At 42.0% G+C, this 137,206-nt stretch overlaps 2 protein-coding genes and 1 long non-coding RNA gene across 6 annotated transcripts in view; 2 read left to right on the top strand and 1 right to left on the bottom strand.

Annotated features, from left to right (window-relative positions):
* CCDC89 (coiled-coil domain containing 89) overlaps nt 1-5,997 on the top strand; it is an 8,760-nt gene extending 2,763 nt beyond the window's left edge. The window contains exon 2 of the mRNA XM_056560382.1: nt 4,560-5,997. Within this exon, the coding sequence (XP_056416357.1) occupies nt 4,560-4,982 (423 nt within the window). The 3' untranslated portion in view covers nt 4,983-5,997. The remainder of the gene's footprint in view (nt 1-4,559) is intronic.
* A 5,403-nt stretch (nt 5,998-11,400) lies between these two features.
* MYO1A (myosin IA) lies at nt 11,401-118,060 on the bottom strand. Of its 4 annotated transcripts, none has more exons than XM_056562509.1 (29): nt 118,001-118,060; nt 86,411-86,557; nt 78,356-78,471; nt 61,885-61,979; nt 59,161-59,265; nt 58,438-58,484; nt 54,982-55,045; nt 44,679-44,777; nt 42,271-42,374; nt 40,332-40,479; nt 40,125-40,243; nt 38,430-38,516; nt 37,659-37,724; nt 33,534-33,638; nt 32,207-32,269; nt 31,575-31,775; nt 28,979-29,205; nt 25,537-25,737; nt 24,874-24,973; nt 23,631-23,780; nt 22,954-23,022; nt 22,359-22,445; nt 21,056-21,130; nt 20,165-20,299; nt 19,152-19,258; nt 18,597-18,729; nt 16,932-17,081; nt 13,299-13,438; nt 11,401-11,963 (listed from the first exon to the last, which is right to left on the bottom strand). In XM_056562509.1, the coding sequence occupies exons 2-29, from the start codon at nt 86,534-86,536 to the stop codon at nt 11,837-11,839; spliced, it is 3,246 nt and encodes a 1,081-aa protein (XP_056418484.1). In that variant the 5' UTR covers nt 86,537-86,557; nt 118,001-118,060; the 3' UTR covers nt 11,401-11,836. The 4 variants fall into 4 exon arrangements, with proteins under 4 accessions (XP_056418484.1, XP_056418483.1, XP_056418486.1 ...); XM_056562508.1 differs by lacking the exon at nt 118,001-118,060 and adding an exon at nt 111,407-111,543; XM_056562511.1 differs by lacking the exons at nt 86,411-86,557; nt 118,001-118,060 and adding an exon at nt 83,422-83,488.
* LOC130358762 (uncharacterized) lies at nt 87,170-91,135 on the top strand. Its single transcript, XR_008889642.1, has 3 exons — nt 87,170-87,317; nt 87,496-87,651; nt 90,883-91,135. It is a non-coding gene; the product is annotated as an uncharacterized LOC130358762 (long non-coding RNA).
* Nucleotides 118,061-137,206: the final 19,146 nt, after the last annotated feature.

Below are 137,206 nucleotides of genomic sequence, written 5' to 3' on the forward strand. Positions count from 1 at the left end.
CCATAGAGAAGCAGTGCTGGCCATAGGTGCCTGGTGCCCCGTAGAGATTCAGTGCTGGCCATGGGTGCTCTGTGCCCCATAGAGATGCAGTGTGGGCCATGCGTACCTGGTGCCCCATAGAGAAGCAGTGCTGGCCATAAGTACCTGGTGCCCCATAGAGAAGCAGTGTTGGCCATAGGTGCCTGGTGCCCCATAGAGAAGTAGTGCTGGCCATGGGTGCCTGGTGCCCCATAGAGAAGTAGTGCTGGCCATGGGTGCCGGGTGCCTGGTGCCCCATAGAGAAGCAGTGCTGGCCATGAGTGCCTGGTGCTCCATAGAGATGCAGTGCTGGCCATAGGTGCCTGGTGCCCCATAGAGATTCAGTGCTGGCCATGGGTGCCCTGTGCCCCATAGAGATTCAGTGCGGGCCATAGGTACCTGGTGCCCCATAGAGAAGCGGTGCTGGCTATAGGTGCCCCCTAGAGATGCAGTGCTGGCCATAGGTGCCTTATGCCCCATAGAGATGCAGTGCTGGCAATAGGTGCCTGGTGCCCCATAGAGATGCAGTGCTGGCCATGGGTGCCCTGTGCCCCATAAAGATTCAGTGCGGGCCATAAGTACCTGGTGCCCCATAGAGAAGCAGTGCTGGCCATAGGTACCTGGTGCCCCATAGAGAAGCAGTGCTGGCCATAGGTGCCTGGTGCCCCATAGAGAAGTAGTGCTGGCCATGGGTGCCTGGTGCCCCATAGAGAAGCAGTGCTGGCCACGAGTGCCTGGTGCCCTATAGAGATGCAGTGCTGGCCATAGGTGCCTGGTGCCCCATAGAGATGCAGTGCTGGCCATTGGTGCCTGGTGCCCCATAGAGAAGTAGTGCTGGCCATTGGTGCCTGGTGCCCCATAGAGAAGCAGTGCTGGCCATGAGTGCCTGGTGCCCCATAGAGATGCAGTGCTGGCCATAGGTGCCTGGTGCCCCATAGAGAAGCAGTGCTGGCCATAGGTGCCTGGTGCCCCATAGAGATGCAGTGCTGGCCATGGGTGCCTGGTGCCCCAAAGAGAAGCAGTGCTTGTCATAGGTGCCTGGTGTCCCATAGAGAAGCACTTTTGATCATGAGATAGATCTTTAATACCTCTTTGTAGGCCTATTTCCGTTTTTGGTAAACAGTAGAATGATGTGCTTTACCAAAAAGCTCTATCTTGGTCTTTGTCCAGACCATTTTTGGAGTTTGGTGTGACATTATGTCCAATTTGCTTTTTACCCTCCATTTTTTGGTTTAGTTCCAATACACACAAAGGGAATAAACGTGTATAGCAAAACTTGTTACTGCAATCCTTTTCTGTGAGAAATACTTCATTTTCTTGAACAATTTCAGGGGTGCCAACATTTACGGCCATGACTGTATATGTATTAAAGGGGTATTCTGGTGGAAACATTTTTTTTTTATTTTTTTTTTTTTTATCAACTGGTGCCAGAAAGTTAAACAGATTTGTAAATGACTTCTATTACAAAATCTTAATCCTTCCAGTACGTATTGGCAGCTGTATACTACAGAGGAAATTCTTTTCTTTTTGGATTTCTTTTCTGTCTGTCCACAGTGCTCTCTGCTGACACCTCTGTCAGTGTCAGGAAGTGTCCAGAGCAGGAGAAAATCCCCATAGCAAACATATGCTGCTCTGGACAGTTCCTAAAATGGACAGAGGTGTCAGTAGAGAGCACTGTGGTCGTGACAGAAGAGAAATCCCAAAAGAAAAGAATTTCCTCTGTAGGATACAGCAGCTGATAAGTACTTGAAGGATAAAGATTTTTTTAATAGAAGTAATTTACAAATCTGTTTCACTTTCTAGCACCAGTTGATTTAAAAAATGTTTTCCATTTAACCCCTTAAAAAAAACTCTTAAAGACGCAGGGCGTACCTGTACGCCCTGCACCCGGTCCTTAAAACGGGGTCACGCCGTGACCCCGCGTCATACCGGGTCGGTCTTATGATAGTCGGGACCCTGGGCTAATAGCGTGCGGCACAGATCGTTGTGCCGCGCGCTATTAACCCTTCAGATGCGGCGATCAAAGTTGATCGCCGCTTCTAAAACGAAAGTAAAGGCTTCCCGGCAGCTCAGTCGGGCTGATCGGGAATATCGCAATCTCCCAGTCAGCTAGCACATGAGCGGAGACCCCCTTACCTTGCTCCGTCGCGTCCGATAGGCGTTTGATTGCTCCAAGCCTGAGCTACAGGCTTGAGCAATCAACCCCCTATTACGCTGATCTATGCAAAGCTATGGCTTTAAACGGATCAGGGTAAGAGATCAGTGTGTGCAGTGTTCTAGCCCCGTATGGGAGCTATAGCACTGTAAAAAAAAAAGTGAATAAAGATAAAGATCATTAACCCCTTCCCTAATAAAAGTTTGAATCACCCCCCTTTTCCCATAAAAAAAAAAAAAACTTTGTAAATAAAAATAAACATATGTGGTATCGCCGCGTTCGGAAATTTCCGAACTATAAAAATATATAGTTAATTAAACCGCTCTGTCAAGGGCGTACACGCAAAAAAATTCCAAAGTCCAAAATAGCGTATTTTTGGTCACTTTTTATATCATGAAAAAATAAAAAGCGATAAAAAAGTCTGATTAACACAAAAATGGTACCGATAAAAACTTCAGAACACGGCACAAAAAAAGAGCTCTCATATCGGCCAGTACGCGGAAAAATAAAAAAGTTATAGGGGTCAGAAGATTTTTTTTTCAGAAGTACGACAAAATCAAACCTATATAAGTATGGTATCATTTTAGTCATATGGACCTACAGAATAAAGATAAGGTGTCATTTTTACTGAAAATGCACTGCGTAGAAACGAAAGCCCCCAAAATTTATAAAAGGAAAAATTTTCTTCAATTTTGTCGCACAATAAAAAATTTTTTCCGTTTCGCCGTGGATTTTTTGGTAATGTCACTGCAAATTAGAATTGGTGGCGCAAAAAATAAGCCATCATATGGAATTGTATGTGCAAAATCGAAAGCGTTATGATTTTTAGAAGGTGATGAGGAAAAATTGAAAATGCAAAAAACGGAAAAACGCTGCGTCCTTAAGGGGTTAATAAAGTTCCATATAGAGGCACATGGGTGGAATCTGAAACGCTAAGGATAAAGCAATATCTCCCCTTTGACAAGCTGTCGGGCAGACACACGACAAATAACGTGAATGGTTACTGAGGGTTTTATGGATTGGTGGCTGAGATCGTGTTACCAAGACCACAGGGCATCCAGCTGGAAGTAACAAACAAATTAGATTTTCCGTCTTCTGCCATCGGCAATTATTTTCTTTGCACGTCATGTCACTTGTTTCTATGTAGTAGACGTGCAGTGAGACTGGGAATCCTGATGGAAGGCCGCGCTGATCTTCACAAAGCCTCTATATATAGGGGAAAAAAATTCTCAGCGGTGCAAGTAATAGAAACGCTTTAATGTTATAGGTGGTTTCTCTGCTGTTTGCTCTAAGGGTACGTTCACACATACAGGATCCTGTGCAGATTTGATGCGCAGGATTTGTAACTGCAGATTAGAAGCTGTGCTCAGTCATTGGGGGGAGATTTGTCAAAACCTGTCCAGAAGAAAAGTTTCTGCGTTGCCCATAGCAACCAATCAGATCGCTTCTTTAATTTTTCAGAGGCCTTTTCGAAAATGAAAAAAGCAATCTGGTTGCTATGGGCAACTCAGCAACTTTTCCTCTGGACAGGTTTTGATCTCCCCCATTCAGTTTAAATTGAAGTAAATCCTGTGCATCAAATCTGTGTACGATCCACAGCGTATTTTACGCTGCGAAACCCGCTGCTGATTGACCGCTGCATGGTGCCTTTACATGTGCATGCTCGGAGTGGCAATACGTCGCTTTGAGCAGACACTGTGATGTGCAAGTCGCCGCGTGCATGCGCAGTATACTCGGACATCGCGGCAGCTCTCGGCCTAGCTCATGGAGCAGGGGGAGCGGCCGCAATGTGTGTGAGTACACTGCGCATGAGCTGCACCTCGCTTCAGTGGGTCGCTCCGAGCAGGCACATGTAAAGGCACCATGCAGCGGCAGATCCACAGTGGAAAATACGCTGTGGATCTGCTCGTGTGAACAAACTCTTAAGCTGTGTTCGCATATATCCCACGATCTAGCTCAGTGACAGCATCCAAATTAAAGTGCTGGATAATTGTGAACTGTCCCATTATAAGGCAAAGTTCACATCAGAGTTCAAAGCTCCACGCCCCTTGTGATGTCATACCACACCCCCTCAATACAAGTTTATGGGAGGGGGCATGGCGGTCGCCATGCCCCCTCCCATAGACTTGCATTGAGGGGGCGTGGCCATGATGTCTCGACCCCCCCCCACCGCCCGTTCCGAACGATGGGGCACCGGAATACCCCTTTAAGGAACTAGAATATTGTAGTGTGCAAGGTGCACGAGACCCAACAAAGGACCAAGAAAATAGCATTTTAGGACCATGGTTTTAATCCTTGCATTTCTGTATAAATATTTTTACTAAATGTACAAAACAAAATGTAAAACATTGTCACTTCTTGATCATCTGTTGTATCTGACTTTCAGCTTTCAGAGGACACATGCCACCACCTACAGGAGGAGCTGTGCCACTTAGAGGAGATACACAAAACGGAGCAAAAAGAAGCTGAAAGAAAGATGGCTGAATTGAATAAAGAGAAGCAGGACCTCCTACAGCTGTGCATGGAGCGAGGGCGTACTCTACAAGAGCGCCAGAAAGAAGTCGCTGAGATTACACTGCGTCTGCAGAGTGCGGAGAAGGCACACCGGGAGGCAGAAGAGCGCTATCGGAGAGATGTTACTGCTGTAGATGCTGATGCCAGAATTGTGGAGCTTAATACAAGACTGGCAGATGGTGAAAAAGAGCTGGAGCAACTTAAGCGAGAGTTTGAGGCCTTCAAAAAGCACAGCGGAGAACTGCTGGCCAAGGAGAGGGAACTGAACGCCAAACTCCGGCATCTGATTGGCTGACAACTAATAGTGCAAGAAAAAGTGGGTCACCCATTGAACCAATCAGACAGCTGTTTTCATCCTGCCCACATGTAGATTATTATTTTTTTTTATTTTGTATAGTCACATATAAGTATTGACATTGCCAAAATCTGTAGTATAAAGTGTTTTATAAACATATGTTCATATTTTACCTAATTTTTATAGATTTAAAACGTTTCTTAAAAGTAAAAAAAAAAAACATGAAAGTTTTGTTTTCTTGCTTACTAGATGCTTTATTTCAGACACTTATGGGGAGATTTATCAAAACCTGTGCGTCTTTCATTTTTAACAAGGCCTCTGCAAAATGAAAGAAGCGATCTGATTGGTTGCTATGGGCAGCTAAGCAACTTTTCCTTTGCACAGGTTTTGATAAATTTCCCCCTTAGGGTGTATTCACACGGGCGGAATTTCCGCATAAATTCCACTTCTGCTCCTTGGGTAGTTTTTGACTTGTGCGGATTTTGTGTGGAATTGGTGCAGAATTTGTGTGGGAATTCCACATGCGGAAATTCAAACGTGTGGAATCCCATAAAAATCTATTGGGCTTTCATTGGAAGCGGAAATTCCGCCCGTGTGAATAGACCCTTATAATGCCTTCCAGTTTCCCTGTTCTCTGAAAATACACAATCCGCAGAGAAGCCACATTAGTACTGAGCTTTTCTATAAAATAGATGGAAATACTGAGAATAAGAAAATGTGTCCAAATGTAACAAAACAGAGGGTCTGACTCTACTCATACAAAAAAAGCCTCATTACCAATGTCCTCTGTTACTATATGTTGTCACTCCGTGTGGGTTTAGATCATCCACACTAAAAATAAATGTAATAATCAGCGTTTTCACCTCAAAGACTATGACCACATGGGTTAAAATTGCATCAGACTTTCTGTAGTTAAAAATTCACGTTTTTCCTGCACCAAAACAATTCAAACTGTGTTCATTTTAGTGCCATTTCCAAATAAAAAGAAAAAGGCAGTGTATCAAAGCTAATACTGTAAATTCTGTAAATATAATGTAAAACAATTACTGAGGTCCAGATTTACTTACCAGAATACTAACACTTTTTGTAGGTTTTTTGCATTACTAGCATGTTTTTATCAAGTTTTTGTTAATCAAGTTTTATCAAGTGTTTCGACAAAGCAGCTCAGAAACCCTATAAGGTAGTGTCCTGCGTTTTTTCTTTCACATGACCAGAAATATTTACTAAGGGTTTTCTTCAGTTTTGGTGCAGCTACCGTGCACATAGCTGACCAACTTTTAAGTCTACCAATAAAAAGATGCAGGTTTGGCGCTGCCATATCACCAGGAGGCTTTTGAAAGTAGATTAAATCTGTATTTATTGTGATAGGTTATATCAAAATGGCAAATATGGCTTGTATATACTTTTGAAAATCTCCTGATGATTTGACAGCGCCAAACCTGGGTCCTTTTTCCTTTTATTGGTATGGTTTACAACGGGTTCCCCTTCTGAATTCTGGACTGGTCTCTGGTGCGGCTAGCCACCTGCATTGCACCCCTAGAAGTGTGGTGATAAGCCTGGAACAAAAAAACTACCAGGTGAAAGTTTTACTATTGGGGTAACCCCTAAAAGTGGGAACCCCGAACCAGTCTCCCGCAGGATTACACATGGCGTTGTCCTCTAGACCTTTTTTTTTCCCCTCCCAGTGCAACAAGTGGTCAGTTTTTTAGACAAAACCAACCAAATACACTAACCAAGAAGTAGACATAGTAAATAAAAGACAATCCCTAATGCATACGGATTCTGAAAACCTGACAATGTAAATCTGAGCCTGTGTCTGTATTGTCCCTGTTGCTAGGATTCAAGTGCCAACCATAATGAATACATATGAGGCAGAACTAAAATGGTCTTTAAAGGGGGTACTCCGGTGGAAAACTTTATTTTATTTATTTATTTATTTTAATCAACTGGTGCCAGAAAGTTAAACAGATTTGTAAATTACTTCTATTAAAAAATATTTCTCCTTCCAGTACTTATTAGCAGCTGTATGCTACAAAGGAAATTCTTTAATTAGCACTAAATATAAAATATAAGGGCACTTTCATATTATGTCTGCATTTTTATGTCTGTAATTTGACAACACTTGGACCTCCCCCACTGAGATTACAACAGAAAGCAGAAAAACAGGGGTAAAGGGATACTCCGGTGGAAAACTTTTTTTTTTTAATGAACTGGTGCCAGAAAGTTGAACAGATTTGTAAATTACTTCTATTTAAAAATCTTAATCTTTCCAGTACTTATTAGTAGCTGTATGCTATAAAGGAAATTCTTTTATTTTTGAATTTCTTTTTTGTCTTGTCCACAGTGCTCTCTGCTGACACCTGATGCCCATATCAGTAACTGTTTAGAGCAGGAGAAAATCCCCATAGGAAACCTATACTGCTCTGGACAGTTCCTGGCATGGACAGAGGTGTCAGCAGAGAGCACTGTGGACAAGACAAAAATAAATTAAAAAATAAAAGAATTTCCTCTGTAGTATTCAGCAGCTAATAAGTTCTGGAAGGATTAAGATTTTTTAATAGAAGTAATTTACAAATCTGTTAAACTTTCTGGCACCAGTACATTTAAAAAAAAAAAAAGTTTTCCACGGGAGTACCCCTTTAACTCTTAGGGGTTATTCATGATACCTCTCTGAGTTTTTCTGCTTTCTGTTGTAATCTCAGTGGGAGGTCCAAGTGTTGTCAAATTACAGACATATTATGAAAGTGCCCTTATATTTTATATTTAGTGCTAATAAATGCATACTTTAATGCAAAGTTTTGTCCATATATCCATATGTGGATAGTAACATGCTTATGGAGGAACACACTTTAGGATTACAGGCAATCAGTTTCGATAGGTGGGCGTCCAACTCCCAGCACCCCTACTTTTTCAAGGCAGTGGCATTCCACTGAGCGTCATGTTTATTACACACAGATTGGTACTTTTTGAGATGCTGTTAGCTGGGTTACCAGGTACGTCCACTATCAGAAGTACAGGGTTTAAAGTACAGGGGACATACACCCTTAAAATTCCTTTAAAAGGAGTACTCCAGTGGAAATTTGTTTTTAAATCAACTGGTGCCAGAAAGTTAAACAGATTTGTAAATTACTTCTATTAAAAAAAAATCTTAATCCTTCCAGTACTTATTAGCGGATGTATATTACTGAGGAAATTCTTTTCTTTTTGGATTTCTTTTCTGTGACAATCACAGTGCTCTCTGCTGACACCTGTTCATTTTAGGAACTGTCCAGAGCAGCATATGTTTGCTATGGGGATTTTCTCCTGCTCTGGACAGTTCCTGACATGGACAGAGGTGTCAGCAAAGAGCACTGTGGTCAGACAGAAAAGAAATCCAAAAAGAAAAGAATTTCCTCTGTAGTATACAACCGCTAATAAGTACTGGAAGGATTATGGGTGCATGCACATCACGATTTTACCATCCCACTTCTTCTCCCGATTTTTAACTTTAAAATGGTACAAATCTGCATTGACTTCCATTCATTAATGATAGACAACAAATGCATCAGTTTTGATCCACATCCGATTTTGCACGATTTAAGATCGGAAGAGAAATCGTGGTAGACCACGATTTTTCATCCAGATTCTAAATCTGATCAAAATCATGTCTGAATTTTTTATTATTGATGTCTATGTAAATCGCACGGAATCGTGTGACTGTGCGATTCTATCAGATTAATCGCACACGATTTTTTAGTAGGCATGCGCATCAGACTTCAAAACACATAAACTTAACTTTATTGCCATTGGCATACATATTAATTTTAAAAACAGGATCAGATTTTTATTGAAAATTGGATGGAATTTTTATCTGTACGATTTTTGGATACGATTTAAAAAATCTGATAGTAAAGAAATTTTCACATACGACTGTATACTTTTTTTGTCCGATTTTTACGGTCCGATAATCGAATGGTTAAATCGTGATGTCAACCTAGCCTAAGATTTTTTTTAAATAGAAGTAAATTACAAATCTGTTTAACTTTCTGGCATCAGTTGATTAAAAAAAAAGTTTTCCACCGACTTACGATGGCCCCGACATACGATAATTACAACATACGATGGTCATCGCATGTTGAAGGCAGCATCAACATACGATGCTTTTGTATGTCGGGGCCATTGCATAAACGGCTATCCGGCAGCGCTGACTGCTTCAGCTACCGTCGGATAGCTGTTTACGGTGCCCCGTGAGCTCCGGTGATGGTCTCCTACCTGTCCTCGGGGCTCCGGAGCCTCCTCTTCGGGATCCCTTCATCGTCGGCGCTCTCCTTCGTTGTCATCACGTCGCCGCGCACGCCGTCCCGTCATCCAATAGGAGCGGCGTGCGTAGCGATGTGATGGAGGCGACGGAGAGCGAGGATCCTCGCGAAGCAGGGAGACGTCCGGAGCGGCGGGGACACCCCGGGGACAGCGATGGAGGGCGACATCCAGGGCAGCGGTGATGGGTCCGAAGCGGCGGGGACAGGAGAGTACAGCTTCCTATACTTTACATTGCACGGATCCCTCAACATACGATGGTTTCAACAAACCATGGTTCATTTGGAATGGATTACCTTCGCATGTTGAGGGACCACTGTACTCCTTTAACATAAGCTTTGTAATAAAGAAGGAAAAGGCGCTCCTATGGTGAAGAATAATGGGAAATTGACAACAGATGGTTGTGTCAAGCCATACACAACAATGGAATGAGCGTAGGAGGACACAGGGTCTGGTCCTCAGCCTTCCCAGAAATTAAGGTAGATAGGAACAGGTAACTTCGGATACAGGTGGGAACATGTTGGCCCTGACCAGGAAGGAGTAGAGAGGAGCCAAGGTAAAATCCAACTCGTTTATTTTAGGACCAAGAGGCAACGCGTTTCGCTGCGCATGCGCAGCGAAACACATTGCCTCTTGGTCCTAAAATAAACGAGTTGGATTTTACCTTGGCTCCTCTCTACTCCTTCCTGGTCAGCGCCAACATATTCCCTCCTGTATCCAAAGTTACCTGTTCCTTCCTAGTAACATAAGCTTGGAACTCAACATTCTTTCTCTTTAAATTACTATATCACAAATATAAAATAAATCTTTGATAAAGAATAGACAACGTAAGTCCACCCATGAGCCACATTCAAGGTTTATTAACTGCATTTTATATTAATTTCCATGGGACGTTTGACAGAACCGCTCTTTTTATTGACAAATTGTAAATTCATTGTTTTCTCCATCCAAGAATTCAGAAACCTCTTGTTACCTTGGGCGTCCTTACCTATAGAGCCGTCTTCTCAACAACAAATGTATCCTCAGGCCAGAACATTTGAGAACGTTTTCCAGCTGATTCATATAAAACAAAGAAATCCTTTCCAGTCTCTTGAGTTACTGTCCTCAGGGATACGGCCATGATTATTTGTGGCTAACAGCTCTCTAGGCATGGTGAAACCATTTATACCCATACATACTCAGTCTTTGTAGCCGGGGGTACCTCCCATCAACTTCTTTAATCAGATAAAATTATGGATTGATAAGTGAGGCCATTATATTCAAGTGTTGTGTGCCTATTTACATTCATGATAGTATATATATTAAATTCACTGTATGCATATATAGGATATGGCATTCATTAAAAGGTAAGAGGGAATTTGGTGAGAATTTAAAGTGGTACTCTGCTGCTCAGCATTTGGAACAAACTGTTCTGAACGCCTCATGACATCATAGCCCCGCCCTCTCACGCCGTTATGCACCACCCCCTCAATTCAAGTCTATGGGAGGGGGCGTGACTACCGTCACGCCCCCTCCCATAGACTTGCATAGAGGGGGCGGGCGTGACATCATGAGGGGGTGGGGGTATGACGTCACAAGCTCCCGGCTCCGGCATTCAGAACAGTTTGTTCCAAATGCTGAGCAGCGGAGTACCACTTTAATGGCGGGCTTTTGGTGACCAGGAATACATTACATCAAGGTACGCAAGAAAAAATGGCATTCCGATCTATAGTTATCTATCAGATATTAAAGGGGTTTTCCAGGAAAAAACATTTTTATACATATCAACTGGCTCCAGAAAATAAACAGATTTGTAAATTACTTCTATTAAAAAATCTTCATCCTTTCAGTACTTATGAGCTTCTGAAGTTAAGGTTGTTCTTTTCTGTCTAAGTGCTCTCTGATTACACCTGTCTCGGGAAACGCCCAGTTTAGAAGAGGTTTGCTCTGGGGATTTGCTTCTAAACTGGGCGTTTCCCGAGACAGGTGTCATCTGAGAGGATTTAGACAGAAAAGAACAACCTTAACTTTCGAAGCTTATAAGTACTGAAAGGATGAAGATCTTTTTTATAGAAGTAATTTACAAATCTGTTTAACTTTCTGGAGACAGTTGATATATATATATAAAAACAAATTCCTGGATAACCCCTTTAACTATAATTTTCTAAAAAGAACTTATTGGTTACTATCGGCAGTTTTTGTAGGAGGCCCCTTGTGTGCAATAAATCCATGTAAAAAGCAGGTCCTGAATCAGCAAACAGAAGAACGTGTTCACATTGACCGAACCCATTTATCAAATCTGCCTGATAGAAAAACTTGCCTTGTTGTCCATACGAGCCAATCACAATGCAGCGTTTATTTCATAATCTTCTCTTAAAAATTAAAGCAAAAATGGGAAGTTTTTCTACCAACCATTTTTGATAAAGGTGGAGGTTTGAAGGTTCCTTGTTGATTCCTCCTAATTTATTCCTCACGCTCCGGTAATGTTAATAAGTCAATGATGGAATTGTACATCAACACATCTGCCTCCTATGAAGTTAACTTCTGGACTAGCATGTGCCTGAAGACCAGGGAGGGCACTATACGAAGACTTCTACCCTTTGACTTCCTTTCTTCTTGAACACGGGGCCTTTACCATTTTGTCCAGGTCCAGCTGATTCAATTAATTTCAGAACCACTGGGTCTTTCTTGAACTTCACTGAGAACCTAGAGTAGGAGAATATGATAAGTGTATAGTTCTAAAGAAAGAAAAATATATCAACTACAGTTTAAAGGGGTACTCCGGTTCTTAGACATCTTATCCCCTATCCAAAGGATAGGGGATAAGATGCCTGATCGCTAGGGTCCTGCCGCTGGGGACCCCCGTGATCTTGCACGCTGCACCCCGTTAAAATCAGTCCCCGGAACATGTCTCCGCCCCTGTGTGACGTCACGCTCCGCCCCCTCAATGCAAGCCTATGGGAGGGGGCGGAGCCGTGATGTCACATTGCTCCGGCCCCGTGATCGACAGTAATCAGACCTGGAGCGAAAACCCTACGGGGACTGATTTTAAGGGGTGTGGCGTGCAAGATCACGGGGTCCCCAGCGGCAGGACCCCCGCGATCAGGCATCTTATCCCCTATCCTTTGGAGATGTCTAAGCGCCGGAGTACCCCTTTAAAGGATATGTCCGGTGCTCACTTTTCTTATTGTATCCGTTCCCGGCTGCAAAAAAAAAAAAAAGCTTTCTCTTGCCTTCCTAACCTCCCCCGGTGCTCCGGTACAGGCGTTCGGTCCCCATGCTGTATTCTTCTTACTTCCCGTTAGCCCAGCACGTCACACAGAGCTTCAGCCTATCACTGGCCGAGGTGGGACATCGCTGCGGCCAGTGATAGGCTGAAGCTCTGTGTGACGTGCCGGGCTAACAGGAAGTAAGAAGAATACAGCCCGGGGAACGAACACCGGTACTGAAGCACCGGGGGAGCCTAGGCAGGTAAGAGAAAATTTGTTTTCTTTTATTTTTCAACCGGAACGGATAAAATAAGAAAAGTGAGCACCGGACATCTCCTTTAACTCTATCATCAAATACAGACAATGTTAGTTGGTAAGACAACAACGTCTTAAAGGAATAAACAAGTTTTGTAAATTACTTCTATTTAAAAAAAAAAATCTTAATCCTTACAGTACTTAGCTGCTGTATGCTCCACAGGAAGTTGTGTAGTTCTTTTCTGCCTGACCACAGTGCTCTCTGCTGACACCTCAGTTGGTATCAGGAACTGCAGAGTAGGAGCAAATTCCCAACAAACCTAACCAAGCAAACCTCTCCTCTGGTTAGTTCCTGACACAGACAAATGTCTCAGCAGAGAGCAATGTAGCCAAGCAGAAAAGAACTATACAACTTCCTGTGGAGCATACAGCAGCTGATAAGTACTGGAAGGATTAATATTTTTATATAGAAGTAATTTACAAATCTGTTAAAATTTCTGGCAAAAAATAAATGTTTTCCACCAGAGTACCCCAACACAATCATGATAGATTGTAAAAAAAACTCAAAGACACATACTCATCTGTAATCTGAACATTTAATTTCTTTAGTGTAGTTTCTTGTACGTTTTGATAAAGTTTTGTCAGGATCTCAATGACAGAGTCACTTGCGAGAAGAATATCTCCACCTGCTCCTCCCTTTGCTCCTGGAGTTGAATTCTACAACATAAAAAATGATGTTACTTCATCGTTTACTACATTCAGCAGTATCTTATCACCATGCCTGCCTGTCAGTCTATATACAGCAGTATCTCATCATCATGCCTGTCAGTCTATATACAGCAGTATCTAATAGTCATGCCTGTCAGTCTATATACAGCAGTATCTAATAGTCATGCCTGTCAGTCTATATATAGCTGTATCTCATCATCATGCCTGTCAGTCTATATACAGCAGTATCTCATCATCATGCCTGTCAGTCTATATACAGCAGTATCTAATAGTCATGCCTTTCAGTCTATATATAGCTGTATCTCATCATCATGCCTGTCAGTCTATATACAGCAGTATCTCACCATCATGTCTGTCAGTCTATATATAGCAGTATGACATCATCATGTCTGTCAGTCTATATACAGCAGTATCTCACCATCATGCCTGACAGTCTATACATAGCAGTATCTCATCATTATGCCTGACAGTCTACATATAGCAGTATCTAATAGTCATGCCTGTCAGTCTATATACAGCAGTATCTAATCGTCATGCCTGACAGTCTACATATAGCAGTATCTAATCGTCATGCCTTTCAGTCTACATATAGCAGTATATGCCTGTCAGTCTATATACAGCAGTATCTCATCATCATGCCTGTCAGTCTATATATAGCAGTATCTAATCGTCATGCCTGTCAGTCTATATACAGCAGTATCTCACCATCATGCCTGACAGTCTATATATAGCAGTATATCATCATCATGCAAGACAGTCTACATATAGCAGTATCTAATCGTCATGCCTGTCAGTCTATGTACAGCAGTATCTCATCATCATGTCTGTCAGTCTATATATAGCAGTATCTAATCGTCATGCCTGTCAGTCTATATACAGCAGTATCTCATCATCATGCCTGTCAGTCTATATATAGCAGTATCTAATCGTCATGCCTGTCAGTCTATATATGGCAGTATTTAATCATCATGCCTGTCAGTCTACATATAGCAGTATCTAATAGTCATGCCTGTCAGTCTATATACAGCAGTATCTCATCATCATGCCTGTCAGTCTATATACAGCAGTATCTCACCATCATGTCTGTCAGTCTATATATAGCAGTATGACATCATCATGTCTGTCAGTCTATATACAGCAGTATCTCACCATCATGCCTGACAGTCTATACATAGCAGTATCTCATCATTATGCCTGACAGTCTACATATAGCAGTATCTAATAGTCATGCCTGTCAGTCTATATACAGCAGTATCTAATCGTCATGCCTGACAGTCTACATATAGCAGTATCTAATCGTCATGCCTTTCAGTCTACATATAGCAGTATATGCCTGTCAGTCTATATACAGCAGTATCTCATCATCATGCCTGTCAGTCTATATATAGCAGTATCTAATCGTCATGCCTGTCAGTCTATATACAGCAGTATCTCACCATCATGCCTGACAGTCTATATATAGCAGTATATCATCATCATGCAAGACAGTCTACATATAGCAGTATCTAATCGTCATGCCTGTCAGTCTATGTACAGCAGTATCTCATCATCATGTCTGTCAGTCTATATATAGCAGTATCTAATCGTCATGCCTGTCAGTCTATATACAGCAGTATCTCATCATCATGCCTGTCAGTCTATATATAGCAGTATCTAATCGTCATGCCTGTCAGTCTATATATGGCAGTATTTAATCATCATGCCTGTCAGTCTACATATAGCAGTATCTAATAGTCATGCCTGTCAGTCTATATACAGCAGTATCTCATCATCATGCCTGTCAGTCTATATATAGCAGTATCTAATCGTCATGCCTGTCAGTCTATATATGGCAGTATCTAATCGTCATGCCTGTCAGTCTATATACAGCAGTATCTCATCATCATGCCTGTCAGTCTATATACAAAAGTATCTCATCATCATGCCTGTCAGTCTATATATAGCAGTATCTAATCGTCATGCCTGTCAGTCTATATATGGCAGTATCTAATCGTCATGCCTGTCAGTCTATATACAGCAGTATCTCATCATCATGCCTGTCAGTCTATATATAGCAGTATCTAATCGTCATGCCTGTCAGTCTATATACAGCAGTATCTCATCATCATGCCTGTCAGTCTATATATAGCAGTATCTAATCGTCATGCCTGTCAGTCTATATATGGCAGTATGTAATCGTCATGCCTGTCAGTCTACATATAGCAGTATCTAATAGTCATGCCTGTCAGTCTATATACAGCAGTATCTCATCATCATGCCTGTCAGTCTATATATAGCAGTATCTAATCGTCATGCCTGTCAGTCTATATATGGCAGTATCTAATCGTCATGCCTGTCAGTCTATATATAGCAGTATCTCATCATCATGCCTGTCAGTCTATATATAGCAGTATCTAATCGTCATGCCTGTCAGTCTATATACAGAAGTATCTCATCATCATGCCTGTCAGTCTATATATAGCAGTATCTAATCGTCATGCCTGTCAGTCTATATATGGCAGTATCTAATCGTCATGCCTGTCAGTCTATATACAGCAGTATCTCATCATCATGCCTGTCAGTCTATATACAGCAGTATCTAATCGTCATGCCTGTCAGTCTACATATAGCAGTATCTAATCGTCATGCCTGTCAGTCTATATATGGCAGTATCTAATCGTCATGCCTGTCAGTCTATATACAGCAGTATCTCATCATCATGCCTGTCAGTCTATATATAGCAGTATCTGATCGTCATGCCTGTCAGTCTATATACAGCAGTATCTCATCATCATGCCTGTCAGTCTATATATAGCAGTATCTAATCGTCATGCCTGTCAGTCTATATATGGCAGTATTTAATCATCATGCCTGTCAGTCTATATATAGCAGTATCTAATTGTCATGGCTGTCAGTCTATATATAGCAGTATCTAATCGTCATGCCTGTCAGTCTATAAACAGCAGTATCTCATCATCATGCCTGTCAGTCTACATATAGCAGTATCTCATCATCATGCCTGTCAGTCTATATATAGCAGTATCTAATTGTCATGGCTGTCAGTCTATATATAGCAGTATCTCATCATCATGCCTGTCAGTCTACATAAAGCAATATCTAATTGTCATTGCTGTCAGTCTATATATAGCAGTATCTAATCGTCAGTCTATATACAGTGTTATCTCACCATCATGCCTTTCATTCTATATATATAGCAGTATCTCATCATCATGCCTGACAGTCTGCATATAGCAGTATCTAATCATCATGCCTGTCATTCTATATGTAGCAGTATCTCATCATCATGCCTGTCAGTCTATATATAGCAGTATCTAATCGTCATGCCTGTCAGTCTATATACAGTGTTATCTCACCATTATTCTTATCAGTATTCTAAACAAAAAAAAAAGTAAATCTGTACTAGTGAAGTCTCCTGACAAAGTTGGTTAAATAGAAGGATTAGAAGCGGTTCTGAGACTGAAGAGCCATTAGCAAGCAGTACCTGGGTCAGCTGTAAGAGGAACAGGCCATCGCTGAACTTGCTTACAGAGGCGCTGGCAATCTCATCCACATTGACAAATGTCTTCACTTGACCTTTTGAATCAGCAAGAGCCACCTGTTTTTTTGTCAGCAAAATTATCATGGCTGTTCCCTGGAAGAAAACATATTTAGATATATAAGACACTTTTCAATGATTTGGTGAAAATACAGCTACAGACACCCACAGTTCTTTAAGGATTTACTTTTATAATAATACTATTTAAAAGGGTTGACCAATTTTCATGCACCCTACTAGGGACCTAATAGAGGAGGGTTCTGCGTTCAAAGCTCTCATTCTTCCACAAGGTGAGAAGCCCCTGACCGAGGGAAATTGATAGTTATTTTGTGTTTCTTCCATTTGTGAATAATGGTACTGTTGTTGGCCTGTTCCAGCCTTGCGTAGGTCTACAATCTTGTCCCTGGCATCCTTGGACAGCTCTTGGTCTTGGCCATGATGAAGAGTTTGGAATCTGACTGATTACTTCTGTGGACAGGTGGCTTTTATATAGGCAACAAGCTGAGATTAGGAGCACTCCCTTTAAGAGAGTGTTCCTAATCTAAGATCTTTGCCTATATAAAAGACACCTGGGAGCCAGAAATCTTGCTAATTGATAAGGGATGAAATAAGGGATAAAATACTTATTTCACTGAGTAAAATTCAAATCAGTAAATTTTTTTTGTTATTCTGTCTCTCACTGTTCAATAAACCAAACATTAAAGGGGTACTCCCCTGCTCAGCGTTTGGAGCAAACGGTTCCGAATGCTGGAGTCGGCGCCGGGAGCTCGTGAGGTCATATCTCCGCCATCATGCCCCCTCCCATAGACTTGCATTGAGGGGGCGGGGTGTGACATTATGAGGGGGCGGGGCTATGACCTCACGAGCTCCCGGCACCGGCTCCAGCATTCGGAACAGTTTGTTCCAAACACTGAGCAGCGGAGTGCCCCTTTAAAATGATAGACTGATCATCTCAAAATTAGATCTGACCCTATATTGTGCAGCAATGCGCCGCTCCAAGCAGCTACCCAGGCACTTGTGAGTCACCGCCCACATGCACAGTGCACTCAGACATTGGGGCCCGTGTCGCTGTTTGTAGCTGCGCTTTGTCGCTGCGAGCAGGACACGGAGGAAACAGCTGGAGGCACAATATAGGGTCAGGTCATTGGCGGATCTGCAGCGTAAAATGCATTGCAGATCGGTTTTAGGGGTGACCCTGCCCTTACAGTGTTGAACATTTCTCCTAGGACCTGTGCAAAAAAAGTGTATACCATATGCACTGCCCTATACAGTGTACAGTAAAAAAATATATAGATGTCAAAAGGACAGTCTTTTGCCATCTATTGGGACTATGGAGTATCTTCCAGGGTATATGCTGAATATACACAATGGGGGAGATTTATCAAAACCTGCGCAGAGGAAAATTTGCCCAGTTGCCCATAGCAACGAATCAGATTGCGTCTTTAATTTTGCAGATGCCTTGTTAGAAATCAAAGAAGCGATCTGATTGGTTGCTATGGGCAACTGGGCAAATTTTCCTCTGCACAGGTTTTGATAAATCTCCCCCAATGAATGTGACGTGAGCACAGCACAGCCCGGTGAGTGGATATGCTCTTGAGAAGAATGACATACCTTGCCGTCAGTTTTGCTTATTCTTTGTACATTGGCTGCTACCTCTATCCTTCCTTGAACAGTAGACATCAGTTTTTGAAGTTTGGGGTTTTTCTGTATACCTACAGAGTCACCTGGGAATGGTCTTGGAACACTAAAATGAAGAAGAAAAAAACATTTGACTTACCAGTATGTTATATTTCTCTGTAGCCAAGAAGAAATTTTAGAAAATAACTAAAACAGATTTTTATAAGGTTATGTTCACACGACGGAATTTCCGCAATGCCACACAAATTCCTTTGCTAAACGGAATTGCAGAATTCTGTCGGAATATTAGTGGAATTTGCACCGATTTTTGGCAGAATTCCTGTGTTCTCAGAATTCTGCCAAAATTCAAGCCTCATTGACTTCAATGGCGTTCTGCAGCAAAAAATTCCCACAGAATTCCACCGCTGATCAAAAATTCTGACGCCTGGACATGGCTATCCCTATTTGGGATACAGAATAAAATGACCAGTTTTCTTATTATTGTATTATGTTATATTTAGATTATTTTATTATTTTAGTAATACTTACCTGGCTGGATAAGACTTCTTTTTGCCTTTAAAGAGGTCGCTGGCTGTGAGTTTATCTTGGAGGATCACCCTGCGCTGAGGGGTTAGAGTCTGTCTGTATCTTTTGCACTATCGGAAAAGATAAGAAAATATGTTGAGATAGGTATAAAATAATGTAGGCTCAGCTTTTATACTAAATGTACCGTAAAATAATTTCATACACATAGTAAACTTGGAGTCAGGGGTGGACTGAGAGCTATCTGACCCCAGGGAACTAACCACAATAGTTATGATACTCTTACATAGTTATATTGTATGGATAAAAAAAGACTCATGTCCATCAAGTTCAACCAAGGGGTATGGTAAATGAAGGGAAGGGGATTCTATATTCCTGCATAAGCATTAATGTTATTTTGTTCTAGGAATGTATCTAACCCTGATTTAAAGCCCTCAGTTGTTCCTGCTGTGACCAGTTCCTGAGGTAGACTGTTCCATAAATTCATAGCACTGCTCAGAGAGACCCTTCCAGCTAATATGAATAGGTAACATGTACAAGTACTTTACTTTACAAGCCTTTACACATGGAGGTAATTCTACATATTCATTAATGTGTAAATATAGTTGTGTTAAAATGGTAGAAAAACAGAGGGAAGCTGATGTCACAACCTATCCCACTGTTCTCAGTGAGATGGTTCATAATATGTGGTGGTTCAGTTTCCGACACCAGACTGGTACATAAAATGGACAAGAGAACTTCTGCAGTGTTTTCCTTTAGTAGCACAAAATGATTTAATAAATAATAAATTATGGCATTAGATTGGGGTGAGGTTTTACAGAAATAATTATCCTGATCGTTCTGATCTATGGGAACCTCGTCTTGGAATCTGGTCTAGAAATTCAGATTTTATAGTTTGTATTTTATAGATCGTATAGATGTTACACTGATGCATATCACATTACACCACATAATCATATTTGTTGCATAGGATTTTCACATCAAGCAGAAGCCTAAGCGAACATATTTTTGTATTTCACCTTCCAAAGTTGGAATAATCTCATCAATTCTTCATTTGTACTGGTAAGAAACTTATATTTGGGAGGTGCCCACGTTTTGTTTGTTGGAGACATTGGTGGAAGATTGTTCTTAAGTTCCAAGAAATACTTTTGAATCTAAAACAAAAAAATAGGAAAACATTATCAAAAACTCAAACACACAAATACTGTATATGTGTGTATATATATATATATATATATATATATACACAGAAATATATCACTGAAAGCCTATGTGGCTTTTTTCAAATGTATATACCGCTTACGAACCTTTCCAAATAATATATAATAGTTACATTAACCACTAGAGTGTTTCAAAAACAACATACAAGACTAGGACAATCCTCATATTTCCCCAGGCAGCATTGATGACAACAAGCTGTCAAGGCTTTATCCTAACTGGGAACCAATTTCTTTAAATCAAACTAGGGACTAAAGCCAGGTACTACTCATGACCACAGTGGGTCTCAGAACTGGATCTCCACTTGAATCAGGTGGTCATGAAGTGACAAGTGGGCTTTTACACTTTGATCAAAATGTATAATGACTACTTGATATTAGTTGCTGAAATTTTGCTGAGAAGCAATACATCAATATATAACATGCAGATGTGTGGTCGTGTTTTTCTTTATACATTTGTGGTTTCTAAAAACATATCTCCACATATGGCCATATTTCACTATGTCTGGCGTTGCAGACTAACCAATTTAGAAATCCTAAGGGTCTAAGCAGGGGATTCAGTCCTGTTTCCTAGTCCTGTACAACCCCTATATGGAGTGGTTACGAAACATCTAAGTTTTTTCCAAGATAAAGTAACATTTTTATACTTTTATTGTAGCAGCCACATGCAACCATACAACAGAAAAAACTTACAATCCTCCTGTAGATGAAGTTGGCCACTTTCTTTGCTGCACCTGTTCGGAAATATTTCCCGTATTCCCTTCTCACCTGTAGAAACAAATGTATTCATCAGTTGCAGCATCTTCTATATTTTTAATATACAAAAATGATGAAAATATTCAAACATTGAGATCAATGATACAGCTTCCGCTTGCTCTGCTTTTAACATTTGATGGTGGAAAGTCACATAAAGAAAAATCTCAGTATTTTTCTGTTCACATTTGCTATGTTTAGTTAGGATGGATTTGGCATTATGCCCTGACAGGTTCATAGCTTTGTAGGCACAGGCTCTTAAATAATTATCTCTTATAATTATCATTTTATAATTACATATAAGCAATAGTTTAGTCAAGGAAATATTAATACTTATGTATGCATATGCAATCGGAAAATATCAGAGAGGATAGATAGCTAAAAAGTAATTATATATATATATATATATATATATATATATATATATAAAGATGGATAGATAGATGATAGATAGATCACTACTTGACTTCAAATTCTGACTGACTAGGCCCCCGTTAAGTATCAGTTATCATAGACACAAGAGATTGGATGATGATCACCACTATATTGAAACTCTGAGGACAGGAAACATGTCTTAACATGCTTCAAATGTTATAAACTTGAACAAGTTAGCCAGCGTCTGTTATGCTAGGCCGCCCTGAACAAACCTACCCCCTGAACACCCTCTGTCCCTGTCTTTTGGGGTTCCCCCTGTTAAATAAGGTAGCCCCAACCACATTGCAGGTCACTATATTACTAAGGTGCATGGTGAAGCAAAGTCAAAGTAATAAAACACATTATTAGGGAAATCAGGGAACAGGTCAGGACACAAAATTAGCCAACAACATCAAAGCAATAAGACAGACAGAAAAAGCACAAAAAAACTTATAGAGTAAAACAAGCCAAGTCAGTAACAGAGAGAATGTTACTGTACAAATACAGTAAGCAATAGAGGAGTCATAGAACAAGCCAAGAAAATATATAAGTATACACAATACAGCAAAAACCAGAGCCAGGGACAAGGGAGAATCCTTTATCTCAGGCAATTGCCTGGAAACAGAGTCCAGCTCAAACAGACCTGCTCAGGAGAGTGTGGTCTCTAAGACCAGACACAATTGGCTAGTCATTCACTCCTCCTGATTGGCCCGGGCATCATCACAGCAATAGGTGAGGTCGCAGCTGAACAGAAGGGGCTGTCAGAGGAATAGACAGATACACCTGAAACAGTGCCCTCATAATTAGGAAGCAGAGGAGACAGCGTTACCTTGTATCCCCTCCAATAAGCACAAATAATGGATGATGCTTCTGATTGGCGGTGAAAATTTTTCATTCGCCTCAGCAACACACGTGCCTAAAAGCAAATTAACACTAATCAAAAGTGCACAGCACAGAGGATTAAAGGGGTAGTTACATCTCAAACACTTATGACATATCAACAGGATGCCATAAATGCCTTATATTTGCTGGTCCTACATCGAAGATCTGCTCCTACTTCAAGAAAGAGGGATCCTCAGCCTTGTCCAGTCTGGTAGGGAGTTACATAATTGCGTAGAACAGTCTTCTTGACTGCATTCAGCATCCTGACCACCTCCAACTATTGCACTCAACTAGATGTGGCCAGGTGGTGGGTTGCAGTAGTTTGCTCTTGAGATGGGTGTGGGTCCCAGAACTAGAACCAGCATCTTTTAGACATTTATGGCATATTTGACGGTTTGAGATGGGAAGAATACCCCTTTAAATACAGCACTGATGTACTACAAGCAAACATGCAGGGTGTCCATCATAATCTGTTATTAAAAGGTTGATTTTATTGTTTCACTTGGCATAAATATATGATTGTCAAATTATCAGTCATTTACCTTCCAGCCTCGGATGTACGCTTGTAAAAGTAAGGCAGAGAACCTTATTTTCTGATATTTTTTCTTTTGCTGGAAAACAAAAAAACACATGAAATACTTTAAAAACATTAAAATTGTTGTGAAAATCCAAATTTATGAAGTAAACCAAACTGTATTTGAAGCGTTTGTAAGAACAACTATGTAAAAATGCTTACTCCTATAGAAAGGACATGTTTATTTCCTTTTTTGCGACAGCTTAGTGTATACTAAAGACTATACTAAATACTAAAAGTGAATACTGTGCCGTAAACTGCGGAGCAGACATTTCATTCTCTGACTACTGTTTCGTACATGTAGATATCAGTCTACATGTACTAAAGTGGTATAAGAAGGATCTATATGCTATAAAATAAATGCCCTAGTGTGGTGCACAACATTTATGGGTCCCTGCCATCAGGTGGCGGGAAACAGGTGAAGGTTTCACCCAAAATATACTTCTTCAGAACTAAATCAGATGAACAAGTATAGGGACAAGAAAAGTGATAAGTTACTAACAAAGCAGCTAGGACATTGGCAAATGGGCATAAGCTTTAGGGGGTCCTATCTCTTCTGCTCCTCGGCGCTCAATTTGCCAATTTGTTTTAGGCTAAATAATAATGAATTTATTATATATGTTTTTACATGATCCTGAAACTTACTGTTTGGCCACGGTAAAATGCAGAAATGATGATCTGACTCTTCCGCATAAGCAAAAAGTGAGACCTAATCTTCCATCCACGATATGTTTTCTGTATAAGGGTGGCCAGCTCATTTAGTTTCTTCCGGCGCTTCTCCTCCAAGTCGAAAAGCTAAAAACAAAAATGATATTTGTTAGTAAAATACTACATAGAAATGTTAGCCTAAGAACAGATGACATACCATTTAGGTTAAATTGCTCTAATCTCACACAATTGGATGTCACATACTATGCCTAGTGAGTTAAACAGCATCCACACATATCATCAGAAGACACTTGCACTACATTGGGCTACGACCCAGACACCCAGCTACAGTTGTTCCAATGACCTCATGCCACTGCCCTCAAAGGCTATCATGGTGCAGAGCAAGATGGCAATGAAGGCTGGAATGAGGAGTTTGTCTGGGAGGCAATGATAGAGATTGGTTTGGAGACCAGGGAGAGATTTATCAGAACCTGTGTAGAGTTGACTTAAGTTGACTAAGTGCCCATAGCAACCAATCACATTTCTTCTTTGATTTTTGAAAATCTGTTTTAAAAATGAAAGAAGATATTTGATTGGTTACTATGGGCAACTGGTCAACCTTTCCTCTACATAAGTTTTGATAAATCTCCCCCCATGTAAGCAACAACATGAAGAAGCCTTCACGAGGGAACTTGATCCTGATCCTAATCCCGGGATTATGGTACGGGGTGGCATAAGGTACGGTAGCTGTACCCTTCAAGTCTTTGTTCTAGTTACACTGACAGTTCATTGTTACATTTATTTGGTTGTGGAACCAATCCTATGGGCATTTTTCCAAAGTCTCCCAGGAGCCATTTTTCAACACGACAATGCCAGGCTACATGCTGCTTGTACTAGTGAGTGGCTTAAGTGCATTCAATGTGCCAGAATGTTTTTTAGCCAATCATTAATAATCTCATTGATAGCCCGCCAAAGCATGTAGGTATTTCTGCCCATTGCACTAATACTGAATATGCTCCATTGTATACAACACGATGTGCCAGCTGATAAGACATGCCAGTTCAGAGTGTCACTTTTACAGTACACGCCCAACATCAAAAATAGAATTCTAGACCCATTTCCGTCAGTCAGTTGAAGAAAAATATTACAGAATTCACCATTACGTTTTGTTTTTCATAATTTTTTTATTTATTACATATTTATACCTGGATTTACATTTTACTGGAAAAGAAATACATACTGTGCTTGGCGTTCTGATAAACAGTTTTGTTCTTCCATATGCAAGTTCCTCAGATGTAATATTGACTTCTGGGTCTTTTAACATTGACTCTACTCCAGTCCTGTCACAGAACAATATAAAAGTAAATGTTAGAAAATCCCAGCAGAAATACAAAATGAAACCAAGATAGATTGATAGTCCGGCACTGCCGCTGCACAATCCGGCACCCGAACAAGCGCGGGAGGTCTCAACTGACTGATATCTTGTGGTGCTCTGACAACCAGCGTCAATTAACTTCAAAGACGTTCATGAAACATATAGATAGCCGGCACTCACCATTATTTCGCCAGGTTCTTCTTTTATTCTTAATAGATACTGACATACATGACACAGGGGGTACCACAAGGCTACAGCAGCTGTTTCGCACCTCTCAGTGCTTCATCTGGCCAGAGGCCAGATGAAGCACTAAGAGGTGCGAAACGGCTGCTGTAGCCTTGTGGTACCCACCCCCTGTATGCGTCAACCCCTATCATGTATGTGAGTATATATGTATATATTAAGAATAAAAGAAGAACCTGATGAAATAATGTTGAGTGCCAGTTATCTATATGTTTCATGAAATACAAGATGCATGTACATGTCCAATACAGTACTGTAGATCACACTGATTCCATATAATCTTACCGTGCGTCTCCTGTCCACCTGGGCCATGTCAGTTTACTCAGCACCTTATACCGTTCCAGGAAAGACTTGTACTCTTGTCTGTAAGCGTATCCAGCTCGCCGCACTCGGACGTTCTCTAGCAGCCCTAGATAGCGGACCTGTGTCTTCACAAGGGTGTCATCAAACAAGGAGGATTTCTTTGTACCATTAGGCTTCAAACACCTGTTTTTGTCATACACAACACATATGATGATTATAAATACAGAACGAAGAAATAAAAGGACCAAACCAGCTAATAGAAAAGGGAAGAGGGAATGACCACCACTAGATAGTATATAAAGAGATAATATATAAAGATTATGGGGGAGATTTATCCAAAGTTGTCCAGAGGAAAAGTTGCTGAGTTGCCCATAGCAACCAATCAGATCGCTTCTTTCATTTTTTTAAAAGGCCTCTGAAAAATGAAAGTAGCGATCCTCATGTCTCCCAATAATACTGGAGCATCTCTTCTTAGAATTCAGCATTGTTCATCTGTAGCTCCTCCTGGAAATGTATTAACTGAGTGTTACCATTGCCCTTTTCAATAGGGTTTGGTCATTCACAGTCTGATAGTGTCCATAAACACACCCTATTGAGAAGGGGAATGTAACACCTACTTGTCAATTTATGCACATATTTCTGACAGAAATAAAAAAGCATTTCGAGGTTTGTTAGTTTTTTGCCCATGTCATGCACACTCACTATTACTAGTCGTACAGCACCATTTGTTTCATTCCAGCGCAGCTGCACCTATACCTTTTATTACAGTAACCTGGTCGTGTGATCACCAGTCTGGCTCTCTAAACCTTCTTGTGCTTAAAGGGGGTTGTCCCATTAAGATAAATAAATGTATTAGAGATACATGAAAAAAAGAAGCGTATACAGATCCACTATGAAAAATTAACAACATTTTATTAACGCATAAATCCAAAATCCAAATACAGACATTTAAAACCAAATAAAATACATATAAATGTATATAGTGCAGATACAACTGCGGAACTGCAGCCACAGAGGCACAGAAAATGAAGGGTGGTCTGGTGGGACTCAAATGCTACCGTAAGTGTGACTAAGATGATGCAAAAAGAACCTACAAGGGATACCCAAAAGAAAATAACAATAATAATAATGTAGGGAAGTACACGAAAATAAAGTCCCCCCACAGACACAGTGGTCAACTGAACTGTAAGGTAGGTATAAATGAGACAAAAATAAGGAAGTCACAGCAAGGAGTACCGAGTACCTCCTTAAACCCGGAAGTGTTTTCAGCCTTGGCAGATCACATGACCTTCATTTAGGGCCCTGATTGGCCGTTTATGCATATAAAACATAGCCACCTACCCACCCCGGAAGAAGCCTCATTGGTGAAAGTTGGGTGAGGGTGGTCTGGTGCACAAATGTCACTCTGTCTTTTGGTAACTATACCTGTATACTGTTTATCTGTGCTTGGTACTCCTTGCTGTGACTTCCTTATTTTTGTCTCATTTATACCTACCTTACAGTTCAGTTGACCACTGTGTCTGTGGGGGGACTTTATTTTCGTGTACTTCCCTACATTATTATTATTGTTATTTTCTTCTGGGTATCCCTTGTAGGTTCTTTTTATATCACACTTACGGTAGCATTTGAGTCCCACCAGACCACCCTTAATTTTCTGTGCCTCTGTGGCTGCAGTTCCGCAGTTGTATCTGCACTAGATACATGTATATGTATTTAATTTGGTTTTAAATGTCTGTATTTGGATTTTGGATTTCTGTGTTAATAACATTTTGTAATTTTTTCATAATGGATCTGTATGCGCTTCTTTTTTCATGTATCTATTATGTTTTCGTGTAGGATCTACGCACCGTTCTTACGGACATAGTGTTTATTTAAATAAATGTATTATGTAAAATGAAAAACATTTATAAAATTGTCCTGTTTGAGAGATATGTGATTACGTACTCTCCGTGTGACTGCTTTGTTTTCATAACTATTGCCCTTGGTCACGACCCACTGAGGAGCCAATAAGGTGGTCACGCTCAGTTCCACTGCAGTCTACTGAAGGTTATGGCATTTGGTCTCTACTGCACATGTAAACAAGGGGGATTGTGGGAAATTGTGTGCTCTGTTGCCTGCCAACAGCAGGGTCGGTGCTCAGAGAGGAAACCAGGAAATAATAAGATCTATGGGGCAGAAGAATTCTACAGGAATTTATGATATTTTACATGAAACTGCATATTTGTCCTCCGCTACGTACACATATGTGGTATGCATCTATTTTACAAACTTTATTTTGTGGAACGACCCCTTTAATGTTTCAGAGCAGGATGTCAGTGCTGAGTCAGCTGATTTCCTGTTAACTACAGGATGACATCATCACCTACTAGATCCCTTATCCTAGTTCCCAGACCTCTGCCCACCCCTCCCAGCTCCATCTTCTATCTCTATGGGACCATGGTATATAGAAGCTATATACCGTAATTCCTCTGATGCTGTGTTCGCACATTGCATTTTTTGCTCCATTTCAGAGAACTCCGCTCCCCACCCTTGGAGACGAGTAGAAGTTATGGCCTGCATAGTCAATCAGCAGACTGAGACAGGCAAGTAGCCGGACCCAGTACAGGAAATTGTAGGGGGGGCCCCAGCAGTCAGACCCCCGTGATCAGACACTTAATCCCTATACTGAACATAGGGTATATATTTAGTTTCCTAGACTACCTTTTTAATATAGAATTTGGCCAGAGAGATGCACTAAACACTATGAGCTACTTTCTTGCAAATTGTATCAAAAACACATTTTAATATGTGTAAAGTATTCTCTTGCTCCAATAACATGTCATATTTAAATTTACCAGGTGAATTGACATGATATTAAAAATATTTTTTTTTAATTAATCTTTAATGTTATTTATGTTAAATATGTTAAGGTTTAAATATGTTATGCTATGTTTAAAAAAATAAAAATAATTTTTATTGTATCTGTTCATCTTTCTTACGGGTTTTCTACAACCTTTGCCTTCATAGTGGCAAAAATACTTAAAGGAGTATTGTAGTGAAACACAACCCCCTGTGATATCCTGCACAGCACCCTGGAAGTCTGCAGAAAGGAGGTGTGCGGACCCTATCTCTATGGGATGCATGGAGGGGGTGTGACAGACGCAGCTTCGTGCAGGAGTCGGCATGCCCCCATCCTGCAGACTGCAGGCACCGTGCAGGAGATTGCGGGGGGGCCCAGCGGTCAGACCCCCCCGTGATCTGTAACTTATCCGCTATTCAAAGGATAAGTTGTATTTCACTGGAGTACTCCTTTACGTATAAAGCCTATAGCCAATAAGCTTATGGTAATGTTCTTGGCTGTACCTTTATATCCTCACATTATGAAATTATATTAAATAGACTGAAGGTAACACAGCTTCCCAGTTGATCATAGGTAATATGTCACCTGATATAATTGGGATTCTTAGCATACAGATTCTTCATAAGGGTTGACACCGAGCCTTTAAACTGGTAGCCAACAGTGGGTGGACGTTTTAGAGATGTATTCTTCGGATCTCCCTCTGGGAAAAGAGATTTCAGCAATTCATGCTTTGCCTTCCACATGGCCTGGGAGAGGTCTCGATAGAGCAGATCGTTGTTCTTGTCCAAAAATCCATTTGTACTGTACATGACCTGAGGAACGAACAAATATGTCAAGAAGAAAACCTAGCATTTTGTTAACTAATTTATCCCAGCCACCTCTAAGGAACATCTTGAAACAAAGGAGCAAATTCATCATGTGTTGCAGACTGTAGAAGAAAGTTTCAAATTTTGTTGCTAAAAAAACTTTTTAGACACTAGAGTTTTAGACACTAGTACGCCTCGTCCGGAAAAGCGGTGTGATTTTGGTATAAAAGGGACATGGTTTAAGATTGGTAAGTTTTTTGTCCCCATTTGTAATATGCAACTAAAACGTTGCATACAATAAATAGTGGAGTTGAGCAAAAACTTTGCTACTGCAAATTTTTAACATTACCCCACTCCATTCTATAGGTGGTGTACAAACCACACAACAAAAAAGTGCATTAAAAACATAAAAAATAAGGCAACAATTTGTCACATTTGGCATAAAGAGCTATCTTTAAAAAACATGGGCAACCATGCTATGCAAGTCTTGATAATTTTTATTTACCATCGAGTACAAAATTAAGAACAGATTTAAATGAAAATTTTGTCTGTCATGCGCCAAAGTTATCATTTTGTTGCACATCCTGTGGTAACTTTTGCTTTTATAACAGTTTTCTAAGTGTGGTTGAAGGTTGCATGGGTTTGTGATTTTTGGAGGCCAGTTGCGTTAGTCGCACATAGTTAATAGATTATCACTGCTAAATTTTTAACCAAACACAACTATATAGTCAACAACTTTAGAACACTTTGTGTAGAAAAAGATTGTGCCAAAAAAAAATACAAAAAAATACAAAAAAAAAAAAAAGATAAATTCTCCTCAATATGTTCTGGCTGGTGGGGCCAGGTAGAGAATGATTGTGAAACCTGGAACTAGACAACTCATAAAATAGTAACCTTTCTGGAAAGAATGTATTTGGAAATCATTCCAAATACACAAGCAATCTGAACATAACACAATGTAGAGGGAAGTCGAACAAGCCTTGTAAGTCAGCTCTGCTCCCGGCTCACAGCGATCTCTACCCTACTTCCCTTGCAAACCCTATAATGAAGCAGGACAGGGATCGTGTAAGCCACTTCTGCATACTTTTCTCTACTCCTTCTTATGATCATTGAGGGTCCCACCACTGAGACCCCGACTGATTAAATGTGACAAAAGTTTTTTTAATTGACAGGTACACTTTAAAGGGGTATTCCGGCTTTATACATCTTATCCCCAATCCATAGGATAGATAAGATGTATGATCGCAGGGGTCCCGCCACTGGGGACCCCTGCGATCTTGGTGAAGCCCCCCCGCATTCTGTGTCGGGCGCTCCGTCCGAGACGGGGAGGTGACATCACGGCCATGCCCCTAGTGACGTCACGCCATGCCCCCTCCATTCATGTCTATGGGAGGGGGGTGTGAGGGTCGTCACACCCCCCTCCCATAGACATGTATGGAGGGACGTGGTGTAACATCACTAGGGGGCGTGGCCGTGACAAACATATACTATGTGATGTCCCAGTACAGGACATGGTCCTGTACTACCCTTAGGCCCTGTCAGGTTGAGTCCCTCAGTGACCTGGGGGCTCCCCTGCATGGTCTCCCCCTGTTGTTCCATAATGTTGTATATATCACTTTAATGCCTAGACAGTATCCTTATGTATAGGTAGTACAAAAGACCTGTGTAAGTCTGTCATATGTTATGTTATGCAATCACATGATTTGTTGTCACAGAGAGCACCAGCTTAACCTATGACCCGCAGCTTGACCAATGGGCTTTAGTCCAGCCCCCCCACTATATAAAGGGGCGGCCATTACAATTCACACTCTTCTGAGATTCCATCTGCTACTGAGCACAGCAACCACCAGAGATCTCAGTGCAAGTGATCAGCATCTGGAAGACCCCAAAAGCTACAATCATTCCAGTAAGTCTCAAGTCTATGTCTGCTGTCAGTGAAACTGGTCAAGTCCTGCATAAAGTCAAGTCAAGTTCAATCTTGAGTCAAGTGAATTACAAGTATATTGGTCCAGCAAGCTGCGAGGTCCTCTGGTTCCTGGCCACTTCTCTGGGAAATCTGGCCTTATCTGTGAAGATAATTCCATCTGTCTTATACCCAGTAAAGCCTCCGTTTGACCATAACTGGTTGTGGACTCTCATTTCACGACTAGCAACTGGGATAGCGGATAAACCGGGCGTGTGGTGTTCCAGAACCCTAAAACCACACTGACGGCACGAACACTAGGGGCTAACAACATCTTGCCCTTGGGGTTAATACATCTGATCCTACCACTCACACCGCTACACCCATAGTCCCGCCATACACCCGTGGGTCACCACAACTACAATAAATCCATGAGGCTTTTCAGGATAAAACTATGTAACAAATTCCTTACCTGACCAGCGTAGTGCTCTACTCGGAAAGAATTGCTGGGTAAAGTCGTATCTGTAATTCGTTTTTCATTCTGGGTAGCCTTACTTGTGAAGTGCTTATGGTTTTTGAACCTTTGTCCAAGCTTGGTAAGGAAGGTGGCATCAGAGACATTTCCTGGGCACAGGCACTCCTCATCCAGCACTGCTAGTATTCCATTTGTATTCTGAAAAAAGGTTCAATTGAAATGTTATATTATTTAAATACATAGATTAAGCAACTGCAAACCACCAATATAGATAAGTCTGTGGGTGTATATAACTCAATACTAAATATTACTAGTACTATATATATATATTAATAATATATATTAATAAGGGGGAGGGGATTCATAAACGCTGTTCTATCAAGGTCAGACGTGACTTTTTCACTAGCCTCTTGGTTTTGTCACAAGTCTCTAGGTTGCTCAAAAAATTGCGACTTTTGTCATCAATATCCTCCCTACAAATGCCCAACAGAATAAAAGCAAATAAATTCCCCTCCCATGATTGTAATATGCAGTTCCGTAAATGGCGAAGAACCAGCATCTAAGAATAGCACAACTCCGATATATTTCTTTTCTGATGTTATGATACTTATGCTTGTTATATTACTTACATCCTCTATCAGATTGCAAATAATTTCGTTGTCAAAAAAGGTAATCCGGGTCCATTCAATTCCCTTAAATAAAAATAAGATGAGACACGTAGCTCAGTGCATGATATGTTATAATATGCATAAAAATCATGTTAACTTAACCCCTTTATCCAGGAATAGAAAAACAAACTTCTTCCGAAAACAGTGCCTCACCTGTTCTCAGACTGTGTGTGGTATAACGACTTGGCTCCGTTTACGTCAATAGAACTGAGCTGCCATACCACACACAACCTGAGGACAGGGGTGGTGCTGTTTATTGAAGAAATCCACTCTGTTTTACTAATCCTGAATAACACCTTTAAGAAACTTTACAGGGATGCTTTAACCAATGAAATGATATAACTTTAGCATTCAATACTATGACCTTTTATGTTATATTTATCAGCATAAAAGTGAATTCACACGCAGTATATTTGTTGCAGAAATTTCTATCACCCTTCCACTGATGTCAGTAAAGGGGGAAGCTGATTGGAACTGATTTTGAGTTGCTGAAATTTCTGCAACAAATCTAACAAGTGTGAATATACCTCAACATTTCCCTCTGTCTACAGGCAGGTTTCCACTCCTACATTTGGGACCAGAAGCACCTTAAAGGGGTTATCCAGGAAAAACCTATATCAACTGGCTCCAGAAAGTTAAACAGATTTGTAAATTACTTCTATTAAAAAATCTTAATCCTTTCAGTACTTATGAGCTGCTGAAGTTGAGTTGTTCTTTTCTGTCTAAGTGCTCTCTGATGACACTTGTCTCGGAAACTGTCCAGAGTAGAAGCAAATCCCCATAGCAAACCTCTTCTACTCTGTGCAGTTCCCGAGACAGAGAGAGGTTTCAGCAGAGAGCATTGTTGTCAGACAGAAAAGAACAACTCAACTTCAGCAGCTGATGAGTACTGGAAGGGTTAAGATTTTTTAATAGAAGTAATTTACAAATCTGTTTAACTTTCCGGAACCAGTTGATATACAAATTTTTTTTCCCTAGAATACCCCTTTAAGGCCGGATTCAAACTGCAGAATCTCCAGCCACGCCGACCAGCACAACTGAATCAGTCGGCGCTAGGACCGCGCAGACACTGCAATTTCCATAGACGGTAATGCCCGCAGAGTGGAATTATTTGAGGGTGTGCACTGTGCATCAGAATCCCATTGCCAGCAATGGGATTCTGCTGCACCAAAATTTCTGAGGGGAATTTCAAAACTGAATTCTGCTCGGAAATTTAGTAGTGTGAGCACGGCCTAATAGTGGTGCAATGGTGTTAAAATAGAGGAAAAGGATTAGACAGACGTGTTACCTCTCTAGCGTACTCCTCCTGCTCTTCTTTCAGAGTCATTTGTATGAAGATCTGCTGCAGTTTTTCATTACAGTAATTTATAATAAATTGCTCAAAGCTGTTGTCCTGTAAATAAAAAAAACAAAGTAGTTATAACTATAGCAAATCAATGGTCTACGATATGCGGTGTATTGGCAGATGGTACATAGAAATGAATCCCACATATCAGTGTTTCCCAACCAGTGTGTCTACAGCTGTTGCAATACTACAACTTCCAGCATGCCCGGACAGCCTTTGGTTGTCCGGGCATGCTGGGAGTTGTAGTTTTGCAACAGCTGGAAGCACCCTGGGTGGGAAACACTGCCATACACTAATGCTTTCTGGAACTTTCTGGTATAAGGGTGGGACTAGTATAATAACCTCCCTATATAAATCCAGTCTAAGTGCCCAATCATACTCTCATGTCCCAGTACGAGATATAGTCCCGTACAGTACTTAAGCCCTGTCAGGTTGAGTCCCTCTGTGCCCTAGGGGCTCTCCTGCAGCGTGTACCCCATAGTGTTATATGTATTATGTATAAAGGACCTTTGAGGACCATTGCGTTAATCACATGATACTGTTGTCACATGTTCAAGTCACATGGTTTGTTACCCAGAGAGCACCAGCTAACCAGGTAACATGCAGCTTGACCTATAGGCTCCTTGCTCAGCCCCCCCCCCCCTCTTTATAAGAGGGGGAGGTACTACAATCTCTCTCTTGTGTTTCACTTTCTGCTGAGGTCAAGTCCAGTCCAGACGTCTCAGAGCCAGTGTCCAGCACACCTAAAGGCCTCAAGCCTAATGTACAGCCACATGTCAGTAAGTCAAGTCATCTTTATCTGCTGTCATTATCTTCAGTCAAGTCAAGTCAGCGTGGCTGTGCTAAAGTCTGTCAAAGTCACTGTAAGTCCAAGCAAGCTGCGAGGTCCCCTGTGTTTCTGGTCATTTCTCAAGGATCCTGGCCTAGCTGTAAAGACTGTACCATCTGACTACCTCAGTAAAGCTACCGTTAACCCTGACCTGGCCTTGGACTCTTATTTGCCCTGTCTAACTAAAACTAGCGGAGCTACCTTCGGGTGGTTACATAGGCAAACCACGCCCTGGCATCACTAACATTTAGGGGTTAATACCATCTGCACCTGGGCTACAACACCTGCCCCATAAACCTCACATCGAACCCCGTGCCCACCACAATACAACATATTTTCCCAGTAGAATTCCTCTCTGGAATTTCACTGTGTAAAATCCTGTTCAGCAGACTTTTATTGTTCTCAGTGGGATTCTTCTATACCGTCCACACTATGGAATATCCACGATGGACGTTCTGCCGTGTAAATTCTGGATCACAGACTCCACCGAAAGAATGAACATGATCATTCTTTAGGCAGAATCTGTCCGGAAATGCATTGCCACCTATGGAGATGACACATTCCAGAGCGGTCCTAGTGCCCGCTGCCCACGGAGCTTCTGCTCGGGTGGAGATTCCATAATGTGGATGGGCCCTTAGGGTACATGCACACATACATAATCCGATGCGAGTAATCTTCAACGGAAATTCTGCGTTCAGATTTTTCGCTGCGAAAACCTGCGTGCAGATCATGTTGCTACCCGTTAATTTTAATGGGTCTGCAGCAAATATGCAAAAGGAATTTCTGATGCGGAAAATAACCCGCAGAGGATTATGTATGTGTAAATGTACCATATAAGAGTTGCTGGTGATGTTACATGAGTTAGTTGCCAAAGATTATTAGAATCAAGTGTAAGCCAGGACTGACTTTTCCAAGACATCATGTATATGGACTTTGCCCTGACCTGGGGGACATTCTTCATTTCTACTACACTTCGAGTCTAAGGTGAATGCATGTTTGAGGGCCCCTTAGCTTTCTGTGCCTTAGTGGACCACCAGTCGGTTAGTCCACTGTAGTATTTCTTTAAATGGGTACTTTGGTGGAAAAAAAAAAACCTTTTAAAATCAACTGGTGCCATTAAGTTAAACAGATTTGTAAATGAATTCTATTTCAAAATCTTAATCCTTCCAGTACTTATTAGCTACTGTATACTACAGAGGAATTTTCATTTGTTTTCTGGAGTTTTTTTTCAGTCTGACCACAGTGTTCTCTGCTGACACCTCTGTCCGTATCAGGAACTGTGCAGAGCAAGTTAGCTTTGCTATGGGGATTTGCTTGTACTCTGGACAGCTCCTGACATGGACAGAGGTGTCAGCAGAGAACACTGTGGTCAGACTGAAAAGAATTCCAGAAAGAAATACAACTTCCTGTGGAGCATACAGCAGCTGATAAATACTGGAAGGATTACGATTTTTAAATAGAAGTAAGTTACAAATCTGTTTAACTTTCTGGCACCAGTTGATTTGAAAAAAAAAAAAATGTTTTCCACTGGAGTACCTCTGAGGAAATCTTAAATCTCAGGAACTGCTCATTTGGTTTGGATGTACAGTACCTGATACTGCAGCTCAGTCCACTGATGTGAACAGGGTTTAGTTATACCTTCCTTGTGGGAAGCCTAATGTCAGTGGGTCATATGTCAATAATCTATTACTTATTTGCTGACAACAACCAACTCTGTCTTTAGTCTTAATTTTACTTCCTTGCTGTCTGCAGTCCCTGATTGACAACTTCCCTAAACATATAAAAAGTAATGAGTACATAAAGTTACCAATGTGGATTCATGTGGGAAACCTCAATGTGTTTATGGCACAGTTTTTTATAGGCTGTAACCTTCTGTACAGTGAAAGCACTTAGAAGTTTTTGCCTTATTTGTTTCAATTGGCCTAATAAAATGTTCTAAAACCCCTCTAATGCTATGTTCACATAGCAGAATTAATTCCCCTCAAATTCAGTGCAGAAAAGCAGACTGCAGATTTTTTTTTAGCAGTTTTTTGGAATTTAAACTGAACTCCGGTGGAATTTCTGTGTGCTCAAAACACAGAATGCTGCCGAAATTCAAAGTCCAATTGATTTCAATGAGATTCCTGCCTTGAAATTCGGCAAAATTAAAAACAGGTATATAACAGGAATATCACTGTGTGAATTGAACATAATGTGCAGTAAACTTCCGCAGGATTTTTGCTGAAATGATTTCACAGTATTCCGCACAGAAATTCCTCTGTGTGAACATAGCCTAATACTGAATTTGTCTAAACAATGTTGGTTATTTTTTTGCAAACTTCTTCATAAAAACACTGGGATTTCACAAAAAGGGCTAGTACACACTACGGAATTAGACAGAATCATTGCTTATTTTTGCGGCGATATGCCAAGAAAATGAGCATGAACTTTAAACTGACATCAGGCTATGTTCACAACGTTGCAGCTAATAAGTGGTACTGCAACTAATTACTGCACTTTGTTGCAGTGAATGGTAAAAATGGTCCATTCAATTGTTATGTACATAATTAGGAAGCCCTAGAATGTAAAGTAGTGGAGTGTAGGGGCACGTGACAGGGGAAGTCTATGTCAGGGGGTTAGAGGGTTAAGTAGAGCTAGTAATGCAACAGGGGTGGAGTTAGGGAGTATATATAAGGAGGGGGTGAGGAGGAGGGAGGTCAGGTTGCAGGGAGAAGTCAAGCAAGGAAGGTTCCCGTCCCTTTTTCCTTTTGCTTTATAGGGATGTGGTGGATGTCAAGGTAGTAAATATGGTGGATGGTTTAAAAGGTCAGCTGGGGAGGGTACCCAGCTTGGTGAAATTTCTCTATGGGGATGGGCCCCAGGGATGGGTTTGGGCATCTGAAATGGCGCTCCTGGGTCTGGGGGTAAAAGTAGGAGGACCCCTTTTACAGGAGAAGTAATATGGGATGCCTTCAAGTCTTTCTCCTGCGGGTTCTTCTCAGGAAACGTTTACAAAGTTGAAAATGTTATGTTTTTGTATGATGTCCATACTTAGATATAGTATGTAAAAGTTATATATTTGTTCATAAAGTTGGGCTGCTGAGGCCTTTTGAAACACCCACAAGACTCTGTCCTTTTTGAGGAGGAAGGTAAGTGGTTGGGAGGAGGGGCTGTAGTTGTAGTTCCGCAGCCACTACACTATCCCCCTAGTCAAGCATAATCGTGCTAAAATGTACAATAACATTTTCAGGGAAACTTACGTCTAAAATCTCAAATCCATAAATATCCAGAACTCCCATCACCTTCTTTCCCTGGAACTCAGACACCTGGAGGAAGAGGTCAGATAAATGTAGCAATGTAAAAGATATCCATTAAACACTTCAACAATAACTATAGTGGAAAGATATCAAACTGTGTAAGAGAAAACGTGGAGGGATTTTCCCACAGCAGCCAATCACAGTTCAACTTTCACTTTACCAGAGCTCGTTAGCTGAGCTGTGATTGGTCGCTGGGGGAAAAACTCTCTTTTTTTTTAGTTTGATAAATCTGGGCCAAAAAATGCATCAAAAAATGTAAATATGTGCAGTATGTGTAATATGGCCTTTGATTAATAAATCATCATACATGTACAAGTAATACTAGGTAAATGTGAAAACAGTAAACCACTGTTCAAGCATATACTAAATATATGAGAACATTGTATGAAGTAGATTTCATAGTTACACCATTGCAATAGGGTTACAAGCATCATGTTGACCTGTAATATGATATAACCCCGGTTATTAGGTCACTAACAGCAAAAACAGTCAACAATCAAGACATAAATGTCTAAAATAAATAATCCATGAATAGGCCAAAAAGCCAGTGAGAGAACGGACCTTGATGGAAAGAAGCTCATGAATTGAGAAGTACACAAAGATATAAAATATCAGTTAAATATAGTGTAAGAATAGGATGTTAGATATATAATGTATAATGTACAGGATGTAATGGCCTGTGCCTCTTTTGAGCAGAAAAGACTTGAGACCAACCTTTATACTTTCATTAATCCTCTGTACCAGCCAGCTGAAGAGTCGGTCGTACATATTCTTTGCCAAGGCATCTTTTGCATACATTCCCTAAAAGGATGTAAAATAAAGGTAAAATAAGAAAAAGAAGAAGTGGAAGAAAAAATACAGAATAAATTACTACAATATAAAAAAAATGGAAACAGAATTCCCCTGGAATAAAGCTAGCCGTAGACATAGAGAGTAGACATGGCATAAAAAATGTCTCCTATAATGTCAGCCCATAAATGTGTGATGTTTCTATCTATCTACCTCATATCTATCTATCTATCTCATATCTATCTATCTATCTATCTATCTCTCTCTCATGTCTATCTATCTCATATCTATCTATCTATCTATCTATCTCATGTCTATCTATCTATCTATCTCATATCTATCTATCTATCTCATATCTATCTATCTATCTATCTATCTCATATCTATCTATCTATCTATCTATCTATCTATCTCTCTCTCATGTCTATCTATCTCATATCTATCTATCTATCTATCTCATGTCTATCTATCTATCTATCTATCTCATGTCTATCTATCTCATATCTATCTATCTATCTATCTCATGTCTATCTATCTATCTTTCTATCTATCTCATATCTATCTATCTATCTATCTCATATCTATCTATCTATCTATCTATCTCATATTCCAAGGAGAGCGGCACAACCTATAAGCGTAATTCTGTGGTGGGTGCACACTGTAAGGGATCCAGGGTTAGTGGTTCCACTCTCATATACAAGTCCCTTTTTTTGTACACTGGAAATGGAATAAATCCACACCTTTATCACAAGACCTTTTGTATGCTGCTGTTTTTTGGACTTATCTATCTATCTATCTCATGTCTATCTATCACATGTTGGGTATGCGGAGATCAACAAATGTTCAGATGCTATAAACAGCAAATGGAATGTATATCCATTATATGTGTGACCTTATCTTTGGAACATTTTGTGGAATTTCCCAAGGCCAGTAAATTGCCAAAACATCTTCTAAAATAAGAGCTGTATTATTAATGTTGACACATTGTTGTGAAATCTACACCAAATATAAGCTGCCATTGATTTCCAACATGAGCCCAACCCACTTAAAAAATTGCATTAGCAAAACCAAGAGTCATAATTTTTCAACATAATTTTTCCAAAATTTTCAACATTTTTATGCTAGAAAACGAGTGCATGGCTGATCACAAATTTTGTGAAAGTGAAGAAAAAATTATTCAACATAACAAACGTTGTGTATGCACCTTAGGTGATAGAGACATGGATTTGTTTATCTTAAAGGGGGATAAGATATCTGATCGTGATTTCCGTGCAGCAACCGCATTCTATGCTGGGTTGCTGCTCCAGTCTCGGAAACCTCTGTGTTTCCGGGACTGGAGACTTTACGTCCCACCCCCTCCATTCATGTCTATGGGAGGGGGCATGGCGGCCGTGACGACCCCTCGAATAGAATGAATGGAGGGGGCGTGGCATCACAAGGTGTCCTGGAAACACAGAGGTTTCTGAGACTGGAGCAGCAGCGCGGAATAGATTGGCTGAGACCCCCTGCGATTAGACATCTTATCCTTTGGATAGGGGATAAGATGTCTTTGGCCAGAATACCCCTTTAAATCTATAATTACCATTATAATACAATGGTTTTTCATCATTTCTTTTTTACCTGCGCTGCGTTCAGTGTTGTCACCACTCTCTCTTGTTTGGCTTCTACAGTACGCACACTAAATGCATTTTCCAACGTAGATGCATCAAGACCAATGAGTGAGCTGATCTCCTTGATATCTGGTAGATGGCATAAAAGTGTAAAATATATTAACACAGATCACTGTATCACTAGTATCACTGTATGATAAATGTTGTTGGCTCTTACCCTTTGTATCTGAGATGTAGCATGAGGCCATTCCATTGGCTTGAAACTGTCCCTTTATCTCAATGTTACCTAATTTCAGAACAACTGCAACAATTTGCAGAATTGAGGTCACCTCAGGATCTGAAAATCCAATAATTTTCATGGCGTCCTATAAAAAACATAATGATATTCAGCTTTATAAAAATGTTTATGTTTCAATCCCCCTTCCCGCCAAATAGAAACAATTTTTCACTAAAAGGTGCATTTTGAGCTCACCAGGCTATATACAGTAAATACATATTTTCTATCTGACATTTCCAAGGGCTTGGAATTTCAGTACATGAGCAACATTTCTTAACAGCATCAGTAACCATTGGTGACTAAACTGCTAATTCCAAGGGTAGAATACTAGTTACTATTTTAGGGAAAGTAATGAATAGTTTAAAAGGCTATTCCAATTTAAAACAATTATCCCTGTTACCAATCTACTTGGGCCCCCATGATTTTTAAAACAAGGGCCTGAGTCTCGCTTCAAAATGGAGCAGCAAGTTACACATGTGCACCGCCTCTCCATACATTGTCTATAGAGCTGACAAAGATTTACTCAGCAAATGGGTGACCCAATGCTTCATTCCAATGGGAGACAGCATTCCATTTAAATTTTTTTTCCCAGTGGTTGGACACCCCCTATGATCTGACACTTATCCACTATTCTGTGTTTTAAGTTGGAATACCACTTTAAAGGGGTACTCCCCTGGAAAACATTTTTTTTTTCAACTGGTGCCAGAAAGTTAAATAGATTTGTAAATTACTTCTATTTAAAAATCTTAATCCTTTCAGTACTTATAAGCTGCTGTATGCCCCACAGTTATTTTCTTTTTGAATTTCCTTTCTGTGATGAGACCTCTGTCCATTTTAGGAACTGTCCAGAGCAGGATAGGTTTGCTATGGGGATTTGCTCTTACTCTGGACAGTTCCTAAAATGGACAGAGGTGTCATCAGCAGAGAGCACTGTGGTCAGACAGAAAGGAAATTCAAAAAGAAAATAACTTCCTCTGGAGCATACAGCAGCTGATTGTACTGGAAGGATTAAGATTTTTTAATAGAAGTATTTTACAAATCTGTTTAACTTTCTGGCACCAGTTGATTTAAAAAAAAAATGTTTTCCAGTGGAGTACCCCTTTAACCTTCTTGGTATGCAGTAGTTTGGCTACTCTAATAATAACAATTTAATAAAATATCCTGTTAAATTAGCAAAAGGTATTTTCAGTTATTGTAATTTTTCATAGCAGATTAATGAATGAAAAAAAGGAATAAATAAATTAATGAAAGAATGAATGATAAAACAAAAGGGAAAAATAATTCAAAGTTATACAACACAGTAAAAAGACCTAAAGGTCTTCATTTTTTTGGGTAATGATATATGTTTAGTTAAAGGGGTACTCCGCCCAACGACATCTTATCCCCTATCCAAAGGATAGGGGATAAGATGTCTGATTGCAGGGGTCCCGCTACTGGGACCCCCTGCGATCTCCGTGCAGCACCTGCCGTCCTGAAAGTTATTTTCAGAATGCTTGGTTTGGGCGACCATGGTTGTGACGTGAGGAGGCATGATGGAAGCATGACGGATGCTGCGTTCCCTCTTATAGACATGAATAAAGGGGGCGTGGCATGACGTCACAAGGGGGCCCAAACCCATAGTTCTTCAAATAACCTTCAAAACACCAGGTGCTGCACGGAGATTGCAGGGGGTCTCAGTGATGTTACCCCATCAATTAGACATCTTATCCCCTATCCTTTGGATAGGGGATACGATGTCATGAGGTGAAGTACCCCTTTTAGTCTATCATAGGGTGCATTCACATCACGATTGAGGCATATGACAGCTGCACCCAGCTGCTGTATGCCCCAATCGTGATGTGAATGCAGCTATACAGAGAAAAAATCACGGAACAAGTACCTTAACAGTTCTAAAGTTCTCGACATCACTCATGCCAGTTAAACTGCTTGCATCCTTGTTCAGGTACACGTACTTGGTACAATCTGGCACCAGCTTTAGTTGTTCTAAGCAAAGAAAAATACAATATATCAACAACATATGTATTATATAGTTGTCCGATAAGAGTATAATGTACAGAATCTATAGAAAATATGCAAAACTTTCCTTCATAGGGCTTAATGTATTGTGCAGAACTTTACAACCAACAAGATAGATTGTTGTGTAGCACATTAAGACCCTTTTTAAGGGTTAATCACAGAGGAAGAGCATAGGGACAGCACCACTGTTGAAGAACAAAATACACCCACACTCTGGTAACTGTAAGCACTATATTGGAAAGTGCCCAGAGCAACAAAGAAGGTATGGTGTGCAGAGCCAAACGAGCAATCACCCAATTTTACTCTTCAACATTATTTCGTCCATCAAAAAATGAATGGCAGTAGAAGAAGAAGAACACTAAAGACAGCCAGGGCTGCATGCAATAGGAACATATACAGCAGTTTGGGGTCTACTGCTTCTTCCAGCCTTGATATCGCTTCCTCTAGCGCTTCCTCTGGCCAGAGGAAATGGGAGACCGCAAATTGGCCGCAGCCTCTACATGCAGCCCCGGCTGTCTTTTGTCTTCTTCACCTTCTACTGCCGTTGAAATTTTTTGATGGACTAAATAAATGGTGAAGAGTAAAAGCGGGTAAGTAATATTGTTCTATTTTAAGGATATGTCCACAAAGGCAAAACCAAGTGTTTTTGATGCGGAAACCATGCTGATTTAGATGCCAAAAGCAAGACAATTTCACCTCAACAACCCATAGAGTGCTGCAGTGCATCACACAGGCAAGATGTTTGCCCATGATGCATGCCCTACTATGTCCAGTTGGAGATGTCCAATGGATAGAGGTCAACAATGTTATTCCATTCCACTGAGCCCAGTAATAAAGTAAACATTAAACTGGCTTTCAATTTAGTATTTAGATCCTCCAAGCAGAGACGAATGTCAGAATCCACTGTATTCTGATACTCTGGCCAGGTATTGTAGCTGCTTTTAGGGGACTGTATGGGTAATGAAATCTCCCTTTCAGGCGGCCTGTGTGGAGGCACGCTTATCAGTGTGAGAACACAGTCCTCCCATATCATGGCCAAAGGGCAGCACTACCTCCTGTATAGCTCCCTGTGTTTGCTTTGTATGACCAGGTTTACACTGGAACTGACTGTCTCCTTAGTGTTCTCTCACAGCCGGTCAGCTAAGCAGGGGACTTTGTATGGATGAACCATTCCATGTTTTGCCTTTACAATGGAATATTTTGCAGCTTAAAAGGAGTACTCCACTAGCCAGCGTTCACAACATTTAGTTCCGAACGCTGTATGCGCGAGCGCTGAGTGGGTCAGTCATGCCCCCTTATGTCATCAGGCCACGCCCCCTCAATGCAAGTCTATGGGGGACTTGCACTGAGGGGGCATGGCCTGACATCACGAGGGGGGGTGACCGACCCCCACAGCAGGCACACAGCATTCGGAACTAAATGTTCTGAATGCTGGCCAGTGGAGCACCCCTTTAAAGATAGTATTAAAGATATACATTGGAATCAGTCACAATGTATATCTCCAACACAGGATGACAAACATAGTGCTTAGACAGCTGTGTTTAGCAACCACTTAGAGCCACATTGGGGAGAAACTGTTAATAGGAGGGAATGTGAAAAGGGAACTACTAGTAAAGACAATCGTTATGAGTAAACCTTCTGTTGAGAAAAAAAATCAGTTCATATGAACCCAAAATTTAGATGTATTATCATGCCCCAGTGGCTAAAGTGCTGAAGAACACACCAACATCAGATGAACAATTTGTAATGCTCCCTCTGCTGTTTCAACTCCTTGTTCCAGATGGACCTTATTGTTCCTTTTGTGCCAAATATTATCATGGTTTCATCAAATCTGCCCTTTTATCAGTGAATTAATATAAACTGGGGGAGGTACCCTATATTGCTTTGTACAACTGTAAATTAATAAAATGCTTAATATTATAAAAAAATATAATAATATAGGTATATATTATATAATAATATAAAATATAATAATATATGTATATATATGGTTGTAGGAGAACCGCACTCCTGTGCTGTTTCCGGGTGCAAGCTGGTCCAACCCAGAAAATCTAGGTCCCCAAAATCTAAGAAAAAATGCAGCAGCACTCCGTGGTAGATGAAAAAGTGGAGTTAGGCTTTATTCATCAAGTGTATTGCACTTGATGAATAAAGCCTAACTCCACTTTTCATCTACCACGGAGTGTTGCTGCATTTTTTCTTATATATATATATATATATATATATATATATATATATACACATATAGAATAAATGATTTCATATACTTACCTAGCAGCTGAGCACCTCCTCCAGCCAGCAGCTGGTAGAATATATGGAAGTTTCTTTCTCCTTTGACATGTTTTACCACTCGTGACTTCTCCAGAAGGTCTACACAATGCAAGAAAGAAATGTGAGCAAGTGTCAGATAGTCAGCCCAGGTCATTACTGGTCTATAAACAGGAGCTCTAAGGGCTTTGCGGAACTAAAGCCCTTAGTCACTAGTGAATTATGCTTCTTTAGAAATTAGTTTTAACTCACTTACAGCCAATACTTTTGAAGTAAAAGAAGTAATATTCAATACTGGCCCCCATGTTCTCCTCACATCAGTTCTGCAGGTAGAAGGTTATCAAAAGCTATATACTAGTGTAAGGGCTTAAAGGGGTATTCCAACTTTATACATATTATCCCCTATCCAAGCTGCTGGGGACCCCCGCGATCTCGGTGCAGCCCCCGGCATTCCGTGATGGGCACTGACTCCGAGACGGGAACCCCTGCGATCATACATCTTAACGATAGGGCATAAGATGTATGAAGCCAGAATATGCCTTTAATGGTCTGCAATAAGATTCTACAGAAGAGCTTGTTATAAAGAATACATATCTGTTTAAGGGTTAGTTCACATACATCAGATTTGTTGAAGAAATTTCAACGAATAAAAATCATTCCATCATTCCATTTGTCAGAATGGGGATATTTCCAATGGATAGGACAATTTCAGATTTTTGTGCAACAAATCTGCTGTATGTGAATCCCCCCTTAGGAATTTGTTTTTAGTAATCATGTTGATAATAAGGCAAAAAAAAAAAAAAAAAAAGAATGAATTGAAATCTCAGTAAAAAAAATGCCATTCCTGGTTTGGGACAACATGCACCTGAGACCTCAGGGATCCATCCTCCCTCCCTGTTTGTGTTCTTTAATGCATTATGTGTTTCATTCATTGCTCTTATAGTGATACATAAGATAAATGTAAGGAAAATAATTGTCATCAGGAAGTCTGAGATTTCCTGCTGAGAACCATTCTAAAATAATACTGTTTGAGATGGGAACAGGAAAGCAATGCTTGTGAATATGAAGCCATAACACCGTATACATACAACTATTCATATGACACTTAAGCCGATCTTAATGGGATCTTTGAGAAGTTTTATATCGAGGACAGAAGTTAAAGGGGTACTCCGGTGGAAAACATTATTTTTTTTTAATCAACTGGTGCCAGAAAGTTCAACAGATTTGTAAATTACTTCTATTAAAAAAATCTTAATCCTTCCAGTACTCATCAGCTGCTGTATAATACAGAGGAAGTTCTTTTCTTTTTTAAAATGATTTTCTGTCTGTCCACGGTGCTCTCTGCTGACACTCTTTTTATTATAAAAATACAAAACTTATCCAATACAACAAAAAACAAGCTTAACCAGCTATAATATAAATCAAAAACAAAACCCTGCCTAACCGGCCAGCCCAGCTTTACAAAGCAAAAAGAAAACAAACAAACAAAAACACACTGACACACATACCAAAAATGAACATAAAAACAGCACAACTTGGCTTAAACATAAACATAAAATTAGCACTACCTGGCTGTAACTCAAACCATCCATACTCGGGGGGGGGTAAAAAATAAAAAAAATAAAAATAAAAAAATAAATAAATAATAATTATAAAAATAAAGAAATAAATAAATAAAAATAAACAGCACAACTTGGCTTAAACATAAACATAAAATTAGCACTACCTGGCTGTGACTCAAAACCATCCATACTCGGGAAACAAAACAAAAGGGGAAAATAAATAAATAAAAAATATAAAAATTAAAAATCTAAATAAATAAACAAAAACACATAACACAACAACTGGTCCGACTGCCATAACTATAATATGAGACAATATAAAACGATGTAGATACAAAACCAAATAGATACAAAATCACTAATAGAAATTAATAAATTATAGTATATAAACATAAATATATGCACCCTATTTACAGAAACCTACAAAAAAAAAAAAAAAAAAAAAAAAAAAAAAAAAAAAAAAAAAAAAAAAAAAAAAAAAAAATACAGGAAATCCCTACACTCGAACTGTGCCCTCACCCACACCACCCCTCCTGCACATGGGTCAGAGTCCATACCGTTCCTCTACAGTTTACAAAGTTCTGTCCTTAACTGACCCATGTCAGGTCCCCCAAAAACACGAAAACACACCACCACCCACAAATACACCCTCCCCACCTAGCACTCCACCCAACCAACTTATACACAAACTTATACATACTAACTAACAGACACTGAACCACAACCCACTTTAGGCCCAAGTTTGGTCGCCTGTAAGCCCTTCATGCCATATCAGCTTAAAACAAAACAAAAAAGCTAGCGTGCACATGCATTAGCCCACCACCAGAAAGAAGGATGGCAGACTTGATACACCAAAATAATTTTTAACTCTTTTCCTAACTCCCCCTACAATTCTCCCTAATTCTATCCCTCCATTAAAGCTAACCCTACTCTCACCCTATCTCTATCCCTATCACACTTCCCCTATCCAAAATAAAGGTACTCTACCCAAAAGATCTAGTACCTAGGGCACATCAAAAGAAAACCCTCTCCACAGGAGAGAAGCCCTACTGGTACCAAGACTGCCATACTCCAAAGACCTGATCTTCCCGAGGTCACCGGTGATATTCCTACAGACCTCCACCTCGGAGAGGATTTTCTGCTGGGTCGACACTAAACACCGTGCATTCCACGTGTAGTACCTAACCACTAAACTAACTAAGAATAAAGTGCCCCGGTCTCGGCCACCCAGTGTCCTGAATGCCCCATAAGCCCACTCTGGATAGGTAAGGCCGGCAAGTTGACTCCAGCCGATGGAAGCGCCCACCCGGTTGTAAACCCTTATATTAAAGGGACAATGAAGCAGGAAATGGTCCATGCTTTCCAGCGTGTCCCCACACTCTTCTCGGGGACATCCCCGGTCATCAGAGTTCCTGCACTTCAGGTTGTCCCTTACATATAGCTTCCCCTGAAAGCAGCGCCAGGCCAAGTCCCAAAACTTCTGGGGGATCCTTTTCATGTTTAAAAGGTACAACCCCACCCTCAGATCCCGACCTGGGCAGTCCCTGAGTGCCAGAGGCCTCTGGAAGTGGGTCAACAGAACCCGTTTGTCAAGGAACTGCCTTGACTGGGTCCTGATCTCCCACACTCCCAGACCCCACCGACGTATCGCCTTCAGAGTCGGGGTAGCGTAAGCCGGAAGATATCCATGGGGCGTACGGAGGTCCTTCACTTGCCCTCCTGTCTCCCATTCCTGGAAGAAAGGCCGAAACCATTCCCTGCAGGAGAGTACCCACGGAGGAGCCCTCTCTGACCAGAGGTTTGAGATGTTAGCTTTTAAAAAGGTGTTTGTTAAGAACACCACAGGGTTTACCATAGATAAACCCCCTAGTCTCCTTGTGCGGTACGTAACCTCCCTCTTGACTAGGTTCATCCTGTTCCCCCATAACAGTTGAAAAAACAGGCTGTAGATCCTAGTGTAGTAAGCCTCTGGCAAGATACATACGCTGCCCAGATAGATAAACAAGGGGAGCAGGTACGATTTGATCAGGTGTACCCTTTCCCTGAGGGTCAAAGACCAACCCTTCCACTGGTCCACCTTCTGAGTGGCATCCTGGAGCTTACCATCCCAGTTTTTGGTGGGATAATCATCCTGGCCAAATGTGATGCCTAAGACTTTTGCTGATTCTTGGGGCCCTGGAAGGGTGTCCGGGAGATCAAACGTGGGATCCCCCCCTCCCAGCCAGAGACTCTCACACTTATCCCGGTTGATCTTAGACCCGGATGCCTCCGAGTAGCGTTCCACCTCCGACATCACCACATCAACCCCCTCTCTCGAGGAGACGAAAATAGTGACATCGTCGGCGTACGCCACTACCCCCTGGATGGCCCCCGGCTCCGCCAAACTCATCCCGACTCCCACCAACGGTCCGCAACTCACCCTCCTAAGGAAGGGATCGATCGCGAACACATATAACAGCGGGCTCAAAGGACAACCCTGACGGACTCCAGACCCCACTCCAAAAGAGTGGCCAGACCACCCGTTCACCAGTGGGAAACTCTCTGCCCCTGCATACAAGATCTTAAGCCAATTAACAAAAGTACTCGGTAAGCCATATCTCAGGAGGACGGACCAGAGGTACTCGTGGTTCACCCGATCAAATGCTTTGGCCTGATCCAAGGACAGCAAGTACCCCTTCCAGAAACCCGCACTACTCCGCTCCACTGCCTCCCTGACACTAAGGACAGCACTTAAGGTGCTTCGGCCTGGAACAGTGCAGTGCTGGGCCTCCGAAAGGAGCCGGGGTGCAAACTTCACCAGCCGATTAAACAGTATCTTGGCCAGAAGCTTCCTGTCCGTATTGAGAAGAGCTATGGGTCTCCAATTCTCAATACGGCTGGGATCTTTACCCTTTGAGAGAAGAATCAGGGCTGACCTCCTCATTGACTTTGGCAGAGTGCCCGAGGAGAGACACTCATTGAATACCTCAGTCAAGAGGGGAGCTAAAGACTCCTTAAAGGTCCTGTACCACTCAGATGTTAAGCCATCCGGACCTGGTGACTTCTTGGGGGCAAGCCCCTCGATCGCCAGTCTCACTTCCTCTTCCCTGATCTCTTCTGCCAAAACGCCAAGAGAGGGGTCTACCCCTGGCTCAGGAATGGTTTCAGCCAGGAAACCCGACATCACATCCCGATCCAGATCCTTCCTTCCCAAGAGGTGAGAGTAGAAGGATCTGACGATCTCCAAGATCCCTGATCTGGACCGATTCAGAGATCCTGTACTATCAATCAGTCCTGAAATGACTTTACTACTCACTGACATCTTACAGTTTCTGTAAGGGTCGGGCGAGCGGTACTTCCCGAAATCCCTCTCAAAAACCAAAGATGCGTGCCTATCGTACTGACACCTCATCAGCAAGGACTTCACTCTGGAGATATCCTCTTGGCTACCTCCAGTCGAGACAAGAAGCTCGAGTTTCCTCCTCAGACCCTGATACAGGCGATACCTGTTCAGGGACCTGAGGCTCGAGAGCTGGCGGAAGAACCCCGCAACCCGCTTCTTGAATATCTCCCACCACTCTGACTTACTACTACATAGGCCCAGTAAAGGTACCTGACTCTGAAGAAAATCCTCAAAGGACTGTCTTATCTCCGCTTCCTCCAGGAGGGACGAATTCAGCTTCCAATAACCTTTTCCCATCCGGGGGGTTTCTGAAACATTCAGGGAAAACAAAATCATACAGTGATCGGAGAACTCCACCTCAACCACGGACACTGCAGAAGAGACGGCTTCCTCCTTTAAATAAAACCTATCTATCCTAGACCTGCGACTACCTTGATGATAGGTGAAACCCGCGTGGCCCGAGGGGCTCCGGATGTGGGCATCCTCTAGGCGAGCTTCTCTAGCTATGCTAATCAGCGCCACACTATCGCAAGTCAGCGGACTATTGGAGCCTCTCCTATCTTGGGACCTCGTGACATTATTGAAGTCCCCTCCAAAGATCACCTGCCGACTCGTAAAAAGAAAGGGCTTAATCCTCATAAAGAGATCTTTACGGCCCCGCTTACTTTGCGGGGCGTATATGTTAATGAGCCGGAGCTCTTGTCCCTTCATGAAGACATCTAAGATCAGGCACCTCCCCATTTCTAATTCAATAACCCGTCGGCATTCAACAGGAGCGGTAAAAAGGACCGCCACCCCACTATACGGCTCAGCCGCAAGAGACCAGTGGGAGGGACCGCGCCTCCACTCTCTTCTGGCTTTTACCAGAGAGGCTAGATCTGACAACCTGGTCTCCTGTAAAAAGAAAATGTCGGCTTCAACGCGGCCAAGAAAATCAAAGGCTGCGAATCTAGCCGTATCCGACTTTATGCTGGCACAATTAATAGATGCCAGCGTCAATGGGGTGAGTGCCGCCATACAGGGTGATTAAATTAGACGGCCACACCCTTTACTTTTGTTTTCCCTTCTTTTTTGCCCCCTCATCCCCCGAAGAAGACGAGAGGGCAGGACCACTCTTGGATCTTTTTTTCGATTCAGATAGATCCATATTATCCCCGTCTCCGTCCGGCCCCGGTCTAGCCCTGCCCTCTGAGGAAGGTGCCTCAATAGGACAGGGCCCAGTTCCTCCCAGAGGCTCTTTCTCCCTAGGCACCTCGCCCTCACCCCCCCCAGCCAAGGAGGGGGAGGAGATGGTATCGAGGACGAGGTACCGGTTTGACAGGTCAACCAGAGGGGGGGCAGTCAGGCTTCCGTTTTGAACCTGGCCCGTAGTACAAGGAACAGAGGGCTCTGACCTCTTCTTTCTCCCTTTCCTTTTGCCCTTGTCTTTCTTTTTAGGCCTCTCCCCACTCTCCTCATCCACACTTTCATAGTGGGAGGAATCGGAAGGGTCGGCCATATTGCCTTCCTCTCTGTGAAGCCTCCTGATCTCCCCATCCAGCACATCCTCCTCCAGGGCTTCAGCGGTTACAGGGCCGCATTCAGGAGCAGAGGCCAGAGCTACCCCCGTCACCTGGGCACTCTCCAGCTCCCTACTCCTTCTACGATTTTCCTCCCGCCTTAGTTTGGCGGGGCCCTTTTTCCTCCTCACGAGCCCTGTTGCACCCCCATCCCTGCCCATACCCTCCCCGGCCGAGGCAACTTCACAGCTCTCCTCAGCCGGAGCGGCCGCTGCACGGGCGAAGGCGCTAGGACAACGGCTAAATGGGTGCCCAAGGACACCACACAGGTGGCACCGGATCTGCCTACAGGATGCGGCCAGATGTCCCACCCCACCACACAAAGCGCAGACCTGTACAGTACAGGCTGCACTAAAGTGGGTGGGGCTGCCACACCTGTGACAGACCTTAGGCTGCCCCTGGTAGAAGACCTGGATCCTATCACGTCCAAGGAAGGCGGCTGACGGAATGTGGGCAACCGTACTCCCTGAACGCTTGAGTTTGACGGAAAACGTCCAGGCCCCGGACCAGATCCCGTGCTCATCCAAGTTTTTCTTGGGCATGTCCGTCACATCCCCATACCGTCCGAGCCAGGTCATGATGTCATAACAAGAAAGTGACTCGTTACGGGTCAAAACGGTCACCTTCTTGACAGCATTCTGACGGGAAATCGCCTTTACGGCGAAATCCCGCCAGCCGGGCTCGTTTTTTGCCACTTCGTAATTCGACCAGAAGAGTTCGAGCCCCTCCGGCCGAACGAAACTGACGTCAAACTCAGACGATCCGTAGGGGTGAATCAGGGCAAAGATGTCACTCGCTCTGAATTCCATCTGAAGGAGGAGCTCAACCACTTTAGCGCGAGGTGGGCACGCATCCTCGCCCCTCCAAATCAGACGGACCACATTCCTACGGTTATTGTCCTGCCCGGTTGTCGGGAGGGACCAGACCACCTCCCCATTCCGCTCTCGGAAAGCCCCCAAACCGTGCCTCTCTATCCAGAAAGACAGGTCGACCTCACCCCTTCCCTCTACCTGGATCGACCTGTCACCCCTGCGTAGAGCCTCCAGGAGGCGCTGTTGCAAATGGCCCCCAGGGCCGGACGGAGACGGGGACCCCCCTGAACCCCCGGCAGCGACATTAGCATAGCTCCTGGGAGCAGTCACTGCCGGGGGGGCAGCCGGACCAGACCCAGAGCCAGAACCACTTACAACACCATTCACACCACAATTCTCAACCTCTTTATTTCCAGCCATACTATTACCACTCCCATCAACATTCACTCCACTGACACTCCCACATACACTCCTCTCACCCACAACACTACTACACCCATCAATATCACATCCTACATTCTTGTCCTGACTAACAAATTCTGGGCTGGCTGGGACTTGTAGTATGGCTGGCTTTAGTAAAGCCCTTTGTGCTGGCTTAGCCGCTGCTGGGGTCGACGCCGATGGCTTCTCCTTCATGGCTGCTATCACATCCTGATTCTGGGACTGCCCCACCGGGCGCACCCCAGCTCCTCCCACAGCGCCAGCACCTGCTTCACCCGACTTCACAGGCTCTGTGGATAATCCCGGCGCCCGGACACTCCCCCCCCTCACAGGGGAGTGCCCCGCAGTGCCGGTAATGCCCACAGTACTCGGGGAACCGCCCCCCGAGCACCCAGGGGCATAACTCGCGCTGCCCACCATGAGCCCATCCTGCCCCTCCCTACCGGCAGGATGGGTGGGCTTCACATCTATTGCGTCTGCAGCTTTTACTGACGCCATGCTGTATCCCCCATGCTGGCTCCGTTCCACCACAGAAACGGAGTCTGGCAGTTTAGAGGACCCAGCAGCCTGAACCAGCTTTGCAGCTGGCCCAGACTGCTGGAAAGGACGGAACACATAATGCACAGTTTCCTGGGTCTTCTGTTTTTTTGCCTTTCTTTTTACTAATGTGTCATCACACTGGTCATCACCAAATGTAAAATTCTGGAGGTGGGCTGGGGACTCCTGCATCACTATAGCCCTCAGCAATCCCCCAGCCTCACTCTCCACATCATCATCCTCACTATCGCTTAGCGGTAGTGCCACCTGAGCCGGCTCTATGTAGCTGTCCTGAGTCTTAGTGGTCTGGGTGTCACAGGGAGTAGGGTCAGGCAATACATCATCCTCCACAACCTGTACACTTTCCTCCAACTTCTTCTCCTCCACCTCCTCCTCCTTTACACCAACACCACCATCCTCTCTTTCTTCACCGCCACTACTCTCCCCATCATCCACCTCCACCTTACCTGGGGATTTCATGGCGGCAAACCGATCCCGGTTCTCCATCTTCTCCCTGAAGAGACCGCTTCCCTCCAGGATCTCTGCTCTCCTCTCCTCCATCTTTGCAATGTCTTTCTTCAGGGCTGCAATCCTCTTTTTCTGTTCCAGTTTATTCTTTTTGGACCCAGAGCATGCCAGATTCTGGGCTCCACGCAGGTCCTCTCTCATCAACCTAAGCTCCCTACCGCAGCGGTCGTATTCCGCAAACCGTGCGGTCATGCGGGAGCAGTAGGTCTCGCTGGATTCTTCGGGCCCTCTCTCAGCCCACAACTCAATACTTTGCCTCCTCGCCTTCCTTCCACTGGATCTCTGGCTGGCACCCATTGCCGGAGGAGCCGAGCCTGCATTGCTGCAGACTCTGCCAGATCTTCTTCCTCCGGCCGGAAAAATGGCTGTCGCTGTTTTCTCTCCACCCCCCGCCAGCCTGGAAGAACGGGGAGTGGAGGCCAGGGGCTCCATGCAGGGAAAACTCTCCCAAGGAGCCTGCCACACCCCTGGGAAAGGTTGGTGAATCACCTGCTCTGCCTCTGGAACTCTGGAGAAACACAAAAAGGGACACACCCAAAGCTGCTTCACACACAACTGCTCCTGGCTACTGTGTTCCACAGGAAGCGCTCTCTGCTGACACCTCTGTTCATGTCAGGAACTGTCAAGAGCAGGAGAGGTTTGCTATGGGGAATTTTTCCTGCTCTGGACAGTTCCTGACATAAACAGAGGTGTCAGCAGAGAGCACTGTGGACAGACAGAAAAGAAATTCGAAAAGAAAAGAACTTTCTCTGTATTATACAGCATCTGAAAGTATTAAGATTTTTTAATAGAAGTAATTTACAAATTTGTTGAACTTTCTGGCACCAGTTAATAAAAAAAAAAAAAAAAATGTTTTCCACCAGAGTACTCCTTTAAAGCATTCCGGCCATGCAGCTTGCATGACTATAAAATGTCTTGTAATGTTCCAGGAACTGCTGTCACAAGTGCCCAGAAGGTAGATCCTTCATCCTATAGAGAGTCCGTCATTTACAAAAACTATATAGGTAGCATTTTCTCTGCACTATGCCACCTTTGCATTAGATATCTGCGCCGCAATACAACGTCTGAAAAAGGTCGCACAGACCAGAACGTTACTTATATATGGACGCTCATGAATTGTCTATTAATATGTGGAATCCCTGAGAACCTACATCCAGGAGTGATGTTGAACTCTCCATCTTTATATGGAATTGTCAGCAGTTTTGACGGCTCAAAATATGTTTGTATACTACGGGTGGGTATATTTATGGCTTTAGCTAAATCCAAACCACACATCAAATTTCAAGACATATAGATAAATAGATAGATAAATAGACAGACAGATAGAAAGAGATGGATAGATAAATACTGTAGAGATAGATATGAGATATATGAGTAGATAGATATGAGATAGATAGATATATAGATAGATAGATATGAGATGGATAGATAGATAGATAGATAGATAGATAGATAGAAAGATAGGTAGACAGACCAAATACTTACAATTACTTATGACACCTCCCACTGGATCACCTTTAAAGTCAAATTCAATGTCCATGTACTTTCCCTGTAATGATGAATAAAATGTCATGTTGTGCTATTCTATAGTTCCCATAAAGTTTTGTATATGACAATATAAAAATGTCTTCCTATATTTACGGAATCACCTATTTACATTGGCTGTGTCCCCTTTCTTTAGCCTTTATCCTCAATTCTACTCCTGTAACTTCCATTTCACTCTTGCCATCACAAAGTAATTTTTTACTGGTATCCAACAAAGAACATGGTATTCAAGCAGGAATCCTGATGTGTAGATTATCCAAACATCTGGGCCCAGTGTTACTATCTGACGTGCCAATATGTAACACAAGATGTCTTATTTCTATCCTATATAAACCGATAGTAGGGCCGCTAACATATAATGATGAACAATCAGTGTCCAATGCATATCCCAAATATACATCCTATCTCATGCACTGAACACACAAATGAATAAAATAGAAAGCTAAATATATTCATTAAAATATTATTGTTAAAAGAACCAGCAGCAATTAGAAAAATATGGTACCCAGTTTTAAGTTCCAAATTTGATTACATTGCCATCATTATGATAATATACAAAGATAATATATGAATATATAAAATATGCCTAATTGCGGTCCACTTAAAGGGGTATCCAAAGGATAGGGGATAAGATGTCTGATCACAGGGGTCCCGCCACTGGGGACCCCAGCAATCTCTCATGCAGCACCCACCTGTGCGAGCTGCATGCCAGCACTGGAGGCTCCGAGTCTGAAGCCTCACAACTACGGGGCCTGAGTATCGTGATGTCACAACTCCGCCCCGAGATTGTGGGGGTCCCCAGCGGCGGGATCCCCGCGATCAGACATCTTATGCCCTATTCTTTGGATAGGGGATAAGATGTCTTAGGGACGGAACACCCCTTTGGGGTGGTTAAACACATGCAACCGTATACAGCTTATATAGTAGAATAAATCAAATTAGATAAAAAATAATCAAAAAACATATCATAAATACACAAAGTGTATCAATAAGCATAACACAGTGTTGTCGGTTTGGGCGATACATATGTGGGATGTCTGGTGAAGCACAGACTCCCTGAAGAAGCGATTAGCGAAACGGCATTGGGGTGGTCACAGCTCCTGGCTTCCGAGTATAGCACATTGTCAAATTGAGGGATACAGGTGGGATTTTCAGATTTTGGTTCGGCCAGTGGTCTGGCGACGCTCTGTAACAGGCTTTTTAGCCTGTGAGCACACCCATCCACCTTGCTTCACCAGACATCCCATATATACTGCTCAAAAAAATAAAGGGAACACTAAGATAACACATTCTAGATCTGAATGAATGAACTAATCGTATGAAATACTTTCGTCTTTACATAGTTGAATGTGCTGACAACAATATCACATAAAAATTATCAATGGAAATCAAATTTATCAACCCATGGAGGTCTGGATATGGAGTCACACTGAAAATCAAAGTGGGAAAACCACACTACAGGCTGATCCAACTTTGATGTAATGTCCTTAAAACAAGTCAAAATGAGGCTCAGTAGTGTGTGTGGCCTCCACGTGCCCGTATGACCTCCCTACAAAGCCTGGGCATGATCCTGATGAGGTGGCGGATGTCTCCTGAGGGATGTCCTCCCAGACCTGGACTAAAGTATCCGCCAACTCCTGGACAGTCTGTGGTACAACGTGGCATTGGTGAATGGAGCGAGACATGATGTCCCAGATGTGCTCAATCGGATTCAGGTCTGGGGAACAGGCGGGCTAGTCCATAGCATCAATGCCTTTCTCTTGCAGGAACTGCTGACACACTCCAGCCACATGAGGTCTAGCATTGTCTTGCATTAGGAGGAACCCAGGGCCAATCACAGCAGCATTTGGTCTCACAAGGGGTCTGAGGATCTCATATTGGTACCTAATGGCAGTCAGGCTACCTCTTGAAAGCACATGGAGGGCTGTGTGGCCCCTCCAAAGAAATGCCACCCCACACCATTACTGACCCACCACCAAACCGGTCATTTTGGAGGATGTTGCAGGCAGCAGAACATTCTCCACGGCATCTCCAGACTCTGTCACGTCTGTCACATGTGCTCAGTGTGAACCTGCTTTCATCTGTGAAGAGCACAGGGTGCCAGTGGCAAATTTGCCAATCTTGGTGTTCTCTGGCAAATGCCAATTGTCCTGCACGTTGTTGGGCTGTAAGCACAAACCCCACCTGTGGACGTCGGACCCTCATACCACCCTCATGGAGTCTGTTTCTGACCGTTTGAGTGGACACATGCACATTTGTGGCCTGCTGGAGGTCATTTTGTAGGGCTCTGGCAGTGCTCCTCCTGCTCCTCCTTGCACCAAGGCAGAGGTAGCGGTCCTGCTGCTGGGTTGTTGCCCTCCTATGGCCTCCTCCATGTCTCCTGATGTACTGGCCTGTCTCCTGGTAGCGCCTCCATGCTCTGGACAATACGCTGACAGACACAGCAAACCTTCTTGCCACAGCTCGCATTGATGTGCAATCCTGGATGAGCTGCACTACCTGAGCCACTTGTGTGGGTTGTAGACTCCCTCTCATGCTACCACTAGAGTGAAAGCACCGCCAGCATTCAAAGGTGACCAAATCATCAGCCAAGAAGCATAGGAACTGAGAAGTGGTCTATGGTCACCATCTGCAGAACCACTCCTTTATTGGAGGGTGTCTTGCTAATTGCCTATAATTTCCACCTGTTGTCTGTTCCATTTGCACAACAGCATGTGAATTTGATTGTCAATCAGTGTTGCTTCCTGAGTGGACAGTGTGATTTCACAGAAGTGTGATTGACTTGGAGTTACATTGTATTGTTTAAGTGTTCCCTTAATTTTTTTGAGTAGTGTATGTATCGCCCAAACTAACAACACAGTGTTATGCTTATTGATACACCTTGTATATTTATGATAAGTTTTTTTTATTTTTTTTCTCTCGTTTGATGTATTCTACCATATATGCTGTATACGGTTGCATGTGTTTAACCACCTTAAGTGGACCGCAATTAGGCATATTTTATATATTCATATATTATTTGGTACATTATCATATTAATGGCAATGTAATCAAATTTGGAAATGTGAACCATATTTTTCTAACTGCTGCTGGTTCTTTTAACAATAATATTTTCATGGATATATTTAATTATCAATAAAGCTTTCTATTTTAATTCATTGGTGTGTTCAGTGCTTGAGATAGGATATATATTTCTATCCTACAAAACAATGGTTTCGAAAAAAATCTAATATGTAATCTATGTAAATAGCCTTTAACCCTACCTGGTATTTTCCTAGCATAAAAGGCTTTGGGTGATATGAAAATTATATGAATATAATTCAAGCATTTTTTTGTGGGCCAAGCCAAGAGGCAGGTACAGTATGTTACAATTATTCTTATTACGTGAGAACTTACAAATCTGGAGGAGTTATCATTTCGAATGGTTTTGGCATTTCCAAAAGCTGCGAAGAAAGAAAAAGACAAAAAGATCAACCACATTCACTGTTACTTTACTGAGAGAGTAGTGGATGCATGGAATAGCCTTCCTGCAGGAGTGGTCGCTGCAAATACAGTGAAGAAGTTTAAGCATGCATGGGATAGGTATAAGGTTATCCTTCATATAAGATAGGGCCAGGGACTATTCATGATATAGTATACAGAATATTGGGCAGACTAAATGGGCCAAATGGTTCTTATCTGCCGACACATTCTATGTTTCTATTTCTGAGCCAATGGAATAGTGATTTTGATCTCTTTTTGTGATATGAGTCAGTGTTTCCTAATGTTCCTAAGCCAAGTACTTCTTATAAAACAATTACCCACAAAGAATTGATGATACCATGTGATGAGTGTCCCCGTAGAGGCATCAAGTATATCATTTCCAAATAAGCCCAATGGAAACATTCTGCTTAGATGGGTATTTAATAAAAGCAGAACGCTGTACTGTGGTGCTGATGGAGATACTGTATTGTCTATAGTAGGAAGATCCAAATGGAAGACTTTCCAACCTATCCATTTGTTACTCCATCCTATTATTAGTGATCCATAAAATGCCCACAACACTAAATATAGTCTAGGTCTGTGGCTGCAGATGGTTAGATGGATGGACTTTTTCAGTATTACTTTCCCCCCACTTACCCTCCAGAACAGGATTTGACTGTAGGAGTTGCTCCTTTACTTGATTGACTTCTTTTCCCTTCCCACACACAGCGGCCACATAAGACATCACCAATTTACTGGCCTCTGAGAAGAGCATGAAAGAACATTCAGTTATATATTTTTGTACATTTTGTATCTGTCATAAAAAAAATTAAAACATTTTTAAAAAATGACAGAAGTTTTGATCAGTAAGGAGATGTATGGCAAACTTCGAGGAGGCTAGGAATTCCGGCGCTGACCAAGGAGGAGACAATGGAGCCAGGTGTGCAACAAACAGATTTAATCCAATGCAACGCGTTTCACCGCGCTTCCGCGGTTTCATCAGATGCCTGATGAAACCGGGCAAGCGCGGTGAAACGCGTCGCATTGGATTAAATCTGTTCGTTGCACACCTGGCTCCATTGTCTCCTCCTTGGTCAGCGCCGGAATTCCTAGCCTCCTCGAAGTTTGCCATACATCTCCTTACTGTTTTTAGGAAGGCTGCAGACCAGGATCATCTTATCAAACGCATATCCTGGTTGTGTTGGAATGCACATAACCTGGCAGGGTGAGCCTTTACCTTTTCCCTTCCCTCCCATACACCTGTGATCCCGTTGATTCTCCACAAGGGAGCGCCTGTTTTTCTTTGTTTTACAACAGTTTGGATCAGATAGAGTAGTGTTTTCCAACCAGGTTGCCTCCAGCTGTTGCGAAACTACAACTTCCAGCATGCCCGGACAGCCTTTGGCTGTCCGGGCATGCTGGGAGTTGTAATTTCGCAACAACTGAAGGCACCTTGGATGAGAAACACCAAATTAGAGTCTGGGTGCTGAGACACCTACCAATTACTAGAACAAGCAGGGAGAAGCATTCAGCTGAGCGCTTTTCCCCCCTTTCTCTCCTCACAACAGAAGACGTGCTCCATAGATTAAAAGGGGTACTCCGGTGGAAAATAATTAATGTTATTTTTTTTTTTTTCAAATCAACTGATACCAGTAAGTTAAACAGATTGTTTTAATTACTTTTATTTAAGAATATTCATCCTTCCAGTACTTATCAGCTGCTGTATGCTCCAGAGGAAGCTCTTTTGTTTTTGAATTTCTTTCCTGTCTGACCACAGTGCTCTCTGCTGACACCTCTGTCCATGTCAGAAACTGTCCAGAGCAGGAGAAGTTTGCTATGGGGATTTGCTTCTACTCTGGACAGTTCCTGACATGGACAGATGTGCCAGCAGAGAGCACTGTGGTCAGGCAGAAAAGAAATTCAAATAGAAAAGAGCTTCCTCTGTAGTATACAGCAGCTGATAAGTCCTGGAAGGATTAAGATTTTTAAACAGAAGTAATTCACAAAGCTGTTTAATTATCTGGCACCAGTTGATTTACCGGAGTAACCCTTTAACATAGGTTACATTACCTACGTCATGGAGAGAGACCGGGAGAGAAGCAGTGGGAGTATTTAGACCCAAACACTAACCAACCAAAACTTTTGACATATCTCTTTGACATCTCAAAAGTTTTTTTTTCACATGACAGGAACATTTTAAATAGAAACAACTTTGCATAGATCAGTAGTACAATCAGATGTATAAGAAACTTTGTAATATATCTTATTAGACAAAAAAAAAAATCTTCTCCCCCCCCCCCCTGTTGCTCAAATCTTCTTCTCTGAAAATCAGCTTAGCTTTGTCCTATGTCTGCAAGACAAACAATACAAGTCTATGGAGGGTGATAGGAGGGAGCCCACTAGCTCTGGGAGAACTGCAAATTATAGATGAACCTGCTGAAAAGTACATATACAAGTTATATAATGGGCACAAATAGTACTGCTCCTCATGTACACACACAGGGCAGATAATCCTAAAAAAGACACCTAAAATGATAGGTATGCCAGAAAACATTGCATCCGGGTTAAATCTAACATGTGACGTATTTACAGGATGCTGCTGTGTAGGTTCTTCTCCCGCCCAGTGATTGTGAGACTCCAGGGGTATTCTTATCACAACTTGTTAACCTCTGTCTATACGATAGGGGAGAACAATCTGATTGGCGGGGTTCCCTGAGGACAAAATATTCCCTGGAATGAATGGTGCATACCGCACGTGCTGCCAGTGCTGCTTTTTGTTCCCTATGGGGCTGCCGAACATTGCCAAGAGCTGCACACTATTTAATATGGAGACAATGTTGTCCCCATTGTCAGGATCGGTGGGGGTGTCAATGGTTCTCTTTTGGGAAATTGAACAATGGCTAAATCTGTATACACATTACATAAGATAAATGTTGGCAGAATCTGCATATCTCTCGGGCAGAATGCTTAGGCCATGTTCACCCTGCAGAATTTTTGCTGAATATCCTCCCAGTGGACATTTCGCATACAGCGTGTGCTGACAGAACAGGCTGGTGCTAGGACCGCTCGTAAATGCATTTCCAGGCGGATTCTGCAGAAAAAAGGGACTCTGCTGTAACAGAATTTCCAAGCTGAATGTTTCTGCCAGATTTTGCTCAGAAATTCTACCGTGTAAACATGGCCTAACAGTGTTCAGAGAAGGCAAGTCCAAGAAACTGCTTATTATGCTAAAACACAATACTTCAGACCCTGAAATCTTCAGTTCATTGATTTCAAGAACCATATTGACCAACCGCATTTTTCTTCTCTCTTCCATCATTGCCTTCTAGTTGAACCAGATAAGACCCCGACATCACATAATAAAGAAAGGTAACCATTTACCAGTTTTGCCAGCACCGCTCTCCCCAGTTATTAGGATACATTGATCTTTGTCACGATCCCGCAAAGACTGGTATGCATCATCAGCCACGGCATAGCTAAAATGCAAAGAATAGGTAAAGGAACATCATTACATTGCATTGTTAACATTGTAAAGTGGTACAGAACTCCTCATAGTGACTCCACTCTGTTAGTTATCAGATTTCCTATCGGATTTTTACCAGGATACGGCAATCTGGAAAGCATTATATGTTCAGGTTCCCCCTGTGGTGATACAAAAAAGATGTATGGAGGAGAGTACAGGTAGGTAATGGCTGCCAGTCAAAACAAATTGCCATATGTGGTCATATAAACGGAACAGTGGCCAGAGCTAACTAATTCATGAAGGTAACATAGCTGGTGCTCTATTCCAAAAGTAAAAGCACAAACAAAGAATAGTGTGGCAAGAGATAGGAAAAGCATTAAACACTATAATGTCTTCTTAATCTTCATCCCTATGTTCAGAGTTGCAGTGAGGCATTGATGGACACAGAGGCAACAGCCGTTTTGTGCATGATGACTTACTTCTCCTGCTGGAAGAAGTGCATCATCACGCACGAAACAGCTGTTGTCTCTGAATTCCTGATTGCATCAATGAATACATCTCCACAACTCTAAACAACGGGATAAAGATTAAGAGGACATTATAGTGATTACTGCTCTTCCTATCTCTAGCTACACTATTCCCCCTATGGAGAGTTGACCATCAGGGACATAGCTACTAAAACCCCCAATTTTCAACTATGGTTTGCTGATGTAATATATGGTTGTTCAATTCTAGAGCCATTGAGGGAATACCTTGTATCATCTCCATATGCCCTGGTATACTGAGACAGGTGTCTCCAAGGGGATAATACCGAAACCAGAACTACAATTCTAAGCATATTTATTATTGTACTAACAGCTACAGCAGGAGCAAGGACAAAAAGAATGCCTGCTCAGAGACCAGAATCGTGATTCCTTTTATTTTGGAAAATTGATTGATATCCTTCTGCTATCTAGTGCAACTATTTATGCCATGTACGGTATGTTCACCTTTAGGGATAAATCCAAATCTGATCCCGCACGTGCAGTTAAAAAACATCTGGTTTATTTTAATGACAAAACATTTACAGGAATTGCAGGACAGCTGTAACACCAACATGTTTCTGGCGACTAAGGGTGCCTGGTGGCAGAAAAGTGTCATTTTCACAGCTGTTCTGCGATTCCTGTAAATGTATTGTCATGAAAATAAACCAGAAGTTTTTTAACTGCACTTGATGGATCCGATTGTGATTTATCCCATGAACTCTTGAGGTGTCCATGCGGTGAGCTGGATATTACCTTACTTTTGTTACTATGGTGCTGCTAACCATCCCATAAATGCTGCTCAGCTAAATATAGTAATTATGATTTTTATGCTACTGTAATTCAATGTAGGTGACAGGCACTGTCATGGTTCCCACCATTTTGACAGTAAAAATAGTGCTGCATGCTGTGCCAATGAAGCTTCCAGCGACAGGGTGAAAATAGCCTAGCGTTTAACAAATCTATTTTACTGATGCATACAAATTGTCCCCTTAAAGTGTTAATGTCGTTAGAAACAACTTTTTTCATTTAATACTTCCTTAAAAATGAAGCTTTTTTTCCTAGTACACTTCATAACATTTTTTTATTACTAAATATGTAAAAAAAAAAAAAAAAAAATATATATATATATATATATATATATATATATAAAAATGCCACTAGGATTCTCTGTCTCTTTAATTTTGCAAACGAACCCTGATATTCAAATCCTTTTGGTCCTAACAACAAAATATTTAGACCTAGGGTGTGGTTATCTCCCTGCTGTACCTCAGGGCAGTGTATAATCGAGCTTTCCCCATTGTGAGCTAAACTCCTGTGAGATCCAGACAGGACCCAGACAGCTTGCAGTCTTTTCATAAGAGGAATTTCCATGCACACTGACAAGAAATACAAGGTGCTACATTGTTTTTTTTTTAGGTGCAAAATGGTTTCTCTTTGGTCATTTCTGAACTTACTTCTTGTGTATTTGCACCTTATAGGTTCCACATGGCTGCTTTAGGGTATAAAAAGCATGCAACTTGGGCACAAAGCTTTGCAAATGTAAAAATGTATATTTTTTTGGCATAAAATAAAGGTTTTTCATGTGTACCTGTAACACATTAGGTTCCACATGGCTACATTACAGTTTTAAAAAGCATACACTTTAACCACAAAGCTTTGCAAATGTAAAAATATTTGCTCAGGCCTCATGACAATGGAGTGGGAGGGGGGGGGGGGGGGGATGAAGCCAGTTTGTCATGGTCCTGAATAAACGACTCCAGTCTTTAGGAGAAGTGCAAGCAGAGTTAACATAGTTATACATTGATCAAAAAATCTGGAATCTATATATATATATATATATATATATATTGTGACGATCCGTCTTGGGAATTAGCTCTGGGATCGTCCTGGACTACGCCACAGGATGCGTTTCTTCTCAATAAACCAGCAAACAAACGCTTATAATGCAAATCTGGCACCTTGCCAGTTTTATTAGACAGGTTGCAGGGAAAGAAACAAACAAAAAGCAGGAACAAAACAAAATCCTAGACCGTCTGGTCACTGACTAAACAGATCAGCTTGTCCTGACTAACAACCGCTGAGCTTCCCTCAGCCGGTTAAACATATGTCCCCTGCAACCTTCTACTCAGAATGTCACTCTCTTTGAGCCCCTCATAGCTCGGGCTGTGTACTCCTCAGCAGGCTCTGTCTCTTCCCTACAGCCCACATGCTGTCTCCTAGGAAGAGCCCCTATTACACTGAGTCTCCATCTCATATACACACCTCCCTTCCCTCCTGCCTCATTACTTAAGAAGCAGGTGAGAGCTTCTGCAGGGTGAGCCAAGGAAATACACCCTTTCCTTGCCACACTGCCACAATATATATATATATATATATATATATATATATATATATATATATATACTGGCCCCAGAAAGTTAAACAGATTTGTAAATGACTTCTATTAAAAAATCTTAATCCTTCTAATAGTTATAAGCTGCTGAAGTTGAGCTGTTCTTTTCTGTCTGACAACAGTGCTCTCTGCTGACACCTCTGTCTGTCTCAGGAACTGTCCCGGAGCATAAGAGGTTTGCTGTGGGGATTCGCTCCTACTCTGGACAGCTCCCGAGACAGTTGTCATCAGAGAGCAGTTAGACAGAAAAGAACAACTCAACTTCAGTAGCTGATAAGTAATAATAAACTGATGAGTAATTTACAAATCTGTTTAACTTTTTGGAGCCAGTTGATCTATATAAAAAAGTTTTTTCCTGGAATACCCCTTTAACCCCTTAAGGACGCAGGACGTAAATGTACGTCCTGGTGAGGTGGTACTTAACGCACCAGGACGTACATTTACGTCATGTGCATAACCGCGGGCATCGGAGCGATGCCCGTGTCATGCGCGGCTGATCCCGGCTGCTGATCGCAGCCAGGGACCCGCCGGCAATGGCCGACGCCCGCGATCTCGCGGGCGTCCGCTATTAACCCCTCAGGTGCCGGGATCAATACAGATCCCGGCATCTGCGGCAGTGCGCGATTTGAATGAATGATCGGATCGCCCGCAGCGCTGCTGCGGGGATCCGATCATTCAGAACGCCGCACGGAGGTCCCCCCTCCTGCCTCCGTCCGGCTCCCGGCGTCTCCTGCTCTAGTCTGTGATCGAGCAGACCAGAGCAGAAGATGACCGATAATACTGATCTGTTCTATGTCCTATACATAGAACAGATCAGTATTAGCAATCATGGTATTGCTATGAATAGTCCCCTATGGGGACTATTCAAGTGTAAAAAAAAATGTAAAAAAATTTAAAAGTAAAAAAAAAGTGAAAAATCCCCTCCCCCAATAAAAAAGTAAAACGTCCGTTTTTTCCTATTTTACCCCCAAAAAGCGTAAAAACATTTTTTATAGACATATTTGGTATCGCCGCGTGCGTAAATGTCCGAACTATTAAAATAAAATGTTAATGATCCCGTACGGTGAACGGCGTGAACGAAAAAAAAAAAGTCCAAAATTCCTACTTTTTTAATACATTTTATAAAAAAAAAATTATAAAAAATGTATTTAAAGTTTTTTATATGCAAATGTGGTATCAAAAAAAAGTACAGATCATGGCGCAAAAAAATGAGCCCTCATACCACTGCTTATACGGAAAAATAAAAAAGTTAGAGGTCATCAAAATAAAGGGATTATAAACGAACTAATTTGGTTAAAAAGTTTGTGATTTTTTTTAAGCGCAACAATAATATAAAAGTATATAATAATGGGTATCATTTTAATCATATTGACCCTCAGAATAAAGAACACATGTCATTTTTACCATAAATTGTACGGCGTGAAAACGAAACCTTCCAAAATTAGCAAAATTGCGTTTTTCGTTTTAATTTCCCCACAAAAATAGTGTTTTTTGGTTGCGGCATACATTTTATGATATAATGAGTGATATCATTACAAAGAACAACTGGTCTCGCAAAAAAAAAAGCCCTCATACTAGTCTGTGGATGAAAATTTAAAAGAGTTATGATTTTTAGAAGGCGAGGAGGAAAAAATGAAAACGTAAAAGTTAAATTGTCTGAGTCCTTAAGGCCAAAATGGGCTGAGTCCTTAAGGGGTTAAAATAGTGATCTCCAAACGGTGGAGCTCCAGCTGTTGCAAAACTACAACTCTCAGCATGCCCAGACAGCCTTTGGCTGTCCGGGCATGCTGGGAGTTGTAGTTTTGCAACAGCCGGAGGTCCACAGTTTGGAGACCACTTCCCTAAAGTATACTGTTACTTTGTAATTCACTTCCCTAAAGTATATTGTAACTTATTTATTGTAAGTTAAACAGATTTGTAAATGACTTCTATTCAAAAATCTTAATCCTTCCAGTACTTATCAGCTGCTGTATGCTCCACAGGAATTTCTATTCTTTTTGCATTTTTTTTTGTCTGACCAAAGGGCTCTCTGCTAACACCTCTGTCCCTGTAAGGAACTATCCAGAGCAGCAGAGGTTTTCTATGGGTATTTGTTCCTGCTCTGGACAGTTCCTGACATGGACAGAGGTGTGAGCAGAGAGCACTGTGGTCAGACAGAAAAGAAATTCAAAAAGAAAATAACTTCCTGTGCAGCATACAGCAGCTAATAAGTACAGGAAGGATTAAGATTTTTTAATAGAAGTAATTTACAAATCTGTACAACTTTCTGGCACCAGTAGATTAAAAAAAAAATTTCCCAGCGGCATACACCTGAACCATGGATATTAACCAAGGATATTCACCTGTAGGATTGTCTTTTTAACCTATTGGACCTCTTCAGCACAATTGCAGAAATGAGTAAAATGTACAAATGCAAAAAAATGAAGAAATGAAATGTATTCCTAGTATAGATGTGACTTCCCATCTTTTCACTGGGTTAGAAGGCTCGACCAGGCTCCACAGACATTAAGATTAAATTATGTATTATGGATTAGCATTGCTGTTATGAGCACTTAGTCTGAGCGGGGTGGCTGGTAATGGAAACAGCCAGTGGCTGATGGATTTTAAGTTAAGTAAGCCTTATAGGACCTGTTAACTGGACCATCTGCTCTCCATCTCATTAAACTTGTACCATAAGACCATTGTACTATACATCATACGTATTCTAGCGATTTTATAGTTTCTATGAGTCCCTGTAAGACTTCTTATACCAGATTTTAAGTTCTTTATAAGTTTTGGCCTTAAGGGCCTGAAAATTATGTTTGTTTAATATTTTTCCCAATTAAATTTGTTAAGTTTATGTTAGCATAGTAATAGACTTTTACATTTATCTGTAAACTACTATATTGGCAAACATGCATGTACCAGTGCGTTATTAGAGAGAATGTCAGCTCTATATTATGCTCAGAGCTGAAGACACATACTGACAGCCGATAGGGAAATAAAACAAACTGTCTATTAGCTGATGGCTGTTTGCAAAGCTATAAAATCATGCGGTGTGTTCCACTGTCCAGCTTCCAACTTCAAATGAATGGGATCAATTCTGCAATCGACTTCCCTCCAAAGCCTTTTTTATAGCGCCGGAGGGAAATGCCGATGGATGTGGAGGGGGCCTATGACTTTTGAGCTTAGAAGAAAAACATGATTTCATAACTTTGCAAACAGCCATTAACTAAGAGTCAGGCATAATTTGTTATATCTCTCTATCAGTTATCTGCCCATGACTGCAGCTCTCAGCGTGATATAAAAATGACATATTCCCTTTAATGCATAGGCTTCTGTTAATACATGTACAATGCGTATTCGGGTCTCTCACTGTCTCTATCAAATGATTATTACCTTTAAGCCTCACAATGAGTAAACAAAGCGAGCCCCCTTACCTTTGTCAGTTACAATAATAATCTTTATTTATATACTTTACAATACAGAGAGTACATGTAGAGCCAAACTCAGACATTACATAGTACTAAACTAAGGAACAATTCAAACAAAAGGGCTCAGGATCCTGATCCCAAGAACAATCTATGAAGAAATAGGGTGATATTAGTGCTTTAACTTTCCAATGGGCCAGCCAACTTATATAATATATAGTCTAATGCACATAAAGCTGCATGAAAGAGTTACCAGCCAGTATCTGGATATGTCCGGCATTAGGGTACAAGGAGCGTGGGGAATACTGTTCATTGAAGTGATTAGAAATAATGGCGATAAAAGGACAGGGGAAAACTTGTAATGTGTTTCTAAAGCATACTTAGAATTGTGGATACTGGGATATCACATTCCAGAAAAATAATCTTGATGACAAAAGGTTGACATTATAGGAGAGGTTAAATGGGCACATCTTGGACAGCATTAACCTTTTTTATTATACTTCATTAAATAATTCTCCTTTACAGAATTGAGAGCATATAAAAAAAAAAGACCACTAGGGGTCCCCATACCATCCCGAGTACTACCCTTCTGGCTGCAGCATTATCTTTGTCCCAGCTGAAGCACAGGCTGGGACAAAGTCTAGTAAGTGAGGGTGGAACTAGCACTCCTCTATGCTCACTCCTGTCCTATCAGACTGCAACATGAAAACAGAGAGGATGGGGTTACAGAGCAGGTTGCAGTGATTGGATGAAGAGACCCACAGCACAGCACAGCAGACACAAGAAGGAAGTGAATGCATGGTGAGTGAGGGCGGGCTCAGTGCTGCTTTGGACACACTCCTTCCTGAGCAGTGGATGTTGGAATGAGTGAGCAGAATAACAGAGGGATTTGTGAGGCAAATATAGAAGCTAGACACATAAAGACAAGTTAAAGGGGTACTCCGCCCCTAGCATCTTATCCCCTATCCAAAGGATAGGGGATAAGATGTCAGATCGCGGGGGTCCCGCCACTGGGGACCCCCGGGATCTCCGCTGCAGCACCCCGCTATCATTACTGCACAGAGCAATCTCGCTCTGTGCGTAATTACGGGCAATACAGGGGCCGGAGCATCGTGACGTCATGGCTCTGCCCCCTCGTGACGTCACGGCCTGCCCCCTCAATACAAGTCTATGTAGACTTGCATAAAGGGGACGGGCCGTGACGTCACGAGAGGGCAGAGCCATGACGTCACGATGCTCCGGCCCCTGTATCGCCGGTCATTACGCACAGAGCGAGTGTGCTCTGTGCAGTAATGATAGCGGGGTGCCGCAGGGAAGATCCCGGTGGTCCTCAGCAGCGGGACCCCGGCGATCTGACATCTTATCCCCTATCCTTTGGATAGGGGATAAGATGCTAGGGGCGGAGTACCCCTTTAAGCATCTGCATGACCTAGTGAGTAACATAACATAAGAATCATATTTTTTCTGTGATAGGATGGGTACACTTTAATTGTAGATCACTGGCTGAAGGTGAGATAGTCAAAAAGGATGCCAGGAAGATGTAAAGGGGTGCAGCAGTGTGGAGTGTGTTTTTGGTGAACTTGATGAGTATAAGGTGACTTACAGAAATTGTCTTTAAACTGTGGACCTTCAGTTGTTGCAAAACTACAACTCCCTGCATGCCCGGACAGCAATTGGCTGTCCGGGCATGCAGGCAGTTGTAGTTTTGCAACAGCTGGAGGCCCACAGTTTGGAGACCACTGACTTACAAGAAAAGGGCAGATTGTGGAGATGTTTTTGGGATGAAGTTGACATAACTGTGCAAGTGATCCATTAAGCATAACCCCAAGACAGCGGGTGTGTTGCCTAGGAGTTATAGTAGTACTACACTTGTAATGGAGCAGCCAGGCAAAGATAACTGAGATCCATGAAGTAAGGCTCGCTAACATGCGATTATCCTCGCTCATTCTCCTAGTGAGGGCTCTAGCTGAGACCCCAACTGATCAAAGCTTTTGATTTGTCTCTGTGATATGTCAAAGGTTTTGTTGTTTTTGTTTTGTTTTTAATTCCAGGAACACACTTGAAAGGTTAGTAGATGGTGAAAACTAAAAGAAATTCAGCTTTTGAAGGATATAGTTTCACATAGAAAGAGGACATGATGTTGGAGACATCCGATTAGTGTTTTATACATTGCAATAAGGGATACTCCGGTGATACTCCGGTTTTTTTTTAAATCAACGGGTGCCAGAAAGTTAAACAGATTTGTAAATTACTTCTATTAAAAAATCTTAATCCTTCCTGTACTTGTTAGCTTCTGAATACTACAGAGGAAATTCTTTTCTTTTTGAAACACAGAGAGGTCTGCTGACATCATGAGCACAGTGCTCTCTGCTGACATCTCTGTCCATTTTAGGAACTGTCCAGTACAGCATATGTTTGCTATGGGGATTTCCTTTTACTCTGGACAGTTCCTAAAATGACAGAGATGTCAGCAGAGAGCACTGTGCTCGTGATGTCAGCAGAGAGCTCTGTGTTTCAAACGGAAAATAATTTCCACTGTAGTATTCAGCAGCTAATAAGTACAGGAAGGATTAAGATTTTTTTAATAGAAGTAATTTACAAATCTGTTTAACTTTCTGGCACCAGTTGATTAAAAAAAAAATAATAATAAAAATTCCCAGAGTACCCCTTTAAATATGGGGTCTAGGGGATCATATTGATAGAATCAGAGGTCAACCACTGCACAAAGGTCAACCAAAGCATATCTACTCTACCCACACCATCACTGTATACAGGTAGGATACACAAAGTAGGTGTTACGCCTAGCGCTCCGGGTCCCCGCTCCTCCCCGGAGCGCTCACGGCGTCTCTCTCCCCGCAGCGCCCCGGTCAGTCCCGCTGACCGGGAGCGCTGCACTGTCATGGCCGTCGGGGATGCGATTCGCGCAGCGGGACGCGCCCGCTCGCGAATCGCATCCCAGGTCACTTACCCGTCCCGGTCCCCTGCTGTCATGTGCTGGCGCGCGCGGCTCCGCTCTCTAGGGCGCGCGCGCGCCAGCTCTCTGAGACTTAAAGGGCCAGTGCACCAATGATTGGTGCCTGGCCCAATTAGCTTAATTGGCTTCCACCTGCTCCCAGACTATATCTGATCACTGCCCCTGCACTCCCCTGCCGGATCTTGTTGCCTTAGTGCCTAGAGAAAGCGTTTACTGTGTTTGTCCATACTGTGTACTTGACCTCCTGCTATTGCCATATTGACTACGATTCTTGCTGCCTGCCCCGACCTTCTGCTACGTCCGACCTTGCTCTTGTCTACTCCCTTGTACCGCGCCTATCTTCAGCAGTCAGAGAGGTTGAGCCGTTGCTAGTGGATACGACCTGGTTGCTACCGCCGCTGCAAGACCATCCCGCTTTGCGGCGGGCTCTGGTGAAAACCAGTAGCAGCTTAGAACCGGTCCACTAGCACGGTCCACGCCTATCCCTCTCTAGCACAGAGGATCCACCTCCAGCCTGCCGAATCGTGACAGTAGATCCGGCCATGGATCCCGCTGAGGTTCCCCTGCCAGTTGTCTCTGACCTCACTACGCTGGTCGCCCAGCAAGCCCGACAGATCGCCCAACAAGATCACCAGCTGTCGTACTTGACCACCATGACACAGCAACTTCAGTCGCAGCTACAGCAGCTTCAGTCATAGCTACAGCAATTTCAGTCACAGCTACAGCAGCAACAACCATCTTCTCCGCCGGCTCCTGCACCTCTTCCGCAGCGAGTGGCCGCTCCTAGCCTCCGCTTGTCCCTGCCGGACAAATTTGATGGGGACTCTAAGTTTTGCCGTGGCTTTCTTTCGCAATGTTCCCTGCACTTGGAGATGATGTCGGACCAGTTTCCTACTGAAAGGTCTAAGGTGGCTTTCGTAGTCAGCCTTCTGTCTGGGAAAGCTCTGTCATGGGCCACACCGCTCTGGGACCGCAATGACCCCGTCACTGCCTCTGTACACTCCTTCTTCTCGGAAATTCGAAGTGTCTTTGAGGAACCTGCCCGAGCTTCTTCTGCCGAGACTGCCCTGCTGAACCTGGCCCAGGGTAATTCTTCAGTGGGCGAGTACGCCATCCAATTTCGTACTCTTGCTTCCGAATTATCATGGAATAACGAGGCTCTCTGCGCGACCTTTAAAAAAGGCCTATCCAGTCGCATCAAGGATGTGCTGGCCGCACGAGAGATTCCTGCCAACCTGCAAGAACTTATCCATTTGGCCACCCGCATTGACATGCGTTTTTCTGAGAGACATCAAGAGCTCCGCCAGGAAAAAGACTTAGATCTCTGGGCACCTCTCCCACAGTCTCCGTTGCAATCTACGCCTGGGCCTCCCGCCGAGGAGGCCATGCAAGTGGATCGGTCTCGCCTGACCCAGGAAGAGAGGAATCGCCGTAGGGAAGAAAATCTTTGTCTGTACTGTGCCAGTACCGAACATTTCTTGGTGGATTGCCCTATTCGTCCTCCACGTCTGGGAAACGCACGCTCGCACCCAGCTCTCGTGGGTGTGGCGTCTCTTGATTCAAAGTCGGCTTCTCCACGTCTCACGGTGCCCGTGCGGATTTCTCCTGCAGCCAACTCCTCCCTCTCAGCCGTGGCCTGCTTGGACTCTGGTGCCTCTGGGAATTTTATTCTGGATTCCTTGGTGAATAAATTCCGCATCCCGGTGACCCGTCTCGTCAAGCCGCTCTACATTTCCGCGGTCAACGGAGTCAGGTTGGATTGCACCGTGCGTTACCGCACAGAACCCCTCCTGATGTGTATAGGACCCCATCATGAAGTCATTGAGTTCTTCGTCCTTCCCAACTGTACCTCTGAGGTCCTCCTCGGTCTGCCATGGCTCCGGCTTCATTCTCCCACCCTTGATTGGACCACCGGGGAGATCAAGAACTGGGACTCTGCCTGCCATAGGAAGTGCCTCTCCCCCCCTCCCAGTCCCGTCAGGCAAGCCTCAGTGCCTCCTCATGGCCCCCGTCCTGGTGTCACACTGCCCCGTGCCAGGCTTCGCCCTCTGCCCTCCCTCCCCATTCCCACTCCTGCTGTACTGCCTGCCATTGAGGAAACCCTCCATTCTTTCCCGGTGTCCTCATCCCAGGGGAGGCAGTTACCGGACAAAGAAAAGGGGAGACCTAAGGGGGGGGGATACTGTTACGTCTAGCGCTCCGGGTCCCCGCTCCTCCCCGGAGCGCTCACGGCGTCTCTCTCCCCGCAGCGCCCTGGTCAGTCCCGCTGACCGGGAGCGCTGCACTGTCATGGCCGTCGGGGATGCGATTCGCACAGCGGGACGCGCCCGCTCGCGAATCGCATCCCAGGTCACTTACCCATCCCGGTCCCCTGCTGTCATGTGCTGGCGCGCGCGGCTCCGCTCTCTAGGGCGCGCGCGCGCCAGCTCTCTGAGACTTAAAGGGCCAGTGCACCAATGATTGGTGCCTGGCCCAATTAGCTTAATTGGCTTCCACCTGCTCCCAGACTATATCTGATCACTGCCCCTGCACTCCCCTGCCGGATCTTGTTGCCTTAGTGCCTAGAGAAAGCGTTTACTGTGTTTGTCCATACTGTGTACTTGACCTCCTGCTATTGCCATATTGACTACGATTCTTGCTGCCTGCCCCGACCTTCTGCTACGTCCGACCTTGCTCTTGTCTACTCCCTTGTACCGCGCCTATCTTCAGCAGTCAGAGAGGTTGAGCCGTTGCTAGTGGATACGACCTGGTTGCTACCGCCGCTGCAAGACCATCCCGCTTTGCGGCGGGCTCTGGTGAAAACCAGTAGCAGCTTAGAACCGGTCCACTAGCACGGTCCACGCCTATCCCTCTCTGGCACAGAGGATCCACCTCCAGCCTGCCGAATCGTGACAGTAGGAAAGTGTTAAAAGACAACAAATCATTCACAATCAGCTTGTGAGGTCTGAACATGCCATGCTAAGTCTGGGTATGTTGGATAAAGTGCTATTTCCTTCCTACTGTTCCTATTTTTCCTTTGTCATTGCTATATAACTGCTGAGTGGATATATATATATAGCACATGGTAATGGCCCCATGAGGACGGCAAGTTCAGAAAAATAATTCTATTTACTATACCATTGGTGTTATTATATTACGTATACTAGGATGAGTACATCTAAGTCCAACTAAAGCAGCACTGCCAAAAAGTGACGGGAGATTACTATCTATCTGTCCGTCTGTCTGTCTATGTATCTATCTATCTATCTACAGGAATCAAAAGAAGCAGCACAATCAATATGCAGATATGCGGGTGCCAACAATCCAAAACAGCCTTGGTCCAGGGCTCCTAAGATACAAAAAACAATAAAAGGAATTGCAGCACTCCAGCACTATCTATCTATCTATTATCTATCTAGTTCACATATTCTATCTATCTAAAAGGAGAAAGGACCGCAGCACACAGAGAATCTTCAGTGCAAAAAACTGTTATTTATTCCATCTTCGGCAAGAAATACAAAAAAGTGCAAGGTTTCGGTAGTTTCACACCACCAGGCCTGAAGATGGTGGTGTGAGATTACCGAAATGTTGCACTTTTTTTCATTTCTTGCTGAAGATGGAATAAATAACAGTTTTTTGCACTGAAGATTCTCTGTGCGCTGTGGTCCTTTCTCCTTTTATTGAAGCTGGGGTCCTTAACCAAGTCTCCTATAACTGCGTGCACCTTAATACTATTTATTGTGAACCGGCGGATGTGCTGCTTCTTTGGAGTTCTATCTATCTATCTATCTATCTATCTACAAGCAGGAGAATACAGCAGCACACTGCTAGCACAAAGATACAGATAAAACATGAAATGCTATATTGCTACAATGAAAAATTGGGGGGCTTCGCTTACCATTTGGCCAAATAGTTTGGACCATCCCACCACGATAAGGTGACCTAGCAGTGTGCACCTGTATGCCGGGTCCATGCAATAGTTTGGTATCAGTATGTGCTGGCCAACTTATCCTTTTTTTGTATTTATCTATCTATCTATCTAAGTCCAAAGGAAAGCAGCACTCCTATTGTGTTCGGGTGCAGGCTGCAGAGTCCTGGTTAGGTGCTCCTCAGCAGCAAGAAAACAAAGACAGCAGCACTCCGTTTGTGATGAACTAGTGCGTGGCTTTATTATTTTTTTTTTTTTCAAATCTTTATTTAGTTTTTTCAACCAATATAAGACAAAGTTGTGAAGCATAAATTGACAAAGCTGTAAATCAACATTGCTTGAGCATGAATCGAAAAAGTCAATACCTTCAAAGATACAATGAACTCCTGTTCACAATCTAAGGCAACTAAAGGTGCTGTCATATGGGTATACATTTCTTAATATGAATTAGAAGTAATCTGTCTAGCGTTACCTCGAACTGCGTCAAAGGGCAGCGGTAAAAAGACGTTCCGTGTATCTTTCACTTATCGAATTAAATCAACAAACTATTGAAAGTCATTTGTATCTAAATTGCTAAGGTAAACAATTAGCGAGTAAGAAAGAAAAAGAAGAGAGGTAAAGTGAAAGGCATAGGAGAACGAGGAGGAGATGAGAGAAAAGTGGGGGAAAGGGGGGGGGGGAAAGGGGGGGGTGAAGGGTAGGTCAATGGACTATGTCATGGGTCTACTGATTACACTGGGATACTGAGGTGTCACCAGCTCCTGCTGTGTCAATATTTGCCTGTATTGTCTCCTTGAAGTGAATCCAAGGGTACCACGTTTTACAGTATTTGTCGTATGAGCGGATACTCCAGCTAGATAGTTCTTCTAATCTACAAATACTGGCTACCTTTGCTAGCCATTCTTGCAAAGTTGGGGGATTAGGCTGTCTCCAGTGGAGAGGTATTAATAATTTTGCCGCTGCCAACAGATGAGCCAGAAGTGAGTGTTTGTGCAGGGTATTTCCCCCATGGGGTAAGCCCAAGAGCACTAGCTGTGGGGTCAAGTGTACTTTTCTGCCTAGAATCAAGTCTATGTGTTGTCCCACTGCCTTCCAATAATCAGTGATTGACGGGCAAGTCCACCACAAGTGTGATAGAGAGCCAGTTTGCTTACAGCCTCTCCAGCATTCACCCGTAGGGGAGAGGCCCCAATTATATAATCGTTCAGGGGTCCTATACCATCTTGAGATGAGCTTAAAGTGGTTTTCTTGGAGTTTCACACATTTTGAAAAGCCATGGGAGTTTTTTAACACCACTGACTTTTCCTCCGTCGTCAGTGACAAACCCAATTCTTTCTCCCAGGACAATAGGTACAAAGGATAAGCATTTCCCCCTTCTCTATTGATATGGGAACGAATAAATGGGAGTCTAATTTTAGATTCCGCTGCTGACTGCGATGCTGTCTCCAACCAAGTGGGGTCTTTCCTTACGACGTACACCTTGAGCAATGCCCGGCACATGCCCTGTATAGCCTGTATGTGTAGGAAGTGTAGAGTTCTATTCGGTAGAAGGGAATGTAGTAACTCTTGAGTTGGGGGTGAGTTTTCCAGGCATATGTCTTTGATTGGGATAGAATTTAATTTGGACCAAATGTCAGATTGAGCATGTGTTGAGTGGGGTAAGATGCTTGGAATCAAAGAGCCGGGTAGTAAGGGTGAGATTGTGTGCGAGGTGAAGGCGTCCCACTGTCTCTGTTTGTCATAGGCCTGTTTCACCGTCAATGTACCTACTAGCAGAGGGTTTGAAATCTTTGATATGAGGTTCCGTGTGGGCAGCCATGTAGCTTGCAGGTCGGACACACCAGGTGACGTCAGTTGTGACATCTCTAACATGATACCTTGCAGGAGGCTGGTACCAGAGGAAATCTCTATCCATCTCTGCAAGTGTGTCATTGTGTACAATTGTGATACGTCTGGGATGCCCAGGCCCCCTAAATGTTTGGGTTTGGTTAGTAGCGAGTGAGGTAGGCGAGGTCGTTTGGACGACCAGAGAAAAGAAGAAAACTCCTGTTTCCATTGGCGAAGATGGCTAGGTGGGAGTTTCAGGGGAGCCATGCGGAGTAAATAGAGTACAGATGGGACCACATACGTTTGGAGCAGATTCCTCCTTCCCATCCAGGAGAGGAACAGAAGTTTATACGCATCGAGTTGTATTTTTAGTGCGTGGCTTTATTAACCGGATTAGCTATGTTTCGGCGGTCTCACACAGCCATTATCAAGCCACGCATTATCAAGGGCTTGATAGTGGCTGTGTGAGACCGCCGAAACGTACCTAATCCTGATGAATAAAGCCACGCACTAATTCATCTCAAACGGAGTGCTGCTGTCTTTGTTTTCTATCTATCTATCTATTATCTATCTATTCCACATAATCTATCTATCTATCTATCTATCTTTACATATCTAAGTACAATGAAAGCAGCACTGTGAAAAGTCAAGGAAGGTTTCTATCTATCATTTTCACATATTCTATCTATTTAACATATTCTATCTATTTATCTATCTATTATATATCTATTTCACATATTCTATCTATCTACAATATCTACCTACCTATCTGTCTGTCTGTCTTATCTATCTTACACAGTTTTAGTATTTCCCAGAAGAAATATTCCCTCGTGTACACCAGCCTCCAGTACATTTCCTTTTCCCCTTCCCCAGTACACTGACAGTCTTTTTAGCACATCATGTTAGATAGTCTTTTTGTTAAGGATACGTTGTTTATCTTCTGTCACTTACTATAACATGTCAATAGCAGTTCTAAAGGCAGAGATGGGATACAGAGAAGTCAGGAGAATTGAAGGGATTTAAGCCGTGACTGTAGAATTAACCATATTTTTGTAAAAAAAAAACAAAAAAAACATTTAACTAGAAGCATTGCTCTTCTGTGTATGTATACTTCTTATATGTCCAAGGTTTAATGCACATGCATTCCAAATGCTTTCTTCTCACAAGGCAGTAAAAATCTGAATGGTATGTGTAGCCTATGCATCATCCATGGATAGCATGCAGGCTATTGGCCTAATTCTGCATATCTTTTACCTTGCCCTTTGAGAGGCCTGCACTTTGAGATATACACTGACACCCACACCTGTATCTTATTGACATTTCAGATCTGTAAAGATTCCCTTTATTATACCTACATGTGCGGCTTCAGCTGGTACAGATTGCAGTTTCGATATTCCTCCACTTTTTCAGGTGTGTAGATGGAGAGTTGCTTGTAGGGGTTCACTGATATGACTACATTTCCTATATAGGTCTGGTATACAGAAGAGGACACAAGAAGTGAGATCTATGCATTTAAAAGGACACAGAACTATAAAAAAATGTACATTTTATTGTAAGTAACACAGAAGATGTATAGTATACAATGAACCCAATTCAATCACAATGTTCAAATATATGAATGGACAGTACAGAGATCGTTCTAGTGATCTTTTTATTCCTAAATAACCATGACAAGGGGGCATCCTCTACGAAAGAGCAGTGATACTATGGAACTCTCTGCCACATGATGTGAAGTCTGAGTCACTAAACAAGTTCAAGGGAGGCCTGGATGTTTTTCTGGAGAGTAATAACATTAGAGGTTATGGATACTAGATTTATATGGATAGAACGTTGATCCATGGATTTATTCTGATCGCCATATTGGGGTCGGGAAGGAAGTTTGTTCTCTGTCATGGGGCAATTGGCATCAGCCTCATGGGCTTTTTTGCCTTTCTCTGGATCAACACAGTAGGGTTTTAGGTTGAACTCGATGGACTCTTGTCTTTTCTCAACCTTACAAACTATGTTACTATCTTACTATAAACACTGGAAGTGGAGAGAATTGGAAAACGCTCGTTCGTCGGCTGATTGGATCTTTTGTGCAGCCAATGAAATCATTATGAGCCGCACAATGGGGGAGATTTATTAACACCTGTGTTGAGTAGTGGTGCATTTGCCCATAGCAACCAATCAGAAGAAATCTGATTGGTTGCTATGGGCAAATGCACAAGTCTTCCTCTACGCAGGTTTAAAAAAATCTCCGCCATTATCCAGTGTAAATAGGTGTTGTATGGCAGAAAATGTATGATTTTGAAGGACTGCAAAACTAATCGAGTCTTTCAAAGGCTCTGTATATCAGCACCAATGACCAAGATCAGAGGTTCCTTTACTGCTAAAATAAGGCCCAGATAAAAGGGCCATTGGGCATCTGCTGTAGTTTTCTCGGCTTGGCATTGATGCTGTGTATTTCCCATTTCGCCACTTATCAAACCATATTTCACAAACTGCACCATATACTGAATATGATCTGCTGACTTTGTGACCATTGAAGTGCAATGAATTCATTGTTCATGGCGCCAGCATAAGAATATGTGTGCGTTGACTAGTGAAATGGAATTGGAATTAGCTATTAGGTTAGTGTTCCTCAATCTGTGACTCTCCAGCCAAAGGCTGTCAGGGCATGATGGGAGTTGTAGATGCTGCCAATGTTGCCAACATTGCCATAAAATAGTTCGTACATTGTCTGCGGCGTGTGGGCGTGGTTTCTCCCACATGCGTCAATATTGATATAGTAACGGCCCTCCCTCTTAGCCATTCCCCTTTAAGCAAGGTACGAAGAAGTCAGGCAGTGACGAGACAAACCTGGAAGCGAGACCCCAAGGAGAGAGGAAATGTAATACTTTTTCTGCTTCCCAGATAATCCCATTCACAGCAGATAATGCTACTACGATATATGGAAAAACTCACAGCAGTTCTGCAACAATACTCAAGGTGTTCATAATATGGTTAAAAATGGGAGGGCCGGTAATATAACAATATTGGCGCATGTGTGATAATCCACGCCCACATGTCGCAGGCAATGTACGAACAATGTTGTGGCAATGTAGGCAGCATTGTTTATATCATGGCCATAACATGTGGCCATGATCATATGCATCTTTTTATAGTAAGAGTAAATTGGTAGTTAGAAAGATAAAGCTTCACCACAGCTTAGCATTTCCATTGGTTTGGTCTGTCAATGTAGCAGCAAAAACAATTGTGGTGGCCCAGTACATGAGTTGCACCCCTGTACCCTTGCTGCCCTGTCAGGCAGACTCCATTCCGTGACCCCTGGGCCCCCTGTACTTATATTCCCTGTCTAGTGTTAAACACCCATGTTATATATTGTAATGAACATAATTTGCCATATACTTTTAAGTACTGTTGTCATGTGATTGTAACCAAGGAAGGTGTCAGTGACCAGGTGACTACAGGGTGACCTATGGGACCCCTCCAGAGTCTCTCCCATATAAACCCTGGGAGTAGCTAGTTCACTCTCTTTAGTGCTGAGTTGCAGTAAGGTCAAGCCTTGAGATAGTGTCTGGTGTCCTGAGAAGGCCTAAAGTCTACCACGCAGCCACGAGTCCACTACCCCACAGGTGAAACCTGGTAAGCTACAAACGGGGTGAAGTCTGTCCAGTCAGTCTCAGTCAAGATAAATCTGTCTCAAGTCAGCGTGGCCCTGTATCAAATTGTCCAAGTCCACTATAAGTCCCAGCAAGCCCTTTGGTCTCTGAAGTCACTGGTCACCTCTTTGGGCCTAGCCAAGCTGTATAGACTGTTAAACCTGTATGACTCAGTAAAGCTGCCGTTGTTCCGTAACTTGGCGTCGGAGTCATTATTTGCCCCCCGTGCCTAGCCCAGGATCCAGCAGTATACCTTCGGGTGGTGTAGAGGATAAACCACGCACTGGCATCAGGAACACAAGGGGTTAATGCCATCTGCCCTTATCACACCCTCACCACACAATAGCAGTGCCAGATTGTCAAACGATGGACACCAATGCCACCCATTTGACTCTAATATGTTTTGTCATATTTACTTGTCATTTACTTGTCATGGTTTTTACCTTCTTAGCATCTTTTTTTTGGTCTAGTCTTTTTGAGGGAAATTGTGACAGAGGCCCCTAATGGACCCTCCAACCCAGACACGAACAAAGCCTTTATAACTTATTGTCGTGTGCTAGATTTCTATTGATACTCAACAACCAGGTTTGGCTATCTATATCATATAAAATGATTTTGTTACTTAATAACGAAATAATCTTATGTTTTATACCTTGATACAGACAAATATTTAATATGTATAAAAAAAGAAATGGCTTCATCATTACTATCGTGTCATCTTTTACATAACTTATCTTCACTTGTGGTTAATAGTATTCTGCTATCTTATTTGATCTCCCAATCTTATCTTACTCTGCAGAATGTAGTACAAGGTCACAATTTCTAGGTCGTAGGTTTATCCTCAGTCATCACTGGCTCATGTTCTAGAGTCGAATCCAGCAAAGCCACTTCTTGTAAGTATTGTATTTGTTTTACTTTTCTTGGAAATATACTGCTCATTAGAATATAGGACATAAATAATGCAGATTTCCTATAAAATAAAAGACTATGTATTTCCACTAAAGTACAGTTTATTGATCTACTAGCTGAGTACCCGGTGCTGCCCGTTTTTTTCCTACCTAATCCTTGTGGGGGAGGAAAAGCAACAAAGGAGGAGGCTTTTGTGCTCAAATCCTGACACCATATCCCCTCCTCATAGCCCAACCCCAAATCCTTTCTTCATATCCTGCCCTCATATCCTGTATTCAGGTGGGGCTGAGTTGTGATGAAGATATTGTGAACTGAAAATAAAAGGGGTGTAACTTAAAGGGTGGGCATGTCTTTGCAAGATGGGGCATGGAATGTGGTGAGGGTGTGCCCTACCAGCCAGACTGACGCATTCACCAGGAGATGCAGAGCGGAGCTTGTGGAGTAATGTACTGGAAGTTCCGTATACTTGTATGGGAATTGAAACAAAAATCCCATCCGTCACATAATGGGGTAGATTAGGGGTTAATGTAAGTATAATATACAGTACCAGACCAAAAGTTTGGACACACCTTCTCATTCAGAATTTTCTTTATTTTCATGACTATGAAAATTGTAGATTCACATTGAAGGCATCAAAACTATGAATTAACACATGTGGAATTATATACATAACAAAAAAGTGTGAAACAACTGAAAATATGTCATATTCTAGGTTCTTCAAAGTAGCCACCTTTTGATTACTGCTTTGCACACTCTTGGCATTCTCTTGTTGAGATTGAAGAGGTAGTCACCTGAAATGGTTTTCACTTCACCGGTGTGCTGGTGTGGAGGAGGAGGTGTGATGGTGTGGGGGTGCTTTGCTGGTGACACTGTTGGGGATTTATTCAAAATTGAAGGCATACTGAACCAGCATGTCTACCACAGCATCTTGCAGCGGCATGCTATTCCATCTGGTTTGCGTTTAGTTGGACCATCATTTATTTTTCAACAGAACAATGACCCCAAACACGACTTCAGGCTGTGTAAGGGCTATTTGACCAAGAAGGAGAGTGATGGGGTGCTGCGCCAGATGACCTGGCCTCCACAGTCACCGGACCTGAACTCAGGTTTGGGGTGAGCTGGACCGCAGAGTGAAGGCAAAAAGGGCCAGCAAGTGCTAAGCATCTCTGGAAACTCCTTCAAGACTGTTGGAAGACCATTTCAGGTGACTACCTCTTGAAGCTCATCAAGAGAATGCCAAGAGTGTGCAAAGCAGTAATCAAAGCAAAAGGTGGCTAGAACCTAGAATATGACATATTTTCACACTTTTTTTGTTATGTATATAATTCCACATGTGTTAATTCATAGTTTTGATGCCTTCAGTGTGAATCTACAATTTTCATAGTCATGAAAATAAAGAAAACTCTGAATGAGAAGGTGTGTCCAAACTTTTGGTCTGTACTGTATGTCTATTTGACATATAAGTAACATGTGCCAAGTATTATTGAAATATCTCCGTATGAAAGTTATGTGGGAACATACATTTCCCATAGATTTGCATTGGACTTTAAACAAAAACCCCATGGGGTAGTTAAGGGTTAAATTAACTATCCTATATTTTTAGTGGGCATATAAGTAACATCTGACCAAGTATTATCAAAATATCTCCAGCTATTTGGAAATTATGACGTAACATATTTCCCATAGATTTGTATGGAATTTTGAACAAAAACCTTGACCCTCGCAAATAGGGGTGAGTAAGGGTTAAATTACCTATCCTATGTTTTTTTTTTTTTACATATAAGTAACATGTGTACCAAGTTTGGAAGTGATGCTGGAATATACACACATACACACATACATACATACATACATATATAAATACATACACACATAGAGGGAGATTTATCAAAATCTGTCCAGATGAAAAGTTGCTGAGTTGCCCATAGCAACCAATCAGATCGCTTCTTTCATTTTTGAAAAGGCCTCTGAATACTGAAAGAAGCGATCTGATTGGTTGCTATGGGCAACTCAGCAACTTTTTATCTGGACAGATTTTGATAAATCTCCCCCATTGAGTTATATATATATATATATATATATATATATATAGATATAGATATACTTCTGGGTTTTGTGCTCAGCGTAGGATCTGTATGCACCTACAAGTGAATATATGCGGCCGGCTTCCATGTTATGAACAGTAGGCAGACTATAGTAGGCATCTACTAATAAGGCAGCACAACGGGCTGTAGGGAAGCAATGCTACCTTAGGCTATGTTCACTGGTTCCTTGCCATTTCCATTTTACTTTATTATCCGTATTTGTTAAAAACAAAAGAAGGAAACAGATATGAAAGGATGTGCGATAAAGAATAGGTACAGCTATGTTCACACCAGCGCTCCCAGTATATACACCAAATGTATCCATAGCCTATACTAAGGAAGAGTCATTAGCAATGTGTGTAAATATGGCACATTTGTCATCAAATTGGTTGCTATGCAGAATATTTTATGAACAGGGACTAAATACTTAGCTAAATCCTAAATACTTTGTCCTTCCTCTCTTATGCCATCAATTGCTATTTTATTGATATAAACAGATATCGATAAGGATGGGGGGGGGGGTTAGTCAGTTCTGGGACCACCACCTTTGTGCAGACTATGTTGTTTCTCTTAATAATACCTCTAGGGCTGCAACAATGAATCGATATTATTTTTTAAAAAATTCATACTGGAAATCGGCGCCAATTTCCATTATCCATTAATTGGCTGTTAGGGTGCATTGTCTAGTAACAAGGTATAAAGGTATACTTATTATTGTTACTACTCAGTCTGCCCCTAAATGTCACCCTTTGCTTCCCCTTACCCTCCCGTGGCTCTGGGGGCTTTTTTTTAGATGCTGCTGGCCTGCCTCCTGCACTGAGATACCTAGAGAGTGCAGTCTGTAAGCAGGCGCCACCTCCTTGTCCTCGGCGTCTCCGGTCATAAGAAGCCTCTAGTCCTGTGGGAGCCCCCTGTCTGGCCAGAAGCTCTGTTCTCCATCCCCTGTGCACTACCAGATCTTCCTGGTACAGGGAGGACAGCCATTACTAAGGTCTGTAAACTGCTCCTTCTCCTCTGCAGCAAGGCTCATTGGTTAACCCTTCAGGTGCTGTCCCCTCTCTTTTCTCCCCTGTTAACCCTTCACTCTTACCCTCTGTTAACCCTTCAGGTGCTCTCCTCTCTCTTTTCTCCCCTGTTAACCCTTCAGGTGCTCTCCTTTCTCTTTTCTCCCCTGTTAACCCTTCAGTTGATGTCCCTTTGCTCTTACCCTCTGTTAACCCTTCAAGCACTGTCCCCTCTCTTTTCCCCCTGTTAAAGGGGAATTCCGATCAAAAAAATTATTTTTCTCCATATCAACAGCCTTCGGCTGTCTGGGCATGTTAGTTGTAGTTTTGCAACAGCTGGAAGCACGCTGGTTGGAAGACGCTGCTTTAGAGGTATTTAGGGCTGCAGCTAACGATTATTTGTAAAATCGATTAGTTGGCTGATTATTGGTTCGATCAATCGATTAACAAAAACAAAAAAACGGTATTAGGGGAAGGATTAACTGGAGGATGGGAGGAAGTGGGGATTGCTTGGTGAAAAATTAAAGGGGTATTGCGATTAAAAACATTTTTTTATATCAACTGGCTCCAGAAAGTTAAACAGATTTTTAAATTACTTCTATTAAAAAAATCTTAATCCTACCAGTACTTATAAGCTTCTGAGGTTGAGTTGTTATTTTCTGTCTGACAACAGTGCTCTCTGCTGACACCTCTGTTTGTCTCAGGAACTGTCCAGAGTAGGAACAAATCCCCATAGCAAACTTCTCCTGCTCTGGACAGTTCCTGAGACAGAAAGGTGTCAACAGAGAGCACTGTTGTCAGACAGAAAAGAACAACTCAACTTCAGCAGCTTATAAGTACTGGTAGGATTACGATTTTTTTAATAGAAGTAATTTAAAAATCTGTTTAACTTTCTGGAGCCAGTTGATATAAAAAAAAATGTTTTTAATCGCAATACCCCTTTAATTCTTCACCAATTGGTCCCCACTTCCTCCCATCCTCCAGTTAAAGGGGTTATGCAGGGAAAAACTTTTTTTTTTTTTTTTTTTATATATCAACTGGCTCCAGAAAGTTAAACAGATTTGTAAATTACTTCTATTAAAAAATCTTAATCCTTTCAGTACTTATGAGCTTCTGAAGTTAAGGTTGTTCTTTTCTGTCTAAGTGCTCTCTGATGACACGTGTCTCGGGAACCGCCCAGTTTAGAAGAGGTTTGCTATGGGGATTTGCTTCTAAACTGGGCGGTTCCCGAGACACGTGTCATCAGAGAGCACTTAGACAGAAAAGAACAACCTTAACTTCAGAAGCTCATAAGTACTGAAAGGATTATGATTTTTTAATAGAAGTAATTTACAAATCTGTATAACTTTCTGGAGCCAGTTGATATATATAAAAAAGTTTTTTCCTGGAATACCCATTTAATCATTCCCCTAATACCGTTTTTTTGTTTTTGTTAATCGATTGATCGAACCAATAATCAGCCAACTAATCGATTTTACAAATAATCGTTAGCTGCAGCCCTAAATACCTCTAAAGCAGTGTCTTCCAACCAGCGTGCCTCCAGCTGTTGCAAAACTAAAACTCCTAGCATGCCCAGACAGCCGACGGCTGTCTGGGCATGCTGGGAGTTGTAGTTTTGCAACAGCTGGAGGCACACTAGTTGGGAAACAGTTTAGAAAAACCCACATTTGTATCCACTTTCAGGTGTTTCTCTTTTGTGTAACATACAAAGCAAAATATACAATAAAGCAGTCAATATGAAACATTTAAGTAAATACGATTGTACGTACGTATATCTCATCATTCTTAAAACGTTCCTTTAGGTTCTCGAGTAGGGAATCCTCCGAGAGAGAATTAAGAAGAATCATGTCCCCTACCCCAACCATGCCATCCAAGAAGGATGAATTGAAATCCATTTTTTATGTCTGGCTTGGGATCTGAAAAAAAAAATTTGGAATAGTTTATTATTTTATAAACAACCATTCACACAAGTCCATGGTGAAGATTTATCAAAACCTGTCCAGAGGAAAAGTTCTCCAGTTGCCCATAGCAACCAATCAGATTGCTTCTTTCATTTTTCACAGGCCTCTTTAAAAATGAAAGAAGCGAGCTGATTGGTTGCTATGGGCAACTGCACCCCTGTGCACAGGTTTTGATAAATCTCCTCCCATGTGTACTTATCATCACTGCATGTATAGCATGCATGTGCTTCCAAATTGATTCATTGATAAGGTGTTGTTCACACTGCGAGAGCTGATTCAATACTGTGTCATTTGGCCAAGATCTAAATGGGTTTTTAATGTAACAAATTGAAAAGTCCATGAGATGATGTTATCTAAGGCTGCTTTCATACTATAAAATTCATCCGTTTTAAAGATCCGTTTGATGTTCCGTTATGAAAACCCTGACAATTGGGCATTAAACGTCCGTTAGAAAATCCCAATATAGTCTATGGGATTTTTACATTATCCGTTTTAATCCGTTATAGTCCGTTATTAATAACGGACGTTATTTTGTGACGGACCGTATCATGCCCACTGGCGCTTCGTCAGGCCGTGTAGGCACTGACGAAGCGCCAGTGGGCATGATACGGTCCGTTGCCGGCGTCTGAGGCTTCCCTCGTTCCACCTTTCGTCTCCCCGCTATGGAATACCGTGATTGAGTTCCAGCTTCCAGCCTCCATACAGAAGTCACAGTGTGAGTGCTCCGTTACTCTCTTTCTACGTTTGCTATATATATTTTCCTACTGTGGTCTCAGGAGGCGTGGATGGATCTAGTCTTTGATCTCTAGCCCGACCCCATGAAAGCCAGCCCCTACCAACTACATAAATCTCTTCCTGTCACTATACACATATATCTTTATTGGTTAATTTAGGGAGAATGAAGTGTGTTTACAGCATACCGACATGTGCTGAACAATCCTATAGGCAGAGGAGCACACAGGGAATGAAAAGCAGATGCTGCAACGTCACTGATGAGTGCTGTGGGATGGAATTACGCAGGGTGGGAGGACTGTGATGAAGAACTGAGGGTAAGTAATGCATTATGTAGTAATGAGCAACTGTTTAGCCAGGAAGTACAACCCTGCCTTCTTAATAAATCAGTCCAAAACTTAAAGACCACGTCCACTTTCATGAAGACTTTGTCACTATTGACATTCTTTAAAATTGGCGAATATAGGGTATATTGAAAAATGTTAGAGCAAATTTCAGTACGCAGTGAAGTCCAATTTCTTAAGGCAATTTCTTTACACCAAAAAAAAAAAATTAATAAAAAATGTAGGTCATTATCAGAAAAAAAAACAACTGCTATAAAAATATATTAAGAGAATAATCAATGTAGAAGTTATGATCTAAAGCTGATACGCTGATTAATTTTAAGTAAATACAGTGAAACCTCTTAGAGCTGAACCAAATTTTTGCAACAAAACAGTCTTTTATGGGGGTGACCCTCTCAAAGAAAAACTATACAGAGTGCAGGTTGAAGTGTCTAATGGAGTCAGCAAACAAGTACAGCACACAAATAATGATGAAAGAGACAAAAGAAAAAAAAAAAGGTCTTTTCCCATGTGTAAAATTACTCTTTCCCCACCTTGGTACCACCTGTTTTTTTACAGTCTCCAGCATTGCTCATCGTCTTGACACCCAGCCCGTCTCTTTAGCTCATTCCTAGTCCCCAGCATGGCTCCCCTTGTCACTTCTGATCCCATGTATGGCTTCCAATGTCATCACTGATCCCCAGATGACGCCCCTCTCATTCCTAGTCAATAGCATGGCTCACTATCTGAGTCCCAATCCACACGTCCCAGCATAGCTCCCCTCTTATTCCTGGTTCTCAGCATGGCTCCCCATATGATCCCTAGTCCCAGCATGGCTCTCCATCTTGTTTTTGGTCCCCAGCATGGCCCTGCATCTTATTCCTGGTCCCATGCATCGTTTCTCATTGCATTTCCGGTTCACAGCATAGCTCCCCATGCCATTCCTGGTCCCTGGTATAGCTCCCAATCTCATTCTGAGTCCTTAGCATGGCTCCCTACTTTCACCTGGTACCCAGAATTGATTTCTGTCTCCACCCTGGTCCCTAGCATAGCTCCCCATCTCATACTTAGTTGCAAGCAAAGATCCTCTTCCAATTGCAGGATGATGTGGACTGAACCCTCTCTCTGACAGCCCCCATTCTTACATAGAAACAAAAATAAATATCCAATCACACTCTCTGATGCTAGAAAAGCTAGTCCTCTTTCAAAGCACCAATGATGTGGCACAATGCTGGCAGCATCTCTATATTGCTGTTCTTTACAAGCTTCCTTATAGCTCTATTTTAATGATGTGTCACAGCGCAGATCTTCATCTAGATGAGTCAGAGCACAATTAAATGAGTACTGTCAGATCCAAAAACTTTTTATCTGTTATTACTGATGAAAATCAAAGACCTTTAGTAATATGGTTGTTTAAAAAAAAAAAAAAAAAGGATAAATATTTCATAAAGAAAACTGCCCCTGAAAATCTCACCACTAGGGGTCCCCATACCTACTGGGACACTAACCAGTCCTGTGTCCAGGGTACTGGATCAAGATTTCTTTTTTACCATTTGCATAATTTATCATTTGGCCAAGTAAGGATCAGGGCACGCAAAGTGGAGATGAGCTGAAGATGTTGGAAGTTTTTTACTAACCAGTCCTGCAGCAGCATCTGGCTTGTCCATGAGTCAGAGAAGTGGTGGACAAGGCTGCATAAGCAGACACACCAATCACCTCCCACCACAAGGGAGGGACACGCCCCCTTCCCCAGAGAGGAACACTGTGAGCTAATGAAAAGAGGGATTTTTATAATAAATATAGGTGATAGAGGCATAAAAATTACATGGTCAGGATTAGGTACTAAGTAGGGCTGGGTGGTATGACCAAATGTGTGTATCACAGTATTTTTGTAACTTATAGCGGTTCCACGGCATATAACGGTATTTAGCCCACTGTCATGTAAGAAGCCGGCTTCTTAGATGACAGTGGGCTCAGCCTATCACTGGCCAAGGCGGAACATCGCTGCCGCCAGTGATAGGCTGACGGTCGCATAGGGATACCGCATAGAGATACAGCTTACAGTACAGAGTTCCAGCCAGCGCAGGCGGCCCGCAACAAACAGGAGAACGAGGAGGGCAGCGTTTGCGGGTGACATATGTGAGTAGTACCCCGATGGGGACAGACCAGCGCTGGGCTGATGATTAATTTGGGGGGGAGCACAACAGCACTCGCGGGTCACATATGATTAGTTCCCCGATGGGGACAGCGCAGCGCTGGGCTGATAATTCATTCCCGAGGGGCCAAACCGGTATTGCGGTATGGGGAAAAATTCATATCGTGCCGGACAAAAAATTCAGTCTTCGGTATGAACTGGTATACCGCCCAGCCCCAGTACTAAGTAACATATTAATTCTTTTTTTTTTTGTGGAATATGACAGGTTCGCTTTAAGTTCAATGTGTGGTCTTTTTAAAATAGTTTTCTTTGAAATATTTGCTGACAAATGCAGTCTTGGTTCAGGTAAGGGAGTACTCTGCTTATAGAGGGGCAGCTTCCATAGACTGTAAATTGGAGGAAAATCGTTAACAGAAAGAAGTGGTCTAAAAAGCAGGGGGTCAAGGAATGGTCTTCTAGTGAGGTTTCATTGAATCTTTATTGTTGCCCAAGCTTTTTCTTTGTTGTTCCTTTACAGTCTAGGATTTAGGCCTTTATTCCAGCGCTGACAGTAATTTAACAGTAATTTTTTATAACCTACAATTTATAGGCAGCAAATCTGGTTTATGGTTGGACACATAGCAACAAGACATTTTATTATGAGGATCTGAGGTGGACATGCATGGAATTGAACTGACTCTGCACATGTGAACTCTGCTCTGTAATAAAACATCACACGATCATTCCTCCTTAGAGTGCTTTAAAGTCAGCCACGAATGAAACATTGACACCTAATGGATATGATGACACAGGTTTTTCATTTTATAATGCTTTTATCAGCATATTCACATGAAAAGCTTTCTTTAATATCTTACTTCTATGCTGCATAATCAATTGAAGTAATATGTCCAAAGACTACAGTATGTGATGTATCTTCTCTACTAATGTGCATCAAGTCCCATCGGCACATATACGCACATAACTGCTACCACTCAAAACATTAGAGATCACGTCTCATGGCATACTTGGCCCTCTACTTGCCCTTTATTTGAATAGCTTCAAGTACTTTTTCCTCACCATTGCTTTTGCAGGACAATGACTGGCCAGTTTAGCCAGAAGAGTCTTTTCCAGTAAATACATCTGATCACCGGGGATAGAGAAGCTTCATGAGTCAGCCCTTTTAAGGATAGGAACTGATGACTGCGGAAAGTCGCAGTTGATTTGTATTCATACAATATCCCATTTATAACATAAAATGTGAAGATACTGAACAGAGTTACGATACCAGGAAGCTTTGTCATGAGGTCACGAGAGCACCGTAACTGCAGGCTATAGGAATATATGTTCAAGCACTTACAAAACTAATAAATAAATATTAAAATAAACTGTTTTTCAGATTAGAACAAGATCATCTAAACCTGGTAATCTCAGCGGGACTGGGGAGTCATATAAAGTGTATAGGGGGTCTCCCAACTCCCCCTGACAGACAGTGTGTGTGTGTGCGGTGTATGGTCAGACATGTTGGATTTGTAAGTGCCTGATCCTTTTGTCCTAAAAAGAGATAATCTACCACTAGAGGAGTCTGGCAGCAACAGACTCTCACAATTCTCACAATTCCAAACACAAATGCTCATCTGAGTATGAATACGTCGGGGGATCGGAAGAGATAAAACGGCAAACACAATTTTAAACAACATCTAAAAGGTACAGCCAAGCTTTGTGCTTTGTTTATATCAGCAGTGAATGCATTACAAGACTTCCCAAGGGTCTGGAGTTATAGGCGCCAGGATCGTCCCAGGCCAACACTTTCCAGGTGAGGGTCCCCCCCCCCCCCAGTGGAAAGAAGGGACGATCCCAGAAAAAATGCAGAGTGTGTTACAGGAAGGGGAGACGGAGGGACACCACCATTCAGTGTGACACTTGCCCAGATAATCCGGGCCTCTGCATTGACTGCTTCAGGGAGTATCACACTTCCATGGAGCCCTAAATTTTCCCTTTTTATTAGAATTTTCCATAATTTGACCAATGTACCAAGTCCAGAATACATTTTAAAATATAACCCCCATAAATCACTAAATTGCCCCAAAAAACCTTAAAAAAAAAAAAAAACCTGATAAGACCTCTGGGGGTGTTTTGGTGTTTTGTCAAAAATGGGTCATAGGTCACTGAGTCACTATCATCGGGGACTTTTTTATGTTGCCTCAAATGCGCAGCGCTCTCTCTCCACCTGAGCGGGTGCGCATTTGAGGCAACAGGTTAGGGACGGCCACACACATCACATTCCCAGAATGACGATTCAGAGCATAGGGTTTGGGGTGGGCATATTTTTTTTTTTTAGTTTTGGCTATGCTCTGGGTCATCATTCTGGGAACCTATCCTGTTTTATTACGTTTTATAATTTTCTGGTCCACTGTACCCCATATTACGGGCCTCTGTACCCCACCTGTCTACCCCAGTTACGGCCCATTGTCCCACATAGTATTCCCCTATATTAGGGCTCAGTGCTCCCCCCCCCCCCATTAACGCTCCTTGAGGGGGGGTCCCACATCCTGGCTCCATATCAAGCTCAAGGTCCCTGACTGCGCTCCCACTTAAGCAAGACCTGCTGTGCACCCGCCAAGCCTAAATCATCAAAATATAAGGTATGTCCTTACTCCAAAGAAATGTATTTACAAATTGTGGGGTGTCTTTTCTGCTATTAACCCTTGTAAAATGTAAAATTTGGGGGGGAAACACACATTTTAGTGAAAAAAAGTTTTTTTTTACATATGCAAAAGTTGTGAAACCCCTGTGGGGTATTAAGGCTTACTTTACCCCTTGTTACAAGGGGTCTAGTTTCCAAAATGGTATGCCATGTGGGGGGTATTTTGCTGTCCTGGCACCATAGGCGCTTCCTAAATGCGACATGTCCCCTCCATTTCAGCAAAGTTTGCAAATGTAACTCCTTCTCTTCTGAGCATTGAAGTTCGCCCGTAGTGCATTTGACGTCCACTTATGGGGTACCTCCATACTCAGAAGAGACGAGGTTACAAATTTTGGGGGGTCTTTTCTACTATTAACCCTTGCAAAAATGTGAAATTTGTGGGGCAACCCACATTTTAGTGAAAAAATAATAATATTTTTTTATATATGCAAAAGTCGTGAAATCCCTGTGGGGTATTAAGGTTCACTTTACCCCTTGTTACTTTCCCCAAGGGGTCTAGTTTCCAAAATATAATGCCATGTGTTTTTTTTTTGCTGTCCTGGCACCATAGGGGCTTCCTAAATGCGGCATGCCCCCAGAGCAAAATTTGCTTCCAAAAAGCCAAATGTGACTACCCCTCTTCTGAGACCTGTAGTGCGCCAGTAGAGCACTTTTAACCATCATATGGTGTGTTTTCTGAATCAGGAGAAATTGGGCTTCAAATTTGGGGGGTTATTTTCTGCTTTAATCCTTTGTAAAAATTAAAAATTTTTGGGAAACCAAGCATTTTAGGTAAATTTTATTTTTTTAACATAAGCAAAAGTCGTGAAACCCCTGTGGGGTATTAAGGTTCACTTTACCCCTTGTTACGTTCCCCAAGGGGTCTAGTTTCCAAAATATAATGCCATGTGTATTTATTTTTTTTGCTGTCCAGGCACCATAGGGGCTTCCTAAATGCGGCATGCCCCCAGAGCAAAATTTGCTTCCAAAAAGCCAAATGTGACTACTCCTCTTCTGAGACCTGTAGTGCGCCAGTAGAGCACTTTTCACCATCATATGGGGTGTTTTCTGAATCGGGAGAAATTGGGCTTCAAATTTTGGGGGGTATTTTCTGCTATTACCCTTTTTAAAAATGTAAAATTTTTGGGAAAACAAGCATTTTATGTAAAAAAATGTTTTTATTTTTTACATTTGCAAAAGTCATGAAACACCTGTGGGGTATTAAGGCTCACTTAATTCCTTGTTACATTCCCCGAGGGGTCTAGTTTCCAAAATGGTATGCCATGTGTTTTTTTTTTTTTTTTGTTGCTGTTTTGGCACCCTAGGGGCTTCCTAAAGGTGACATGCCCCCCAAAAACCATTTCAGAAAAATGTTCTCTCCAAAGTCCCCTTGTCGCTCCTTCCCTTCTGAGCCCTCTACTGCGCCCGCCGAACAATTTACATAGACATATCAGGTATGTGATTACTTGAGAGAAATTGGGCTACAAATACCAGTAAAAATTTTCTCCTTTTACCCCTTGCAAAAATTAATAAATTGGATCTACAAGAACATGCGAGTGTAAAAAATTAAGATTTTGAATTTTCTCCTTCACTTTGCTGCTATTCCTGTGAAACACCTAAAGGGTTAAAACACTTACTGAATGTCATTTTGAATACTTTGGGGGGTGTAGTTTTTATAATGGGGTCATTTATGGGGTATTTCTAATATGAAGACCCTTCAAATCCACTTCAAAACTGAACTGGTCACTGAAAAATAGTGAGTTAAAAAATTTTGTGAACATTTTTAAAATTGCTGCTGAACTTTGAAGCTCTCTGGTGTCTTCCAAAAGTAAAAACTCATACATTTTATGATGCAAACATAAAGTAGACATATTGTATATGTGATCCAAAAAAAATTTATTTTAAATATCCATTTTCCTTACAAGCAGAGAGCTTCAAAGTTAGAAAAATGCAAAATTTTAATTTTTTTCATCAAATTTTGGGATTTTTCACCAAGAAAGGATGCAAGTTACCACACAATTTTACCACTATGTTAAAGTAGAATATGTCACGAATAAAAAATCTCGGAATCAGAATGATAACTAAAAGCATTCCAGAGTTATTAATGTTTAAAGTGACAGTGGTCAGATGTTCAAAAAACGCTCTGGTCCTAAGGTGTAAAATGGCCTGGTCCTTAAGGGGTTAAAGAGTACCTCTGATGATCTTTTTACATTTTATAATCCTCCCAGTTCACTGCCACCATCATGATAAACCATCCCCAGCCTTTATTTTTATTATTTGTTAGTTTTCAACCCTGATATTGCTCTGTATTTTCTGCTCAGTCTCAGTCAGATTCACAGACTGGAAGGGGGAGTTTCCCAGCAGGCGTGACATCATCTGAAGCTAAGATGAGCTATGATTGGCCAAGGCTGCACCCCCCCCCCCCCCCCCCAGCACTACAGACTGCCTTTCCTGATTTTCTCTGATGCTCGCGGTCATGTACAGGACGTAAATGTACATCCTGGTGCACAAAGTATCTCCACACCATCCGTGGTCGTTAAGTTGTTAAATTACATTAGAATTTTTTTTATTTACCATAAGGAGTGCAATAGCAAAAATTAGTTTTAATGAGAGTGCCCATTTAACCTTTCCAGGTAAGCTTTATCCTGCAATTCATGTACTAGTTTAGTAGCTCCTCTCTGAACTCTCTCCAAAATATCTATATCCTTTTGTACATACAGTCTCCAGTACTGTGCATAATACTCCAAGTGAGGTCTCACCAGTGCTCTGTACAGCAGTATTGACTCTTCCCTCTCTACTGCTAACATCTCTCTCTATACACCCATGAGCACTTCCATCTCTACTGCTAATACCTCTCCCTATACACCCAAGCATTCTGCTAGCATTTCCTGCTGCTCTATTGCATTATAAGCAGTTATGCATTCATGCTTACATAGTGCATGTTTTTCTGCCGATCATAGTCATAAACACCTAAATAAATCGCCATGATTTAATCCTGTTACATCACTAAAAGTCCCTAATTTTATGGGCAATACTGGGCATCTGCACAGAATGGGAGTGCCCATCTTTGGTTATTCCGGGATGTGTTTTCTACTAACACATGAATGAACATTCCATTCTGAATTTCTGGAAAAATAATTGTATCAAGTCAGGCTCATTTACCATATAGCTCCAACAGCTGACATCCGGAGTAGTAACTTCAATACCCTGGAGAGGAAGGATGTGGAATCCAGGATACAAAGCACTGAATGAATTGTCACAGGCATACTACTAGTATGGAACAAATAAAGCCAGGCGGAAACCTTATGAGTTAAGTTGGTAAACATCCTGATATGATGAAAGGCTTAAACACCTCTGCTATATAATAACATTAAACTGTATTTTTACTCAACTTTATTTTAGATGCCATTCTAAAGTTTGTGCTGTATGTCCTTGTCCTCTTGAAGAAGACCTATGTTCAGTTAAAAAAAATTTGAGGATGCTTGTAAGGAAAATGGATATTCCAAATAAATTATATTTTTATTCACAAATACAATATGTCCACTTTATGTTGGCATCATAAAATGGACATATTTTTACTTTTTGAAAAAATTAGAGGGCTTCAAAGTAGAGCAGCAATTTTAAAAAATTTCCTGAAAATTGCATAATCTGAAGGGACAGATGTTACAGAACTACAACTCCCAGCATGCCTGGGCAGTCCAGGCATGCTAAGAGTTGTAGTTTGGCAACATCTCGAGGGCTACCGTTTGGGCACCACTGTAACAGTGGTCTCCAAACTGTGACCCTCCAGATGTTGCAAAACTACAACTCCCAGCATGCCCATGTTGGGCATGCTGAGAGTTGCAGTTCTACCTTCCTAGTGGTTGCCACCTTAAAGATCACTTTACTTTCACTTTCAGCCGTTGAGGGCATCAGGCACTGAAAGCTGCTTTCACTAAAGACAAATGGCAAAATAAACTATATTATAATAGACCCATTCAAGTTGAGCTAAATGTTCCTACATGTTGCCTCATACATGGAGACAATGACATAAATGCTTTTTAGTCCACTTCAAGTAGCTAACAAAGTAATGGTAAGAGACTCAGAGTTTCTGTTACATCTAACCCTGAGGGTACGCATTCTTTCCTGCAATAACCTAGATAGTGAAGTAATATTAAGAACTTTTATAGCTAATACTGTATAGCAAATGGTCCTCAATAGACATCCCAATACATTATAGATCCGCACTAATGTTCTGCAGTCATTTGTTCTGGTAACTATATTGTGACCACAGCACAAAGCGGTTTCACATATTTGCTCTATACTCTACATAATAACGGAAAATGAATTGGAGACATAGGAAAGTCATGGATAATGTGAATGAATGATTGACCATCTAAACTATTAGGTTTGAATATTCCTGTATTACTATTGCTAAAGAATGCTTTCAAATCATTTAGATTCTATTGAGAAAAGCAATGTTCTTATGGCCAGTCGATGAGCGCAAGGACAGTCTATTACAGTATATCACTTTTAACATAGGGGGAGAATTATCGTTGCTTTCGGACATTGCCTTTTTCTAGCTGTAATTTGGCGCAAACTTGTGCACAGTTAGTTTATGGCCAAAGATTGTGCACAATTTCAAAATAGACACTTTCTTTATTACTTTCATTATTGACATTGCAGTGGAAGATATTTTACTACATGCACCTTTTTGGAAAAGGTACAAAAAAAATTCATTCTGCCTTGCCTTAGAAAAGTGTCATCCTACAGCAAGTTCTGAGGGGATTTTTCATTTGTGAAACATTTTCCAAAGTGTATGCACCTTATTGGTAAATTTGGAGCAAGTAACCCAAAAAACACAGAAAAAAAAGGCAGGAGGGATGACTGCACACAGCTGCACAATTATAACTCTCCCCCGTAAAGTTTCATGTAATGGCTTTGCAGAATGACCCGGGGTGTAGTTATTAGTTATACAGAGTGTACAGGTAGCAGTGGAACCTAGGCTCTGGGGAAAGGGGTGTATATTAGAGTTGAGAGAACTTTTGAAAAGTTCGATTCGCCAGACTCGACGAACTTTCAGATATCACGAGTTCGGTTCGGCTTGGTTTGACTCGAACCAGCAATGAAATAAGCCACTAAACACGTTCATAACGCTGCCTAGCTCAGTTATGGCAACATGCGGTAACCCATGGTAACTATTACAGCCCATTTTTAAGCCTCCTCCTCAGTATCGCCTTGTGTAAGGTCCTCATCTCCTCTCTCTTCCATAGAGTTTATCTCCAAATCCTCCTCCTCAGGCCCCACTACCTCCTCATCCAACATCTGTACTGCTGCCATCAAGACATGTAGTCTCCTCCGTCCCTCCTTCTTCCATCATCGCCGTCAGCGTCTACTCCAAAAGGAATATCAGAGGCATTACATCGCCAATGCCACTGTTTTCCTTGATGACATATCAGTACTGTACTAGTACTGCCACGAACATTCTTACTGGCAAAGAACATGGTGGGGGTCTTGTGCTCTCTACCCTGTCCACCAACTCGTTTTCCAGACATGTTTTTTTTTTTTTTTGTTACTTTTATCCTTTTTGGGTGAATTTTTTACTAACCTACTTGTCAAATCAAAGATTCAAACGCTTTAAACGCTTTTTGCATGGCAGGGATGATGACACAACAAGTACTGAAGGTGGTTGCGGAACAATATTAAATGCACCAGAACTGTATAACACTACAGACTAGATACATGTAACTTTAACAGCACAATGCGTACTGAACGTGTTTGCGGAAATCTATTATATTCACTACTGTGTTAACAGGTCATATAGGTATAAAGGGGCCACTAGAATACACTTTGTGGGTGGGCGGCACAGATCAATACACCTCACTGGCTACTGTAGCTGGTTCAGAACACTATTCAATTCAGGTATATGCAGGTATGAGCCTTGAAAAAGGTGGCAAAAGATGAGCCCTTCAGAGGCTGTGATTAAGATGTCCCGTTATATGCTGTTTTGGTGTATAGGAGCCCCTATTTCTTATATGGGGATTTAATTGTGTACACACACAAGGTTTCTCTTTCTAATCTTTATCTCTCTCTCTCTCTCTTTCTAATCACTAACTGTCCCTATTTCTTCTCTCTTTGTAATCTGTATGTTAGTCTCTATCTTTCTAACCACTAACTGTCCCTATGTTTGGCTTTCTCCCTCTCTTTCCCTGTCTCCTATGTGCAGAAGTTCCAGCGCTCTGAACGCTGTGGGTGACGTCACTGCCCTTTTTCTGTGTCCCTTGCTGTGTCCTATTGGCCTTTGTGCTGATTGACACAGTAAGCAGAAAATCCCATGATAGACCTGGATTATCATGTGATCTGCCCACCCTGCTTCTTCAATCAGTCAAAAAACCATGCTTTCAGGTGACGTCAGTCCGCAGATATTCCGGCTTTAAATACATGAGCAGGTACGTACATAACAAACAACCGAGATAATGAATTTTCTGATGTGGAGTAGAATATTAATCATGAGGAGTCTATTAGTGAACCATTTATGGGTGGCAGGTAATCCAAATTCTGTCCCCCCCCCCCCCCCCCCCCATCTCGATAGGGAGCGCTATTGATCTTTTTTATCAAGCAGTTCTTCAAGAAACAAAAGCTCTAGTTTACCTGCAGGCACATCCCAATATCTCAGTTTCAGAGAGAAAAGCTCTCACCTGGTTAACAAACCATCCTGAGATTAAGGTATTGAAAGCCAATAAGGGAGGAGTGGTGGTGATTTGGTATCGGAGAGATCACGATGCCAAAGTCTCCAACCAACAGAACAAATTACGCTCCCTTTTGAGAACCTACACAAATCGAGGTGTCAGATCAGAATCCACAGCTTTTAAACTTTTCACTGATCATCCACAATACCCATACTGGTACATATTACCCAAGGTTCATAAGTCAGCCCTATAGTGGCAGGGACTGGCTCAGTGACTGCTTCTCTAGTTGTTTAGACTGGTTGCTTTGCCCTCTTTTTTGAAGGACTGGGGATCTCATTAATATTCTAAACGATTTTTATTGGCAAAAGGGTTTTCAATTGGCATCCATAGACGTGGAGCGCCTCTATACCCACATCCCTCATGATGCGGGTATAGAGGCGATCCGTAATTGTCTGTGAAGTGCGGAAAAATCTCATGACTTTATTGATTTTGTGAGTGATAGTCTCAGATTTATTTTGGAAAATAATGCATTTAAATTCAATGACCAATGGTACAGACAAAAACAAGGCACTGCGATGGGCACGCCCATCTCTTGCACTTATGCAAAGATTACATTGTTTCTACCAGTAATATTTATGCCCCATTCATCAAATTATTTTTAAGATTCATTGATGACATCTTTATAGTTTGGGAGGGTTCTGAAAAAGATTTTTAAAATTTTGTTTCCTATTTAAATTCCCAAAATAAAACTAACATGACCTTCATATACCAATTTGGAGGAGACAGATTAGAATTCTTGGATGTAGAAATTATAGTTTCTAGTAATTAATTAATCACAGCAGGATTAAGAAAAAACATATCTAAAAAATGCCCTTCTCCACTTTAACAGTTCCCATCTGCATCATGTCAAAACCAGTATTCCCTACAGCCAGTTCATTAGGTTAAAAAGAATAAATAATAATCATGACTGGTTTCACAAACAGGCTAATGATTTGAAACAGCGGTTTTTAGAACGGGGTTACCCGAAGAAGAAAAAAAATGAAGCCTTCAGTAGAAGTGAGAGTGTGAAAAGAGCTCAACTCTTGAACCATAAAAACAAGAAGAAGAAGCATGAGAAAAAATGTATTTTCTCTTTCCAGAATTCCTCTGTGGCCACAATAGTGAGAAACGCAATATGGAAATTCTGGTATATGTTGGAAAAAGACCCAGATGTGAGAGATATAGCTCTACGTAAACCAGTTATTATGTTTAGAAGAAATGGTACTGTAGGTAGCCAAATAAAAAAAACTAGAGAAGAAAAGGCTAGAAGAGAAAAAAAGAACACTCCACAAAAATTGGTTACAATCAAATACACCCATAAATGTAATAATTGTTCTTTCTGTGCTCATAATTTAGCAATGAAACATTTTAAATTGGGCTGTATCTCTATTTCAGTGAATGAATTGATTACTGTTTGGTTTGCCCTTGTGGATTTTTTTTACAAAGTTAAGACAAAGAGGACACGGTTTGAACGAATCAGAGAACATATCAGGTCTATCAAAATCGTGACAGGAGCCACTAAATTTATTATGTATAAAGAGTAGGAGAGGCTCTGGGACCCGACCTACTCAAATAACACCTATACCCATGGTGTAAAAAATGCAATAAATAAAAAATGGAAATTGAGGCTCAGGGTCAATGAATATTGGATGATGATATGTTTATTATAATAAAATATATGTGATAGTTAAAGTGTGTGCCGAACCTCACAGGGCCCTTGTGGGTCGGCAAATACACAATAAAAATTCATAATAGATATACAAATATAATACGGCAATTGTAACTAATATCAACAGGTAATTAGTAAAATTCATAAAATTGTAAAAAAATTTATAAAAAATATAAGAGTGTCCACAGTATCCGATAAAACTGCCAAAATTATCCACAGTGTCCGGTTAAATCAGTCAAAATTATCCACAGTGTCTGATAAGCCAGCCGAAAAGAAATAGAGATATTCTTGAGAAATTGATCTAATAGTTCAGATGGTGGGTACCATGAAAATAAAGTGCATATTAATCTCTTAGTAGTTTTGTTCAAATGAATCCCCTTGTATGTGAATCGTTTGTAATCCGATGTATAAGTTCTGGCTCTTTGTGCAAAGAGCCCGCTGCTAGAGACTGGGCAGTTTCAACGATATGCAGCGATGTCTGAAGTGAACTTAATGGAGAAGATACAATGTTGCTAGACAAGTGATACTATGTATGCATACAATTTTGTAAAGGGTTGAGTTCTCTTGACCTGCTGCTAGAGATTTTGCAGTCACAAAATATGCAGTGGGTTTTGGTGGGCAAATAAACAGAGGACTGCAGCGCTTCAAAAGTACAGCATAGCTGTATACATAGTACCTGATGTGGCGCTGGTGGTCCCGGCTTGGTACAGATGATGGTCAGCTGTTAGAGACACGGCTTGTCTCAAAAGATACAGCAAATTGTAGAGGATCCGATTCTTGCAACGGCTCTGAAAATTAGCCCGGTATGGCATATCCTCGTGGCTGGAGCGTTGCGCATAGGTTTGATGCGCCGAAAATTGAAGGGTTCTGCCTTTGGGATATTGGCTGTATGGAGTGGCACTTAGAAGGGAAAGCTGGATGCATTTCAAGTCCTTCATAGGACTTTTCCTCAGCAGCTAAAAGTTTATCGGATACTGTGGACACTCTTTTATTGTACATTTTTTAAAATTTTATGATTTTTACTAATTACCTGTTGATATTAGTTACAGTTGCCGTATTATATTTGTATATCTATTGTGAATTTTTATTGTGTATTTGCCGACCCACAAGGGCCCTGTGAGGTTCGGCACACACTTTAACTATCATACATATTTTATTATAATAAACATATCATCATCCAATATTCATTGACCCTGAGCCTCAATTTCCATTTTTTATTTTTCACTAAATTTATTAAACATATAGTGGATGCCCATAGCAGCGATATTAAAGTTATTAGGTTTGCCGGTATAGAAACGGTGCTGTCGATGAAAGATGGAGGAGATCGGCACCTCAAATTGATGCAAAGAGAAGCATGGTGGATTATACACACTGATGTGACAGGTCCATAAGGACTCAATGAACGGAATGAGCTTAATGTCTTTCTCTAACTGTCCACATAATACTTGCAGCCCCTCATTTTTACACTAGGTGTTTTGTTTTTAATATGTGTGTTTTTGTGTTCGGAAAACAGCTACGAAGGTGTTTGATCACCTACAGAAAATAACTGGAAAAATATTGATACACACTGACCCATTTGGTCAAGTAAGTGTTTTCACAAGCAATGAGAGTACTATTTTTTCTGTGAAAACCAAGATTTGTTGAAGTCTGTTTAAAAGTGCATTTTTTCGTAACGGATATGGAGCATTACAAGAAAAAATAGCTATACACCTTTCCATGGGTTGTGCCTGTATTGCAGCTTAGTCATATGCATTTAAAATGAGGATGCTTTACTGCACTAGATACAACACATAGACAGAAGGAAAGTTGTTTCTGGTAAAGAAAAAAGTAATGCCTTCCTTTAAATCCTGGACAACCCCTTTAAGAAAGAAGCTAGAGAAAAAGCCTGAGAGTCCTTTGACATGGACATGTACTGGCTCTATAGCAAAAGTGATCTGCATTTTTATTTTTTTACACTAGCTGAGTACCCGGCGTTGCCCGTTTTTTCCTTCCTAATCCTTGTTGGGGAGGAAAATCAACAAAGGAGGAAGCTTTTGACTTCAAATCCCATCCACATATATTGTTGTCATATCCCAACCCCATATCCCGTCCTCATACCCCGACCTCCTATCCAGTCCTCCTATCCCGACCTCCTATCCCGACCTCCTATCTCGACCTCCTATCTCGACCTCCTATTTCGACCTCCTATCTCGACCCCCTATCCTGTCCTCCTATCTCAACCCCCTATCTCGTCCTCCTATCTCCACCTCTTATCCCGTCCTCCTATCTCAACCTCCTATCCCGACCTCCTATCTCTCCCTCCTATCTCGACCTCCTAACTCGACCTCCTATCCCGACCCTCCCGTCCTCCTATCTCCACCTCCTATCTCGACCTCCCATCCTGTCCTCATATCCCAACCCGTAATATGTGTACCAGGTATTGAAATATCTCCAGCCGTACAGAAGTTATGTGGGAACATACATTTCCCATTGATTTGCATGGGACTTTAAACAAAAACTCTGACCCTCACAAATGGGGGTAGTTAAGGGTTAAATTAACTATCCTATATTTTAAGTGGACATATAAGTAACATGTGACCAAGTATTATCGAAATATCTCCAACCGTTTGGAAGTTGTGCAGTAACATATATTTCCCATTGACTTGTATGGGACTTTAAACATAAACCCCGCCCCTGGCAAATGGGGGTGAGTAAGGGTTAAATCACCTATCCTATGTTTGTTGTTGACATATAAGTAACATGTGTGCCAAGTTTCATGTTAATATTTTTAGCCGTGTGAAAGTTTTTATGGAATATACAAACACACACACACACACGTTGAGTTTTATATATATAGATTATTTGTATGAATGATCGTTTATGATATAGTTCAAACCATGTTACATTATTGTCGGCAGCACATACGTAAACATGTCAAAAAGTTCTGATCAGTCAGGGTCTTCATCCTGAGATCCCACTGATCAGTATATATAGCTGGGTGAAGCACGTAGCTGTGCACTTCAGTCCCCAGGTCAGTGCTCAGTCTGTCCAATTGCAGAAGATAGGCTCCATTATAAGCCACGTGTTTTATTCAGCTATAGCTACAGGTCAGTGGGAGTCTGTGTTGGGACCCCAACCAATCAATTTTTTTTTTATGGCAGAAAAGCTTTAAAGGGTACCTCTCATCAAAAAAACTTTTGATATATTATAGATTAATGTATGCAGAATAACTTTACAATTGCATGTTATTAAAAAATATGCTTCTTTCTATTTCATTTTCCACTTTGAAGACATTACCACTAGGGGTCTCCCTACCAGTCCTGGCAGCAAGCATTTCAGACTCATGCCGGAGTCCTAAACACTACGAGCTGCCAGTCTGCTTTGTTCACAAAGGAGAACACTCAGAGCTGCCAGCCTGCTTTGTTCACAGCCTGTTTGGCTGTGAACAAAGCAGGCTGGCAGCTCTGAGTGTTTAGGACTCCAGCATGAGTCAGAAATGTTTGCTGACAGGACTGATCGGGAAAAATACAATAGAAAGAAGCATATTTTTCATCAACATGCTATTGGAAAGTTATTCAACATTCATTAATCTAAAATATATCAAAAGTTTATTTGATGAGAGGTAGCCTTTAAGCTTTCTCAGAAGATACTTAACCCAGCCATATTTTATTTTTAATATCTGTAAAAAAAAGAACAACTTGCAAACAAAAAACAAGAACTGATTTGCTCTTGGCCTTTAAGACATCTCCTTGTATAGAAACAATGAAATATTTATTATCCCCATTGTTCCTTCCCTTAAGCTTTTAACTCCCATTACGTATATGTATCATTAGATAATCTCAGAAATGTGATCTGTCGAATCTCTGTAAAGATGCTAGGCTAGACTACAGACCACAAGCACAATGCTGATGTAAAGGGTTGTCTGCTATTCTGCTTGTATGATTCATGGGCACTCAGACCATGTGCGTTCCGAGACACATGTACGTTTAAGAGTATACAGACCCTCGAGACCATGTAGCTACGATAGGGCCCCTGAAGATACGGGGTGTATTTGTTTGCTTTTTGAGCTTGTACAGGCATGTAGTCTTCATAGCTGCCGCAACGTTAGCAATTTGGGATAGCGCACTAGGATCCCTTGTAACATGCTTTTAGGAGTATAATGGTGTCAGGACGCCCCTGAAACACGTCTAATTTTAAATTTTTTACAAATAACACAATGGATTACAAAAAAAATATGTAAAGACGTATGTGTAAAAAGGCCAATCTTCCCCAAGAACAAGACTGTTGTAGATCCACTAGTTAGTTGATCTACTATTGTGGGATATACAGTGGTCCATCAACATACGATGGTAATCCGTTCCAAATGGACCATCGTTTGTTGAAACCATCGTATGTTGAGGGATCTGTGCAATGTAAAGTATAGGACAGTGGTCTACAACCTGCGGACCTCCAGATGTTGCACAACTACAACACCCAGCATGCCCGGACAGCCAACGGCTGTCCGGGCATGCTGGGAGTTGTAGTTTTGCAACATCTGGAGGTCCGCAGGTTGAAGACCACTGGTATTAAAGGTTGTACTCACGTGTCCCCGCCGCTCCAGACCGTCACCGCTGCCCTGGATGTCACCGTCCATCGCTGTCGCTGCATCCCCGGGATGTCCCGATGCTCCGGCAAGGCCTCTGCTTCCCTGGCATCCTCGCTCTCCGTCGCCGCCATCACGTCGCTACGAACGCCGCTCCTATTGGATGACGGGACGGCGTGCGCAACGACGTGATGAAGATGATGGAGAGCGCCGACGATGCAGGGATCCTGAAGAGGACACGCCGGAGCCCCGAGGACAGGTAAGTGATCGTCAGCGGACCACACGGGGCACCGTAAACTGCTATCCGGTGGCAGCTGAAGCAGTCTGCGCTGCCGGATAGCAGTTTATGCGATGGCCCCGACATACAAAAGCATCGTATGTTGATGCTGCCTTCAACATGCGATGGCCTCTGAGAAGCTATGGTATGTTGAAATGATCGTATGTCGGGGCCATCGTAGGTCGGGGGGGTCACTGTACAGTGGATCCCCTAAATATCTCCTATAAATTCAGTGCAGTTTCACAATATTCAAAATAACACTTACAGGTTAAGAGTAGGGTCACACATGCCATATTTTGCTGTGTATTTGCTGATGTGTATTTTTCTACTGATTTAAAGGGGTACTTCGGTGAAATTGTTTGTTTGTTTTTTTGTTTGTTTTTTGTGTTTTTTTTTTATTCAACTGGTGCCAGAAAGTTAATCTGATTTGTAAATAATTTCTATTTAAAAATCTTAACCTTTCCAGTACTTATCAGCAGCTGTATGCTCCACAGGAAGTTCTTTTCTTTTTAACCCCTTAAGGATCACGTTTTTCTGTTTTTGCACTTTCATTTTTTCCTCATCACATTCTAAAAATCAGAACGCTTTCAATTTTGCACCTACAGACTCATATGAGGGCTTATTTTTTGCGCCACCAATTATACTTTGCAATGATATCAATCATTTCACCATAAAATTTATGGCAAACTGAGAAAAAAACATTTTTGTGGGGCAAAATTGGAAAAAAAAAACGCCATTTTGTAACTTGTGCGATTCACCCCAATGGATCACCAGGGAGCAGTTAAAGGTACCTTTAGACGCCGCTGTCAGCTTTAGTGGCGATCTAAAGGGTTAATAGCCGACTGATATTCGGCTATTAATGCCGGCCCTCAGCTACAAGAATCAGCTGGGGGCCGGCCGGTATGGCTCGGGCTCGAGTCGGGAGCCCGCGCCATACCTGCTTAATGGCACATGGACGTGTATACACGTCCATGGTCGTTAAGGGGTAAAATTTATTTTCTGTTTGATCACAGTGCTCTTTGCTGACACCTCTGTCCATGTCCCCATAGCAAATCTCTTCTGCTCTGGACAGTTCTTGACATGGACAGGAGGTGTCAGCAGAGAGCACTGTGGTCAGACAGAAAAGAAATTTAAAAAGAAAAGAACTTCCTGTGGAACATACAGCAGCTGATAAGTGCTGGAAGGATTAAGATTTTTAAATAGAAGTAATTTACAAATCTGTTTAACATTCTGGTACCAGTTGATTTAAAAGAAAATTGTTTTTCACTAGAGTACCCCTTTAAGTCAATGGGTAGCAAAACTGATATTGCTACCTATTGACTTCAATGGGCAGGAAAATAAAAGTAAATATGCAGAAAAATATGACACGTGTGACCCTACTCTAAATTGCAGAATTTTTGGTTATGTGCAATGCAAGGGCCACAGTATTAAACATAGTCAAGCATTTGAAAACCAGTGTTTCCCAAACCAGGGTACCTCCAGCTGTTGCAAAACTACAACTCCCAGCATGCCCGGACAGCCGTTGAATGTCTGAGCATGCTGGTAATTGTACTTTGGCAACAGCTGGAGGCACACTGCTCGGTAAACACTGCTTTAGATTCTATATCCACCTTTGACTCCCAAGCCCAAGCAATAAATGTAATCTTATCTCTACCCTCAAATAAAAAGTTGAAATAATCTGCCATTTCCATGCCATAAATACATAAAAAAAAAAAAAAAAAAACACATAAGCGAACAAAGATCAGACCGGTGACAGGGACAACTTATACACAAGGATTGTGAAAACCTGCAAGTAGGATCTCTGGTGATGATGATGATGTTTGGCACCTATGAGCTCAACGCCATACCACACCCTAGCTGACTGTTAGGCTATAGTCACACGGTGGAATTTCTGAGCGGAGAATTCCAGGGGAATATTCCACTCAGAAATTCCGCTGCAGCAGAGTCCCATTGTTTTCAATGGGATTCTGCTGCACTGTGCGCACAGCGGAATTTCCGCGTCAGATAAAAATCCTGATTCCGTTGTCTGCAGAAAGAATAGACATGTCTATTCTCTCCATGGATCCTGCTCGGAAATACCTTGCCGTCTATGAGGCAGCGGATTTAGGAGCGGTCCTAGAGCCTGCCGGAACTTTAAAATGTATGGAACATCTGCCCATATTTTCCGAGTGGACGTTCTGCACGCATATAACCGTGTGAACTAAGCCCCATTATGACAGCTCACAGAGCCCTTCATTTATATGCTACAAATAGTAGATTAGGTAAGTATTTTATAGATTGTATGTCCTCCTGGGCAGGGCTCTCTCTCCTTCTATCAGTCTGATACTTACTCAGTGTCACATTCATGCTATGCATTTTAACCCTTATCATATGCACAGTGCCCTGAAAGCAAGGGCGCAATAAAAAATAAAGATAATAAACAATACGCACAGGTATTGTTTGTAGTCTGTTACCATGAAGATACATAGCTCTGCATAGGAGCTGTATACACCATTGAGTGGCATTTTTTAGTTTTTACATCAAGACTATTTGCAAAGTTGTTGCTTTTGCAAGCAAATATCTTGTGCCATCTTGCTATAGGAAAATAATGTGCTGATGTAGGGGTATGTTATTCTTGTTAAATCGTGTAAATTCCTTTAGAGATTACATGTTAACATGTAATGCAATATAAAATGAATCATACATGTAATCCTATCTAAAACCCCGTGGGGGAGATTTATCTAAACCTGTACAAAGGAAAAGTTGCCTCATTGTCCATACTAACCAATCCGATTGCTTCTTTCATTTTGCAGAGGTCTTGTTAAAAATGAAAGAAGCGATCTGATTGGTTGCCATTGGCAACTAGGCAACCTTCCCTTTGGACAGGTTTTGATAAATCTCCTCCAGTGGTCAAGCAAAGACCACTGACTTATTAGGGGACTGGTACGGAAGTCTAGATTCCTATGGTGGGATGGTAGACACTTGGCACCATTACTTGAATGAATATTTATTGTTTTATGATATCTGTAGGCCAGTGTTAACCAGCTTTAGTGCCTCCAGCTGTTGCAAAACTACAACTCATGCCCAAAACCAGCATGCCCACACAGCTGAAGGCGCGAACGGGTTTCTGTCAGTTCATATCATCAGAAATGCAGTGAGGACGGGATTTGTGTCCATAATACATATGCAAAAATATGCATGTAACATACAAGTGTGAAATCGGGCCTTGGTTTGTATAAATCTGAATAGTGACATTTTTGCACTGGCCTACGGTACAAAGCAGTGACTGAGATTTATCAAAACTTGTGTAGAGAGTGGTGCAGTTGCCTATAACAACAAGGTTGGTTCTTTCATTTATAAAGAGGCCTCTGAAAAATGAAAGAAGCAATCTGATTGGTTGCTATGGGCAATTGCATCACTTTTCCTCTACACAGGTTTTGATAAATCTCCCCCTATAACTGTATGCAATACATTTACTCATCACATTCCTACTGGTCAGAAACAATTGTTTTATCGATGTAAACCTCCAGATTGTTTTTTTGGAGTGGAATTTTTTTAAGTGGAATTTCCGCGCAAATTCCGCGGGGAACGGTGGTGGGCTAAAAAAAAATGTCTTTGATTTCAATGGGACAAAGACGCAGATTCCACATGAAAAAAGAACATGTTTATTCTTCATGCGGAACGGAATTCAGCGTCGGAATTCCACTTGTGGAAATTCCTCAGTGTGAGCGGAGGAGCTGAAATACAGTTAAACTCTATGGGGTGTTTCATTGCTGACTGAATTGGAGAGGAATAAGCGAGCGGAGTTACTCGAGTAAATTCCACTCCAATTCCTCAATGTGAAGATACCCTTAGATTACTTGTAAGAGAGTTAATGGATTTCATAGTTTAGATCAGTGTTTTACAACCAGTGCGCCTCCAGCTTTTGCAAAACTACAACTACCAGCAAGCATGCTGTAAGTTGTAGTTTTGCAACAGCTGGAGGTACACTGGGAAATTAGAAAGATAGACATGATATATATAAATTCAACATAGATATATAAATAAATATGAGATAGATAGATAAATAAGAGATAGATAGATAGATAGATAGATAGATAGATAGATAGATAGATAGATAGGAGATAGATATGAGATAGATATGGGATAGATAGATAGATATAGAATAGATATGAGATAGATAGATAGATAGATAGACAGATGGGAGATAGATATGAGATAGATATGGGATAGATAGATAGATATGGGAAAGATATGAGATAGATAGATAGACAGATAGGAGATAGATATGAGATAGATATGGGATAGATAGATAGATAGATATGGGATAGATATGAGATAAATAGATATGAGATAGATAGATATGAGATAGATAGATAGATAGGAGATAGATATGGGATAGATAGATGGATAGATAGATATGAGATAGATAGACAGATAGGAGATGGATATGGGATAGATAGATAGATATGGGATAGATAGATATGCGGTGGCCCACCCAGTTTGGGAGGTGTTACCCCCTACCCTTGCTGCCCTGTCAGACTGCCTCTTGCAGTGTCCCCAGGGCCTCCCTTGCACACATGTTTCACCAATTGTTGTATTATAAAATGTGTAAAGAGGTGTTATAACTTTAAGAAGGTTGTCATGTGATATGTCATGTGATTGTTACCCAGGAGGTATCAGTGTTCAGATGACCCAAGGGTGGCCTATGGGCTCCCTGCTAGTCTCCCCCATAGAAGCCCTGGGAGGAAGAGCTTTCTCTGTCTTGCTTCCTGCTGAGGTCCAGTGTAGTTGAGTCTAGGTATGGTGTCCAGAGTCAAAGGAGGCCTCAAGTCCAGTCTGCGGCCACAGACAGCTACAAGTAAGCCACAGTCTCATCATTTGTCAAGTCAACGTGGTCTGCATTAAATTGACCATATCTACTCCAAGTCCCAGCAAGTCCTTAAGGTCTCTGCATCACTGGTCACCTCCGTGGGCCCTGGCTGAACTGTATAGACTTTTCCACCTGTCTAACTCTCAGTAATGCTACCATTGTCCGTAACTTGGGGTTGGAGTCATTATTGCCCATGTGCCTAGCCCAGGATCCAGCGGTATACCTTTGGGTGGTATTGAAGATAAAGTACACCCTGGCATCACGAATACAAGGGGTTAATGCCATCTGCCCCTAAGGTAATTCTATCTGCCCTGCATCTCACCTCATACCACAGATATATATATATATATATATATATATATATATATATATATATATATATATAGAAAGAGAGATATGGGATAGACAGATTTTAATATGACCTTTATTTACCCCCTTCATTCTACAATAATGTGGAAGGTGAAAATGTAGTAGAGATAAATGTGTCACTGCACTCTTTTCATTACTTTTGCACCATAATACTGTCTTGGGTAAAACTGCATATATCACATAACAGTGTCACGATAAACTAAGCAAGCAAAATCTTTTTGGCACTTAAATGTATACCTATAGGCATTATATTCCAACAGAAAGCTTACGTTATAGGTAAAACTAAATACATAAAGTAATAGTGCTTGGCATAGTGACCTGGTTTCCATAAATACTATAGTAAAGATTAGAAGGTTTCACACTATACATAGTAGGAAATTCTCACTTTGTGCTCCCAGAATGAGGAAGTAATGTCACTTTTCTAGTTGGACTCTGGACCCTTTTCACTTGGTTTCTGCTATTTGGCATCTGAGGAATTGTTACAATGGTGCACCTACCTGTCTACCAGAGAGAATAGTGGAGTCCCAGCAGAAGTGTCAGCCAATTCACTTATACCCCCCTGAGGATGAAGATGACTCCCAGGATCATTGAAGACAGGACACTGGAGCAGAATGTCTTTGTGTGCGCTCACTGGGAGCTGTCCATGGTGTCTGGAAGTGTGGAGAGTGCCTGGCAGCCCTTACAGCTGAGCACAGCCCTTTAGTCACCACACCTATTTCCTTAAGTAGCTGACACTGGATCACCCCCTACCTGAGAGAGAGCAGCACTGCAAACACAGGGAGCAGGGGCAGGATGGTCTAATAGAGGAGCCTCTATATATTTACACTACACAGTATTATGTGTATAGAGATCTGAAAAGGATATATAGCTCTGCTACATGGTTGGATAGATAGATATGAGATAGATAGATAGATAGATAGATGATAGATATATAGATATGAGATAGATAGATGAGACATATAGATATATATGAGATAGATAGATATGAGAGATAGATAGATAGATATGAGAGATAGATAGATAGATAGATAGATAGATAGATAGATTAATTGATTGATTGATAGATGATAGATAGATAGATATGAGATAGATAGATGGTAGATAGATATGAGATAGATAGATAGATAGATATGAGATAGATATGAGATAGATAGATAGATAGATATGAGATAGATAGATAAATAGATAGATAGATTGATTGATAGATGATTGATAGATAGATAGATTTGAGATAGATAGATGAGACAGATAGATAGATATGGGATAGATAGATGATAGATAGATATGAGATAGATAGATAGATAGATATGGGATAGATAGATATGAGATAGATAGAAAAATATTACAAATATGATAGATAGGTAGATAGTAGAAATATATAAAATAGATAGATATTAGAAACAAATGGATAGAGAGAGAGGAAATAGATGATAGACAGATATGAGATAGATGATAGATAGATAGATAGATAGATAGATAGGAGATAGATAGATATTAGAAATATGATAGATGGGTAGATATATAGTAGAAATAGATATAATGGTTAGATATAAACTAGAATAGAAAGAAACAGATAAATAGTTACATATGAGAGAGAGAAAGAGATACAGATAGATAGATAGATGAATAGATATGAGATCGATGGATAGATAATAGATAGATATGAGATAGATAGATGATAGACAGACAGACATATATACAGATATGAGAAAGATAGATAAATAGAGATAGAACTAATTAGATAGAAAAATCGATAGATAATTAGAAATAGAGTAGAATTAGATAAATCGATATTTAAAAATAGATAGCTATGAGATAGATAGAGAGAGATACTGTATATAGATAGATAGAATGGCTCTATTTAACCCCTTTTTGCACTTTTGTTTTTTCCTCCTTACCTTTTAAAAATCATAACCCTTTAAATTTTGCACCTAAAAATCCATATGACGGCTTATTTTTTGCGCCACCAATTCTACTTTGTAATGACATCAGTCATTTTACCCAAAAATCTACGGCGTAACAGAAAAAAAAAATCATTGTGCGACAAAATGGAAGAAAAAACGCCATTTTATAAATTTTGGAGGCTTCTGTTTCTATGCAGTACATTTTTCATAAAAAATGACACCTAATGTTTATTCTGTAGGTCCATACGATTAAAATGATGCCCTAGTTATATAGGTTTGATTTTTTATTACTTCGGAAAAAAATCATAACCACATGCAGGAAAATGTATACGTTTAAAATTGTCATCTTCTGACCCCTATAACTTTTTTTATTGTTCCATGTACGGGGAGGTATGAGGGCTAATTTTTGGTACCATTTTTGTTTTGATCTGACTTTTTGATCGCTTTTTATTCATTTTTTTATGTTATAAAAAGTGACCAAAAATACGCTATTTTGGAATTTATTTGCGCATATGCCATTGACCGTGCAGTTTAATTAACAATATATTTTTATAGTTCGGACATTTTCGCACGCGGCAATACCACATATATTTATTTTTATTAATACAGGTTTTTTTTAATGGGAAAAGGGGGGTGATTCGAACTTTTATTAGAGAAGGTGTTAAATGATCTTTATTAACTTTTTTGTTCACTTTTTTTTTTTTGCAGTGTTATAGCTCCCATAGGGACCTATAACACTGCACACACTGATCTTTTACACAGATCACTGCAAAGTGAACGGCGTCCTGGCTGCTGATAGCAGCAGGGACCATGTGGGTATTATGCGAGCTCAGCTCCTGAGCTCGCTTCATAACCCCCCCCGTGCCGCAGCGCCGTACAAACCCAGCGTTCTGCGGCCAGGGGTTAAAGTGGTATTCTATGTGTTGTTGTATTTTTTTTTTATAACTAAATGTGCTCAGGTTGCTGTAACACAAAGATAAAGAGTATACTAGCCTATCTTGCTCCCCCTGTTCTCACAGAACCCAGTACCAGGATCTGCAGGAACAGCTGCAGCAGGGGTGCAGGCAAGGTACCGTATATACTCGAGTATAAGCCGAGTTTTTCAGCACGATTTTTCATGCTGAAAACACCCCCCTCGGCTTATACTCGAGTGAACAAAAAAACGTTTCTGGCTTTAGCTGTGAGGGGATGGTCCATCATCATCACCCCCCCCCCCCCCTCGTCACTTTCGTTTTTTCCTCTTCCCCTTCTAAAAATCATAACGCTTAAAATTTTCCACCTACAGACCCCTATGAGGGCTTGTTTATTGGGCCACCAATTTTGCTTTGTAATGATATCAATCATTTCAGCACAAAATCTATGGCGAAACCCCCCCAAAAAAATTTTGTGGGTAAAATTTTTTTTAAAAAACCCCGCCATTTAGGAAATTTTACGGGCTTTCAAATCCACGCAGCGCACTTTTCGGTAAAAATGCCATGTTTGTTTAATCTGTAGGTCCATACGATTAAAATGATACCCATCTTATATAGTATTAATTTTGTTTTACTTCTTTAACCCCTTAAGGACTCAGCCCATTTGGGCCTTAAGGACGCAGACAATTTTATTTTTACGTTTTCGTTTTTATATTTTCATCCACAGACTAGTATGAGGGCTTGTTTTTTGTGGGACCAGTTGTCCGTTGTAATGCCATCACTCACTTTACCATAAAATGTATGGCGCAACCAAAAAAATACTATTTGTGTGGTGAAATTAAAAAGAAAACCGCAATTTTGCTAATTTTGGAAGGTTTTGTTTTCATGCTGTACAATTTATTGTAAAAATTATGTGTTTTTTATTCTTTGGCTCAATACGATTAAAATGATACCCATGATAACTTACGTTTCTATTACTGTTGCGCTTAAAAAAATCGCAAACTTTTTAGCCAAATTAGTACATTTAAAATCCCTCTAATTTGAAGACCTATAACTTTTTCATTTTTCCTTATAAGCGGCGGTCTGGGGGCTCATTTTTTGCGCCATGATCTGTACTTTTTATTGATACCATATTTGCTTATATAAAACTTTTAATCAATTTTTTATAATTTTTTTTTTTGGAATAAAATGTTATAAAAACCAGCTATTTTGGACTTTTTTTTTTACGTTCACCGTACGGTATCATTAACATTTTATTTTAATAGTTCAGATATTTACGCATGCGGTGATACCAAATATGTATATAAAAAATTTTAACACTTTTTGGGGGTGAAATAGGGAAAATGGGACAATTTACGTTTTTCACATTTCACATTTTTTTTTTAACTTAATTTTTTACACTATAATAGTCCCCATAGGGAACTATTTATAGCAATCATTCGATTGCTAATACTGTTCAGTGCTATGTATAGGACACAGCACTGATCAGAATTATCGGTCATCTTCTGCTCTGGTCGACAGATCAGAGCAGAAGACGCCGGGAAGGTAGTGGAGGCAGGTGAGGGGACTGCCGTGCTGGATGATCGGATCGCCGCGGCAGAGCTGCGGGCGATCCGATCATCCATTTTAATGACCGCGATGCTGCAGATGCCGTGATCTATTTTGATCACAGCATCTGAGGGGTTAATGGCTGGTGGCTTGTTATTTGTGGAATGAGTTGTACTTTTCACTGGTACTATTTCGGGATACAAATATGTTTATTATTTATAAGAATTTTTTGCATTAAACATTTTGTGCTGTTTGTCATGTGGTATAAATGTAGTACTTTTGCACAATAAAAACTATTAAAAGGAGAAGGGGTTAGATGCACTGTTGAAATGAAAAGAAAACAGTAGTAGCAGCACTGCAAGGAACTAGTTACACTAAGTACTGAACTCCTGTATCTGAGAGGAAAGCCTTGCTTTACCTTTTAGGCAGACCTTTGAGCTTATGTGAGTAGGCAGTGGACAACAGTATGTGAGCCTGCCTGTCTCCTAACAGGCAGTGGACAGCAGATAACAGAGAAGTGGGGCACCTAGTAGCCAAGACTTCACAGCTTTTGTTCTGGCAGGAAGGAATACATTTTTGCAAATTATGCTATTTACAAATTTTCACATCTATGGATTTATCTATGGAGTATTTTATTGTTCATATACTGGACAGACACACCAGTGAGATCTTGTGAGTAGGCCCTAAGATCACCTTTTATGGTGTGACATGGTTGCAAAACTCACTTTATGACACACACTAGGCTTGATGGTTGCAAAACAAACTGAGTGGCACAAACAATTTCTGGGCAGACCTTGACTAGGGCCAGGGATCACAAAATACTTCAAAAGGTGTGCCATAATAAGAAAACCCTCCACCAGTGTACACTGCATTGATCAAGAGGCTCCTGTGACAGACCTGCCTGTCTCACTCTCACTTCCTGTATTTTGTCCCAGCCAGGAAACACAGGCAATAGCTGCAGGGACAAGACAGCATTTTTTCACTTAAGATATTTAGCAAATGACAGAGCCCATTTAAAGGGGTATTCCTGTAATTTGTTTTATTTGACTATGCTACAGGGGCTGTAAAGTTAGTGTAGTTCATAATATAGTGTATGTACCTGTGTGTGATGGTTTTCTCACAATTCTTCTTAGATTTTCTCCCCAATATTTATTTTTAACAGCATACAAAATGACTGTGGTCTCAGATTTTTTGCAGGTTGCAATACGGCCGAGACCTGACTCACTAGTCATCTGATGACAGGAAGCCTGTCTGCTTCAATGGGTGGAGCGATCGCTTGGTGGGATAGAGATCAATCTGCAACAGCTGTAGGCACCCTGATTGAAAACCACAGGTCTTTTGAATGGAGGCAGCTCATTTATGTTTCAATGGGTGGGGTGGCTGATGTGTGGGGGGGGGGGAGGAAAATGGAATTATGGGATTTGTAGGCAAAAGAAGAAAACAAACAGGAAATACCAGTTTACAAAATGCTAGCCCCAGTGTTATAGTAATCGCACAACATAGCCATTCAGCCCAAAGACAAGCGCAGATCCTTCCTAAGCATGTGCATTACTGCCTGCCAGGTACGTACTAAAATCCCCTTATGGTGGATAACCCCTTTAAGGCCTCAATACACGGTCAGCCAAACCAGCCTATGTTGGATGACTGTCTATTGGGTTTGGGTAGCTTATGGGTAGAGTCAAATGTAGCATATCCACTGCGTATATGACTCTGGGGATGCACTGATGACCGTCCCTAGAGTAAGCCTCCTGCTGTGCCCACATGTCCTGCTTTGTCTGCTTGTAGCATCATTCCACTGCTATGAGCAGACACACAGGGATATGTAAGTTGTATGTGCATGTGAAGTTTACTCACAGACATTGCGATGTCTGTTAGTAAACTGTGTCATGCGCGACTCGCAGATCCCTGTGTGCTTGTTGGATTGCTGCTACAAACAGAAAAGCAGGACACAAGGGCACAGCAGGAAGCTAACTCTAGGGACAGTGATCAGCGCATCCGCAACATCAAATACACTGCAAATGCGCTGTGTGACCCTACTCTACGACTTATGATGATGTTGGGGAACAGAAAGTTTGGGTAACCAGAGTTCTATCTGCACAATCTGCACTTTTTTTCTGGGGCAGATAAGCCACCTCCAGAGGAAGAAATAAACTTTTGGCTAGCTAAATGTTCATGTGTATGGGGGAGATCAGTATAGATAATAAGTGTTCATCCAACCTTTAGTAGGGAACAACAAGTATCTATGTGCAGGCCAATGAAAGGACAAGCCTCGTGGTCTACCTCACACACAAGCTTCCAGCATGTTATAGTGCCTCCCCCCCTACTTGCTGTACTTGTGCACCGCTTTTCACGATTATACACACTTTATATTGAGGCATTCTAAATATTCTTGGTGAAAGTCCATAGAGACCAATGAACAAGTAAGATCAAATATTAATGTGGCTGTGGAGAATGGAACAAAGTACCGTATGCTTAGGTAAACATAGTTATTGCAGGGTAAGGTACGCATTATATTACCAACCTTATCCTGGCGAGCACACCCTTCACAATAAGCATTTATGGCCCAGGTTATTAAGTATACGCCTGTCATGAATGGATTGGCTGCTTGCTCACAAATCGTTTTTTATGTGCTATCTTATATATAAGCTAATGTGTAAGAAGTAAATCCTTATGTAATTCAATTCCTTTCTAATCATATATTGGTCTATAAAATGTGTTCACTGCATACCTTAGATTTAAGATGTTACACAGACTGCAAGATATCTGGCAGCAAAATGTCAACTAGAGCGCATGCCTGAGGGCAAGTGATATTAACACCAACAGCCAGTGACTATACCTGTTATAAAGACATCTATTTATATAAAACTCAATGGGGGAGATTTATCAAAACCTGTGCAGAGGAAGAGTGGTGCAGTTGCCCATAGCAACCAATCAGATTGCTTCTTTCATTTTCCACAGGCCTCTTTAGAGGCCTGTGGAAAATGAAAGAAGCAATCTGATTGGTTGCTATGGGCAACTGCACCACTCTTCCTCTGCACAGGTTTTGATAAATCTCCCTCAATGTGTGTATATGTGTGTATGTCCCAGCATAATGTCCAAACGGCTAAAGATATTAACATGCAACTTGGCACACATGTTACTTATATGTCAACAACAAACATAGGATAGGTGATTTAACCCTCACTCACCCCTATTTGCCAGGGTCAGGGTTTTTATTTAAAGTCCTATACAAGCCTATGGGAAATATATGTTCCAGCATAACTTCCAAACGGCTGGAGATATTTCGATAATACTTGGTCACATGTTACTTATATGTCCACTTAAAATATAGGATAGTTAATTTAACCCTTAACTACCCCCATTCCAATGGGAAATGTATGTTCCCACATAACTTCCGTACGGCTGGAGATATTTCAATAATACCTGGTACACATATTACTTATATGTCAAATAAAAAGATATGATAGTTAAATTAACCCTTATCTACACCTTTATATAAAAGATGTTTTTTTTGTTTAAAGTCCCATGCAAGTACATGGGACTTCCAGTACCTTACTCCACAAGCTCCGCTCTGCATCTCCTGGTGAATGTGTCACACCCCATCTAACAAAGATATGCCCACCTTTTAAGCCCCATTACTTTTATTCTCTACCTTTTTGTGCATCGGTCTGGCTTGCAAATCACGCCCAGTTCCACAAAGTCACGCCCCCTTCTATTTCCAGCTTACAGCATATGAGGACGGCATAGGAGGACAGGATAGGAGGTCGAGACAGGAGGACAGAATTTTAGGATAGGATATGAGGTCGAGATATGATGACGGGATATGAGGTCGGGATATGAGGACGGGATATGAAGCTGAGATATGAGGACGGGATATGGGGTTGGGATATGACAATATATGAGGACGGGATATGAAGTCAAAAGCTTCCTCCTTTGTTGATTTTCCTCCCCAACAAAGATTAGGAAGGAAAAACCGGGCAATGCTGGGTACTCAGCTAGTTATAAAATACATTAGCAATTATAATTAGAGATGAGCGAACTTTTCAAAAATTCGGTTCGGCCGATTTGCCGAATTTTCCGAAAAAGTTTGTTTCGATCTGAATTTATTTCAGGTGAATCTATATTAAAAAAAGGCTATTTCTAGCCTACAGAGAGCCTCAATAGGGGTATAGAACACTTTGCTGTGTTCTAACACGCACATGGAGTGTGCTGGGGTAGTGAAATAATACTGTTATTCAGAATAATATGCAGATTACCGGCATCGCTTTTAGAATCACTGCCGTAGAGCGGCACAATGACAAAGCCTGGAGGTGGCATCAGTGTGAGGAGACCATACAGTGACTGAATGACACAGCGTGGAGGTTTTGGTAGCATGAGTAGACCATATAGTGGCTGAATGACACAGCTTGGATGAGGCTGAAGCATAAGGACACCATATAGTGGCTGAATGACTGTGTGGAGGTGTTGGCAGCATGAGGAGACCATATAGTGGCTGAATGACACAGCTTGGATGAGGCTGAAGCATGTGGACACCATATAGTGGCTGAGTGATACAGCATGGAGGTGTTGGCAGCATGAGGAGACCATATAATGGCTGAATGACAGCGTGGAGGTGTTGGCAGCATGAGGACACCATATAGATGCTGAATGATACAGCGTGGAGGTGTTGGCAGCATGAGGACACATCTAGTGGCTGAATGACACAGCGTGGAGGTGTTGGCAGCATGAGGACACCATATAGTGGCTGAATGGCACAGCCAGGAGTTGCCAGCAGCATGAGTAGGCACTAGGCCTTCACAATCCCTAAGATTAAAAGATGAATTTAGAAACTTAAACCGAAGATTTTGTATAGTTGGTGCTACCTACCATAACAACATTTTTATTTCAAGACCCAGGCCCAGCAGCGGCATCAGTAAACCATATATTGCCTGAATGACAAGCATGAGTACACACCAGGGCTTCTCAATCCCCAAGAAAAAACACAAGAATTTTTTTAATTTAAAATGAAGATTTTGGATAGCTGGTGCTACCTATCATAAAATTGTAATTCCCAGACCCAGGCCAAGCAGCAGCATCAGTAAACCACATATTGCCTGAATGGCACAGCCTGGAGTTGGCTGAAGCATGAGGAGACCATTGAAATGTCAGATTTTTTTCATTTGAAATTTAAATCAAAGTTTGAGTGTTCCGGACCCTGGCGTGTGGGTACAAAGGACCTAATCTAACAAACCCCCACAGGGCTCATGTGGCCGTGAGATGTAGGCGCAACGTCTCCATTGCCCTGACCGGCCATTGTTTCCAAGACTTTTCACCAAGGCAAACCATATGAAGAACAGCGGGACACAGCCGTGCCCTGCACACATGGTATGCTGAAGGGCCACTGACACATGTCCGGGCAGTGGAGGCTTAGGACACAGTGGAGGATGTGGAGGCGGAGTCGCACACTGTCACAGGACCAACGGGCTGACAGAGTGGAGCAGGAAGCAGCATGAGTACACAAGAGGGGTTCACAAACCCCAAAATTAAAAGGTGAACATTGAAATCTCTATTGAAGATGCATGCTAGGTAGTGCTATCATTCAAAAATATAAGGCCCAAGCCCAGAAGCATCAGTAAGCCAAGTAATTCCTGAAACACACAGGAGCAGTCAGGAGCAGTCATCAGCAGTACACCCGAGAGTTTCATAACCCCTTACATAAAGATCAATGTTAAAATTTGCATTAAGCATGTATTTAGCTACTGCTAAACATCCAAAAATTAAGACCCAAGGCCCTAAAATCATTGAGGCAAGTAGTTCCTGAAAGACACAGGATGAGTCAGGAGCAGGCATTCGCAGTACCCAAGAAGTTTCATAACCCTAATTGATAACCCAAGAGGGTTTCATAACCATAATTGTGAAGTGTTGGTGTAGCAGCATGATCAATCTACTCTGAGGCATCTGGCATTGGTGGCTGGAAATCCTAGCTGATCCATGCCTGATTGATCTTCACAAAGGTCAGTCTCTCCACATTTTTTGTGGACAGACGAGTTCACCTTGGGGTGACTATGGCCCCGGCCGCACTAAACACCCGCTCTGATGGCACACTACTGGCCGGGCAGGACAGCATTTTCAGTGCAAACTCTGCTAGATGCGGCCATAAATCAAGTTTGGCTGCCCAGAAGTCCAGCGGATCTTCAAGGTTTGTTGGCATGGCCATGTCAAGGTATGCCACTACCTTCTGGTTCAGGTCATGCTCCATGTCTACCAGCTGCTGATGAGTTGCTTCACTATGCGGGTGAAGAAAGCTGCTCATCAACGACTGTAGACTTAGGCTGTTGATAATGGAGCTGCTACTGCTCCTGCCACCCCTCCCCAGCAGCCATGGCAGTGGAAGGTGAGCGCAGAGGGCCCCCCCGAGTCAGACCTGCGAGTGAATGGACCTGGTCGCAGATAGGCATTGGCAAAACATACGTAGGATCTCTCTGTAGTAGTTCAGTTTGTCCTCCCTCTCAGTGGGTGTAAAAAAGGCCCCCATTCTGTGACGGTAGCGAGGGTCCAATAAAGGTTGAGAGCCAGAAGTCATCCCGCTGACGAATTTTGACAATTCGGGGGTCACTACGCACGCAACTGAGCATGCATCGTGCCATTTGCGCCAGTGACTCGGAGGGACTCCCTGCCTCCATCTCCACTGCATACTGCCACAGTGTGCCTGGGTCCTCTGTCTCGCCTTCCTCATAACCCTCTAGCTCCTCTGGCTGCTCCTGCTCCTCCTCCTCTCCTGTCCGATGACTAGAAACACCGCCCATCTCATCCAACCTAAACTGTGCTCCACTCTGCCCCTCATCCTCCTCCTCCAGTTCAGCCCCCACAGGGCTTATGTAGCCGTGAGATGTAGGCGCAGTGTCTCCATTGCCACGACCAGCCATCATTTCAATCATTTGTTCTAGGCAATGTAGGAGTGGAATTACGTCATTCATCCCGTAATCCAGGCGACTTACAAATAATGTGGCTTCCTCAAAGGGCCTCAGCAAATGGCAGGTGTCACGTATGAGCTGCCACTGGTTCACATTGAAGTTACACAGGGGAATACCCCTATCTGCTTGGATCATCAAGTAATCAGTGATGGCTTTTCTTTGTTCGTATAGTCTGTCCAAAATATGGAGGGTTGTAGGATCGGGGGTGTGGAAATTTTATAAAAAACTACTTGTCCACGGGACAAAAATGGAGCAAAATCTACTTGTCCCTCATGACGATCCACTTGTCCGGGCAAATTTTCGCTTTTACGCTCTGATTTTTTCCTCCTCGCCCTATAATAGCCATAATAACATATTCTCTGAACCAAAAATATATATATATAAAGATATATATATATTATATATATGTTTAGGGAAGTGAAATTGAAATAGTAAAAGATAATTTTGCAGATTTGGTGGTTTTCTTTTCTACGCCATTTACCTTGTGGTTGAGGTAACATGTTAGTTTTATACTTTAGGCCACCTGATCACAGCAATACCAGATTTGTATCCTTTACGTCGTGTTTTACTAATTCTGGACTTTTTCAAATGTTTTTAATGGTCATTTATTAACCCCTGTAGCTTTATTTTTTTCCACATACCAGGCTGTATGAGGGCTCATTTTTTGTGCCATAATCTGTTTTTTTGTATCTGTACTATTTTGGTATTGATCTGACTTTTTAATCGCTTTTTAACTTTTTTTTCTGGGATATTATAAAAATTGCAAATCTGTGGTTTGGTATTTTTTTTTACATTTACCGTGCGGGATACATAATGTTATATTTTAATAGGTTGTACAATTACACACGAAGCGATACCAAATATGTTTATTTTTATTATGTTTGCAGTGGTCTTCAAACTGTGGACCTCCAGATGTTTCAAAACTACAACTCCCAGCATGCCAACGGCTGTCCTGGCATGCTGGGAATTGTAGTTTTGTAACATCTGGAGGGCCACAGTTTGAAGACCACTGGGTTAATGTGTGTCTTTCAAACTTTTATGAAAACTTTTTTTTGTAAACACTTTATTACACTTATATGAGGAATCATTAGATTCCTCAGACAGATGAATAGAGTTCTATTGAACTCTATTAATCTGTGTGCTCTGTGATCCATTGATAGAGCCTAATCAAGCCAGGCTCTATCAATGACAGAGCGGGACAGCAAGGAACAGAGGAAAGCCCTCCGGCTTTGAGTGGAGTGCATCTCCCCTCGCGATCTCAGCCCACCAGGGAGCATTCACATGTCCCTTTAGACGCCGCTATCAGTTTTGACAGCGCAATCTAAAGGGTTAATAGCCAGCCACGGCGATCGCCGCATGCTGGCTATTAGCAGCAGCCCCCGGCTACTGAGAACAGCCGGGGGCTGCAGAGTATGGAGCAGGCAGGAGTCCGGAGCCCGCTCCATACATACTGCTGAGCGCCGCATGCATCTCCCCGTGCAGACGTGCCTCCTCCCCTCAGCTCTCCGAAGCTACAGCTGGGGGGAGTGAAGGCAGAGGACGCAGGTCTGCACGGGGAGCAAGAAGCCACGCCCCCTCATCTCCCCCCACCCCTTTGCAGAGCAGGGGAGAGAAGACAAATACACAGCTTCTCATCTCCCCTGCTCTGCTTCGGAGGACACAGGTTTTTTACAGCCGGGGGCTGCAGAGTATGGAGCGGGCAGGAGTCGGTAGCCCGCTCCATACAGACTGCAGAGGTTCAAGCGACTTGTCAGGTCCAGCCCTGCTTGCCCGAAGCCGGGCTAAGGGCCGGACAAATTCACCTGCTCGTCGCCCAAAACTGCTTGTCCCGGGCTTCGGGCGATAGGAATTCCACATCCCTGTATGATACTTTTCTGACGCTGCAGCTCAAGGAGGGTGTGCTTTGCGGTGTACGAGTTGCTGAAGAGCATGCACAGTTTCCTTCCCATTGTTAGGATGTCTTGCAAATTGGGTGAAGTCTTCAGGAAGTGTTTCAGGGCACAAGTTTCACACTTCCTTGTCGCAGCGCGGGCACGATGTTCTTCCCGTTGTCAGTCACCATGGTTCCCATTTCCAGATTTCTTGGAGTAAGCCATACTCGGATTTCTTTACGAATGAATTTTAGCAGTTCCTCCCCTGTGTGACTCTGTTCGCCATGGCAAACCATGTGAAGAACAGCGTGACACCGCCGTGCCCCACACACATGGTACAATGAAGGGCCACTGAGATTTGAACGTGCAGTGGAGGACACGGTGGAGGATGAGAAGGTGGAGTCGCACACTGTCACAGGCCCAACTGCCTGAGAGCGAAAGCGTGGAGGAGGAAGCGGTGTGACCTGTCCAAGTTGCTGTTGTGGCTGTGCAGGAACCACATTTTCCAGTGGGCCGTAAAAGACATGTATTGTCCCTGCTCGTAGTTACAGCTCCACACGTCGGCGCTGCTGTGCACTTTTGAACACACCGACTTATGCAGGGCTGGTACTGCCTTCTTCGCAAAGAAATTACGGCTTGGGACTCTCCACCTCAGCTTGGCACAAGCCATCAATTCTCTGAAAGGTGCAGAGTTCACCACTTGAAAAGCGAGGGACTGCAGCACCAGCAACTTAGACAAGAGAACATTCTATTTCTGCACCGTTGGATGAGTGGGCGCATACTGTTGTCTCTTGGACATGGCTTCGCCGATGGATTGTTGGCGGAATGGCTGACTAAAAGTGGGAGAAGCAGGAACATCTGGAGCAACAGAAGGAGGGTTTGACACACAGCTCCCTTCGGCTGAGGTGGTGGAGCCTTGGCTGGCTGAAGGAGGGAGCGGATGGCCACTGGGAGATGCAGCAGGCTTGACCTCTACATCGGAGCCATGGTTCTCCCAGGCCGCTTTATGGTGGCGAAGCATGTGTTGATGGAGGACTGTAGTGCCGACATTGGGACCCTGGCCACGCTTCACCTTCTGCCAACATATCTTGCATGCGGCTACATGAACCTCCTCCGAATGCCTGATGAAAAACTTCCACACCGCCGAGTAGCTGATTTTCCCACCTACAGTCCGCACTAATTGACTGCTACTGGCGCCGTCTTCAGGAACCCCTGTTCCACTACCTCCCGGAAAGGTGGTCTCCCCCAGGCACGTTTGGCTCCAGAATTTCCACTTCTTCCACCATGCTGACTGCCAACCATGCTACTGCCTTGCTGGCTCAGCTGCTGCCTCAAGGGCAACCTGCAACTCTCTTCTCCTGATGATGATAAAGCCCCTTCTGCACCCGGCTCCCAATTGCAATTGGCTTCATCATCATCATCATCAAGTGTGTGCATGTCACTGATATCCTCATCAGGTTCCCCAACAGTGTCTGCTTCAGGACCCTGAAACCTGGCAACACCGCCTGCCACGTCACTCTCCTCATCACTACTTGGCCGCCTAGCGGAGCAAGCGGTGCATGTCTCCTCCCCTTCTTGGCTGGGCAGTAGCTGCTGACTATCCTCTATTAGATCGTCCTCAGTGAATAGTGGAGCTGAACCCACAGCATAAGATACTTCTTTAGGGGAGGGAACAGCATAGGACAAAGGCAATGGGAGGACAGGGACTGCTCGCGGGCCATGCCAACTGAGGATTGTGTCAGAGGAACCCACCGACTGTTGACTGGGGGTGTCAGATGTCACTTGTGATGAAGTGGATGAGCGTGTTAACCAATCGACGACGGCAGATGGGTTGCTGGTCGAGACACGACCGCTAGCTGATAACGGGAGCTCAGGCCTCTTGCTGCGACTCCTGCTGCCACTCGCCCCTAGTCTGCTGCGACATCTGCCTGAAGTATTTAGGCCTCTGCCACTCCTCTGTTCATGTCCTGGCACTTCTCTGCCTGACATACTTAGTGCGTATATGAGGGTATTACAAAAAGCTTCACTACTCTTTAAACAGTATTTGTCTGGAACAGCAGCAGATGATTACTTTTGGCTGTCCTTTCACAGTATGTAGGCCCTTGACAGATTAACAGGTACAAAATGGTACACTACTTAGATGTACGTATGTGGTATGCACGTATGAGGGGGAAAAAATGCGCTACAGTACACTTGTATAACGTATTTTTGTAAAACACCAGCCGGTGATTACTTTTGTCTGGACTTTCCCAGTATCTAGACTTGTTACAGATTTACAGATAGAAAATAATAGACTGCTTTGATGTAGGTATGTGGTATGCACTTATGAGGGCAGAAAAATGCACTACAATGAGCCTAAAAACCAGCCGGTGAGTATTGTTGCTTGGACTTTCACAGTATGTAGGCCCTTGACAGATTAAGTACAAAATGGTACACTAATTAAAAAATGTGCAACAATACGCAAAAAAACTCTGTATTTTTGTAAAACACCAGCAGGTGATTACTTTTGCCAGGACTTTCCCTGATTCTAGATTTGCTACAGATACAAAATAGTAGACTGCTTTGATGTAGGTATGTGGTATGCACGTATGAGGGCACTGCAGTCCGCTGAAAAAACTTATTTTTGCACAGCAGCAGAACACAACAGTGCAGCACCACAAAAAAAAAATACAGGGATTAAACCCTAAATTGCACTCTGTCACAGAGTGTTAAGAACTGTTTTTTATACCGTCTACACACAATTCTAAGCAGCAGATGATTTCTGGTGGAAAAAAAGCACAGAATTGCGCTGAAAAATAAGGTGATAAGGTGGTTTATAAAGTTCAGGCAGCTTGTTGATATGTATGAGGCAACGTAAAGCTATCTGCCCCTCTCTGATGAAATGCTCAATAACGTGAATAGTAGGTTTATGGCGTAAGATCCTTCTCAGTGAGAAGAACAAGCAAAGCACTGCACTTCTGTCTGTCCACAATGCTGATGTGACTAGCAGTTGCCAATGGTACTCTGTGGTATAGGCAATTACACACATGCAGTCCGTCCTCTCTCTCTCTGAGTGCATGGATGAAATGAGCAGCAGCAAGATGGCTGCCGATTATATAGGGCTGTGACATTGCAGGGGTCAATGGATGCTGATAGGCTGCATCTCGCATATGATTTAGGGTCATCCCGCCTACCTCCCTTCCCGCCCTCCCATAATCCCCTGTCCCATGTACTCACATGTGGATCCGCCATTTTAGGTCTCCTTTAACCGGGAACGCTGTAAAATGGAATTTAATGAAGCAATTTGTGCAATAGAATCACAGAGATATTCTCATTCATTGCGAAACGAATATTTCATGAATTTCATAACGAATTCAGGTTCTTCAGCTTCGATTCGCTCATCTCTAATTATAATACATTATCTCTTCTTCAGCCAATCACATGGCAGCAACTCAATGCATTTAGGCATGTAGATCTGTCCAGAACAACTTGCTGAAGTTCAGACTGAGCATCAGAATGGGGAAGAGAGGGGATTTCTTTAAGCATGGCATGGTTGTTGCTACCAGACATGCTGATCTGAGTATTTCAAACACTGCCGATCTACTTAGATTTTTACACACAACTTTAGGGTTTACAGAGAATGGGCTAAAAAGAAAAGAGAACATTTCCAGTGTTAATGTCAGAGCTAGAGGAGAATGGGCAGACTGGGTTATGAGGACAGAATGCAACAGTAACTTAAATAAGATACTGGGAAAGGGAAAGAATACCAGAATGCAGAATACCATCTATGAACACACAACATTTTCAACCTTGAAGCAGATGGGCTACAGCAACAAAGACCACACCAGGAGCCACCACTGTCAGCTAAGAACAGGAAACTAAGGCTACAATTCACACAGGCTCATCAAAATTTTACAATGGAAGACTGGAAGAATGTTGCCTGATCAGTCTCCATTCCAGCTGCAACGTTCAGACAGCAGGGTCAGAATTAGGAGTATACAACATGAAAGCATGGATCCATCCTGCCTTGTATCAACAGTTCAGGCTGGTGGTGGTGTAATGGTGCTGGGGGTGGGGGTGGGGGTGGGTTGCATTTTCTTGGCACACTTCTTAGTACCCATTGAGCATAGTTTAAATGTGATAGCCTACCTGAGAATTGTTGCTCACCATGTCCATCCCTTTATTACCACAGTGGACCAGTCTTCTAAATGCTACTTCCAACAGGATAATGTACCATATCACAAAGCTCACATCATCTGTATCATTTCATCATGTCCATATGGAGAAACATCTCTGAGGAATGGAATGCTTCCAGCACTTTGTGGAAAGTATACCAGGAATTAATAAAAAATAAATATATATAATATAAAAACGGGGCAGAAAATGATTAAAAGATTGTTAAAAAGAGAAGGGTAGGAGGAGATGTTTATAGAGCTTTAAAGGGGTACTGGTGCCAGAAAGAAACAGATTTGTATATTACTTCTATTAAAAAATCCTAATCCTTCCAGCACTTACCAGCTTCTGTACACTAGAGAGGAAGTTGTATTTCTTTCTGGAGTTCTTTTCAGTCTGACCACAGTGCTCTCTGCTGACACCTCTGTCCATGTCAGGAACTGCTCAGAAAACAAGCAATTCCTGAAATGGACAGGGGTGTCAGCATAGAGCACTGTGGTCAGACTGAAAAGAACTTCAGAAAGAAATACAACTTCTTGGAGCATACAGCAGCCGATAAGTACTGAAATGATTACGATTTTTAAACAGAAGTAATTTACAACTCTGTTTAACTTTCTGGCACAGTTGATCTGAAAAAAAAAAAAAAAAAATTAGTTTTCCACCAAAGTTCTCCTTTAAGGTGATATAAATGTCAGCCATACCACAACATAAGGGGTTTGAAAGGAATTATAGGGACATGACTACTTAATTTCAGAAATAGTGCAATCTCTGTCCATGGATTGTGTTTGGTACTGCCGATTAGCTTCATTAAAAGGGAATGGGGATAAGCTGCAATACCGCAGAAAAACCGTAGACATGTATGGCACAGTTTGTTTGTTTGTTTTTTAGAAGAAAGTAGCCATGTTTTACTGTATAATCCTCTACAGTTCCTTCACAAGCTTCTTGGACATTAAATGAATTTATTGGCTCAGCTAAGACCAATAATTATTCCAGTGTTTCCAAATATGGGTGCCTTTAGCTGTTGCAAAACTACGACTCCCAGACAACGGCCTGATTGGCGATGTCCGGCATTAGCCATGGGTGCCGGTTGCTGGATGCGTTTCATAGCTCGATAGCGGGACAAGGGCGTACAGGTACACCATTGGTTCATAAGAGGTTAGTTCTCAACCAGTGTGCCTCCAGCTGTTGTAAAACTACAACTCCCAGCATGCTGGGACAGCCAAAAGCTGTCCGAGCATGCTGGTAGTTGTAGTTTTGCAACAGGTGGGGGCATACCGGTCAGGAAACACTTGCATTCCATTCAAAAGACCAGTGTTTTCTAACCAAAGGTGCCTCCAGCTGTTGCAAAAATACAATAAGTTGCAAAATGATCTCTTTCCCATTCAGCGGTCGCTCCACCCATTGAAGCAGGACAGGCTTCCTTTGCACACCCGACCAGTGATGTCAAATCTCAGCCACACTGCAACCTGGGAAATCCTGAGACCTGAGTTATTTTGTATGCTGTTAAAAAAAAAATTGGGGGCGAAAACCATGAGATTCACAGGAATAAATTGTGAGACCCCAATGAAAAATGGGTACAGACACTATATTACGAACTACACTAACTTTACAGCCCCTGTAGCATAGTCAAATGGGACCCCCCACCACATGCTGATTGAGTTTTGAATACTTATTCTAGTGATATGCCACCAATGTATGCCCAGCCAACTTTTCTTACCCGAGTAATCTAAGTTAAAGAGGGCACGTGTGCAAACAAAAAATATATAAGATATTATTATTATTATTATTATTATTAAACAGCTTAGGATGCCCCGATCCTACACCTAGGGCTAGGTGGTATGACCAAATGTTTATCGCTGTATTTTTGTAACTTATGGCGGTTCCACGGTATATAATGGTATTCGCCCCCCCAAATTAATTAGCCCACGCTGCGCTGTCCCCATCTGGTTACTACTCACGTCACCTGCAAGTGCTGCCCTCCTCGTCCTCCTGTTTGTTGCGGCTGCTGGAGCCAGTTGATATATAAAAAAAAAGAAGTTTTTTCCTGGAATACCCCTTTAATACATTCACCATATCCACTGGGAACCTTGCTCGCACATAACTGTGCAATGCCCATGTCTTATTCTTTGACTTGTATTTGTATGGCACATGCTAGGAAAAATACAGCACACTTAGACAAGATCTTACATTATCCACACAATTTTCAGTATACAACCAAATGCAGTTTTATTTTTTACGAAGAGTAAGATATATACTGTGAATTTCCCTTACTCTGGTGAAAAACATTTTTTTTTTAAATCAACTGGTGCCAGAAAGTTAAACAGACTTGTAAGTTAATTCTATTTAAAAATCTTAATTCTTCCAGTACTTATCAGCTGCTGTATGCTCCACAGGAAGTTCTTTTCTTTTTACATTTCTTTTCTGTCTGACCACAGTGCTCTCTGCTTACACCTCTGTCTGTCTCGGGAACTGTACAGAGCAGGATAGGTTTGCTATGAGGATTTGCTCCTACTCTGGACATTTCCTGACATGGACAGAGGTGTCAGCAGAGAGCACTGTGGTCAAACAAAAAAGAACAACTCAACTTCAGCAGCTGATAAGTACTGGTAGGATTAAGATTTTTAAATAAAAGTAATTTACAAATCTGTTTAACTTTCTGGCACCAGTTGTACCCCTTTAATCCAACACTTGATAATTGAAAACTTTTTAAAATTTAGCACTTAGTTGCAGCATGGAGCTGCAGTATGAAACATGAGGTTTACAAGGTGAGAAGAAAAAAACAGTTACTAAAAGTATCTAAAAAATGTAATCATTCATTTAAAAAGAGAAGCTATGTGAAGTACTCAATGACCAGCAATCGAGGTCATAAAAAGGAAACCTGTAAACATTTACTACTGAACCTGGTGACACAACAGGGTATGTACAGGAATCATAGAATGCCTTGGAAGGACTGTACCAAGTGGGGCTAAGGGAATTAGAATTACCAGTTAACAGCTAGTAGACCCAGATGGAGTAAATTCACCGAATCCCACAGGTCCTGACCTTTACTTTGTACCCAGGGTCAAATTGTACTATAGTCAAGGGCATTGATAAGTGAAAAGATTCTACTGCAGAGAAATACAGATTACAGTAGATTTACTATTACAAATTGGATAGAATTCTGCCACAATTTGTGCATGCTGTATACCACATTTATTGGGTATTCTAGACACTTTTTGCGCCTCATCCAATAGTAAATATTGTTGTAAAGGGGCATGGTTTACATATATGTGTAAATCTGATCCACAGGATAAGTGTATGATCACAGGGATTTCTACTGCTAGCACCCCTCACCATGTTTAAAAATGGACTCCCAAAGCTCCCTTTGGAATGGAGCCGCAGCGTGCGTACTCGACAACAGGAAGGCCATCGATAAGAGTTTGTGACAGGCAACTATACCTACAAAAATGGGATCTATCCTCCCTATTGGGGAAGTGGACACCAAAAGAATAATACACACATATAGGACAATGTTTTGTTCCATCATGTTTATTTATATTACATAAAACAAAAATGGAAAAGGTCATTGAATCCTGTGGCGTGCTGCTTCTACTTTACATGGTGGATTGATTGGAGACCATTTTGGCTTTTCTTGTTAGTCACAGGCTGCTTTAGGACTGCAGCCTTTAACCTCTTCAGGACACCGGGCGTATGCACACACCCTGCATCCCGAGTCCTTAACCCCTTAAGGACAGGCCCATTTTGGCCTTAAGGACCAGACCAATTTTATTTTTGCCTTTTTGTTTTTTCCTCCTCGCCTTCTAAAAATCATAACTCTCTTATATTTCCATCCACAGACCCATATGAGGGCTTGTTTTTTGCGTCACCAATTGTTCTTTGTAATTACATCACTTATTTTACCATAAAATGTACGGCGCAACTAAACAAATATTTATGTGGGAAAATTGAAAAGAAAACCGCAATTTAGCAAATTTTGGAAGGTTTTGTTTTCACACTGTACACTTTCCGGTAAAAATGACATGTTTTCTTTATTCTGTGGGTCAATACGATTAAAACGATACCCATGAAAAAATCTCAAACCATTTTAACAAAATTAGTATGTTTGAAATTGCCCTATTTTGACTACCTATAACTTTCTAATTTTTCCGTATATGGGCCGATATGAGGGCTCATTTTTTGCACCATGATCTGTAGTTTTTATCAGTATTACTTTTGCTTAGGTTTTACTTTTTATAAATTTTTTATTAATTTTTTGGGGAATAAAATGTGACAAAAAAACAGCAATTTTGGCCTTTATTTTTTTACGTTTACGTCGTTCACCGTATGTGATGATTAACAATATATTTTAATAGTTCAGACTTTTACGCACGCGGCGATACCAAATGTGTATTAATAATTTTTTGACGCTTTTTTGGAGGGTAAAAAGGGAAAAACAGACGTTTTACTTTTTTATTGGGGGGAGGGGATTTTTCAAATTATTATTATTATTTTTTTTTTTTTTTTTTTTTTTTTTACACACTTTTTATGTCCCCATAGGGGACTATTCATTGAAATCAGTTGATTGCTAATACTGTGCAGTGCTATGTATAGGACACAGCACTGCTCAGTATTATCGGTGATCTTCTGCTCTGGTCTGCTCGATCTCAGACTAGAGCAGAAGACCCCGGAAGACGGCCGGAGCCAGGTGAGGGAACCTCCGGCCGCCATGCTGGATGATTGGATCCCCGGGGCAGTGCCGCGGGCGATCCGATAATCCGTTCAAAGTACCGGAATGCCGCAGATGCCGTGATCTGTATTGATCACGGCATCGGAGGGGTTAAGGATAGCAGCCGGGACCTGCCGGGCATGACGCGCGCACCGTTCCGGTGCTCGCGATCATGTCGGCGCGTAAATGTACGTCATGGTGCTTTAAGTACCACGTCACCATGACGTACATTTAAGTCCATTGTCGTTAAGGACGTGGGGCATATGCATACGCCCGTGGGAATTCCGGTTCCTGCCACTAGCCGGTTGGGCAGGCATTCCGGCACATCGCCCAGGGGGGTCCTGAGACACCCCCCCCCCCCCCCCCATGTCGGCGATCGCAGAAAATTGCATGTCAATTCAGACATGCGATTTTCTGCTATTCCGGGCTGATCGGGTCTCTGGTGACCCGATCACCCGGAAAATAGGGATGATCGGAGCTATCAGTGACAGCCCTGATCATCCTGAAGGCTAGGAGCGAGGTCGCAGTGCTGCGATCTCCTCCTATCCCCTGCCATTGGTCAGAACTGATTCTGACCAATGGCAGCGCAGGACAGTGGGTTGCCATGGCAACCCCCCGTTCTGCCCACCCCCTGGATGTCGTGGGGAACGTGGAGAGAAGATGGAGGCGGGTACCTGGAGAAGATGCCTGGGGACCCCGAACGTCGCTGGGGTGGGTGGAAGAAATGAAAGTGAAAGTAAAGTGATCTTTACTGTGGCAACCACTAGGAAGGCCAAACTGCAACTTCCAGCATGCCCAGACAGCCAAAGGCTGTCTGGGCATGCTGGGAGTTGTAGTTTTGCAACATCTGGAGGGTCACAGTTTGGAGACCACTGAGACCACCAGTTGTACAAACTACAACTCTCAGCATGCCTAGACTGCCCAGGCATGCTGGGAGTTGTAGTTCTGTAACATGTCCCTTCAGATTTTGCAATTTTCATGAAATTTTTGAAAATTGCTGCTCTACTTTGAAGCCCTCTAATTTTTTCAAAAAGTAAAAATATGTCCACTTTATGATGCCAACATAAAGTGGACATATTGTATTTGTGAATAAAAAATTATTGGGAATATCCATTTTCCTTACAAGTAGAGAGCTTCAAAGTTAGAAAAATGCTAAATTTTCATGAAATTTTGGGATTTTTCACCAAAAAAGGATGCAAGTAACGCCGAAAATTTACCACCAAAATAAAAGTAAAATATGTCACGAAAAAACAATCTCAGAATCAGAGGAGTATTCGGTAAAAGCGTTTGAGTTATTAATTCGTAAAGCGACGGTGGTCAGAATTGCGAAAAAGGGCTCAGTCCTTAAAGGGGTACTCCGGTGAAAACCTTTTTTCTTTTAAATCAACTGGTGGAAGAAAGTTAAATATATTTGTAAATTACTTCTATTAAAAAAATCTTAATCCTTGCAGTACTTATTAGCTGCTGAATGCTACAGGGAAATTCCTTTATTTTTGGAACACTGATGACATCACGAACACAGTGCTCTCTGCTGACATCTCTGTCCATTTTAGCAACCATGCATAGCAGATGTATGCTAAGGGCAGCATGGTGGCTCAGTGGTTAGCACTGCTGCCTTGCAGTGCTGGGGACTTGGGTTCAAATCCCACTAAGTACAACAATAAATAAAGCATTATTATTATTATTATTATAATAAAGTCAGCAGAGAGAACTGTGCTCGTGATGTCATCAGAGAGCATTCCAAAAAGAAAAGAATTTCCTCTGTAGTATTCAGCAGCTAATAAGTACAGGAAGGATTAAGATTTTTTAATAGAAGTAATTTACAAATATGTTTAACTTTCTGCCACCAGTTGATTTAAAAGAAAAAAAGGTTTACACCGGAGTACCCCTTTAAGGTGAAAAAGGGCTGCGTCCTTAAGGGGTTAAATAGGTCAGGAGAAGCAAAGGACTTAGCGTCCCAGTGCAGGTGATATGATGTCATTGCAATGGGCCAAGTCCAGCAGTTTGGAGTGGAAATGGGGAGATGTGTTTATTAGTGTTTTTTTTCCGACATTTTCATTTTTGATGGCACAAAAGGGTCACTTAAGGGGGGGCCACCTATCCCATACTAAACACCTGCATACTACAGGGTGGACCATTTATATGGATATACCTTAATAAAATGGGAATGGTTGGTGATATTAACTTCCTGTTTGTGGCACATTAGTATATGTGAGGGGGGGGGGGGAACGTTTCAAGATGGGTGGTAACCATTTTGAATCCAACTTTTATTTTTTTCAATAAGAAGAGGGTCATGTGACACAAACTTATTGGGAATTTCACAAGAAAAACAATGATGTGCTTGGTTTTAACGCAACTTTATTCTTTCATGAGTTATTTACAAGTTTCTGACCACTTATAAAATGTGTTCAATGTGCTGCCCATTGTGTTGGATTGTCAATGCAACCCTCTTCTCCCACTCTTCACACACTGATAGCAACACCGCAGGAGAAATGCTAGCACAGGCTTCCAGTATCCGTAGTTTCAGGTGCTACAGAATGGGAAAAACAAAAATTGGAACAGGACCCTCAGTTTACGCAGAAGATTTTGTTCAGTGATGAGGCAAACTTTTATGTGAATGGTGAAGTTAACAAACAAAAATCACCGCTATTGGTCTGACACTAACCCACATTGGATAGATCCCTCCAAGACTGTTGGAACACAAAAATTGATGGTATGGTGTGGTATATGGGGTACAAAGATAGTGGGGCCATTCTTCATCAATGGAAACCTCAAGGCCACTGGATATGCGAAATTGCTACATGATCATGTGTTTCCCTCTTTATGCACTGAAGCTGGCATGTTCCCTGAGTTTTCCCAGCAAGATGGTGTCACATCACATTATGGGTGTCAGGTCCGAGCATTCCTAGATGAACAGTTTCCTGGAAAGTGGATTGGTCCTCGTGGGCCAGTTGAATGGCCCCCAAGGTCTCCCCATCTGACCCCCTTAGACTTATCTTTGGGGTCATCTGAAGGCAATTGTCTATGCTGTGAAGATACGAGATGTGCAGCACCTGAAACTACAGATACTGGAAGCCTGTGCTAGCATTTCTCCTGCAGTGTTGCTATCAGTGTGTGAAGAGTGGGAGAAGAGGGTTGCATTGACAATCCAACACAATGAACACATTGAACACATTTTATAAGTGGTCAGAAACTTGTAAATAACTCATGAAAGAATAAAGTTATGTAAAAACAAAGCACATTGTTTTTCTTGATAAATTCCCAATAAGTTTGATGTGTCACATGACCCTCTTCCTATTAAAAAGGAAAAATTGGATTCAAAATGGCCGCCATGGTCACCACCCATCTTGAAAAGTTTCCCCCCTCACATATACTAATGTGCCACAAACAGGAAGTTAATATCACCAACCATTCCCATTTTATTAAGGTGTATCCATATAAATGGCCCACCCTGTATATTCCTACTAAATTGAAGTCTAGCTGCCTCCTATATACTTACTCTATGATAAATCCACCTACCTTTCCACTATATGGTGGTCTACCTACTTACCACATATCCTAATAAATTGGGAGAGGCCCCCCTACCTATCACATACCTAGTAAATGGGGGTAATACCCACTATGTGGGGCACCAATTGGGCCTTATTACCATTTGGGTCACTAAGGAGGGGGTTTGTATAGAGGTGAGGAAAAGGTAGAAAGGGGGCTGAATGTGGATGTATTCTGAATCTATTCATTTCAGACAACAGATTTTTCAAATGAGTGAAAGGTGTTTCTCCAAGGATTGTTAAAAAAGAACACCCACACTTCTGAAGTTTTGAAGTAGTGTAAATATGTATGTGGCAACCCAGATAGGGCGAAGATGGTGTAAGAGAGGGATTACCTGAGGCTTATAGACCTTATTCTACTCATGGTCTGGATCTCAAAGGCTACAGGAGGCAGAGGGCTTCCAAAAGAGATGCCCCACACTCCAGTGGCAGGGGGTTGCGCTACAGATGAAGGGGTTTGTAGTTTCCTTGGAGTACACACTGTGGGCGTTTCCTGGCTGGTGGTGTTTGGGGTGCCCTTGGTGGTCATGTACAATAAGTGAGCCTGTCGACTAGCCATCCCTGGTGTGTGGCGCTTCAAAGGCCAGTGGAGTGCTTATGGTGTCTCCGTGAGGAGAAATCTTATCCCATTTACTAAGTCGACAGGCCTCTCTCAAGCTTAGCCAGAACCCCCTGCTCTTTACTGACCCCTAAACAGCGCTATCT

Source organism: Hyla sarda, chromosome 2 (assembly GCF_029499605.1).
Source record: "Hyla sarda isolate aHylSar1 chromosome 2, aHylSar1.hap1, whole genome shotgun sequence".
NCBI classification, from domain to species: Eukaryota; Metazoa; Chordata; class Amphibia; order Anura; family Hylidae; genus Hyla; species Hyla sarda.

What these genes read in the sequence shown, in the direction of transcription:
- MYO1A (XM_056562509.1), bottom strand. Translation starts at nt 86,536, where the DNA reads ATGGATTTCAATTCATCCTTCTTGGATGGCATGGTTGGGGTAGGGGAC. An exon ending in AGGAGGTGCTCAGCTGCTAG is followed by an intron (nt 42,375 to 44,678) that starts GTAAGTATATGA and finishes TTCTTTGCTTAG; the next exon opens with AACAACTAAAGCTGGTGCCA. An exon ending in AGGAGGAGTACGCTAGAGAG is followed by an intron (nt 32,270 to 33,533) that starts GTAACACGTCTG and finishes TTTTTATTTAAG; the next exon opens with GGAATTGAATGGACCCGGAT.